This window comes from Pseudophryne corroboree, unplaced genomic scaffold (genome assembly GCF_028390025.1).
Source record: "Pseudophryne corroboree isolate aPseCor3 unplaced genomic scaffold, aPseCor3.hap2 scaffold_213, whole genome shotgun sequence".
Taxonomy (NCBI): Eukaryota; Metazoa; Chordata; class Amphibia; order Anura; family Myobatrachidae; genus Pseudophryne; species Pseudophryne corroboree.
In genome coordinates, this window is record NW_026968774.1 from 294,353 (window position 1) to 438,531 (window position 144,179).

Here is a 144,179-nt window from a genome sequence, read left to right on the forward strand (position 1 = left end):
CTTTTTGCTCGCACCTTATGGGCAAAAGCACAAAGAAGACTGCATTCAACAGACACCAAACAAGACCTCAATCGACGAATGTTCATTAACCTGACATAGAATACCACTGCATTTACCGTAACTATGTATTTTCTTCATCTCTACAACCTTCAGGTAATTACACACATAGTATAGGGAATACAGGCACAGATATCAGCAATCACATATTCCCCCATTCATGTATCATCAACTAAAATGTGCTCCCCATTTTTGTTACAACCAAAATCCGAAAAAAGCTCGGTAAAGTTTGACAGCCCATCCACAGACCCGTACCACGGGATAAGAAGGAATTCAAATGTATACTTCGCAATACCTCAAAGCTTGATTTAAAACACGTACGGCACGATGATACATGACCCCCCAAACATGGATTCATACACACATGCTTCTGCTATCTCACTAGGTCATACCCTTTTCCTACCTTCTCCTCTCCTCCCCTACCCAACCATGTAAATGTATTAACCCCTGACATATATTTTTCTCTTTTTGAAATGTTTTAGGAAGTGGCAGTTATTGTTGACTGCCAAAGGGTGGACTGTCAAAGTCAGAAAAATATCACGATGCACACTGCCATATTTGCACCTCATATGTGTCCCTGCTGCGCATGCGTGCGCTCTACCGTGCGTGCGCATACTCGCTGTTGCGGGCACCCGCAGGCGCACGGTATGCACATTTACGGTAGAGATTGTGTGCGTCTAGCGGGCGACTCTTTCGTTACATATTTTCACCATATGATGCATTTTGTAGATTATGGTCCCTTTGATAGATTCTGAAAGTTTAGTTAATGTAGTATGTTCCTGGACAGAGAGATCCCTCATTGTTTGATACGAAGGGTCAGACAGGAGTAATACAGTGGTGTTTAGTATCCATCGGAAGAGTATTTAATTAGCAATATTCCGGTGTTGGTTTGAAGCGGATCAATCGCTCGTGCGAATAGTTATGGACATAAGAAGTTTATGAACATTTACTGTATTTGCACTTACTTATCCATGCGGCGGGAAACCCAGTTTCCCTCCCACCTGAGCTGTTGGAAATAGTCACAGCCCACCTGTATGAATCAACCTATGACCTTTTGTTATAATGCGAAGACAAATTCCTGTGTCCAATGAACAATGAGATTGTAGGGACCATTGAATTGTATTGTGTGTGGGGCATAAATAGACAGGCCGATCACATCCAGCACTCACTCTTCATCGGTTATCATTGCTGAAAATCGGGAGCTGGATGTCCAGAGGCGCATGCGATCGTTTCCTTTGTGCGTAAGTTTTCTCCGTAATCATATTGTCTTTTCTTGTTATTATGGGCCATATCTTTCTCTCTCTCTCTTCTCTTTCTCTCATTTTCTCTTAAACGTACTTGTATTGTATTTACTGTGTAGTTACCTGGTTAGTTAGTCTATGTTATATTGTAGTGTATGACTTGTATTGTATTAATTCTTTTGCAAGTATAACATTCATAATATATATATTAGGCGTTGGACCCTAAGCACGGTATTTGTGTATTTCTTATAGTGTTAAGTATTCTCAGAGCGTCGGTGACGCTCGAACAGCTTTTGAGTTAATAAGGTTATACAGTGTTGCATTTACACCCTATCTCTACACTAAGGTTTTACAGCAAATTACATTGTTTGTGGTTTAGACATAAAGGTTTAACATTGTGAGCGTCGGCGCCGCTCGTGATCTCCTCGTGGTCTCGAGCGTCCGCTACGCTGATAGCGTAGCATTACGGTAGTCGCTCACCTATAAGTGTGCCCGATACCAACAGCGTATTCTCGTGAGCGTCTGTATCGCTCGAGCAGCCCGCTCCCGATACAGCGTCCGTTACGCTATAGCGAACCATTACGTTAGTCAGCAGCCAATAGCATGCCTGCCTGTGATCTCTTGGCCGTGAGCGAATGTGACGCTTGAGCGTCTCGACCACGGCTAAGCGATTGTTACGCAACGAGCGTACCCTTACGGTACTCCATACGCAAATAGCGTACTGTGTTCTTAGACCTCACAAAGGGTTTTAAATAAGATAAATATTTAGCTTTATCAAAGCGCACTGTCAGCAGTGTTCATTCCGGGAGTGGACAACTGGGATGCAGACTTCCTCAGCAGACACGACCTACATCCAGGAGAGTGGGGACTCCATCAGGAAGTCTTCGCACAGATTGCAAGTCGGTGGGGACTGTTCCAGATAGACATGATGGCGTCCCGCCTCAACAAAAAGCTACAGAGGTATTGCAACAGGTCAAGAGACCCTCGGGCAGTAGCTGTAGACGCCCTAGTGACACCGTGGGTGTTCCGGTCGGTCTATGTATTTCCTCCTTTACCTCTCATACCCAAGGTGTTGATAATAGTAAGAAAAAGAGGAGTAAGAACAATTCTCATTGTTCCAGATTGGCCGCGAAGGACCTGGTATCCAGATCTGCAGGAAATGCTCACAGAAGATCCGTGGCCACTTCCTCTAAGACAGGACCTGTTGCAACAGGGGCCCTGTCTGTTCCAAGACTTACCGCGGCTGCGTTTGACGGCATGGCGGTTGAACGCCGGATCCTAGCGGAAAAGGGTATTCCAGATGAGGTCATTCCTACGCTAATAAAGGCTAGGAAGGACGTGACATCTAAACATTATCACTGTATATGGCGAAAATATGTTTCTTTGTGTGAGGCCAGGAATGCTCATACGTAAGAATTCCACCTGGGCCACTTCCTTCACTTCCTACAAACTGGAGTGAATTTGGGCCTAAAATTAGGCTCTATTAGGGTTCAGATTTTGGCCTTATCCATTTTCTTTCAAAAGGAATTGGCCTCTCTTCCTGAAGTAAGTACAAACTTTTGTGAAGGGAGTACTGCATATTCAGCCTCCTTTTGTACCTCTGGTGGTCCCTTGGGACCTTAACGTGGTGTTAAGGTTATGGTTTGAACCACTTAAAATGGTGGAGTTTAAATATCTCACTTGGAAGGTGGTCATGTTATTAGCCTTGGCTTCCGCTAGGCGAGTGTCGGAATTAGCAGCTTTATCACATAAAATCCCCTATCTGGTTTTCCATATGGATAGAGCGGAATTGCAGACCCGTCCTCAATTCCTGCTAAAAGTGGACTCATCCTTTCATATGAACCAACCTATTGTGGTGCCTGTGGCTACGCGTGACTTGGAGGATTCCGAGTCCCTTGATGTGGTCAGGGCTTTGAAAATTTACGTGGCCAGAACGGCTAGAGTCAGAAAAACAGAAGCACTGTTTGTCCTGTATGCAGCCAACAAGATTGGCACCCCTGCTTCAAATCAGACTATTGCTCTCTGGATCTGTAACACGATTCAGCAGGCGCATTCTATGGCGGGATTGCCGTTGCCTAATTCAGTCAAGGCCCATTCCACTAGGAAGGTGGGCTCTTCTTGGGCAGCTGCCCGGGGGTCTCGGCACTACAGCTGTGCCGAGCTGCTACTTGGTCGGGTTCAAACACCTTTGCAAAGTTCTATAAGTTTGATACCCTGGCTGAGGAGGACCTCCTGTTTGCTCAATCGGTGCTGCAGAGTCATCCGCAGGAGCCCGTTTGGGAGCTTTGGTATAATCCCCATGGTCCTTACGGAGTCCCCAGCATCTTTTAGGACGTAAGAGAAAATAAGATTTTAAACCTACCGGTAAATCTTTTTCTCGTAGTCCGTAGAGGATGCTGGGTGCCCGTCCCAAGTGCGGACTACTTCTGCAAGACTTGTATATAGTTATTGCTTACATAAGGGTTATATGTTAGTTTTCATCGGTCTTGGACTGATGCTATGTTGTTTTCATACTGTTAACTGGGTAGTATATCACAAGTTATACGGTGTGATTGGTGTGGCTGGTATGAATCTTGACCTTGGATTAACAAAAATCCTTTCCTCGTACTGTCCGTCTCCTCTGGGCACAGTTTCTCTAACTGAGGTATGGAGGAGGGGCATAGAGGGAGGAGCCAGTGCACACCCAGATCTAAAGTCTTTCTTAAAGTGCCCATGTCTGCTGCGGAGCCCGTCTATCCCCCATGGTCCTTACGGAGTCCCCATCATCCTCTACGGACTACGAGAAAAAAAATTTACCGGTAGGTTTAAAATGTTATTTTTTTCTCTGCAACCCACTGCTAAATTGTGCTTCCTAGCTGTTTTTTATAAAATCACTTAATAAAATCTGGGAGAACAATCTTCATGACAATAGTATCTCCTATGCAAAATAAGTATGATTTGGGATAGGGCTGGGGAGGGCCGCTGCTCAGGCACATTTCTGTCAAGTAAAGGAGATTCAACTGAGGCAGCACAAGGGAACTCTCATCTGGGGACAACAACTGCAGGGAGAACACATATTTTCAGATGAACATGGGGTGGCAGAAGGCTGCCTAATACTGAAGCACCCCCAAACAACAAACCAAATGCAACAACTAGTGCAAGCATTCCTGGGGGATGGCCTGCAGCAGATGGATTTGAATATGGTGATGTCATCCAAGCAGTGGGTCAAAGTTGGCTTCAACCCTCGTCTGCATATGAAAAGAGAAAAGGAGCGTGCAGGGCATGGAAGCCTTTTGTGGTGCTTGGATGACCCCTAGTTCGCATTAAGCACCCCCACCCTCCTTCGGTGTGGGGCTCATGTTGGCCATTCCCCAGCCCCTGAAGCATTCAAGCTGATTTCTTGCAGCAGCTGGGCACTGTAACAGCTCCAGAGCTGCTCTGTAAAGCAAGTAAAAGGGTGTGGGCCCTGCAGCACTACCCGTAGTTTGCATTGTGCATTGGGAGGCACAAAGTAAGCAGACGGGAGGAGAAGTCAGGATAGTGCACAAGGGTATAGAAGGGAGGGGCTCAAGAAAAAAGAAGTGGAACCAGACAGCAAACTAGGCTGGAGAGAGACCTGAGACAAAGAGATCTGAATTACATGAGAGCCGACCAGGGAAAACTCAAATTATGCAGTCAAGTTTCCCACATTTGGGGAAATCGCAGGGGCAGCACACCCAGAGTGCAATGGGTGAGCCTTGCCCTGGGAGAAGCAACTTCATGATCATAGTATCTCACCTGGCAGGTAAGTAGGAGTTGGGCTAGAGCTGGGGAGGGTCGCTGCTCGGGCACCCCCCTGTCAAGTGAAGGAGATCCAACTGAGGCAGCACAAGGGAACTCTCGAAAGAAGAACAAGGCTAGAGGAAGATCTGAGACAAAGAAATCTGACTTTTACCAGAGCTGACCAGAGGAAAGCACAAACACAGTCCCCCACTACCACAAATAATGCAGTCGAGTTTCCCACATTTGGGGAAATCACAGGGGTCAGCATACCCAGAATGCAATGAATGAACCTAACCCTGGGAGAACAATCTTCATGACCATGGTATCTCCTATGCAAAATAAGTATGATTTGGGATAGGGCTGGGGAGGGCCGTTGCTCAGGCACATCTCTGTCAAGTAAGTTGCATTTGATTTGTTGTTTGGGGGTGCTTCAGTATTAGGCAGCCTTCTGCCCTACCATGTTCATCTGAAAATATGTGTTCTCCCTGCAGTTGTTGTCCCCAGATGAGAGTTCCCTTGTGCTGCCTCAGTTGAATCTCCTTTTGGAGAAGACCTCAATAAGATTGTAGCTGATCTGGCTACTGCTAAAACAGCTTGCCTACCTAGTATGACTCCTACCACGCAGAAGGCTAAAAGTACTTTTCTTGGCCCTTTCATCCTCCAGGTAAAGCGTACCCAAGGTCAGGCATACCCAAAGCAAGCTCATGTTTCCAGACCTGCCAAGCCCAGACTGAAGCAATCCTGGGCTGCCCATCAGCCTGCTTCCAAAACGGACAAGCCTGCCGCATGACGGTGCAGGCCTCCCTCTGGGGGATCCCAGGGTGGGGGGCCCGACTTCAAGGTTTGGCAAAGAAAGGTATAATTCTAAGCTTGAGAATTCTGTTTGGAGCTCACCTTGTACTTTGTGAAGAAATAATCAGCATTGTGGCTGAGCAGATACATGTAGTGTGTGGCTGCAAACTGCATGGATCTGCTGCGTTGTAATGCTGATTCTTTTTTTTTGCAAAGTACCAATAGCTTCATATAATGTTCACAATTTTTATGCAGGATCAAATAGCTCAATAGGTAGGGTGTTTGATTAGAATTCAACAGGTTATAGGTTTGAATCCTGGGTATGGTAGTTTGAGATGTGTTATTTAATAAAGTATGTTGTTCTGACTGCCGGCATCCTATCACCTGGGATATCATACTAAATAAATGGAGTTGATAAAAATTATTATTTTTTTTTTAACTAGGGACAATTTCCAGATACTTCTCTTTATAACTGAGATTGCCCCCTGGAACTTCACATCAGTTGACAACTATGCATGAGTGGGCAGTGCTTGCCCTGGATCTGTCCACCCATTTATGTGCCGCCATAAAATAAAGCATGACTAACAGTTATCCTGGGCGTACACTACACAATTATCTGTCAGGCTATCTATCCAGTCTGGATGGATGGAATGAAAATCTGGTAATGTATAGGAGCAAATGTCAATTAACCATTTGCTCCCAAACACTAGAAAAGTGGTCAAAAATGGTCATTACACAAATTGGTTAAACCCAAAATTTAACCAATTTGTTTAGGGGACCATTTTTGTCAATTTTTTAGTGTTTGAGAGTAAATCGTTGATGGTCATTTGCTCACATAGATAACCGGATTTCTATTCCAACCAGCCAGTGTTGGAGAGATGGTCTGCCAGATTACATAATGCATACCAGAGCCATAACTAGACTTTTTGGTGCCCTGTGACAGAGAATTATATGCCCTCCCCCCCATTTTTGCAATATGGACAAAAGGCGCATGCCTTGTGGGGAAGGGGCATAACAAGATTGGTCTCAGAGAAAGCACATGAGATATGAAGATATATCTAGTATACTTGACACTCAATGGTTTGTGGTATTGCAGGGGTGCCCTCCTTAAATGCATATACAGTCACACATGGCATGTTTGTGTAAATGGCATATCAGCAGTCAGCACTAACTGGTGACATGCCATTTGTACAAGTAAGCCATGTGTGACTAATATATAAACATACTTTATTAAATAACACCTCAAACTATCATACCCAGGATTCAAACCTATAACCTGTTAAATTCTAATCAAACACCCTACCCATTGAGCTACTTGATCCTGCATCTATTCTAACCTCCAAAAACAGATTCAGTTGCATTTTCCAGCGTGTTTTGTTTGCGCCTTTGCAAATGTCTTACATCGACAAACTTATTTAGTACTATTTTGCAAATAGGGTTACATTGTCGCAACATTGTGTTCCCTAATTGTTTGATTTTTTAAATGCAAAAATTGATAAAGACACCTGATAATTGCTCTGTGGAGTCTTCTTTTGTGTCTACTTCTTATCTACATTTAATTCCCTACCTATAATCAAGGCATTTTTAAATGCTGGGTGCTGCCAGGACGTGAGGCCTACCTAGTCTTTAGATCTGAATTTGAATGTACTTGTGAACTAACTTAATTTCCTACTTCTAAACTCATTCCTAAATTCACTACTTACATTAATCCTGTAGTTGGGCATTTTGAGCCTTCAATTGTGGGCATTGTTTTGTGTCCAGACCAGCAGCTGGTGGTGTGCATTTGCTGGAAAGGCATCGAAGACCTCCGATATGCTGCATCTCCTGATGTGTGTCTGCCTCAAGTGGCTGTCAGCAAATGCATGCTAGACACCCCATTCCAAGCTGATTGTGACATCACGGAACATGCATCATAGAACAGGCATGCTAGAACATGGGTCTTCAACCTGCGACCCTCCAGCTGCTGTGGAACTACATATCCCAGCATGCCCTGCCTCAGTTTTAGCATACCTTAATAGCAAAACTGTGGCAGGGCATGCTGGGATGTGTAGTTTCACAGCAGCTGGAGGGCCACAGGATGAAGACCCATGTGCTAGAACCAAACCGCAGGTACATTGAATGCTAGCAAGCTGAATGTTTAAATCCTTTTTGTTCCGCAGCATTCCAATGCGGAAGATTCCATGGAACCAGAGATTATTCCATTGAGAAGGACATGCTGCCTGGATGACTGCACTGTGCAAATTAAATCACGGAGCCAGTTGGCTTGTGGGTGGCTCTGGTGACTGGGTGGTTGGGTGGGCGGTGTGTCGGAGGTGGAGCACATGCAAATGAATGTGTATCATCCAGCTAGTGAGAGAGAAAACTCATGCAGGAGTGTGCCTGCTTGTCAGTGAGTTATGCACCTTGCCAGACGTCAAATCTACATGGAGCAACTGGAGGGGACAAGAGCAGGTTTGGAAAATATACACAGAAGAGCATATATGCTGGCGCATTCTCCATGATTGTGTCAGCTTATGTTTTGGTGCACTGCACTTTCCTCCACTAAGTTTTAGCCATTTTGTTTAAACGCAAGTGTAGTTGCTTCTCGCTTTTTTGGCTGTGATATTGTATTGTGGTTGAAGAGTCTGCTGGAGGGATTGTTTCTTCATTGGCGAGAGACTGAAGATATTCCAGGATGGAAGGCTTGGGAACACTATCCGTTTTTCAGTTGTGGAAGAGTTGAAAGACCGGATTGGACTACATTCTATAGTAAAGGGTATCTTTGTATTTATTAATCCTCCCTTTATATGTGTCTGTCTTTCAATAAAGCTTTGGGCTTGTGATTCCGTCACCCTCTTACACTCCACACCCATAGCCTTATTAACTATTGTATTGTTTAAATGTATAGTGCAGTTCATGATTTATAGTGTAGGCTGACCTGTACTGTAGTTCTTGAACTGTACTATACCGACAGCATTTGTATTGTGTTTTGGCTGTGCTGCAACACAGTACTTATGTGTGTAATGTTTATGTATGTTTTTTTGCTTCTTTATGTCAATAAAGACTGCTTTTTCAATCCAATATCTGAAAACAATCAATGTTTATCTTTGATGGCAATAGAAGTGGTATGATATTTGCTGCTTTTGAAAGGCAATATCTGATATGTCCCCTATCTGGGAACCATATATTAAATGGCTTTTCAGAAAAGGGAGATGGGAGAAGAGCTTTCAGTACTTGTAGGACCGATGCACATTTCCTATTCTAGCCTCCAAAAACAGATTCAGTTGCATTTTCCAGCGTGTTTTGGATGCGCCTTTGCAAATGTCTTACATCGACAAACTTATTTAGTACTATTTTGCAAATAGGGTTACATTGTTGCAACATTGTGTTCCCTAATTGCTTGATTTTTTAAATGCAACAATTGATAAAAACACCTGATAACTGCTCTGCGGAGTCTTATTTTGTGTCTACTTCTTATCTACATTTAATTCCGTACCTCTAATCAAGGCATTTTTAAATGCTGGCGGCTGCCAGGACGTGAGGCCTATCTAGACTTTAGATCTGAATTTGAATGTACTTGTGAACTAACTTAATTTCCTACTTCTAAATTCATTCCTAAATTCACTACTTACATGAATCCTGTAGTTGGGCATTTTGGGACTTCGATTGTGGGCATTGTTTTGTGTCCAGACCAGCAGCAGGTGGTGTGCATTTGCTGGAAAGGCATCGAAGACCTCCGATATGCTGCATCTCCTGATGTGTGTCTCCCTCAAGTGGCTGTCAGCAAATGCCTGCTAGACACCCCATTCCAAGCTGATTGTGACATCACGGAACATGCATCATAGAACAGGCATGCTAAAACATGGGTCTTCAACCTGCGACCCTCCAGCTGCTGTGGAACTACACATCCCAGCATGCCCTGCCTCAGTTTTAGCATACCTTATAGCAAAACTGTGGCAGGGCGTGCTGGGATGTGTAGTTTCACAGCAGCTGGAGGGCCACAGGATGAAGACCCATGTGCTAGAGCCAAGCCGCAGGTACATTGAATGCTAGCAAGCTGAATATTTAAATCCTTTTTGTTCCGCAGCATTCCAATGCGGAAGATTCCATGGAACCAGAGATCCTTCCATTGAGAAGGACATGCTGCCTGGATGACTACACTGTGCAAATTAAATCACGGAGCCAGTTGGTTTGTGGGTGGCTCTGGTGACTGGGTGGTTGGGTGGGTGGTGTGTCGGAGGTGGAGCACATGCAAATGATTGTGTATCATCCAGCTAGTGAGAGTGAAAACTCATGCAGGAGTGTGCCTGCTTGTCAGTGGGTTATGCACCTTGCCAGACGTTAAATCTACATAGAGCAGCTGGAGGGGACAAGAGCATGTTTGCAAAATATAGATAGAAGAGCATATATGCTGGCGCATTCTCCATGATTGTGTCAGCTTATGTTTTGGTGCACTGCACTTTCCTCCACTAAGTTTTAGCCATTTTTGTTAAGCTCAAGTGTAGTTGCTTCTCGGCCTTTTGGCTGTGATCTTGTATTGTGGTTGAAGGGTCTGCTGGAGGGAGGGATTGCTTTCTTCATTGGCGAAAGACCAAAGATATTCCAGGATGGAAGGCTTGGGAACACTATCTGTTTTTCAGTTGTGGAAGAGCACAGAGGTCGGATTGGACTACATTCTATAGTAAAGGATGTCTTTCTATTTATTAAACCTCCCCTTATATGTGTCAGTCTTTCAATAAAGCTTCGGGCTTGTGATTCCCTCACCCTCTTACACTCCACACCCATAGCCTTATTAACTGTTGTATTATTGTACAGTTTAAATGTATAGTGCAGTTCATGATTTATAGTGTAGGCTGGCCTGTGCTGTAGTTCTTGAACTGTACTATACCATCAGCATTTCTATTGTGTTTTGGCTGTGCCGCAACGCGGTACTTATGTGTGTAATGTTTATGTATGTTTTTTTGCTTCTTTATGTGCATCGGTCCTACAAGTAATGAAAGCTCTTCTCCCATCTCCCTTTTCTGAAAAGCCATTTAATATATGGTTCCCAGATAGGGGACATATCAGATATTGGATTTCAAAAGCATCAAATATCATACCACTTTTATTGCCATCAAAGATAAACATTGATTGTTTTCAGATATTGGCTTGAAAAAGCAGTCTTTATTGACATTAAAAAAAAACATACATAAACATTGCACACATAAATACAGTGTTGCAGCACAGCCAAAACACAATACAAATGCTGACGGTATAGTACAGTTCAAGAACTACAGCACAGGCCAGTCTACACTATAAATCATGAACTGCACTATACATTTAAAGTATACAATAATACAACAGTTAATAAGGCTATGGGTGTGGAGTGTAAGAGGGTGAGGGATTCACAAAACCGAAGCTTTATTGTAACACAGACACATATAAGGGGAGGGTCAATAAATAGAAAGATATCCTTTACTATAGAATGTAGTCCAATCCGACCTCTGTGCTCTTCCACAACTGAAAAACAGATAGTGTTCCCAAGCCTTCCATCCTGGAATATCTTTGGTCTTTCGCCAATGAAGAAAACAATCCCTCCCTCCAGCAGACCCTTCAACCACGATACAAGATCACAGCCAAAAGGCCGAGAAGCAACTACACTTGAGCTTAACAAAAATGGCTAAAACTTAGTGGAGGAAAGTGCAGTGCACCAAAACATAAGCTGACACAATCATGGAGAATGCGCCAGCATATATGCTCTTCTATCTATATTTTGCAAACCTGCTCTTGTCCCCTCCAGCTGCTCTATGTAGATTTAACGTCTGGCAAGGTGCATAACCCACTGACAAGCAGGAACACTCCTGCATGAGTTTTCTCTCTCACTAGCTGGATGATACACAATCATTTGCATGCGCTCCACTTCCGACACACCACCCACCCAACCACCCAGTCACCAGAGCCACCCACAAGCCAACTGGCTCCGTGATTTAATTTGCACAGTGTAGTCATCCAGGCAGCATGTCCTTCTCAATGGAAGGATCTCTGGTTCCATGGAATCTTCCGCATTGGAATGCTGCGGAACAAAAAGGATTTAAATATTCAGCTTGCTAGCATTCAATGTACCTGCGGCTTGGCTCTAGCACATGGGTCTTCATCCTGTGGCCCTCCAGCTGCTGTGAAACTACACATCCCAGCATGCCCTGCCACAGTTTTGCTATTAAGGTATGCTAAAACTGAGGCAGGGCATGCTGGGATGTGTAGTTCCACAGCAGCTGGAGGGTCGCAGGTTGAAGACCCATGTTTTAGCATGCCTGTTCTATGATGCATGTTCCATGATGTCACAATCAGCTTGGAATGGGGTGTCTAGCAGGCATTTGCTGACAGCCACTTGAGGGAGACACACATCAGGAGATGCAGCATATCGGAGGTCTTCGATGCCTTTCCAGCAAATGCACACCACCTGCTGCTGGTCTGGACACAAAACAATGCCCACAATCGAAGTCCCAAAATGCCCAACTACAGGATTCATGTAAGTAGTGAATTTAGGAATGAATTTAGAAGTAGGAAATTAAGTTAGTTCACAAGTACATTCAAATTCAGATCTAAAGACTAAACACAAAACACAAAATAAGACTCCACAGAGCAATTATCAGGTGTCTTTATCAATTGTTGCATTTAAAAAATCAAGCAATTAGGGAACACAATGTTGCGACAATGTAACCCTATTTGCAAAATAGTACTAAATAAGTTTGTCGATGTAAGACATTTGCAAAGGCGCAAACAAAACACGCTGGAAAATGCAACTGAATCTGTTTTTGGAGGTTAGAAAAGATGCAGGATCAAGTAGCTCCATGGGTAGGGTGTTTGATTAGAATTCAACAGGTTATAGGTTTGAATCCTGGGTATGATAGTTTGAGGTGTTATTTAATAAAGTATGTTTATATATTAGTCACACATGGCTTACTTGTACAAATGGCATGTCACCAGTTAGTGCTGACTGCTGATATGCCATTTGCACTAAAACAAATTAAAATGGTAAAAGTTATTGTACTTTAAGTAAAAATAAAAGCTAAAATATCAATCCCAGTTTTGGATTACTTTAATGAACAAAAAAAAAATGCATATAGCAAAGGATAGTTTCAATCTGCCTACCTCTGGGTTATGGACCCAGCATGCTTCCATTACAGTACTCTGCTGCACATGTAAGTGCAAGAGATCCTGAAGCACTCACTCATCATGGGAAAGTACCAATGTGTTTCTTCATTGGTTGATGGAAGAAACATCTTACAAAAACTCTCCACATTATTGACTTTTTAAAATGTTTCTAGGAATCGTTCTAGATGAATGCTTATTAGCCTTTGTCAGTATGGACTTTTACAAAGTGTTGCTGTGGCGCAATCAGTTACTGTGTAAGGCTATTAACCAAAAGGTTGGTGGTTCAATCCCACCCAGGGACGTAATTGACCTTGTTATCAGATTTTGGTGATCTTTATGTAGACAAGTGAAAATTTCAAACCCCCTCTTATGGTGTAGGGTACCTGGCCTTCTCTGATGTAATCAGAGTTAGATTTGATTCAGTGATTTTATAAAAACAGCTAGGAAGCACAATTTAGCAGTGGGTTGCAGAGAAAAAGAAATATGCTGGCAAAAAAATCCAATTGAGTGATTAAACAGCTTTTCATTTTCTGGCTTTATTTTTATGCTAACAAATTTGTTCTCTGAAAAGTGTCCACAAAGCCAAGTTTCTGATTAACACATTTGTAGGGATGGTTTTTAACCTATTACTAAATTAAACTTGCTTCATTGGAAAGGCAGCAAGATGCATCCTCATTTCAATATCTACTGAAATAATACAGGTTGACACCAGGAAACATTAACGCCACTGCATCCTTTGTGCTTTCTCATGTGGAAGTCTGTTTAATGTGAAAACAAGGTGATATCTAATTAGCACACAGGTAAGGAATTAAGAAAATCTTTATTTAAGGGTGAAGATGTTTCTCACAAAATCGTTGCCCCAATGCATCATTGAAATTCAAGCTGGAAAGATGATTTTAATATATCACTTGTACATTTTGTATTGCTCTTCTGGTGACAATGTAGTTTGTTTTTGTCAATTACCATTTTAATAATCGGGTAAAGAAAATTAAGTGGATTTTTGAAAGAAAACAATACTGTCAATATACTATTAAAACAAATGAAAATGGTAAAAGTTATTGTACTTTAAGTAAAAATAAAAGAGCAAAAATATCAATCCCAGTTTTGGATTACTTTAATTAACAAAAAAAAAACGCATATAGCAGAGGATAGTTTCAATCTGCCTACCTCTGGGCTATGGACCCAGCATGCTTCCATTACAGTACTCTGCTGCACATGTAATTGCAAGAGATCCTGAAGCACTCACTCATCATGGGAAAGTACCAATGTGTTTCTTCATTGGTTGATGGAAGAAACATCTTACAAAAACTCTCCAGATTATTGACTATTTAAAGTTTTTCTAGGAAACGTTCTAGATGAATGCTTATTAGCCTTTGTCAGTATGTACTTTTGCAAAGTGTCGCTGTGGCGCAATCAGTTAGTGTGTACAGCTATTAACCAAAAGGTTGGTGGTTCAATCCCACCCAGGGATGTAATTGACCTTGTTATCAGATTTTGGTGATCTTTAAGTAGACAAGTCAAAATTTCAAAAACCCCTGTTATGGTGTAGGGTACCTGGCCTTCTCTGATGTAATTAGATTTGATTCAGTGATTTTATAAAAACAGCTAGGAAGCACAATTTAGCAGTGGTTTGCAGAGAAAAAGAAATATGCTGGCAAAAAAATCAAATTGAGTGATTAAACAGCTCTTCATTTTCTGGCTTTATTTTTATGCTAACAAATTTGTTCTCTGAAAAGTGTCCACAAAGCCAAGTATCTGATTAACATCTTTGTAGGGATGGTTTTTCACCTATTACTAAATTAAACTTGCTTCATTGGAAAGGCAGCAAGATGCATCCTCATTTCAATATCTACTGAAATAATACAGGTTGACACCAGGAAACATTAACGCCACTGCATCCTTGCTGCTTTCTCATGTGGAAGTCTGTTTAATGTGAAAACAAGGTGATATCTAATTAGCACACAGGTAAGGAATTAAGAAAATCTTTATTTAAGGGTGAAGATGTTTCTCACAAAATCGTTGCCCCAATGCATCATTGAAATTCAAGCTGGAAAGATGATTTTAATATATCACTTGTACATTTTGTATTGCTCTTCTGGTGACAATGTAGTTTGTTTTTGTCAATTACCATTTTAAAAATAGGGTAAAGAAAATTAAGTGGATTTTTGAAAGAAAACAATACTGTCAATATACTATTAAAACAAATTAAAATGGTAAAAGTTATTGTACTTTAAGTAAAAATAAAAGAGCAAAAATATCAATCCCAGTTTTGGATTACTTTAATTAACAAAAAAAAATGCATATAGCAGAGGATAGTTTCAATCTGCCTACCTCTGGGTTAAGGGGCCCAGCATGCTTCCATTGCAGTACTCTGCTGCACATGTAAGTGCAAGAGATCCTGAAGCACTCACTCATCATGGGAAAGTACCAATGCGTTTCTTCATTGGTTGATGGAAGAAACATCTTACAAAAACTCTCCAGATTATTGACTTTTTAAAGTTTTTCTAGGAAACGTTCTAGATGAATGCTTATTAACCTTTGTCAGTATGTACTTTTGCAAAGTGTCTCTGTGGCGCAATCGGTTAGTGTGTTTGGTTATTAATCAAAGGGTTGGTGGTTCAATCCCACCCAGGGATGTAATTGACCTTGTTATCAGATTTTGGTGATCTTTAAGTAGACTAGTCAAAATTTCAAACCCCCTCTTATGGTGTAGGGTACCTGGCCTTCTCTGATGTAATCAGAGTTAGATTTGATTAAGTGATTTTATAAAAAAACAGCTAGGAAGCACAATTTAGCAGTGGGTTGCAGAGAAAAAGAAATATGCTGGCAGAAAAATCCAATTGAGTGATTAAACTGCTCTTCATTTTCTGGCTTTATTTTTATGCTAACTAATTTGTTCTCTGAAAAGTGTCCACAAAGCCAAGTGTCTGATTAACATCTTTGTAGGGATGGTTTTTCACCTATTACTAAATTAAACTTGCTTCATTGGAAAGGCAGCAAGATGCATCCTCATTTCAATATCTACGGAAATAATACAGGTTGACACCAGGAAACATTAACGCCACTGCATCTTTGCTGTTTTCTCATGTGGAAGTCTGTTTAATGTGAAAACAAGGTGATATCTAATTAGCACACAGGTAAGGAATTAAGAAAATCTTTATTTAAGGGTGAAGATGTTTCTCACAAAATCGTTGCCCCAATGCATCATTGAAATTCAAGCTGGAAAGATGATTTTAATATATCACTTGTACATTTTGTATTGCTCTTCTGGTGACAATGTAGTTTGTTTTTGTCAATTACCATTTTAATAATCGGGTAAAGAAAATTAATTGGATTTTTGAAAGAAAACAATACTGTCAATATACTATTAAAACAAATTAAAATGGTAAAAGTTATTGTACTTTAAGTAAAAATAAAAGAGCACAAATATCAATCCCAGTTTTGGATTACTTTAATTAACAAAAAAAATGCATATAGCAGAGGATAGTTTCAATCTGCCTACCTCTGGGTTATGGACCCAGCATGCTTCCATTACAGTACTCTGCTGCACATGTAAGTGCAAGAGATCCTGAAGCACTCACTCATCATGGGAAAGTACCAATGTGTTTCTTCATTGGTTGATGGAAGAAACATCTTACAAAAACTCTCCAGATTATTGACTATTTAAAGTTTTTATAGGAAACGTTCTAGATGAATGCTTATTAGCCTTTGTCAGTAAGTACTTTTGCAAAGTGTCGCTGTGGCTCAATCAGTTAGTGTGTATGGCTATTAACCAAAAGGTTGGTGGTTCAACCCCACCCAGGGACATAATTGACCTTGTTATCAGATTTTGTTGATCTTTAAGTAGACAAGTCAAAATTTCGAAAACCCCTGTTATGGTGTAGGGTACCTGGCCTTCTCTGATGTAATCAGAGTTAGATTTGATTCAGTGATTTTATAAAAACAGCTAGGAAGCACAATTTAGCAGTGGGTTGCAGAGAAAAAGAAATATGCTGGCAAAAAAATCCAATTGAGTGATTAAACAGCTCTTCATTTTCTGGCTTTATTTTTATGCTAACAAATTTGTTCTCTGAAAAGTGTCCACAAAGCCAAGTATCTGATTAACATCTTTGTAGGGATGGTTTTTCACCTATTACTAAATTAAACTTGCTTCATTGGAAAGGCAGCAAGATGCATCCTCATTTCAATATCTACTGAAATAATACAGGTTGACACCAGGAAACATTAACGCCACTGCATCCTTGCTGCGATCTCATGTGGAAGTCTGTTTAATGTGAAAACAAGGTGATATCTAATTAGCACACAGGTAAGGAATTAAGAAAATCTTTATTTAAGGGTGAAGATTTTTCTCACAAAATCGTTGCCCCAATGCATCATTGAAATTCAAGCTGGAAAGATGATTTTAATATATCACTTGTACATTTTGTATTGCTCTTCTGGTGACAATGTAGTTTGCTTTTGTCAATTACCATTTTAATAATCGGGAAAAGAAAATTAATTGGATTTTTGAAAGAAAACAATACTGTCAATATACTATTAAAACAAATTAAAATGGTAAAAGTTATTGTACTTTAAGTAAAAATAAAAGAGCAAAAATATCAATCCCAGTTTTGGATTACTTTAATTAACAAAAAAAATGCATATAGCAGAGGATAGTTTCAATCTGCCTACCTCTGGGTTATGGACCCAGCATGCTTCCATTACAGTACTCTGCTGCACATGTAAGTGCAAGAGATCCTGAAGCACTCACTCATCATGGGAAAGTACCAATGTGTTTCTTCATTGGTTGATGGAAGAAACATCTTACAAAAACTCTCCACATTATTGACTTTTTAAAATGTTTCTAGAAATCGTTCTAGATGAATGCGTATTAGTCTTTGTCAGTAAGTACTTTTGCAAAGTGTCGCTGTGGCGCAATCAGTTAGTGTGTGAGGCTATTAACCAAAAGGTTGGTGGTTCAATCCCACCCAGGGACTTAATTGAACTTGTTATCAGATTTTGGTGATCTTTAAGTAGACAAGTCAAAATTTCAAACCCCCTGTTATGGTGTAGGGTACCTGGCCTTCTCTGATGTAATCAGAGTTAGATTTGATTTAGTGATTTTATAAAAACAGCTAGGAAGCACAATTTAGCAGTGAGTTGCAGAGAAAAAGAAATATGCTGGCAAAAAAATCCAATTGAGTGATTAAACAGCTCTTCATTTTCTGGCTTTATTTTTATGCTAACAAATTTGTTCTCTGAAAAGTGTCCACAAAGCCAAGTCTCTGATTAACATCTTTGTAGGGATGGTTTTTCACCTATTACTAAATTAAACTTGCTTCATTGGAAAGGCAGCAAGATGCATCCTCATTTCAATGTCTACTGAAATAATACAGGTTGACACCAGGAAACATTAACGCCACTGCATCCTTGCTGCTTTCGCATGTGGAAGTCTGTTTAATGTGAAAACAAGGTGATATCTAATTAGCACACAGGTAAGGAATTAAGAAAATCTTTATTTAAGGGTGAAGGTGTTTCTCACAAAATCGTTGCCCCAATGCATCATTGAAATTCAAGCTGGAAAGATGATTTTAATATATCACTTGTACATTTTGTATTGCTCTTCTGGTGACAATGTAGTTTGTTTTTGTCAATTACCATTATAATAATAGGGTAAAGAAAATTAAGTGGATTTTTGAAAGAAAACAATACTGTCAATATACTATTAAAACAAATTAAAATGGTAAAAGTTATTGTACTTTAAGTAAAAATAAAAGAGCAAAAATATCAATCCCAGTTTTGGATTACTTTAATTAACAATAAAAAATGCATATAGCAGAGGATAGTTTCAATCTGCCTACCTCTGGGTTATGGGCCCAGCATGTTTCCAATGCAGTACTCTGCTGAACATGTAAGTGCAAGAGATCCTGAAGCACTCACTCATCATGGGAAAGTACCAATGTGTTTCTTCGTTGGTTGATGGAAGAAACATCTTACAAAAACTCTCCAGATTATTGACTTTTTAAAGTTTTTCTAGGAAACGTTCTAGATGAATGCTTATTAGCCTTTGTCAGTATGTAAGTTTGCAAAGTGTCTCTGTGGCGCAATCGGTTAGTGTGTTTGGTTATTAATCAAAGGGTTGGTGGTTCAATACCACCCAGGGATGTAATTGACCTTGTTATCAGATTTTGGTGATCTTTAAGTAGACAAGTCAAAATTTCAAACCCCCTCTTATGGTGTAGGGTACCTGGCCTTCTCTGATGTAATCAGAGTTAGATTTGATTAAGTGATTTTATAAAAAAACAGCTAGGAAGCACAATTTAGCAGTGGGTTGCAGAGAAAAAGAAATATGCTGGCAGAAAAATCCAATTGAGTGATTAAACAGCTCTTCATTTTCTGGCTTTATTTTTATGCTAACTAATTTGTTCTCTGAAAAGTGTCCACAAAGCCAAGTGTCTGATTAACATCTTTGTAGGGATGGTTTTTAACCTATTACTAAATTAAACTTGCTTCATTGGAAAGGCAGCAAGATGCATCCTCATTTCAATATCTACGGAAATAATACAGGTTGACACCAGGAAACATTAACGCCACTGCATCTTTGCTGTTTTCTCATGTGGAAGTCTGTTTAATGTGAAAACAAGGTGATATCTAATTAGCACACAGGTAAGGAATTAAGAAAATCTTTATTTAAGGGTGAAGATGTTTCTCACAAAATCGTTGCCCCAATGCATCATTGAAATTCAAGCTGGAAAGATGATTTTAATATATCACTTGTACATTTTGTATTGCTCTTCTGGTGACAATGTAGTTTGTTTTTGTCAATTACCATTATAATAATAGGGTAAAGAAAATTAAGTGGATTTTTGAAAGAAAACAATACTGTCAATATACTATTAAAACAAATTAAAATGGTAAAAGTTATTGTACTTTAAGTAAAAATAAAAGAGCAAAAATATCAATCCCAGTTTTGGATTACTTTAATTAACAATAAAAAATGCATATAGCAGAGGATAGTTTCATTCTGCCTACCTCTGGGTTATGGGCCCAGCATGTTTCCAATGCAGTACTCTGCTGCACATGTAAGTGCAAGAGATCCTGAAGCACTCACTCATCATGGGAAAGTACCAATGTGTTTCTTCGTTGGTTGATGGAAGAAACATCTTACAAAAACTCTCCAGATTATTGACTTTTTAAAGTTTTTCTAGGAAACATTCTAGATGAATGCTTATTAGCCTTTGTCAGTAAGTACTTTTGCAAAGTGTCGCTGTGGCGCAATCAGTTAGTGTGTACGGCTATTAACCAAAAGGTTGGTGGTTCAATCCCACCCAGGGACGTAATTGACCTTGTTATCAGATTTTGTTGATCTTTAAGTAGACAAGTCAAAATTTCGAAAACCCCTGTTATGGTGTAGGGTACCTGGCCTTCTCTGATGTAATCAGAGTTAGATTTGATTCAGTGATTTTATAAAAACAGCTAGGAAGCACAATTTAGCAGTGGGTTGCAGAGAAAAAGAAATATGCTGGCAAAAAAATCCAATTGAGTGATTAAACAGCTCTTCATTTTCTGGCTTTATTTTTATGCTAACTAATTTGTTCTCTGAAAAGTGTCCACAAAGCCAAGTATCTGATTAACATATTTGTAGGGATGGTTTTTCACCTATTACTAAATTAAACTTGCTTCATTGGAAAGGCAGCAAGATGCATCCTCATTTCAATATCTACTGAAATAGTACAGGTTGACACCAGGAAACATTAACGCCACTGCATCCTTGCTGCTTTCTCATGTGGAAGTCTGTTTAATGTGAAAACAAGGTGATATCTAATTAGCACACAGGTAAGGAATTAAGAAAATCTTTATTTAAGGGTGAAGATGTTTCTCACATAATCGTTGCCCCAATGCATCATTGAAATTCAAGCTGGAAAGATGATTTTAATGTATCACTTGTACATTTTGTATTGCTCTTCTGGTGACAATGTAGTTTGTTTTTGTCAATTACCATTTTAATAATCGGGTAAAGAAAATTAATTGGATTTTTTAAAGAAAACAATACTGTCAATATACTATTAAAACAAATTAAAATGGTAAAAGTTATTGTACTTTAAGTAAAAATAAAAGCTAAAATATCAATCCCAGTTTTGGATTACTTTTATGAACAAAAAAAAATGCATATAGCAAAGGATAGTTTCAATCTGCCTACCTCTGGGTTATGGGCCCAGCATGCTTCCATTGCAGTACTCTGCTGCACATGTAAGTGCAAGAGATCCTGAAGCACTCACTCATCATGCGAAAGTACCAATGTGTTTCTTCGTTGGTTGCTGGAAGAAACATCTTACAAAAACTCTCCAGATTATTGACTTTTTAAAGTTTTTTTAGGAAACGTTCTAGATGAATGCTTATTAGTCTTTGTCAGTATGTACTTTTTGCAAAGTGTCTCTGTGGCGCAATTGGTTAGTGTGTTCAGCTATTAATCAAAAAGTTGGTGGTTCAATCCCACCCAGGGACATAATTGACCTTGTGATCAGATTTTGGTGATATTTAAGTAGACAAGTCAAAATTGCAAACCCCCTCTTATGGTGTAGGGTACCTGGCCTTCTCTGATGTAATCAGAGTTAGATTTGATTAAGTGATTTTATAAAAAAAACAGCTAGGAAGCACAATTTAGCAGTGGGTTGCAGAGAAAAAGAAAAATGCTGGCAGAAAAATCCAATTGAGTGATTAAACAGCTCTTCATTTTCTGGCTTTATTTTTATGATAACAAATTTGTTCTCTGAAAAGTGTCCACAAAGCCAAGTATCTGATTAACATTTTTGTAGGGATGGTTTTTCACCTATTACTAAATTAAACTTGCTTCATTGGAAAGGCAGCAAGATGCATCCTCATTTCAATATCTACGGAAATAATACAGGTTGACACCAGGAAACATTAACGCCACTGCATCTTTGCTGTTTTCTCATGTGGAAGTCTGTTTAATGTGAAAACAAGGTGATATCTAATTAGCACACAGGTAAGGAATTAAGAAAATCTTTATTTAAGGGTGAAGATGTTTCTCACAAAATCGTTGCCCCAATGCATCATTGAAATTCAAGCTGGAAAGATGATTTTAATATATCACTTGTACATTTTGTATTGCTCTTCTGGTGACAATGTAGTTTGTTTTTGTCAATTACCATTTTAAAAATCGGGTAAAGAAAATTAATTGGATTTTTGAAAGAAAACAATACTGTCAATATACTATTAAAACAAATTAAAATGGTAAAAGTTATTGTACTTTAAGTAAAAATAAAAGCTAAAATATCAATCCCAGTTTTGGATTACTTTAATGAACAAAAAAAAAATGCATATAGCAAAGGATAGTTTCAATCTGCCTACCTCTGGGTTATGGGCCCAGCATGCTTCCAGTGCAGTACTCTGCTGCACATGTAAGTGCAAGAGATCCTGAAGCACTCACTCATCATGCGAAAGTACCAATGTGTTTCTTCATTGGTTGCTGGAAGAAACATCTTACAAAAACTCTCCAGATTATTGACTTTTTAAAGTTTTTCTAGGAAACGTTCTAGATGAATGCTTATTAGTCTTTGTCAGTATGGACTTTTTGCAAAGTGTCTCTGTGGCGCAATCGGTTAGTGTGTTCAGCTATTAATCAGAAGGTTGGTGGTTCAATCCCACCCAGGGACGTAATTGACCTTGTGATCAGATTTTGGTAATATTTAAGTAGACAAGTCAAAATTGCAAAACCCCTCTTATGGTGTAGGGTACCTGGCCTTCTCTGATGTAATCAGAGTTAGATTTGATTAAGTGATTTTATAAAAAAAACAGCTAGGAAGCACAATTTAGCAGTGGGTTGCAGAGAAAAAGAAAAATGCTGGCAGAAAAATCCAATTGAGTGATTAAACAGCTCTTCATTTTCTGGCTTTATTTTTATGATAACAAATTTGTTCTCTGAAAAGTGTCCACAAAGCCAAGTATCTGATTAACATCTTTGTAGGGATGGTTTTTCACCTATTACTAAATTAAACTTGCTTCATTGGAAAGGCAGCAAGATGCATCCTCATTTCAATATCTACGGAAATAATACAGGTTGACACCAGGAAACATTAACGCCACTGCATCTTTGCTGTTTTCTCATGTGGAAGTCTGTTTAATGTGAAAACAAAGTGATATCTAATTAGCACACAGGTAAGGAATTAAGAAAATCTTTATTTAAGGGTGAAGATGTTTCTCACAAAATCGTTGCCCCAATGCATCATTGAAATTCAAGCTGGAAAGATGATTTTAATATATCACTTGTACATTTTGTATTGCTCTTCTGGTGACAATGTAGTTTGTTTTTGTCAATTACCATTTTAATAATCGGGTAAAGAAAAGTAATTGGATTTTTGAAAGAAAACAATACTGTCAATATACTATTAAAACAAATTAAAATGGTAAAAGTTATTGTACTTTAAGTAAAAATAAAAGAGCAAAAATATCAATCCCAGTTTTGGATTACTTTAATTAACAAAAAAAAATGCATATAGCAGAGGATAGTTTCAATCTGCCTACCTCTGGGTTATGGACCCAGCATGCTTTCATAACAGTACTCTGCTGCACATGTAAGTGAAAGAGATCCTGAAGCACTCACTCATCATGGGAAAGTACCAATGTGTTTCTTCATTGGTTGATGGAAGAAACATCTTACAAAAACTCTCCAGATTATTGACTATTTAAAGTTTTTATAGGAAACGTTCTAGATGAATGCTTATTAGCCTTTGTCAGTATGCACTTTTGCAAAGTGTCGCTGTGGCGCAATCAGTTAGTGTGTACAGCTATTAACCAAAAGGTTGGTGGTTCAATCCCACCCAGGGACATAATTGACCTTGTTATCAGATTTTGTTGATCTTTAAGTAGACAAGTCAAAATTTCGAAAACCCCTGTTATGGTGTAGGGTACCTGGCCTTCTCTGATGTAATCAGAGTTAGATTTGATTCAGTGATTTTATAAAAACAGCTAGGAAGCACAATTTAGCAGTGGGTTGCAGAGAAAAAGAAATATGCTATCAAAAAAATCCAATTGAGTGATTAAACAGCTCTTCATTTTCTGGCTTTATTTTTATGCTAACAAATTTGTTCTCTGAAAAGTGTCCACAAAGCCAAGTCTCTGATTAACACCTTTGTAGGGATGGTTTTTCACCTATTACTAAATTAAACTTGCTTCATTGGAAAGGCAGCAAGATGCATCCTCATTTCAATATCTACTGAAATAATAAAGGTTGACACCAGGAAACATTAACGCCACTGCATCCTTGCTGCTTTCTCATGTGGAAGTCTGTTTAATGTGAAAACAAGGTGATATCTAATTAGCACACAGGTAAGGAATTAAGAAAATATTTATTTAAGGGTGAAGATGTTTCTCACAAAATCGTTGCCCCAATGCATCATTGAAATTCAAGCTGGAAAGATGATTTTAATATATCACTTGTACATTTTGTATTGCTCTTCTGGTGACAATGTAGTTTGTTTTTGTCAGTTACCATTTTAATAATCGGGTAAAGAAAATTAATTGGATTTTTGAAAGAAAACAATACTGTCAATATACTATTAAAACAAATTAAAATGGTAAAAGTTATTGTACTTTAAGTAAAAATAAAAGCTAAAATATCAATCCCAGTTTTGGATTACTTTAATGAACAAAAAAAAATGCATATAGCAGAGGATAGTTTCAATCTGCCTACCTCTGGGTTATGGACCCAGCATGCTTCCATTACAGTACTCTGCTGCACATGTAAGTGCAAGAGATCCTGAAGCACTCACTCATCATGGGAAAGTACCAATGTGTTTCTTCATTGGTTGATGGAAGAAACATCTTACAAAAACTCTCCACATTATTGACTTTTTAAAATGTTTCTAGGAATCGTTCTAGATGAATGCTTATTAGCCTTTGTCAGTAAGTACTTTTGCAAAGTGTCGCTGTGGCGCAATCAGTTAGTGTGTAAGGCTATTAACCAAAAGGTTGGTGGTTCAATCCCACCCAGGGACTTAATTGACCTTGTTATCAGATTTTGGTGATCTTTAAGCAGACAAGTCAAAATTTCAAACCCCCTGTTATGGTGTAGGGTACCTGGCCTTCTCTGATGTAATCAGAGTTAGATTTGATTCAGTGATTTTATAAAAACAGCTAGGAAGCACAATTTAGCAGTGGGTTGCAGAGAAAAAGAAATATGCTGGCAGAAAAATCCAATTGAGTGATTAAACAGCTCTTCATTTTCTGGCTTTATTTTTATGCTAACTAATTTGTTCTCTGAAAAGTGTCCACAAAGCCAAGTATCTGATTAACATATTTGTAGGGATGGTTTTTCACCTATTACTAAATTAAACTTGCTTCATTGGAAAGGCAGCAAGATGCATCCTCATTTCAATATCTACTGAAATAATACAGGTTGACACCAGGAAACATTAACGCCACTGCATCCTTGCTGCTTTCTCATGTGGAAGTCTGTTTAATGTGAAAACAAGGTGATATCTAATTAGCACACAGGTAAGGAATTAAGAAAATCTTTATTTAAGGGTGAAGATGTTTCTCACAAAATCATTGCCCCAATGCATCATTGAAATTCAAGCTGGAAAGATGATTTTAATATATCACTTGTACATTTTGTATTGCTCTTCTGGTGACAATGTAGTTTGTTTTTGTCAATTACCATTTTAATAATAGGGTAAAGAAAATTAAGTGGATTTTTGAAAGAAAACAATACTGTCAATATACTATTAAAACAAATTAAAATGGTAAAAGTTATTGTACTTTAAGTAAAAATAAAAGCTAAAATATCAATCCCAGTTTTGGATTACTTTAATGAACAAAAAAAAAATGCATATAGCAAAGGATAGTTTCAATCTGCCTACCTCTGGGTTATGGGCCCAGCATGCTTCCATTGCAGTACTCTGCTGCACATGTAAGTGCAAGAGATCCTGAAGCCCTCACTCATCATGCGAAAGTACCAATGTGTTTCTTCATTGGTTGCTAGAAAAAACATCTTACAAAAACTCTCCAGATTATTGACTTTTTAAAGTTTTTCTAGGAAACGTTCTAGATGAATGCTTATTAGTCTTTGTCAGTATATTCTTTTTGCAAAGTGTCTCTGTGGCGCAATCGGTTAGTGTGTTCAGCTATTAATCAAAAGGTTGGTGGTTCAATCCCACCCAGGGACGTAATTGACCTTGTGATCAGATTTTGGTGATATTTAAGTAGACAAGTCAAAATTGCAAACCCCCTCTTATGGTGTAGGGTACCTGGCCTTCTCTGATGTAATCAGAGTTAGATTTGATTAAGTGATTTTATAAAAAAACAGCTAGGAAGCACAATTTAGCAGTGGGTTGCAGAGAAAAAGAAAAATGCTGGCAGAAAAATACAATTGAGTGATTAAACAGCTCTTCATTTTCTGGCTTTATTTTTATGATAACAAATTTGTTCTCTGAAAAGTGTCCACAAAGCCAAGTCTCTGATTAACACCTTTGTAGGGATGGTTTTTCACCTATTACTAAATTAAACTTGCTTCATTGGAAAGGCAGCAAGATGCATCCTCATTTCAATATCTACTGAAATAATACAGGTTGACACCAGGAAACATTAACGCCACTGCATCCTTGCTGCTTTCTCATGTGGAAGTCTGTTTAATGTGAAAACAAGGTGATATCTAATTAGCACACAGGTAAGGAATTAAGAAAATCTTTATTTAAGGGTGAAGATGTTTCTCACAAAATTGTTGCCCCAATGCATCATTGAAATTCAAGCTGGAAAGATGATTTTAATATATCACTTGTACATTTTGTATTGCTCTTCTGGTGACAATGTAGTTTGTTTTTGTCAGTTACCATTTTAATAATCGGGTAAAGAAAATTAATTGGATTTTTGAAAGAAAACAATACTGTCAATATACTATTAAAACAAATTAAAATGGTAAAAGTTATTGTACTTTAAGTAAAAATAAAAGCTAAAATATCAATCCCAGTTTTGGATTACTTTAATGAACAAAAAAAAATGCATATAGCAGAGGATAGTTTCAATCTGCCTACCTCTGGGTTATGGACCCAGCATGCTTCCATTACAGTACTCTGCTGCACATGTAAGTGCAAGAGATCCTGAAGCACTCACTCATCATGGGAAAGTACCAATGTGTTTCTTCATTGGTTGATGGAAGAAACATCTTACAAAAACTCTCCACATTATTGACTTTTTAAAATGTTTCTAGGAATCGTTCTAGATGAATGCTTATTAGCCTTTGTCAGTAAGTACTTTTGCAAAGTGTCGCTGTGGCGCAATCAGTTAGTGTGTAAGGCTATTAACCAAAAGGTTGGTGGTTCAATCCCACCCAGGGACATAATTGACCTTGTTATCAGATTTTGGTGATCTTTAAGCAGACAAGTCAAAATTTCAAACCCCCTGTTATGGTGTAGGGTACCTGGCCTTCTCTGATGTAATCAGAGTTAGATTTGATTCAGTGATTTTATAAAAACAGCTAGGAAGCACAATTTAGCAGTGGGTTGCAGAGAAAAAGAAATATGCTGGCAGAAAAATCCAATTGAGTGATTAAACAGCTCTTCATTTTCTGGCTTTATTTTTATGCTAACTAATTTGTTCTCTGAAAAGTGTCCACAAAGCCAAGTATCTGATTAACATATTTGTAGGGATGGTTTTTCACCTATTACTAAATTAAACTTGCTTCATTGGAAAGGCAGCAAGATGCATCCTCATTTCAATATCTACTGAAATAATACAGGTTGACACCAGGAAACATTAACGCCACTGCATCCTTGCTGCTTTCTCATGTGGAAGTCTGTTTAATGTGAAAACAAGGTGATATCTAATTAGCACACAGGTAAGGAATTAAGAAAATCTTTATTTAAGGGTAAAGATGTTTCTCACAAAATCATTGCCCCAATGCATCATTGAAATTCAAGCTGGAAAGATGATTTTAATATATCACTTGTACATTTTGTATTGCTCTTCTGGTGACAATGTAGTTTGTTTTTGTCAATTACCATTTTAATAATAGGGTAAAGAAAATTAAGTGGATTTTTGAAAGAAAACAATACTGTCAATATACTATTAAAACAAATTAAAATGGTAAAAGTTATTGTACTTTAAGTAAAAATAAAAGCTAAAATATCAATCCCAGTTTTGGATTACTTTAATGAACAAAAAAAAAATGCATATAGCAAAGGATAGTTTCAATCTGCCTACCTCTGGGTTATGGGCCCAGCATGCTTCCATTGCAGTACTCTGCTGCACATGTAAGTGCAAGAGATCCTGAAGCACTCACTCATCATGCGAAAGTACCAATGTGTTTCTTCATTGGTTGCTGGAAGAAACATCTTACAAAAACTCTCCAGATTATTGACTTTTTAAAGTTTTTCTAGGAAACGTTCTAGATGAAAGCTTATTAGTCTTTGTCAGTATATTCTTTTTGCAAAGTGTCTCTGTGGCGCAATCGGTTAGTGTGTTCAGCTATTAATCAAAAGGTTGGTGGTTCAATCCCACCCAGGGACGTAATTGACCTTGTGATCAGATTTTGGTGATATTTAAGTAGACAAGTCAAAATTGCAAACCCCCTCTTATAGTGTAGGGTACCTGGCCTTCTCTGATGTAATCAGAGTTAGATTTGATTAAGTGATTTTATAAAAAAACAGCTAGGAAGCACAATTTAGCAGTGGGTTGCAGAGAAAAAGAAAAATGCTGGCAGAAAAATACAATTGAGTGATTAAACAGCTCTTCATTTTCTGGCTTTATTTTTATGATAACAAATTTGTTCTCTGAAAAGTGTCCACAAAGCCAAGTATCTGATTAACATATTTGTAGGGATGGTTTTTCACCTATTACTAAATTAAACTTGCTTCATTGGAAAGGCAGCAAGATGCATCCTCATTTCAATATCTACTAAAATAATACAGGTTGACACCAGGAAACATTAACGCCACTGCATCCTTGCTGCTTTCTCATGTGGAAGTCTGTTTAATGTGAAAACAAGGTGATATCTAATTAGCACACAGGTAAGGAATTAAGAAAATCTTTATTTAAGGGTAAAGATGTTTCTCACAAAATCATTGCCCCAATGCATCATTGAAATTCAAGCTGGAAAGATGATTTTAATATATCACTTGTACATTTTGTATTGCTCTTCTGGTGACAATGTAGTTTGTTTTTGTCAATTACCATTTTAATAATAGGGTAAAGAAAATTAAGTGGATTTTTGAAAGAAAACAATACTGTCAATATACTATTAAAACAAATTAAAATGGTAAAAGTTATTGTACTTTAAGTAAAAATAAAAGCTAAAATATCAATCCCAGTTTTGGATTACTTTAATGAACAAAAAAAAAATGCATATAGCAAAGGATAGTTTCAATCTGCCTACCTCTGGGTTATGGGCCCAGCATGCTTCCATTGCAGTACTCTGCTGCACATGTAAGTGCAAGAGATCCTGAAGCACTCACTCATCATGCGAAAGTACCAATGTGTTTCTTCATTGGTTGCTGGAAGAAACATCTTACAAAAACTCTCCAGATTATTGACTTTTTAAAGTTTTTCTAGGAAACGTTCTAGATGAATGCTTATTAGTCTTTGTCAGTATATTCTTTTTGCAAAGTGTCTCTGTGGCGCAATCGGTTAGTGTGTTCAGCTATTAATCAAAAGGTTGGTGGTTCAATCCCACCCAGGGACGTAATTGACCTTGTGATCAGATTTTGGTGATCTTTAAGTAGACAAGTCAAAATTTCAAAAACCCCTGTTATGGTGTAGGGTACCTGGCCTTCTCTGATGTAATCAGAGTTAGATTTGATTCAGTGATTTTATAAAAACAGCTAGGAAGCACAATTTAGCAGTGGTTTGCAAAGAAAAAGAAATATGCTGGCAAAAAAATCCAATTGAGTGATTAAACAGCTCTTCATTTTCTGGCTTTATTTTTATGCTAACAAATTTGTTCTCTGAAAAGTGTCCACAAAGCCAAGTATCTGATTAACATCTTTGTAGGGATGGTTTTTCACCTATTACTAAATTAAACTTGCTTCATTGGAAAGGCAGCAAGATGCATCCTCATTTCAATATCTACTGAAATAATACAGGTTGACACCAGGAAACATTAACGCCACTGCATCCTTGCTGCTTTCTCATGTGGAAGTCTGTTTAATGTGAAAACAAGGTGATATCTAATTAGCACACAGGTAAGGAATTAAGAAAATCTTTATTTAAGGGTGAAGATGTTTCTCACAAAATCGTTGCCCCAATGCATCATTGAAATTCAAGCTGGAAAGATGATTTTAATATATCACTTGTACATTTTGTATTGCTCTTCTGGTGACAATGTAGTTTGTTTTTGTCAATTACCATTTTAATAATAGGGTAAAGAAAATTAAGTGGATTTTTGAAAGAAAACAATACTGTCAATATACTATTAAAACAAATTAAAATGGTAAAAGTTATTGTACTTTAAGTAAAAATAAAAGAGCAAAAATATCAATCCCAGTTTTGGATTACTTTAATTAACAAAAAAAAATGCATATAGCAGAGGATAGTTTCAATCTGCCTACCTCTGGGTTATGGGCCCAGCATGCTTCCATTGCAGTACTCTGCTGCACATGTAAGTGCAAGAGATCCTGAAGCACTCACTCATCATGGGAAAGTACCAATGCGTTTCTTCATTGGTTGATGGAAGAAACATCTTACAAAATCTCTCCAGATTATTGACTTTTTAAAGTTTTCTAGGAATTGTTCTAGATGAATGCTTATTAGCCTTTGTCAGTATGTACGTTTGCAAAGTGTCTCTGTGGTGCAATCGGTTAGTGTGTTTGGTTATTAACCAAAGGGTTGGTGGTTCAATCCCACCCAGGGATGTTATTGACCTTGTCATCAGATTTTGGTGATCTTTAAGTAGACAAGTCAAAATTTCAAACCCCGTCTTATGGTGTAGGGTACCTGGCCTACTCTGATGTAATCAGAGTTAGATTTGATTAAGTGATTTTATCAAAAAACAGCTAGGAAGCACAATTTAGCAGTGGGTTGCAGAGAAAATGAAATATGCTGGCAGAAAAATCCAATTGAGTGATTAAACAGCTCTTCATTTTCTGGCTTTATTTTTATGCTAACAAATTTGTTCTCTGAAAAGTGTCCACAAAGCCAAGTATCGGATTAACATCTTTGTAGGGATGGTTTTTCACCTATTACTAAATTAAACTTGCTTCATTGGAAAGGCAGCAAGATGCATCCTCATTTCAATATCTACTGAAATAATACAGGTTGACACCAGGAAACATTAACGCCACTGCATCCTTGCTGCTTTCTCATGTGGAAGTCTGTTTAATGTGAAAACAAGGTGATATCTAATTAGCACACAGGTAAGGAATTAAGAAAATCTTTATTTAAGGGTGAAGATGTTTCTCACAAAATCGTTGCCCCAATGCATCATTGAAATTCAAGCTGGAAAGATGATTTTAATATATCACTTGTACATTTTGTATTGCTCTTCTGGTGACAATGTAGTTTGTTTTTGTCAATTACCATTTTAATAATCGGGTAAAGAAAATTAAGTGGATTTTTGAAAGAAAACAATACTGTCAATATACTATTAAAACATATTAAAATGGTAAAAGTTATTGTACTTTAAGTAAAAATAAAAGAGAAAAAATATCAATCCCAGTTTTGGATTACTTTAATTAACAAAAAAAAATGCATATAGCAGAGGATAGTTTCAATCTGCCTACCTCTGGGTTATGAACCCAGCATGCTTTCATTACAGTACTCTGCTGCACATGTAAGTGCAAGAGATCTTGAAGCACTCACTCATCATGGGAAAGTAACAATGTGTTTCTTCGTTGGTTGATGGAAGAAACATCTTACAAAAACTCTCCAGATTATTGACTTTTAAAAGTTTTTCTAGGAAACGTTCTAGATGAATGCTTATTAGCCTTTGTCAGTATGGACTTTTGCAAAGTGTCTCTGTGGCGCAATTGGTTAGTGTGATTGGTTATTAACCAAAGGGTTGGTGGTTCAATCCCACCCAGGGATGTAATTGACCTTGTTATCAGATTTTGGTGATCTTTAAGTAGACAAGTCAAAATTTCAAAAACCCCTGTTATGGTGTAGGGTACCTGGCCTTCTCTGATGTAATCAGAGTTAGATTTGATTCAGTGATTTTATAAAAACAGCTAGGAAGCACAATTTAGCAGTGGTTTGCAGAGAAAAAGAAATATGCTGGCAAAAAAATCCAATTGAGTGATTAAACAGCTCTTCATTTTCTGGCTTTATTTTTATGCTAACAAATTTGTTCTCTGAAAAGTGTCCACAAAGCCAAGTATCTGATTAACATCTTTGTAGGGATGGTTTTTCACCTATTACTAAATTAAACTTGCTTCATTGGAAAGGCAGCAAGATGCATCCTCATTTCAATATCTACTGAAATAATACAGGTTGACACCAGGAAACATTAACGCCACTGCATCCTTGCCGATGATAACCTCAAGTTGGGTCATTCGGTGCTGCAGAGTCGTACGCACTCTTCCACCCGTTCAAGAGCTTTGGTATAACCCCATGGTTCTTAATGTGACCCCAGCATCCTCTAGGTCGTATGAGAAAATAGGATTTTAATACCTACCGGTAAATCCTTTTCTCTTAGTCTGTAGAGGATGCTGGGCACCCGTCCCAGTCCATACTGTGTCTGCAGTTATTACTTGTGGTTATACACATGTTGTGTTATGGTTCTGGTCAGCTTTTTGCTGCAATTGTTCATGCCGTTGGCTTGTGTTCTGTTGAATGCCACGTTCTGCGGCATGCTTAAGGTGTGAGCTGGTAAGATGCTCACCTTAGTTTAACAATAAATCCTTTCCTCGAAATGTCCGTCTCCCTGGGCACAGTTCCTATAACTGGAGTCTGGAGGAGGGGCATAGAGGGAGGAGCCAGTTCACACCCTTTGATAGTCTTAAAGTGCCCATGTCTCTTGCGGATCCCGTCTATACCCCATGGTTCTTAATGTGACCCCAGCATCCTCTACGGACTAAGAGAAAAGGATGCCCTTGCGCACTATCCTGACTTCTCCTCCCGTCTGCTTACTTTGTGCCTTCCAACGCACAATGCGAACTACAGGTGGTGCTGCAGGGCCCACACCCTTTTACTTGCCTTACAGAACAGCTCTGGAGCTGTTACAGTGCCCAGCTGCTGCAAGAAATCAGCTTGAATGCTTCAGGGGATGGGGCATGGCCAACATGAGCCCCACACCAAAGGAGGGTGTGGGTGTTTAATGAGAACTAGGGGTCATCCAAGCACTGCAAAAGGCCGCCATGCCCTGCACGCCCCTTTTCTCTTTTCATATGCAGATGAGGGTTCCAGCCAACTTTGGCCCACTGCTTGGATAACATCACTGTATGCAAATCCGTCTGCTGCAGACCTTCCCCCAGGAATGCTTGTACTTGATGTTGCATATGGTTTGATATTTGATGGTGCTTCAGTATTAGGCAGCCTTCCGCCCTCCCATGTTCATCTGAAAAGATGTGGTCTCCCTGCAGTTGTTGTCCCCAGACGAGAGTTCCCTTGTGCTTCCTCAGTTGAATCTCCTTAACTTGACGGGGGAGGGGCTGCCCGAGCAGCCACCCTCCCCAGCCCTATCCCAACTCATACTTATTTTGCATATGAGATCTCTTGATCATGAAGATTGTTCTCACAGGGTGAGGTTCATCCATTATATTTTAAAATAGGAAGGTACAAATTACATATTTGAATTGCATTTATGTGCTTGATTCAAATGTCCCCCCCCCCCTTCCATTCTCAATTGTGCCCGTCAGCAGCTATTCTAAGGTTGCTGCCAATGGGTGTGACACATTAATTTCTTCTGTGGGGTACACTGGACTCCACAAGGATTCACATTGGGGTGTAGAGTAGGATCTTGATCTGAGGCACCAACCGGCTCAAAGCTTTTGACTGTTCCCAAGATGCTCAGTGCATTCTCCTCTATAACCCCGCTTCCATGAACAGGGAGCTCAGTTTGTAGTTGGTGCCTTCAGTAGCAGGCCACTTAACAGGGGCCTGCCTCAGGCAGCCTATTCTTAGCTATAAATTTTGACAAGAAAAGAAGAACTTGTTTTATGAGAATCTACAAGGGCTGCAGCAGGCTAGGTCTAATAGACATCTTTACTGCAGCTTCATCACTCCCAGCGGCGCTGTATACTCCCATGCCCTGGTTGCTGGGTCACTGCAGCGGAGGCTCCGGTTTCATCCTAAGGTCAGTCACACACACACCACCCTTCCGGATCACGAGGCCGCTGATGAAGGGGAGCGTGGCCGTAGGGGGTGGACCGTGTGCGCACTGGCGTGGACACTGATTACTGGGCAGCCGCTCCACTAGCCACCAGGTACAGTTAAGGAGCACAGGTCTGGGGGTTTTTCTCCTATATTAACCCAATTTTGTACTGCCCGCAGCGCATTGTGATAGGTAATAGGGCCTGATTCAGGTTGGATTGCAATCACAATAAGCGATCCAACTGCAAAAATTGCTAAGAGCATACGCATGTGCCTGCATTTTCTGTGGCACCCCGCAGAGAATGCGATCGCCTCTGCCTGTCAATCGGGGCGGGGGGGGGGGGATATGTGGGTCAGCAACACTCCATTTCCAAGTCAGGGATGGAGCGGTGCGGGGGCAAGGCTTCAAAATGGGGTCTGCAACGGAGGAGACACAGGGGGCGTGGTCACAGCGGCTGTATGACATCACATTCAGCCGCTGTGATCACAAAAATGGTGGCGGCTTCCTGCGCGCACATACAGTCTGCACCAGCAGGAGGCTACATCATTTTTTATGATCACGCTGAACTGCAGTGCGACTGCAATTACAGCATGGACAAGAAGGGAGGCGTCATGCTGGGTGGCCATGCCCTTTCACTGTGCAGGAGCCAGCACCGCTCACACACTAGTCCCCGGGTGCAGCCCCCAACCCCCGGGACACCCGGAGCAACAAAATGTAGATTCAGGCCACCAGGCCACGCCCCTACCTATGAAACCATGCCTCCTTTTTACCATTGCGCTGCTTATCTGCGCGCACTGCATTACAATCTCCCTCGCCACCTCTCTGGGTGTCACCAGTGATAGTGACACCTCTGCCATGCTTGTAGCAGCTGGTCCTAAGATCTACGCCTCAAGCCCTGAGTGTTTGCCCTTGTGACTTGTTGATCATCATAGCGAAGCAGATGCTTACAGAAAACTGCAGGGGCTTAGATTGAAAATAAAAAAATTGATAGGTATAAGGTAGAGAGGAGCGGGTTCGGTTCTCCGAGAACCGAATTCCCCACGAACTCCACGTTGTTTACACTGGTCCGAGGCAGGCTCGGTTGTTCCCGCCTGACTCGGAAAACCTGAAAAAGGGAAAATGTCATCATCCCGCTGTCGGATTCTCGCGAGATTCGGATTCCATATAAAGAGCTGCGCGTTGCCGCCATTTTTACTCGTGCATTGAAGATAGAGCGGAATGGACGTGGCTATGTTCTCTCAGTGGAAATCTCAATATCAGTGCTCAGTATCAGTGGTTACTTATTGCTGCTCAGTAATACTAGTAGTGTGTCTCTCCTGCTCAGTGTCAGTTCTCAGTAGTATCCTCATCAGTGCTCAGTATCACTGCTCATTGTCTTGTGCTGCATTGTGGTGCTCAGCATACTACAGTACATTACTAATAGTCCAGTGCTGCATCTTGCTGCTCAGTGTCAGTTCTAGTATCCTCATCAGTGCTCACTATCACTGTTCATTGCATTTTGGTTTTCTGTATACTACAGTAACATAGTAATATAGTAACATATAGTAACATAGTTTTTGAGGTTGAATAGAGGCAAATTGCCCATCGTGTTCAACCTGTTTTAAGTTGTGATGATTCTACATACTTGCTGAATAATGTTTTATGACTAGTTAGCTACTATAACTCATGTTACCCCCGGATTAACCATGTTGATATTTTAAGTATTATAACCTTGGATAGCTTTTTCATTCAGAAATGTATCCATTCCTTTTTTAAATCCAATTACAGAGTCCACCATTACCACCTTCCCTGGCAGGGAATTCCACATCCTGATTGCCCTAACAGTGAAGATCATAGTATCTCACCTGGCAGGTAAGTAGGAGTTGGGCTAGAGCTGTGGAGGATTGCTGCTCGGGCACCCCCTGTCAAGTGAAGGAGATCCAACTGAGGCAGCACAAGGGAACTCTCGAAAGAAGAACAAGGCTAGAGGAAGATCTGAGACAAAGAAATCTGACTTTTACCAGAGCTGACCAGAGGAAAGCACAAACACAGTCCCCCACTACCACAAATAATGCAGTCGAGTTTCCCACATTTGGGGAAATCACAGGGGTCAGCATACCCAGAATGCAATGAATGAACCTCACCCTGGGAGAACAATCTTCATGACCATGGTATCTCCTATGCAAAATAAGTATGATTTGGGATAGGGCTGGGGAGGGCCGCTGCTCAGGCACATCTCTGTCAAGTAAAGGAGATTCAACTGAGGCAGCACAAGGGAACTCTCATCTGGGGACAACAACTGCAGGGAGAACACATATTTTCAGATGAAAATCTTGGTCATGCTCTGGTTTCTCTTCAGAACGAACAAATCTTTCGCCTTTTACTAAAGATTTCCGTGGAGAGGAGCAAAACTGAGTTTTACCTCAATTTTTGCATGCCCCATCTTTTTGGGGTTTCTTTTATCGGTTTAAAGATAGAATGAGTGTGCTTTAATGAAAGCTCATTTGCATAGAAATGACAGTAAATGTTTGTTTCTTTTCAAACAGAACTTTCTTGACCATGCTACTTGCTTGAAAGATCTGGGAGCACATGGAATACAGTACAAACCATGCTTATAGCAAGGAGAAGCCAGGTGAGAAATCTGCTTTCTTTCAAATTGGGCGCTCACTTTGATCTGAATGAGGACTGCTGGCATGGCACTCAGGCGACAGGTGGAATCTTGGTCATGCTCTGGTTTCTCTTCAGAACTAACAAATATTTCGCCTTTTATTAAAGATTTCCGTGGAGAGGAGCAAAACTGAGTTTTATCTCAATTTTTGCATGCCCCATATTATTGGGGTTTCTTTTATCAGTTTAAAGACAGAACGAGTGTGCTTTCTTGTTAGCTTTAATGTAAGTTTATTTGTATAACAATGACAGTAAATGTCTGTTTCTTTTCAAGCAGAACTTTCTTGACCATACTAATTGCTTGAAAGATCTGGGAGCACATGGAAAAGAGTACAAACCATGCTTATAGCAAGGGGAAGCCTGGTGAGAAATCTGCTTTCTTTCTTTCAAATTGGGTGCTCACTTTGAGCTGAATGAGGACTGCTGGCATCAGGGCCGGCTCTAGGCATGTTCGAATAGAGCGGCCGCGCAGGGCGCCACCCTTATGGGCGCCACGCGCTGGCGCCGCCATATTCGATGCTGGAGCCGGCCCTGTGTGTGTGCTGCTGCAGCATTTGGCGGTCGCGCTGTGTATGCGCGCTGCGCGGCGCCGGTATCTAACGTCAGACGCCGGCGCCGCGCATAGCCCGCCTGCACAAGTGGCCGCCCACCCGCCCGCCAGCCCGGACCCAGGCTCAGGCTCACTCGCCCGGCCTCCCGCCCGCCCGCCAGCGCTCCCACACAGGCGGACAGCAGTACTCCTCCCCAGCGCCGCAGGTATTTTTTTTTTTTTGGGGGGGGGGAGATCCGCACTGTGGGGGCATTTCTGGCACACAGGGGGCATTTTTGGTTATGTGGGGGCATTTCTGGCACTGTGGGGGCATTTCTGGCTCTGTGGGGGGCATTTCTGGCACTGTGGGGGCATTTCTGGCACTGTGGGGGCATTGCATATCTGGCTCTGTGGGGGCATATTTGGCACTGTGGGGACATATCAGGCACTGTGGGGACATTTCTGGCACTGTGGGGGCATTTCTGGCACTGTGTGGGCATTTCTGGCACTGTGGGGGCATTTCTGGCACTGTGGGGGCATTTATCTGGCTCTGTGGGGGCATTTATCTGGCTCTGTGGGGGCATTTATCTGGCTCTGTGGGGGCATTTATCTGGCACTGTGGGGGCATTTCTGGCACTGTGGGGGCATTTCTGGCACTGTGGGGACATATCAGGCACTGTGGGGGCATATCTGGCACTGTGGGGGCATATCTGGCACTGTGGGGGCATATCTGGCACTGTGGGGGCATTTCTGGCACTGTGGGGGCATTTCTGGCACTGTGGGGGCATTTATCTGGCTCTGTGGGGGCATTTATCTGGCACTGTGGGGGCATTTATCTGGCACTGGGGGCATTTATCTGGCACTGTGGGGGCATTTCTGGCACCGTGGGGGCATATCTGGCACTGTGGGGGCATATCTGGCACTGTGGGGACATATCTGGCACTGTGGGGGCATTTATCTGGCTCTGTGGGGGCATTTATGTATCAGGCACCGTGGGGGCATTTATGTATCAGGCACCGTGGGGGCATTTATGTATCATGCACCGTGGGGGCATTTATGTATCATGCACCGTGGGGGCATTTATGTATCAGGCACCGTGGGGACATTTATGTATCTGGCACCGTGGGGGCATTTATGTATCTGGCACCGTGGGGGCATTTATGTATCTGGCACCGTGGGGGCATTTATGTATCAGGCACCGTGGGGGCATTTATGTATCTGGCACCGTGGGGGCATTTATGTATCTGGCACCGTGGGGGCATTTATGTATCTGGCACCGTGGGGGCATTTCTTGCACTGTGGGGGCATTTCTTGCACTGTGGGGACATTTCTTGCACTGTGGGGGCATATCTTGCACTGTGAGGGCATTAATGTATGTGGCACTGTGGGGGCATATCTGCGCTGTGGGGGCATTTATCCATCTGGAACTGTGTGGCCATTTATGTAGCTGGCACTGCTGGGGGGCATGTCACGTGTAGCTGGCACTGCTGGGGGGCATGTCATGTGTAGCTGGCACTGCTGGGGGGCATATCATGTAGTGTTCCCGCTAGGCGTCTGTGGCTGGGCAGTGTGTCTCAGTGCTCTACCTGGCGCAATGTGTCTAACGTGCTCTTATAGGAGGTTCTACCTGGTGCAATGTGTATTAGCTGCACTACTGTGTGGTGTAATGTGAATTGCCACTATAATGTGGCTACGCACCTTCCCCACGAAGTAACTCCCCTAAATTTTTGCTGCGCGCCTTCGGCGCGCACTGTCCATGCTTTAGCGTGTGGAAATGGGAACAACAAGCATTACAGTATGTACATCATTTTGCCCACCTAACTTAAAAATGTGCCCTCCCTGTGATCAGCAACCTGCCCTAAAAAGTGAACACTAGCACGTGTAGCTGGCACTGCTGGAGGGCATGTCATGTGTAGCTGGCACTGCTGGGGGACGAGACGACGCCCACTTTTTCAAGAGGCCACACCCACTTTTCCAAGGGCGCGCGCGCCTTCGGCGCGCGCATGGGGGGGGGCACTTTTACATTTTCTCGCTCAGGGTGCTAGTAGGCCTGGAGCCGGCCCTGGCTGGCATGGCACTCAGGCGACAGGTGGAATCTTGGTCATGCTCTGGTTTCTCTTCAGAACGAACAAATCTTTCGCCTTTTACTAAAGATTTCCATGGAGAGGAGCAAAACTGAGTTTTATCTCAAATTTTGCATGCCCCATCTTATTGGGGTTTTATTTTATCGGTTTAAAGATAGAACGAGTGTGCTTTAATGTAAGCTCATTTGCATAGAAATGACAGTAAATGTTTGTTTCTTTTCAAACAGAACTTTCTTGACTATACTAATTGCTTGAAAGATCTGGGAACACATGGAAAAAAATACAAACCATGTTTATAGCTAGGGGAAGCCTGGTGAGAAATCTGCTTTCTTTCTTTCAAATTGGGTGCTCACTTTGAGCTGAATAAGAACTGCTGGCATGGCACTCAGGCGACAGGTGGAATCTTGGTCATGCTCTGGTTTCTCTTCAGAACGAACAAATCTTTCGCCTTTTACTAAAGATTTCCGTGGAGAGGAGCAAAACTGAGTTTTATCTCATTTTTTCCTTGCCCCATCTTATTGGGGTTTTATTTTATCTGTTTAAAGATAGAACGAGTGTGCTTTAATGTAAGCTCATTTGCATAGAAATTACAGTAAATGTTTGTTTCTTTTCAAACAGAACTTTCTTGACCACACTAATTGCTTGAAAGATCTGGGAGCACATGGAAAAGAGTACAAACCATGTTTATAGCAAGGGTAAGCCTGGTGAGAAATCTGCTTTCTTTCATTCAAATTGGGTGCTCACTTTCAGCTGAATGAGAACTGCTGGCATGGCACTCAGGCGACAGGTGGAATCTTGGTCATGCTCTGGATTCTCTTCAGAACTAACAAATATTTCGCCTTTTATTAAAGATTTCCGTGGAGAGGAGCAAAACTGAGTTTTATCTCAATTTTTGCATGCCCCATATCATACCTCCCAACTGTCCCGATTTTCGCGGGACAGTCCCGTTTTTTGGGGACTGTCCCGCTGTCCCACCTGCGGGCCGCAGTGTCCCGCGGTGGGGAGGACAGTTGGGAGGCTCTGTCTGTCGCTGCCCTGCTTAGCAGAGCAGCGGTGAATAGACGCTGTGCGCATGCGCACAGCGTCTATTCACTGAAGTCAGAGGGAGAGGTGGCATGCCAGCGGCTCACAGAGCGCTGGGCATGCCCCCTCAGTGCCGAAAACGGGGGCGTGACTCGCGATCGCGGGTCCTCCCGCGAAGTCACACCCCCTTTTACTTAGGCCACGCTGCAATTGTTCATGCCGTTGGCTTGTGTTCTGTTGAATGCCACGTTCTGCGGCATGCTTAAGGTGTGAGCTGGTAAGATGCTCACCTTAGTTTAACAATAAATCCTTTCCTCGAAATGTCCGTCTCCCTGGGCACAGTTCCTATAACTGGAGTCTGGAGGAGGGGCATAGAGGGAGGAGCCAGTTCACACCCTTTGATAGTCTTAAAGTGCCCATGTCTCTTGCGGATCCCGTCTATACCCCATGGTTCTTAATGTGACCCCAGCATCCTCTACGGACTAAGAGAAAAGGATGCCCTTGCGCACTATCCTGACTTCTCCTCCCGTCTGCTTACTTTGTGCCTTCCAACGCACAATGCGAACTACAGGTGGTGCTGCAGGGCCCACACCCTTTTACTTGCCTTACAGAACAGCTCTGGAGCTGTTACAGTGCCCAGCTGCTGCAAGAAATCAGCTTGAATGCTTCAGGGGATGGGGCATGGCCAACATGAGCCCCACACCAAAGGAGGGTGGGGGTGTTTAATGAGAACTAGGGGTCATCCAAGCACTGCAAAAGGCCGCCATGCCCTGCACGCCCCTTTTCTCTTTTCATATGCAGATGAGGGTTCCAGCCAACTTTGGCCCACTGCTTGGATAACATCACTGTATGCAAATCCGTCTGCTGCAGACCTTCCCCCAGGAATGCTTGTACTAGATGTTGCATATGGTTTGATATTTGATGGTGCTTCAGTATTAGGCAGCCTTCCGCCCTCCCATGTTCATCTGAAAAGATGTGGTCTCCCTGCAGTTGTTGTCCCCAGACGAGAGTTCCCTTGTGCTTCCTCAGTTGAATCTCCTTAACTTGACGGGGGAGGGGCTGCCAGAGCAGACACCCTCCCCAGCCCTATCCCAACTCATACTTATTTTGCATATGAGATTTCTTGATCATGAAGATTGTTCTCACAGGGTGAGGTTCATCCATTATATTTTAAAATAGGAAGGTACAAATTACATATTTGAATTGCATTTATGTGCTGGATTCAAATGTCCCCCCCCCCCTTCCATTCTCAATTGTGCCCGTCAGCAGCTATTCTAAGGTTGCTGCCAATGGGTGTGACACATTAATTTCTTCTGTGGGGTACACTGGACTCCACAAGGATTCACATTGGGGTGTAGAGTAGGATCTTGATCTGAGGCACCAACCGGCTCAAAGCTTTTGACTGTTCCCAAGATGCTCAGTGCATTCTCCTCTATAACCCCGCTTCCATGAACAGGGAGCTCAGTTTGTAGTTGGTGCCTTCAGTAGCAGGCCACTTAACAGGGGCCTGCCTCAGGCAGCCTATTCTTAGCTATAAATTTTGACAAGAAAAGAAGAACTTGTTTTATGAGAATCTACAAGGGCTGCAGCAGGCTAGGTCTAATAGACATCTTTACTGCAGCTTCATCACTCCCAGCGACGCTGTATACTCCCGTGCCCTGGTTGCTGGGTCACTGCAGCGGAGGCTCCGGTTTCATCCTAAGGTCAGTCACACACACACCACCCTTCCGGATCACGAGGCCGCTGTTGAAGGGGAGCGTGGCCGTAGGGGGTGGACCGTGTGCGCACTGGCGTGGACACTGATTACTGGGCAGCCGCTCCACTAGCCACCAGGTACAGTTAAGGAGCACAGGTCTGGGGGTTTTTCTCCTATATTAACCCAATTTTGTACTGCCCGCAGCGCATTGTGATAGGTAATAGGGCCTGATTCAGGTTGGATTGCAATCACAATAAGCGATCCAACTGCAAAAATTGCTAAGAGCATACGCATGTGCCTGCATTTTCTGCGGCACCCCGCAGAGAATGCGATCGCCTCTGCCTGTCAATCGGGGCGGGGGGGGGGGGATAGGTGGGTCAGCAACACTCCATTTCCAAGTGAGGGATGGAGCGGTGCGGGTGCAAGGCTTCAAAATGGGGTCTGCAATGGAGGAGACACAGGGGGCGTGGTCACAGCGGCTGTATGACATCACATTCAGCCGCTGTGATCACAAAAATGGTGGCGGCTTCCTGCGCGCACATACAGTCTGCACCAGCAGGAGGCTACACCATTTTTTATGATCACGCTGAACTGCAGTGCGACTGCAATTACAGCATGGTCAAGAAGGGAGGCGTCATGCTGGGTGGCCATGCCTTTTCACTGTGCAGGAGCCAGCACCGCTCACACACTAGTCCCCGGGTGCAGTCCCCAACCCCCGGGACACCCGGAGCAACAAAATGTAGATTCAGGCCACCAGGCCACGTCCCTACCTATGAAACCATGCCTCCTTTTTACCATTGCGCTGCTTATCTGCGCGCACTGCATTACAATCTCCCTCGCCACCTCTCTGGGTGTCACCAGTAATAGTGACACCTCTGCCATGCTTGTAGCAGCTGGTCCTAAGATCTACGCCTCAAGCCCTGAGTGTTTGCCCTTGTGACTTGTTGATCATCATAGCGAAGCAGATGCTTACAGAAAACTGCAGGGGCTTAGATTGAAAATAAAAAAATTGATGGGTATAAGGTAGAGAGGAGCGGGTTCGGTTCTCCGAGAACCGAATTCCCCACGAACTCCACGTGGTTTACACTTGTCCGAGGCAGGCTCGGTTGTTCCCGCCTGACTCGGAAAACCTGAACAAGGGAAAATGTCATCATCCCGCTGTCGGATTCTCGCGAGATTCGGATTCCATATAAAGAGCTGCGCGTTGCCGCCATTTTTACTCGTGCATTGAAGAGAGAGCGGAATGGACGTGGCTATGTTCTCTCAGTGGAAATCTCAATAGCAGTGCTCAGTATCAGTGGTTACTTATTGCTGCTCAGTAATACTAGTAGTGTGTCTCTCCTGCTCAGTGTCAGTTCTCAGTAGTATCCTCATCAGTGCTCAGATCACTGCTCATTGTCTTGTGCTGCATTGTGGTGCTCAGCATACTACAGTACATTACTAATAGTCCAGTGCTGCATCTTGCTGCTCAGTGTCAGTTCTAGTATCCTCATCAGTGCTCACTATCACTGTTCATTGCATTTTGGTTTTCTGTATACTACAGTAACATAGTAATATAGTAACATATAGTAACATAGTTTTTGAGGTTGAATAGAGGCAAATTGCCCATCGTGTTCAACCTGTTTTAAGTTGTGATGATTCTACATACTTGCTGAATAATGTTTTATGACTAGTTAGCTACTATAACTCATGTTACCCCCGGATTAACCATGTTGATATTTTAAGTATTATAACCTTGGATAGCTTTTTCATTCAGAAATGTATCCATTCCTTTTTTAAATCCAATTACAGAGTCCGCCATTACCACCTTCCCTGGCAGGGAATTCCACATCCTGATTGCCCTAACAGTGAAGATCATAGTATCTCACCTGGCAGGTAAGTAGGAGTTGGGCTAGAGCTGTGGAGGATTGCTGCTCGGGCACCCCCTGTCAAGTGAAGGAGATCCAACTGAGGCAGCACAAGGGAACTCTCGAAAGAAGAACAAGGCTAGAGGAAGATCTGAGACAAAGAAATCTGACTTTTACCAGAGCTGACCAGAGGAAAGCACAAACACAGTCCCCCACTACCACAAATAATGCAGTCGAGTTTCCCACATTTGGGGAAATCACAGGGGTCAGCATACCCAGAATGCAATGAATGAACCTCACCCTGGGAGAACAATCTTCATGACCATGGTATCTCCTATGCAAAATAAGTATGATTTGGGATAGGGCTGGGGAGGGCCGCTGCTCAGGCACATCTCTGTCAAGTAAAGGAGATTCAACTGAGGCAGCACAAGGGAACTCTCATCTGGGGACAACAACTGCAGGGAGAACACATATTTTCAGATGAAAATCTTGGTCATGCTCTGGTTTCTCTTCAGAACGAACAAATCTTTCGCCTTTTACTAAAGATTTCCGTGGAGAGGAGCAAAACTGAGTTTTACCTCAATTTTTGCATGCCCCATCTTTTTGGGGTTTCTTTTATCGGTTTAAAGATAGAATGAGTGTGCTTTAATGAAAGCTCATTTGCATAGAAATTACAGTAAATGTTTGTTTCTTTTCAAACAGAACTTTCTTGACCATGCTACTTACTTGAAAGATCTGGGAGCACATGGAATACAGTACAAACCATGCTTATAGCAAGGAGAAGCCAGGTGAGAAATCTGCTTTCTTTCAAATTGGGCGCTCACTTTGATCTGAATGAGGACTGCTGGCATGGCACTCAGGCGACAGGTGGAATCTTGGTCATGCTCTGGTTTCTCTTCAGAATGAACAAATCTTTCGCCTTTTATTAAAGATTATCCGTGGAGAGGAGCAAAACTGAGTTTTATCTCAATTTTTGCATGCCCCATATTATTGGGGTTTCTTTTATCAGTTTAAAGACAGAACGAGTGAGCTTTCTTGTTGGCTTTAATGTAAGTTTATTTGTATAACAATGACAGTAAATGTCTGTTTCTTTTCAAGCAGAACTTTCTTGACCATACTAATTGCTTGAAAGATCTGGGAGCACATGGAAAAGAGTACAAACCATGCTTATAGCAAGGGGAAGCCTGGTGAGAAATCTGCTTTCTTTCTTTCATATTGGGTGCTCACTTTGAGCTGAATGAGGACTGCTGGCATGGCACTCAGGCGACAGGTGGAATCTTGGTCATGCTCTGGTTTCTCTTCAGAACGAACAAATCTTTCGCCTTTTACTAAAGATTTCCGTGGAGAGGAGCAAAACTGAGTTTTATCTAAATTTTTGCATGCCCCATATTATTGGGGTTTCTTTTATCTGTTTAAAGACAGAACGAGTGTGCTTTCTTGTTAGCTTTAATGTAAGTTGCCATAGATGCAGTGAAACACGCGTGTAGGGCACGGCGTGTCCTCGTGTATTTGACTCATGTGAAATGTTATAAAACAAAAATATATGATTATGATGTTAGCTGTTAGTCTCCACTAATAGGGAATAGAAGCTGAGCTATAAGAAAGGAATACACTAGATATGATGTCACTTAGCAATTACAATGTCTAAAGTGCATACAGATAGCTACTAATAACTCTTGATAAGAAAGTATATCAGTGTGGGTATATTTATATGATGGGATATTGGGACTAGTGAATATATATCACTCCTGCTGTCCAGATTGGCAATAACCAGACAATTATGATAAGAGTAGAGATGTCACATGGGCTGCTATAGATATTAATTTAATGCTGTATGTGTCATTTGTTACAAATGGATACATTTTCTATGAGTCAGCCTAGCAGCTGCATGTTCTAACAGAACACTATCCTCACACAGAATCTGCTAACCTTGAGATAACTAAATGACAGTGTGTAACAGTCTCTTTACTATAAGACTGTTACAAAGTAATATATATATTTGAAGTCAGTCTAGCAGCTGTGTGTTCCAGCAGTTTATAAGACAAAGAAAATCTCCTATTGTGGAATCTAGACACATGGGACTGCTGGCCTGTGTCATACTATTTCAATGTAATACCAGTAACATGTATATAACTGTTACATAATTGTTACAAATGGATAAATCTTTGAGTCAGCCTAGCAGCTGCATGTCCTAACAGGACACCATAAATCCTTTACAGTGTAACAAATTGATTGGTAACACTTAAAGGCTGGAGAGCAGTTATATGCCTTACTAGCATACTCAATATACCACATTATTACACCAGTTACCACGATTATTGACAGCGCATTTGATATATTATATTACCCTCACACTGAGTCTGTTTACCTTTAGATAACTAAGTGACCGAATATGTAACAGTTTCTCTATCATAAGACTGTTACAAAGTGAGATAGATATATTTGGAAGTCAGTCAAACAGCTGTGTGTTTCAGCGGTTTATAAGAAAATTCCTCATTGTGGAATCTGGACCACTAAGGGTTATTATATATATAGCACATGGAATTGCCACATCTCCCTATATGATAATTTCATTACACTGTAACATAATAAGAATTAACTCTTTAACAGTGTAAATAGAGAGTAATGAATCTCTGACACATGGAATATATTATTTCTTAGATGAATTGGATAAACCATTATGACAGACACTTTGCTTCCTAATAAGAATTGAGGTGGCTATACCTCTAAGGAAAGCATTATTGCCTACGCCTAGATCAGATTAAATAAGATCTGGCTGAATATATGAAGGAAGGTTGCTATTTATATGAGAATTGGAATTGCTATATTCCTTAAGGCAACCCCACCGATTGATATATGTTGTCAATTAAGTATATCTGAACGGCTATATCTGGACCAGATTTAATAAGATCTGGCTGATTATATGAAGGAGGGCTGCTATTTATATTGGAATTGCCATATTCCTTAAGGCAACCGCACCTGTTGGTATATCTCGCCAATTAACTATATCTAAACAGCTAAATTAAAGCTATTCATCATTTTTTTAGTTTGGATATTAATAAATATGATCTTTCCATGATGCATAGAGATTTCCCTATCAAGTGATTCCTTATCCGATATAGAAAGCTATCCCCCTATGGTATTGAATTTAGGAATATAGTCTTAGGGGACACAGAGAAATAAGTGATCCCCATCTACCTAAGCACCCCACAAATTGGAGGTTAGCTTACCGGTTATACTCAATCACCCCCACAAATTCGCCAATGGGGATGGCTTCCCGGGAGGTAACCCCTATTGAGTGAAGGGAGTATATAGGATACGACCCAGTGGTACCTGACGACATAGATACTAACAGCTATTTAATAACATTACGCTAGAAAGTGATTATTAGCAACATATATATCTATATAAACAACCCCGCCAGGGTTGTGCCTTCAAAAATAATCACACACGGACACGCTTTTTAAACCTTTTTTTCACATCTCTTTATTCTTCTTATGCACATGTATGTTAGTTCTGTGATTTTAACCTTTATGTTTCACTGCAGTTTGGGATAATAATATTAATATTTATCCAATTTTAATACATACTTAATAAAGGTTATATTTTATGATTCATTCATTCTGTCCAGTGCGTCAACAGTGCAGATTTCTTCTTGTTTTTTCTCCCAAATTCTATAACAATGACAGTAAATGTTGTTACTTTTCAAACAGAACTTTCTTGACCATGCTACTTGCTTGAAAGATCTGGGAGCACATGGAAAACAGTACAAACCATGCAGTATCACAAGATCCTTTATTTGATCTTTCATGAAGATAGAGCAGAATTGAGGACACGTCAACAATTTCTGCCGAAGGTGGTTCATCTTTCCACATGGTGCCTTTGGCCACTGACACCTTCGTTGAGTCAAAGTCTCTGGCTGTGGTCAGAACTTTGAAAATTTATGTCACCAGAACGGTTCAGATTAGGAAAACAGAGGCTCTGTTTGTCCTGTATGCTCCCAACAGGATTGGGTGTCCTGCTTCCATGTAGACCATTATGCGCTGGATCTGTGGTAAGATTCAGCATGCTCATTCCACGGCAGGATTGCCGTTACTGAAATAGGTGAAGACCCATTCTACTAGAAAGGTGGGTTCATCCTGGGCAGCTGGTCGGGGAGTCTCGGCATTGCAATTTTGCCGAGCAGCTATTTAGTAAACACTTTTGCTAAGTTTTACAAGTTTGATACCTTGGCTGATGATAACCTCAAGTTGGGTCATTCGGTGCTGCAGAGTCGTACGCACTCTCCCACCCGTTCAAGAGCTTTGGTATAACCCCATGGTTCTTAATGTGACCCCAGCATCCTCTAGGTCGTATGAGAAAATAGGATTTTAATACCTACCGGTAAATCCTTTTCTCTTAGTCCGTAGAGGATGCTGGGCACCCGTCCCAGTCCATACTGTGTCTGCAGTTATTACTTGTGGTTATACACATGTTGTGTTATGGTTCTGGTCAGCTTTTTGCTGCAATTGTTCATGCCGTTGGCTTGTGTTCTGTTGAATGCCACATTCTGCGGCATGCTTAAGGTGTGAGCTGGTAAGATGCTCACCTTAGTTTAACAATAAATCCTTTCCTCGAAATGTCCGTCTCCCTGGGCTCAGTTCCTATAACTGGAGTCTGGAGGAGGGGCATAGAGGGAGGAGCCAGTTCACACCCTTTGAAAGTCTTAAAGTGCCCATGTCTCTTGCGGATCCCGTCTATACCCCATGGTTCTTAATGTGACCCCAGCATCCTCTACGGACTAAGAGAAAAGGATGCCCTTGCGCACTATCCTGACTTCTCCTCCCGTCTGCTTACTTTGTGCCTTCCAACGCACAATGCGAACTACAGGTGGTGCTGCAGGGCCCACACCCTTTTACTTGCCTTACAGAACAGCTCTGGAGCTGTTACAGTGCCCAGCTGCTGCAAGAAATCAGCTTGAATGCTTCAGGGGATGGGGCATGGCCAACATGAGCCCCACACCAAAGGAGGGTGGGGGTGTTTAATGCGAACTAGGGGTCATCCAAGCACCGCAAAAGGCCGCCATGCCCTGCATGCCCCTTTTCTCTTTTCATATGCAGATGAGGGTTCCAGCCAACTTTGGTCCACTGCTTGGATGACATCACCGTATGCAAATCCGTCTTCTGCAGACCTTCCCCCTGGAATGCTTGTACTAGTTGTTGCATATGGTTTGATATTTGATGGTGCTTCAATATTAGGCAGCCTTCCACCCTCCCATGTTCATCTGAACAGATGTGGTCTCCCTGCAGTTGTTGTCCCCAGACGAGAGTTCCCTTGTGCGTCCTCAGTTGAATCTCCTTAACTTGACGGGGGAGGGGCTGCCCGAGCAGCCACCCTCCCCAGCCCTATCCCAACTCATACTTATTTTGCATATGAGATCTCTTGATCATGAAGATTGTTCTCACAGGGTGAGGTTCATCCATTATATTTTAAAATAGGAAGGTACAAATTACATATTTGAATTGCATCTATGTGCTGGATTCAAATGTCCCCCCCCCCCTTCCTTTCTCAATTGTGCCCGTCAGCAGCTATTCTAAGGTTGCTGCCAATGGGTGTGACACATTAATTTCTTCTGTGGGGTACACTGGACTCCACAAGGATTCACATTGGGGTGTAGAGTAGGATCTTGATCTGAGGCACCAACCGGCTCAAAGCTTTTGACTGTTCCCAAGATGCTCAGTGCATTCTCCTCTATAACCCCGCTTCCATGAACAGGGAGCTCAGTTTGTAGTTGGTGCCTTCAGTAGCAGGCCTCTTAACAGGGGCCTGCCTCAAGCAGCCTATTCTTAGCTATTAATTTTGACAAGAAAAGAAGAACTTGTTTTATGAGAATCTACAAGGGCTGCAGCAGGCTAGGTCTAATAGACATCTTTACTGCAGCTTCATCACTCCCAGCGGCGCTGTATACTCCCGTGCCCTGGTTGCTGGGTCACTGCAGCGGAGGCTCCAGTTTCTTCCTAAGGTCAGTCACACACACACCGCCCTTCCGGATCACGAGGCCGCTGATGAAGGGGAGCGTGGCCGTAGGGGGTGGACCGTGTGCGCACTGGCGTGGACACTGATTACTGGGCAGCCGCTCCACTAGCCACCAGGTACAGTTAAGGAGCACAGGTCTGGGAGTTTTACTCCTATATTAACCCAATTTTGTACTGCCCGCAGCGCATTGTGATAGGTAATAGGGCCTGATTCAGGTTGGATTGCAATCACAATAAGCGATCCAACTGCAAAAATTGCTAAGAGCATACGCATGTGCCTACATTTTCTGCGGCACCCCGCAGAGAATGCGATCGCCTCTGCCTGTCAATCGGGGCGGGGGGGGGGGGAGAGGGGGGTCAGCAACACTCCATTTCCAAGTCAGGGATGGAGCGGTGCGGGGGCAAGGCTTCAAAATGGGGTCTGCAACGGAGGAGACACAGGGGGCGTGGTCACAGCGGCTGTATGACATCACATTCAGCCGCTGTGATCACAAAAATGGTGGCGGCTTCCTGCGCGCACATACAGTCTGCACCAGCAGGAGGCTACACCATTTTATATGATCACGCTGAACTGCAGTGCGACTGCAATTACAGCATGGTCAAGAATGGAGGCGTCATGCTCGGTGGCCATGCACTGTCACTGTGCAGGAGCCAGCACCGCACACACACTAGTCCCCGGGTGCAGCCCCCAACCCCCGGGACACCCGGAGCAACAAAATGTAGATTCAGGCCACCAGGCCACGTCCCTACCTATGAAACCATGCCTCCTTTTTACCATTGCACTGCTTATCTGCGCGCACTGCATTACAATCTCCCTCGCCACCTCTCTGGGTGTCACCAGTGATAGTGACACCTCTGCCATGCTTGTAGCAGCTGGTCCTAAGATCTACGCCTCAAGCCCTGAGTGTTTGCCCTTGTGACTTGTTGATCATCATAGCGAAGCAGATGCTTACAGAAAACTGCAGGGGCTTAGATTGAAAATAAAAAAATTGATGGGTATAAGGTAGAGAGGAGCGGGTTCGGTTCTCCGAGAACCGAATTCCCGACGAACTCCACGTGGTTTACACTGGTCCGAGGCAGGCTCGGTTGTTCCCGCCTGACTCGGAAAACCTGAACAAGGGAAAATGTCATCATCCCGCTGTCGGATTCTCGCGAGATTCGGATTCCATATAAAGAGCTGCGCGTTGCCGCCATTTTTACTCGTGCATTGAAGAGAGAGCGGAGAGGACGTGGCTATGTTCTCTCAGTGGAAATCTCAATATCAGTGCTCAGTATCAGTGGTTACTTATTGCTGCTCAGTAATACTAGTAGTGTGTCTCTCCTGCTCAGTGTCAGTTCTCAGTAGTATCCTCATCAGTGCTCAGTATCACTGCTCATTGTCTTGTGCTGCATTGTGGTGCTCAGCATACTACAGTACATTACTAATAGTCCAGTGCTGCATCTTGCTGCTCAGTGTCAGTTCTAGTATCCTCATCAGTGCTCACTATCACTGCTCATTACATTGTGGTGTTCTGTATACTACAGTAACATAGTAATATAGTAACATATAGTAACATAGTTTTTGAGGTTGAATAGAGGCAAATTGCCCATCGTGTTCAACCTGTTTTAAGTTGTGATGATTCTACATACTTGCTGAATAATGTTTTATGACTAGTTAACTACTATAACTCATGTTACCCCCGGAATAACCATGTTGATATTTTAAGTATTATAACCTTGGATAGCTTTTTCATTCAGAAATGTATCCATTCCTTTTTTAAATCCAATTACAGAGTCCGCCATTACCACCTTCCCTGGCAGGGAATTCCACATCCTGATTGCCCTAACAGTGAAGATCATAGTATCTCACCTGGCAAGTAAGTAGGAGTTGGGCTAGAGCTGTGGAGGATTGCTGCTCGGGCACCCCCTGTCAAGTGAAGGAGATCCAACTGAGGCAGCACAAGGGAACTCTCGAAAGAAGAACAAGGCTAGAGGAAGATCTGAGACAAAGAAATCTGACTTTTACCAGAGCTGACCAGAGGAAAGCACAAACACAGTCCCCCACTACCACAAATAATGCAGTCGAGTTTCCCACATTTGGGGAAATCACAGGGGTCAGCATACCCAGAGTGCAATGAATGAACCTCACCCTGGGAGAACAATCTTCATGACCATGGTATCTCCTATGCAAAATAAGTATGATTTGGGATAGGGCTGGGGAGGGCCGCTGCTCAGGCACATCTCTGTCAAGTAAAGGAGATTCAACTGAGGCAACACAAGGGAACTCTCATCTGGGGACAACAACTGCAGGGAGAACACATATTTTCAGATGAACATGGGAGGGCAGAAGGCTGCCTAATACTGAAGCACCCCCAAACAACAAACCAAATGCAACTACTAGTGCAAGCATTCCTGGGGGAAGGCCTGCAGCAGATGGATTTGCATATGGTGATGTCATCCAAGCAGTGGGTCAAAGTTGGCTTCAACCCTCGTCTGCATATGAAAATAAAAATGGGGTGTGCAGGGCATGGCGGCCTTTTGCGGCGCTTGGATGACCCCTAGTTCGCATTAAACACCTCCACCTTCCTTCGGTGTGGGGCTCATGTTGGCTATGCCCCAGCCCCTGAAGCATTCAAGCTGATTTCTTGCAGCAGCTGGGCACTGTAACAGCTCCAGAGCTGCTCTGTAAAGCAAGTAAAAGGGTGTGGGCCCTGCAGCACTACCTGTAGTTTGCATTGTGCTTTGGAAGGCACAAAGTAAGCAGATGGGAGAAGTCAGGATAGTGCACAAGGGCATAGAAGGGAGCGGCTCAAGAAAAGAGAAGTGGAAACAGACAGCAAACTAGGCTGGAGAGAGACCTGAGACAAAGAGATCTGAATTATACGAGAGCCGACCAGAGGAAACACAAATTATGTAATCAAGTGTCCCACATTTGGGGAAATCGTAGGAGCAGCACACCCAGAGTGCATTGGGTGAGCCTTGCCCTGGGAGAAGCACCTTCCTGATCATAGTATCTCACCTGGCAGGTAAGTAGGAGTTGGGCTAGAGCTGGGGAGGGTCGCTGTTCGGGCACCCCCCTGTCAAGTGAAGGAGCTCCAACTGAGGCAGCACAAGGAAACTCTCGAAAAAAGAACAAGGCTAGAGGAAGATCTGAGACAAAGAAATCTGACTTTTACCAGAGCTGACCAGAGGAAAGCACAAACACAGTCCCCCACTACCACAAATAATGCAGTCGAGTTTCCCACATTTGGGGAAATCACAGGGGTCAGCATACCCAGAATGCAATGAATGAACCTCACCCTGGGAGAACAATCTTCATGACAATGGTATCTCCTATGCAAAATAAGTATGATTTGGGATAGGGCTGGGGAGGGCCGCTGCTCAGGCACATCTCTGTCAAGTAAAGGAGATTCAACTGAGGCAGCACAAGGGAACTCTCATCTGGGGACAACAACTGCAGGGAGAACACATATTTTCAGATGAACATGGGAGAGCAGAAGGCTGCCTAATACTGAAGCACCCCCAAACAACAAACCAAATGCAACAACTAGTACAAGCATTCCTGGGAAAAGGTCTGCAGAAGACGGATTTGCATACGGTGATGTCATCCAAGCAGTGGGCCAAAGTTGGCTGGAACCCTCATCTGCATATGAAAAGAGAAAAGGGGTATGCAGGGCATGGCGGCCTTTTGCGGCGCTTGGATGACCCTTAGTTCGCATTAAACACCTCCACCCTCCGTCGGTGTGGGGCTCATGTTGGCTATGCCCCAGCCCCTGAAGCATTCAAGCTGATTTCTTGCAGCAGCTGGGCACTGTAACAGCTCCAGAGCTGCTCTGAAAGGCAAGTAAAAGGGTGTGGGCCCTGCAGCACTACCTGTAGTATGCATTGTGCGTTGGAAGGCACAAAGTAAGCAGACAGGAGAAGTCAGGAGAGTGCACAAGGGCATAGAAGGCAGCGGCTCAAGAAAAGAGAAGTGGAAACAGACAGCAAACTAGGCTGGAGAGAGACCTGAGACAAAGAGATCTGAATTATACGAGAGCCGACCAGGGGAAACACAAATTATGCAGTCAAGTTTCCCACATTTGGGGAAATCGCAGGAGCAGCACACCCAGAGTGCAATGGGTGAGCCTTGCCCTGGGAGAAGCACCTTCATGATCATAGTATCTCACCTGGCAGGTATGTAGGAGTTGGGCTAGAGCTGGGGAGGGTCGCTGCTTGGGTACCTGAAGGGTTAAATATACTCTGTCATTGTGCATTGTGTAAATATTGTTTCTTTTTCTTTTGCCTTGGATTTAGCTTGCATTGCATAAAATGAATATAGCTCCACCCATAGTTTGTTGGGAACTGTGTGAAATCACCACCCCTAGATGAAGTACTAGGCTGTATCCTACATCCCCCCATGTAGCCTGTTTTACCCCTCCTATGCAGTAAAGTTAAACCAATAAAGTATTTACTTTTGCCTACCCCTCCCTGGACATTCCAATCCCTCCCTAGACAATGATGCCTTATATACCATTGTTATGAACAATAAACGCAGAGTGATTCTTAACTACATGGTGTCGTGTATTATCTGTAACGTTAAGGATTGCTCTCACTGACGTCAGTGGCCACCAAATCGAGGGGTACAAGAAGAGGCTGATTTTCCTTTCAAAGTGGGGGCTCAGTCCTGGATTCAGTTGATCGCCCCCGAACCGGTAAGATAGAGAATTCATTGTCTGTCTTTTCCGTAAGGGATTGCGTTCAAACACTGAATTTGAACTCGCTCCGTGTTCCGGGAACACGTGACAAGGTAATATTTAAGTCCGGGACTTAATATTACGTAGTTTTATGTAAGGCATAAAACAGGTATCAGGGATACCATATAATCTTTAATGTCTGGGACTTAAAGATACGTCTGAGAAAAGCGCAATTCTCCAAAGACGTTAGTATCTGGGATACTTAAAAAAAAAAAAAAAATAGACCTGGGGTCTATACGTAACGTAGAAAATACCCCGATTTGATCGCCTATATATTCTTGTATGTTTGTAGTGTGATAAGTTCTTATGTTTGGTCCAGACGGCTGGTAAGTTTTCGTCTGCCAGATATCTTTACTCAAAACACTTTTCTTGCTTCCTGTTTAAAACGCTGTATTTTTTCTGACATCTTGTACGAAGGTAAGCGTACCCGTCAAAAGATTTCATGTTCTCATTATACAGATAATATTGTGATATTGTCAATGACTAATTAACTGGTGTTAACTAATGCATGCATAGAAAGTTTTTGTAAATTGCATTTTTTTTTGTTGTGAAATTGCATAGAAAGTCTTTTTGTTGTGAAATTGTATAGAAGGTTTTTTTTAAACTGCATTTTTGTTGTGATATTGCATAGACAGTTGTTGTAAGTTGTTGTGGAAATTGCGTAGAAAGCTGGTGTAGATTGTATTCTTTACTATGGGAGGGGGTCAGAGTAAAACAGTCATTTATCCTCCACCTTTACCAGGGGAGACATGTAAGGAATATGTTGCCCGTAACTCCACCACAGATTATTATTTAGTTAACCCTTGGGTGGATAACTTAGCAGGATGGACAGAGAAAGTTGGCAGCCCCAGTCCATTCCCCCGTGACGGTATTAATTATCCCTTTTATATGGACATGGTCAAAGGTCTTTGTCTGGAAGACAAGGAAGCCTGGCCATGGTATGATCATGACCCACAATGGGACATGACATATATGCGTGCTGGAGGAGAGCAATGGCTCACGATAGCACCTCATTGGTATGACAAGAATATCAAGCAGAAACAGCGTAGAATAAAATCTGTAACTTCCAGACTGCATAAAGCTGAGGAATTTAGAAGCAACAAGTTTCTGAAAAATTCTTCTCCCCCGCCTTACACTCCCCTAAATCCCTCCTTAAAAGACACAGATCTTTTAGCTGCAATTGCTTTGTCACGAATGCCAATGCAAGGAGGAGGGGGAGGAGGAGGAGGGGAAGGAGGCTCAGGAGGCTCTGAAGGAGAAATAGCCCCCCCTGACAGTACCCTCCACATAGACGTAACCACCCCCGCCCCTAGTGCCCCTACTCCTAACAGACAAACCGCCTCCCGCCGCAACGCTGACTTAACTATTGCTACTGACAACCCTCTCACCCCCTCCACAACGCGATCCGGCACTGGTTTCCTCGGTGTCGCCACCCACCTGCCCTTCATGACAGTAGGGGATCAGTTGTTAAAGAAACCCATTGAAATAGAGGATTTAGACAGAATTGTTAAGAACTGTCCCAAACCCACTGTTGCACCTGACGGCTGCATAGCTTACTTGAAAAAGGCTTGCACAGGACGCAGCTATACTCAAGAAGATATGAAGCTGATCATAGATGGGGTTATAGACCATTACAACGGGTGGGATTGGAAAAAGATTCCCACCATAAACACTCCTACCATCCTTAACGATGCCGTTCGCTACCCTCTCAATACTGGGGACGGTGTAACGGAGATGTGGAAGGAAATTGAGACCCATATGAAAGAGATTTTTAAAACCCGGGCTTCTCTTCCTATTGCCGTAGCATGTAAACAAAAGCCAACTGAAACTGTCACTGAGTTTTGGAAGAGGTTTAAAAAGTGTTGGTCTGAAGATGCAGGTCTTACTCTTGTAGATACAGACCATTTACTAATTTCTACCTTTGTAAATAACTTGTTGCCATCTGTTATGGTCCCTGTTAAGCAAGGTGTTTCTTCCTGGACCTCTGATAATATTAAGGAATTTGAAAAGCACTTATATGAAAAGGAAGCTGCAGGATGCTTTGATGTTAAAAAACCCTTGCAGAATGCCCCAACTCATAATTACCAAAATCAGAGAGGTCGGGGAGATAGACGCCAGCAGCACTCCACTGGCCCACCCCGTAATCCAGCCCGATATCAAAACCCGCAAGCCAGGCCACCCCACCCCCCTGACTCTGCCAGCAGGAAACAAACCTCCTGCTTCAACTGTGGAAGGGACGATCACTGGGCAAGGGATTGCCCTTGTCCCCCACAAAACCACCGACAGCCCCAAGCTCCGGCTCCCTCCCGGGATCATCCCCGACAGTCACACAACAACCCCTTTCAGGATCATGTCCGATTCCGAGTTGACTGGCAGGACCCCTCCCACTGACGGGGCCCGGAGGAGGGTATCCCAGCCTTTGCCCAGCTCACCAGACACTGGAAGGACCCACCGCTACTAACCTTGATTATAGGAAAGAGAGCAATCCCTTTCCTGGTAGATAGCGGGGCAACTACTAGTGTTTTGTGTGTCGACCTGTACGACGGTCACTTGGAAAAGACTGCTCCTTCAATGGGAATCAATGGGATACCCACAGATGCTTACCTGACAGATGCCCTTAGTGTCAGAACCACGGGAGGCACATATATGGGTAAACACAATTTCACTGTAATACCTGAATGTCCAATTAATCTTCTGGGAAGGGATCTTCTTAGCAAACTCGAAATCTCCATTCTCCCTTCACCCACTGGCAGTGGCCTGGAGGTTGAGTCCCCACACCTACCGGTGTGGGAAGCAACAGACATTACACCTGATTTTGACAAAGTAAACCCTGCTCTATGGTCGGAGGGTCCCTATGACACTGGCCTCATTCCTTGTACACCATATAGAGCAACCCTGAAACCTGACACACAACCTGTCTATCAAAAACAATACCCCTTGTCACAAGAGAAGGTTGAAGGTCTTAGACCAATGATACAACAGTTTCTCCAACAAGGCATTCTCAGACACGTAATTTCACCTTACTGCACACCAGTCAACCCAGTTGCTAAGTCAGATGGCAGTGTAAGGTTTGTACAAGACCTTAGGGCAATTAACCAACTCATTGTGCCTATAGCACCCATTGTACCTGACATTAACTCACTCATTTCAGCTATCCCTGCAGATGCTGCATTTTTTTCGGTAATTGATTTAAAAAATGCATTTTTTAGCATTCCAGTGGATGCACAGACACAGTTACTTTTTGCATTTTCTTTTGAGGGCAAGCAACTCACCTGGTGTCGTTTACCCCAGGGCTTCATTGACGCACCTGTTGTGTATAGCATTGTACTCCAGGCCACATTGGGGCCCTGGCAACCTCACCATGGTTCAGTCCTGCTACAGTATGCAGATGATCTGCTGCTCTGTAGTCAAACTGAGGAGGCCTGCCGGGAGGATGGTATATCACTGTTAAACTGGCTCTGTGAATGTGGACACAAGGTGTCCAAAACAAAAATGCAATGGTGTAAGAAGCATGTGGATTACTTAGGTTTTGTGCTCACTCAGGGGGAAAGGAAGGTCAGTCCACAGCGCATTCAGTCTGTATTGGGCCTGGTCACCCCAACTACCCAGAAAGAACTGCTGTCTTTTCTGGGTATGGTAAATTACTGCAGACAGTGGATATCTGATTGTTCCTATTATGATAACATTTTGAGACAAGCCACACTGAAAGACAAACCTAATATTGTACAATGGTCACAAGAAATGTTAACTGCATATGAAAGCTTAAAGTGTATGTTAATGAAAAGTCCGGCACTTGGCCTCCCCAACTATGTACTACCTTTTCATTTGTTTGCAAGGGACAACTGTAAAACCATGGCGGGGGTGCTCACACAGTTTCATGGAGGAAAGTTGCGCCCAGTGGCATTTTTTTCCAAAGTAATGCCTGTCACTGTGCAAGGTATGCCTGCTTGCCTCAGGGCACTTGCAGCCTGTGCAATGGTAACTGAAATGGCCACCACACTCACCCTAGGCCACACAACAATACTTCACACCACTCATGATGTTCTAACCATTTTAAAAGGGTTACACACACAACACATGTCAGCTCAGCGCCTCAGTGGATATGAGGTTCTCCTTTTGTACAACCCCTCACTCACCATTAAGTATGCCACCAACTCTTCAGGTCCTGCACCCATTCTCAACGCTCTACTGGGGCTCAAAGGTCCTGAAGACCACCCTCCTGAACCCCATGACTGCTCGGCCTCCATTGAGTCAGAAACATCCCCCAGACTGGACATGTCCCCTGTCCCTGTCCCCGACGCGGATGTCATTTTTGTAGATGGTTCCTGTAGCAGACCCAATGACACCACGTACCAAGCGGGTTATGCTATTGTCACTCTCCCTGACATTATTCTGGAAGCGCAGCCTATTCCTTACCAGTCAGCACAGGCTGCAGAGCTCATTGCTCTCACAAGGGCTTGTCACCTTTACCGGAATAAACCAGTCACCATCTACACTGACTCCAAATACGGGTACGGCGTCGTGCATGACCATGGGGTCATTTGGCGACGCCGTGGTTTCCTTGGAGCTGATGGAAAAGGCATATCACATGCCCAACTCATCTCTGACCTTCTGCATGCCATAACCTTACCCTCTGACATTGCAATCCTCCATTGCAGGGCACACACCGGGGGGAAGGATGCAGTCTCCCTTGGAAATGCCCTTGCTGACTCTGCTGCCAAACATGCAGCCTCACAGCCCATCACTCAGGCCCACATGACCATCATGACCCCCCCAGCTCTCGACAACCACTACCTGATCACCCAGTTGCAGGCCTCAGCCTCCAATGCCGACCTAGCTGACTGGACTTACCCAGTTTTGCAGAAGAATCCTAAAACAGGATTAATCTGCAAAGAGGGGAAACCTTGTATACCCCAGTCCAGTGCACCCTTGTTTATTGCCCACTACCATGGCATAGGACACCACAGTAAGGCAACAACTACCTTACTCTTACGTAATGATTTCTATGTCACGGATGCCAAGTCATTAGTAGATCAGTATGTCAGTAGATGCATCACTTGCCTGCGAAACAACCCCAACAACCCTGACAAGGCAAAACATCAGCATCTTGAATACCCCACCACACCCTTTACACACCTGCAAATTGACTTCACCCATATCCCAGGTACTGGTAAACAGGAGTATGCCCTGGTCATTGTAGACATGTTCTCTCGATGGCCAGAGGTATTCCCCACCAAATCTGAGGATGCAAAGACAGTTGCTAGGATCCTAACTCAGGAAATCATCCCCAGATGGGGGTGCCCATTGCAAATCAATAGTGATAAAGGCTCCGCCTTTACAGCAAAAATTACACAGGCCTTGGTAAAGGCCCTGCAGGTGGAATGGAAGTTCCACATCCCGTATCACCCGCAGAGTTCAGGGGTCGTAGAACGCATGAATAGGACCCTCAAAGACAAGCTTAGGAAGGCCACAGGAGGCACCTTCCACAAATGGAAGCAAGTCCTTCCCATTATCTTGGCAGAAATTAGAATGACACCACAAAAGACTTTGGGTTACTCCCCCTTTGAAATATTAATGGGTAGGCCCTTCCCTACACCTTGGGCTAAGAAACCATTAGTAATACAGGAGGGAGATCTAGAACTCATCAGAGAAGAGTATGTCAGGTCCCTGATAACAAAACTGAATGAAATTGAACATGAGGTTGTTTGTAAAAATCCTTTGAATCCACAGGAACCTACACACCCCTTTAAAGTCGGAGACAGAGTCGTGGTGAAGGTGCTCCCCAGGAACAAGAACCCAGGAGACTTCACCTACGGTCCAGAGACAGAGGTCGTAGCAGTAACCAGAACAGCAGTCCTGACAGAGGAAAGCCCCACCTGGATCCATGCATCCCGAGTGAAAAAGGTTCCTAGACCAGACCTAGAGAGGGAAGCAAGTGATTCCAGCGAGGTACGAACGGGGGCAGACAGCCCTGACCTCCCACCTAGCGAAGACAGAAGAACAGAGGAGGATGAGGAACCTGTCCCCTACCTCTATCCTGGGGACTATGTTGATAATCCTAATGGTCCTCACTTGCCAAGCTACAGCTGAAGTAGACATTACACAAAAATCCGGCACCTACACATTTTGGTATAACTCCTCCAATACTGAGGTTGCCGCCTATAAAATAGATTTCTGTACCATTGCTCCCTGTCTTAACAAACATTATGCCTGGCAGTGTGATCAGTATGGTACACGTAATACCCCCACTGAAGCCTATATTTGTGTTACTAGTAAATATTGGGGAAATAAATGTGCGTATTGGGGATCAGTGGGATGGAATTCTGGCCATAGTTATGGATACCAGCCCAAAGAGGCTCTCTCAAGAAAAGACAAATATGGTGAGTCCCTGCTTACCCGTCTTACCCTTCATAGACAAAACAGATGTGATAGTAAATTCATATTAAGCATAAAACATCCCCAGTCTACTGATGCAGGCACCTATGTCCTAGGTGAATCCTTTTTTTTAAACCCATCCCTTACACCATTCTTGTTACAGGATATGTTTAACAATGAAAAGTATGCCCAGCTCAAGCCCCCTAAACCACGCCCCAACCTCTTGAAACCTCATATAACCACCTTCAAGGATATGATGGCCGTTAACAATCCCACCTTTAAAGACACCCTAGCTATTGAAACTGGTTTCTCTGACATCAATTTCTGGTTAGAATGGATGAAGTATAGTGCTAGCAAACATAATAAAAGTAACTGCTATGTCTGTGGCAAATCTAGGCCCCACCTAGGTACAGTGCCCCTTAATATACCCCTAGAACAGGAACATTGTTTTTTCAGCCTTTTTAATGACACCAAAACAAATGACAGTCAGTGCGAAATGTGGAAAAGGGAATATCCCATATTGTCAAAAAATCCCAACCCAGGAAGCACCATAACCATATATCCTGGAAACTATACCTGTTATACATCTAACACTACCACAGGTAGAAATTTAAAAACCTTCCCACCAGGGTACTGTGCAAATAAAAGAACAACTGTTTTAGTTAACCAAACTAGATCACTAGGTGACATTTATTATATATGTGGGGATATGAAGCTTAGAACTAAATTAGACACACCATGGTATGGTGAGTGTGCCCTAGCCAAAGTCATAATGCCACTCCTAATGATCACCGATGACCCCACTCCTCCCTCTAATACACCTGCTAATCGAAAGAAAAGAGCACTCCCAGGAGGTAGCTTTGACCCACACGTATACATTGATGCTATAGGGGTCCCAAGAGGTGTTCCAAATGAGTTCAAAGCTAGAGATGAGGTGGCTGCGGGTTTTGAGTCATTGTTTCCTATAATAACTATAAATAAAAACGTAGCCTGGATTAATTATATATATTATAACCAACAAAGATTTGTTAATGATACCAAAGATGCTCTTAAAGGTATAGCTGAACAGCTAGAAGCCACTTCCCAAATGACCTTCCAAAATAGAATGGCTCTTGACATGATTCTAGCAGAAAAAGGCGGTACATGTGTTTACATTAGTAAGGTGGAAGGCTGTTGTACATATATTCCTGACAACACTGGTCCTAATGGTAAGGTTACTTTAGCCATAAACAAATTAGAAACCTTATCCATAGAACTTAAGAAAAATTCGGGTGTTGATAACCCATGGAGCCAATATTTTGGGTGGATTGAAAATTGGAAACAGGCTCTTGTGCAAATAAGTATATTCATAATAATAACTTTAATCTTTATAGGTCTCATAGTTTATTGTGTGATTCCCTGTGGAAAGAAACTCACATCTAAAGGTATTGACACAGTCTTGATGTATTATGATGTTACCACTAGCCCCATCACCTCCTCTGATAGCAAAGGCCCCGATGATTATGTTCAATATCTAAAAAATTGGAGAAACAAAAAGGGGGCTCTACAGAAGAATCATGTCGTATAACAATCATGATTCTAAGAGGGGATTGAAGGGTTAAATATACTCTGTCATTGTGCATTGTGTAAATATTGTTTCTTTTTCTTTTGCCTTGGATTTAGCTTGCATTGCATAAAATGAATATAGCTCCACCCATAGTTTGTTGGGAACTGTGTGAAATCACCACCCCTAGATGAAGTACTAGGCTGTATCCTACATCCCCCCATGTAGCCTGTTTTACCCCTCCTATGCAGTAAAGTTAAACCAATAAAGTATTTACTTTTGCCTACCCCTCCCTGGACATTCCAATCCCTCCCTAGACAATGATGCCTTATATACCATTGTTATGAACAATAAACGCAGAGTGATTCTTAACTACATGGTGTCGTGTATTATCTGTAACGTTAAGGATTGCTCTCACTGACGTCAGTGGCCACCAAATCGAGGGGTACAAGAAGAGGCTGATTTTCCTTTCAGTACCCCCCTGTCAAGTGAAGGAGATCAAACTGAGGCAGCACAATGGAACTCTCGAAAGAAGAACAAGGCTAGAGGAAGATCTGAGACAAAGAAATCTGACTTTTACCAGAGCTGACCAGAGGAAAACACAAACACAGTCCCCCACTACCACAAATAATGCAGTTGAGTTTCCCACATTTGGGGAAATCACAGGGGTCAGCATACCCAGAATGCAATGAATGAACCTCACCCTGGGAGAACAATCTTTATGACCATGGTATCTCCTATGCAAAATAAGTATGATTTGGGAAAGGGCTGGGGAGGGCCGCTGCTCAGGCACATCTCTGTCAAGTAAAGGAGATTCAACTGAGGCAGCACAAAGGAACTCTCATCTGGGGACAACAACTGCCGGGAGAACACATATTTTCAGATGAACATGGGAGGGCAGAAGGCTGCCTAATACTGAAGCACCCCCAAACAACAAACCAAATGCAACAACTAGTTCAAGCATTCCTGGGGGAAGGTCTGCAGAAGACGGATTTGCATACAGTGATGTCATCCAAGCAGTGGGCCAAAGTTGGCTGGAACCCTCATCTGCATATGAAAAGAGAAAAGGGGTATGCAGGGCAGGGCGGCCTTTTGCGGCGCTTGGATGACCCTTAGTTCGCATTAAACACCCCCACCCTCCTTCGGTGTGGGGCTCATGTTGGCCATGCCCCAGCCCCTGAAGCATTCAAGCTGATTTCTTTCAGCAGCTTGGCACTGTAACAGCTCCAGAGCTGCTCTGTAAGGCAAGTAAAAGGGTGTGGGCCCTGCAGCACTACCTGTAGTTTGCATTGTGCATCGGAAGGCACAAAGTAAGCAGACAGGAGGAGAAGTCAGGATAGTGCACAAGGGTGTAGAAGGGAGGGGCTCAAGAAAAAAGAAGTGGAAACAGACAGCAAACTAGGCTGGAGAGAGACCTGAGACAAAGAGATCTGAATTATATGAGAGCCGACTAGGGGAAACACAAATTATGCAGTCAAGTTTCCCACATTTGGGGAAATCGCAGGGGCAGCACACCCAGAGTGCAATGGGTGAGCCTTGCCCTGGGAGAAGCAACTTCATGATCATAGTATCTAACCTGGCAGGTAAGTAGGAGTTGGGCTAGAGCTGGGGAGGGTCGCTGCTCGGGCACCCCCCTGTCAAGTGAAGGAGATCCAACTGAGGCAGCACAAGGGAACTCTTGAAAGAAGAACAAGGCTAGAGGAAGATCTGAGACAAAGAAATCTGACTTTTACCAGAGCTGACCAGAGGAAAGCACAAACACAGTCCCCCACTACCACAAATAATGCAGTTGAGTTTCCCACATTTGGGGAAATCACAGAGGTCAGCATACCCAGAATGCAATGAATGAACCTAACCCTGGGAGAACAATCTTCATGACCATGTTATCTCCTATGCAAAATAAGTATGATTTGGGATAGGGCTGGGGAGGGCCGCTGCTCAGGCACATCTCTGTCAAGTAAAGGAGATTCAACTGAGGCAGCACAAGGGAACTCTCATCTGGGGACAACAACTGCAGGGAGAACACATATTTTCAGATGAACATGGGAGGGCAGAAGGCTGCCTAATACTGAAGCACCCCCAAACAACAAACCAAATGCAACAACTAGTGCAAGCATTCCTGGGGGAAGGCCTGCCGCAGATGGATTTGCATATGGTGATGTCATCCAAGCAGTGGGTCAAAGTTGGCTTCAACCCTCGTCTGCATATGAAAAGAGAAAAGGGGCATGCAGGGCATGGCGGCCTTTTGCGGCGCTTGGCTGACCCCTAGTTTGCATTAAACACCTCCACCCTCCGTCGGTGTGGGGCTCTTGTTGGCTATGCCCCAGCACCTGAAGCATTCAAGCTGATTTCTTGCTGCAGCTGGGCACTGTAACAGCTCCAGAGCTGCTCTGTAAGGCAAGGTAAAAGGGTGTGGGCCCTGCAGCACTACCTGTAGTTTGCATTGTGCGTTGGAAGGCACAAAGTAAGCAGACAGGAGAAGTCAGGAGAGTGCACAAGGGCATAGAAGGCAGCGGCTCAAGAAAAGAGAAGTGGAAACAGACAGCAAACTAGGCTGGAGAGAGACCTGAGACAAAGAGATCTGAATTACACCAGGTCCGTCATTATATTATATATACCAACAGTAGTTATATATATTTTTTTTTATATCATTAATTATCATCTCTATACTAGCAGACGCAGTACGGTAGTCCACGGCTGTGGCTATCTCTGTGTCGTCAGTGCTCGTCCATAATTGTATACCTACCTACCTGTGGTGGAAGTTTTTTTCTATCTTCTTCATACTAGTTGTTTAGCAGTCTGCTGACAGTGTCCACCAGGTCCGTCATTATATTATATATACCTACAGTAGTTATATATATTTTTTTTTTATATCATTAATTATCATCTCTATACTAGCAGACGCAGTACGGTAGTCCACGGCTGTAGCTACCTCTGTGTCGTCAGTCACTCGTCATCCATAAGTATACTAGTATCCATCCATCTCCATTGTTTACCTGAGGTGCCTTTTAGTTGTGCCTATTAAAATATGGAGAACAAAAATGTTGAGGTTCCAAAAATAGGGAAAGATCAAGATCCACTTCCACCTCGTGCTGAAGCTGCTGCCACTAGTCATGGCCGAGACGATGAAATTCCATCAACGTCGTCTGCCAAGGCCGATGCCCAATGTCATAGTACAGAGCATGTAAAATCCAAAACACAAAAGATCAGTAAAAAAAGGACTCAAAAATCTAAATAAAAATCGTCAGAGGAGAAGCGTAAACTTGCCAATATGCCATTTACCACACGGAGTGGCAAGGAACGGCTGAGGCCCTGGCCTATGTTCATGGCTAGTGGTTCAGCTTCACATGAGGATGGAAGCACTCAGCCTCTCGCTAGAAAAATGAAAAGACTTAAGCTGGCAAAAGCACAGCAAAGAACTGTGCGTTCTTCAAAATCACAAATCCACAAGGAGAGTCCAATTGTGTCGGTTGCGATGCCTGACCTTCCCAACACTGGACGTGAAGAGCATGCACCTTCCACCATTTGCACGCCCCCTGCAAGTGCTGGAAGGAGCACCCGCAGTCCAGTTCCTGATAGTCAGATTGAAGATGTCAGTGTTGAAGTACACCAGGATGAGGAGGATATGGGTGTTGCTGGCGCTGGGGAGGAAATTGACAAGGAGGATTCTGATGGTGAGGTGGTTTGTTTAAGTCAGGCACCCGGCGAGACACCTGTTGTCCGTGGGAGGAATATGGCCATTGACATGCCTGGTGAAAATACCAAAAAAATCAGCTCTTCGGTGTGGAAGTATTTCAACAGAAATGCGGACAACAGGTGTCAAGCCGTGTGTTGCCTTTGTCAAGCTGTAATAAGTAGGGGTAAGGACGTTAACCACCTCGGAACATCCTCCCTTATACGTCACCTGCAGCGCATTCATCATAAGCCAGTGACAAGTTCAAAAACTTTGGGCGACAGCGGAAGCAGTCCACTGACCAGTAAATCCCTTCCTCTTGTAACCAAGCTCACGCAAACCACCCCACCAACTCCCTCAGTGTCAATTTCCTCCTTCCCCAGGAATGCCAATAGTCCTGCAGGCCATGTCACTGACAATTCTGACGAGTTCTCTCCTGCCTGGGATTCCTCCGATGCATCCTTGAGTGTAACGCCTACTGCTGCTGGCGCTGCTGTTGTTGCTGCTGGGAGTCGATGGTCATCCCAGAGGGGAAGTCGTAAGACCACTTTTACTACTTCCACCAAGCAATTGACTGTCCAACAGTCTTTTGCAAGGAAGATGAAATATCACAGCAGTCATCCTGCTGCAAAGCGGATAACTGAGGCCTTGGCATCCTGGGCAGTGAGAAACGTGGTTCCGGTATCCATCATTACTTCAGAGCCAACTATAGACTTGATTGAGGTACTGTGTCCCCGGTACCAAATACCATCTAGGTTCCATTTCTCTAGGCAGGCGATACCGAAAATGTACACAGACCTCAGAAAAAGACTCACCAGTGTCCTAAAAAATGCAGTTGTACCCAATGTCCACTTAACCACGGACATGTGGACAAGTGGAGCAGGGCAGACTCAGGACTATATGACTGTGACAGCCCACTGGGTAGATGTATTGACTCCCGCCGCAAGAACAGCAGCGGCGGCACCAGTAGCAGCATCTCGCAAACGCCAACTCTTTCCTAGGCAGGCTACGCTTTGTATCACCGCTTTCCAGAATACGCACACAGCTGAAAACCTCTTACGGCAACTAAGGAAGATCATCACAGAATGGCTTACCCCAATTGGACTCTCCTGTGGATTTGTGGCATCGGACAACGCCAGCAATATTGTGCGTGCATTATATCTGGGCAAATTCCAGCACGTCCCATGTTTTGCACATACCTTGAATTTGGTGGTGCAGAATTATTTAAAAAACGACAGGGGCGTGCAAGAGATGCTGTCGGTGGCCACAAGAATTGCGGGACACTTTCGGCGTACAGGCACCACGTACAGAAGACTGGAGCAACACCAAAAACGCCTGAACCTGCCCTGCCATCATCTGAAGCAAGAAGTGGTAACGAGGTGGAATTCAACCCTCTATATGCTTCAGAGGATGGAGGAGCAGCAAAAGGCCATTCAAGCCTATACATCTGACCACGATATAGGAGGTGGAATGCACCTGTCTCAAGCGCAGTGGAGAATGATTTCAACGTTGTGCAAGGTTCTGCAACCTTTTGAACTTGCCACACGTGAAGTCAGTTCAGACACTGCCAGCCTGAGTCAGGTCATTCCCGTCATCAGGCTTTTGCAGAAGAAGCTGGAGACATTGAAGGAGGAGCTAAGACAGAGCGATTCCGCTAGGCATGTGGGACTTGTGGATGGAGCCCTTCATTCGCTTAACCAGGATTCACGGGTGGTCAATCTGTTGAAATCAGAGCACTACATTTTGGCCACCGTGCTCGATCCTAGATTTAAAACCTACGTTGTATCTCTCTTTCCGGCAGACACAAGTCTGCAGGGGTTCAAAGACCTGCTGGTGAGAAAATTATCAAGTCAAGCGGAACTTGATCGGTCAACAGCTCCTCCTTCACATTCTCCCGCAATTGGGGGTGCGAGGAAAAGGCTCAGAATTCCGAGCCCACCCGCTGGCGGTGATGCAGGGCAGTCTGGAGCGACTGCTGATGCTGACATCTGGTCCGGACTGAAGGACCTGCCAACGATTACGGACATGTCGTCTACTGTCACTGCATATGATTCTCTCACCATTGAAAGAATGGTGGAGGATTATATGAGTGACCGCATCCAAGTAGGCACGTCAGACAGTCCGTACGTATACTGGCAGGAAAAAGAGGCAATTTGGAGGCCCTTGCACAAACTGGCTTTATTCTACCTAAGTTGCCCTCCCACAAGTGTGTACTCCGAAAGAGTGTTTAGTGCCGCCGCTCACCTTGTCAGCAATCGGCGTACGAGGTTACTTCCAGAAAATGTGGAGAAGATGATGTTCATTAAAATGAATTATAATCAATTTCTCCGTGGAGACATTGACCAGCAGCAATTGCCTCCACAAAGTATACAGGGAGCTGAGATGGTGGATTCCAGTGGGGACGAATTGATAATCTGTAAGGAGGGGGATGTACACGGTGATGAATCGGAGGATGATGAGGTGGACATCTTGCCTCTATAGAGCCAGTTTGTGCAAGGAGAGATTAATTGCTTCTTTTTTGGTGGGGGTCCAAACCAACCCGTCATTTCAGTCACAGTCGTGTGGCAGACCCTGTCACTGAAATGATGGGTTGGTTAAAGTGTGCATGTCCTGTTTATACAACATAAGGGTGGGTGGGAGGGCCCAAGGCAATTCCACCTTGCACCTCTTTTTTCTTTTATTTTTCTTTGCGTCATGTGCTGTTTGGGGAGTGTTTTTTGGAAGGGCCATCCTGCGTGACACTGCAGTGCCACTCCTAGATGGGCCAGGTGTTTGTGTCGGCCACTTGGGTCGCTGAGCTTAGTCACACAGCTACCTCATTGCGCCTCTTTTTTTCTTTGCGTCATGTGCTGTTTGGGGAGTGTTTTTTGGAAGGGCCATCCTGCGTGACACTGCAGTGACACTCCTAGATGGGCCAGGTGTTTGTGTCGTCCACTTGGGTCGCTGAGCTTAGTCACACAGCTACCTCATTGCGCCTCTTTTTTTCTTTGCGTCATGTGCTGTTTGGGGAGTGTTTTTTGGAAGGGCCATCCTGCGTGACACTGCAGTGCCACTCCTAGATGGGCCAGGTGTTTGTGTCGGCCACTTGGGTCGCTGAGCTTAGTCACACAGCTACCTCATTGCGCCTCTTTTTTTCTTTGCGTCATGTGCTGTTTGGGGAGTGTTTTTTGGAAGGGCCATCATGCGTGACACTGCAGTGCCACTCCTAGATGGGCCAGGTGTTTGTGTCGGCCACTTGGGTCACTGAGCTTAGTCATCCAGCGACCTCGGTGCAAATTTTAGGACTAAAAATAATATTGTGAGGTGTGAGGTGTTAAGAATAGACTGAAAATGAGTGGAAATTATGGTTATTGAGGTTAATAATACTTTGGGATCAAAATGACTCCCAAATTCTATGATTTAAGCTGTTTTTTAGGGTTTTTTGAAAAAAACACCCGAATCCAAAACACACCCGAATCCGACAAAAAAAATTCGGTGAGGTTTAGCCAAAACGCGTTCGAACCCAAAACACGGCCGCGGAACCGAACCCAAAACCAAAACACAAAACCCGAAAAATTTCCGGTGCACATCTCTAGTGGCCATGCCATGTCACTGTGCAGGAGCCAGCACCGCTCACACACTAGTCCCCGGTGCAGCCCCCAACCCCCGGGACACCCGGAGCAACAAAATGTAGATTCAGGCCACCAGGCCACGCCCCTACCTATGAAACCATGCCTCCTTTTTACCATTGCGCTGCTTATCTGCGCGCACTGCATTACAATCTCCCTCGCCACCTCTCTGGGTGTCACCAGTGATAGTGACACCTCTGCCATGCTTGTAGCAGCTGGTCCTAAGATCTACGCCTCAAGCCCTGAGTGTTTGCCCTTGTGACTTGTTGATCATCATAGCAAAGCAGATGCTTACAGAAAACTGCAGGGGCTTAGATTGAAAATAAAAAAAATTGATGGGTATAAGGTAGAGAGGAGCGGGTTCGGTTCTCCGAGAACCGAATTCCCCACGAACTCCACGTGGTTTACACTGGTACGAGGCAGGCTCGGTTGTTCCCGCCTGACTCGGAAAACCTGAACAAGGGAAAATGTCATCATCCCGCTGTCGGATTCTCGCGAGATTCGGATTCCATATAAAGAGCTGCGCGTTGCCGCCATTTTTACTCGTGCATTGAAGAGAGAGCGGAGAGGACGTGGCTATGTTCTCTCAGTGGAAATCTCAATATCAGTGCTCAGTATCAGTGGATACTTATTGCTGCTCAGTAATACTAGTAGTGTGTCTCTCCTGCTCAGTGTCAGTTCTCAGTAGTATCCTCATCAGTGCTCAGTATCACTGCTCATTGTCTTGTGCTGCATTGTTGTGCTCAGCATACTACAGTACATTACTAATAGTCCAGTGCTGCATCTTGCTGCTCAGTGTCAGTTCTAGTATCCTCATCAGTGCTCACTATCACTGCTCATTGCATTGTGGTGTTCTGTATACTACAGTAACATAGTAATATAGTAACATATAGTAACATAGTTTTTGAGGTTGAATAGAGGCAAATTGCCCATCGTGTTCAACCTGTTTTAAGTTGTGATGATTCTACATACTTGCTGAATAATGTTTTATGACTAGTTAGCTACTACAACTCATGTTACCCCCGGATTAACCATGTTGATATTTTAAGTATTATAACCTTGGATAGCTTTTTCATTCAGAAATGTATCCATTCCTTTTTTAAATCCAATTACAGAGTCCGCCATTACCACCTTCCCTGGCAGGGAATTCCACATCCTGATTGCCCTAACAGTGAAGATCATAGTATCTCTCCTGGCAGGTAAGTAGGAGTTGGGCCAGAGCTGTGGAGGATTGCTGCTCGGGCACCCCCTGTCAAGTGAAGGAGATCCAACTGAGGCAGCACAAGGGAACTCTCGAAAGAAGAACAAGGCTAGAGGAAGATCTGAGACAAAGAAATCTGACTTTTACCAGAGCTGACCAGAGGAAAGCACAAACACAGTCCCCCACTACCACAAATAATGCAGTCGAGTTTCCCACATTTGGGGAAATCACAGGGGTCAGCATACCCAGAATGCAATGAATGAACCTCACCCTGGGAGAACAATCTTCATGACCATGGTATCGCCTATGCAAAATAAGTATGATTTGGGATAGGGCTGGGGAGGGCCGCTGCTCAGGCACATCTCTGTCAAGTAAAGGAGATTCAACTGAGGCAGCACAAGGGAACTCTCATCTGGAGACAACAACTGCAGGGAGAACACATATTTTCAGATGAACATGGGAGGGCAGAAGGCTGCCTAATACTGAAGCACCCCCAAACAACAAACCAAATGCAACAACTAGTACAAGCATTCCTGGGGGAAGTTCTGCAGAAGATGGATTTGCATACGGTGATGTCATCCAAGCAGTGGGCCAAAGTTGGCTGGAACCCTCATCTGCATATGAAAAGAGAAAAGGGGTATGCAGGGCATGGCGGCCTTTTGCGGCGCTTGGATGACCCTTAGTTCGCATTAAACACCCCCACCCTCCTTCGGTGTGGGGCTCATGTTGACAATGCCCCAGCCCCTGAAGCATTCAAGCTGATTTCTTACAGCAGCTTGGCACTGTAACAGCTCCAGAGCTGCTCTGTAAGGCAAGTAAAAGGGTGTGTAGTTTGCATTGTGCATTGGAAGGCACAAAGTAAGCAGACAGGAGGAGAAGTCAGGATAGTGCACAAGGGTATAAAAGGGAGGGGCTCAAGAAAAAAGAAGTGGAAACAGACAGCAAACTAGGCTGGAGAGAGACCTGAGACAAAGAGATCTGAATTATACGAGAGCCGACCAGGGGAAACACAAATTATGCAGTCAAGTTTCCCACATTTGGGGAAATCGCAGGGGCAGCACACCCAGAGTGCAATGGGTGAGCCTTGCCCTGGGAGAAGCACCTTCATGATCATAGTATCTCACCTGGCAGGTAAGTAGGAGTTGGGCTTGAGCTGGGGAGGGTCGCTGCTCGGGCACCCCCCTGTCAAGTGAAGGAGATCCAACTGAGGCAGCACAAGGGAACTCTCGAAAGAAGAACAAGGCTAGAGGAAGATCTGAAACAAAGAAATCTGACTTTTACCAGAGCTGACCAGAGGAAAACACAAACACAGTCCCCCACTACCACAAATAATGCAGTCGAGTTACCCACATTTGGGGAAATCACAGGGGTCAGCATACCCAGAATGCAATGAATGAACCTCACCCTGGGAGAATAATCTTCATGACCATGGTATCTCCTATGCAAAATAAGTATGATTTGGGATAGGGCTGGGGAGGGCCGCTGCTCAGGCACATCTCTGTCAAGTAAAGGAGATTCAACTGAGGCAGCACAAGGGAACTCCAGCATCCTCTACAGACTAAGAGAAAAGGATTTACCGGTAGGTATTAAAATCCTATTTTCTCATACGACCTAGAGGATGCTGGGGTCACATTAAGAACCATGGGGTTATACCAAAGCTCTTGAACGGGTGGAAGAGTGCGTACGACTCTGCAGCACCGAATGACCCAACTTGAGGTTATCATCGGCAAGGATGCAGTGGCGTTAATGTTTCCTGGTGTCAACCTGTATTATTTCAGTAGATATTGAAATGAGGATGCATCTTGCTGCCTTTCCAATGAAGCAAGTTTAATTTAGTAATAGGTGAAAAACCATCCCTACAAAGATGTTAATCAGATACTTGGCTTTGTGGACACTTTTCAGAGAACAAATTTGTTAGCATAAAAATAAAGCCAGAAAATGAAGAGCTGTTTAATCACTCAATTGGATTTTTTTGCCAGCATATTTCTTTTTCTCTGCAAACCACTGCTAAATTGTGCTTCCTAGCTGTTTTTATAAAATCACTGAATCAAATCTAACTCTGATTACATCAGAGAAGGCCAGGTACCCTACACCATAACAGGGGTTTTTGAAATTTTGACTTGTCTACTTAAAGATCACCAAAATCTGATAACAAGGTCAATTACATCCCTGGGTGGGATTAAACCACCAACCCTTTGGTTAATAACCAATCACACTAACCAATTGCGCCACAGAGACACTTTGCAAAAGTCCATACTGACAAAGGCTAATAAGCATTCATCTAGAACGTTTCCTAGAAAAACTTTAAAAAGTCAATAATCTGGAGAGTTTTTGTAAGATGTTTCTTCCATCAACCAACGAAGAAACACATTGTTACTTTCCCATGATGAGTGAGTGCTTCAAGATCTCTTGCACTTACATGTGCAGCAGAGTACTGTAATGAAAGCATGCTGGGTTCATAACCCAGAGGTAGGCAGATTGAAACTATCCTCTGCTATATGCATTTTTTTTTTGTTAATTAAAGTAATCCAAAACTGGGATTGATATTTTTTCTCTTTTATTTTTACTTAAAGTACAATAACTTTTACCATTTTAATATGTTTTAATAGTATATTGACAGTATTGTTTTCTTTCAAAAATCCACTTAATTTTCTTTACCCGATTATTAAAATGGTAATTGACAAAAACAAACTACATTGTCACCAGAAGAGCAATACAAAATGTACAAGTGATATATTAAAATCATCTTTCCAGCTTGAATTTCAATGATGCATTGGGGCAACGATTTTGTGAGAAACATCTTCACCCTTAAATAAAGATTTTCTTAATTCCTTACCTGTGTGCTAATTAGATATCACCTTGTTTTCACATTAAACAGACTTCCACATGAGAAAGCAGCAAGGATGCAGTGGCGTTAATGTTTCCTGGTGTCAACCTGTATTATTTCAGTAGATATTGAAATGAGGATGCATCTTGCTGCCTTTCCAATGAAGCAAGTTTAATTTAGTAATAGGTGAAAAACCATCCCTACAAAGATGTTAATCCGATACTTGGCTTTGTGGACACTTTTCAGAGAACAAATTTGTTAGCATAAAAATAAAGCCAGAAAATGAAGAGCTGTTTAATCACTCAATTGGATTTTTCTGCCAGCATATTTCATTTTCTCTGCAACCCACTGCTAAATTGTGCTTCCTAGCTGTTTTTTGATAAAATCACTTAATCAAATCTAACTCTGATTACATCAGAGTAGGCCAGGTACCCTACACCATAAGAGGGGGTTTGAAATTTTGACTTGTCTACTTAAAGATCACCAAAATCTGATGACAAGGTCAATAACATCCCTGGGTGGGATTGAACCACCAACCCTTTGGTTAATAACCAAACACACTAACCGATTGCACCACAGAGACACTTTGCAAAAGTACATACTGACAAAGGCTAATAAGCATTCATCTAGAACGTTTCCTAGAAAACTTTAAAAAGTCAATAATCTGGAGAGATTTTGTAAGATGTTTCTTCCATCAACCAATGAAGAAACGCATTGGTACTTTCCCATGATGAGTGAGTGCTTCAGGATCTCTTGCACTTACATGTGCAGCAGAGTACTGCAATGGAAGCATGCTGGGCCCATAACCCAGAGGTAGGCAGATTGAAACTATCCTCTGCTATATGCATTTTTTTTTGTTAATTAAAGTAATCCAAAACTGGGATTGATATTTTTGCTCTTTTATTTTTACTTAAAGTACAATAACTTTTACCATTTTAATTTGTTTTAATAGTATATTGACAGTATTGTTTTCTTTCAAAAATCCACTTAATTTTCTTTACCCTATTATTAAAATGGTAATTGACAAAAACAAACTACATTGTCACCAGAAGAGCAATACAAAATGTACAAGTGATATATTAAAATCATCTTTCCAGCTTGAATTTCAATGATGCATTGGGGCAACGATTTTGTGAGAAACATCTTCACCCTTAAATAAAGATTTTCTTAATTCCTTACCTGTGTGCTAATTAGATATCACCTTGTTTTCACATTAAACAGACTTCCACATGAGAAAGCAGCAAGGATGCAGTGGCGTTAATGTTTCCTGGTGTCAACCTGTATTATTTCAGTAGATATTGAAATGAGGATGCATCTTGCTGCCTTTCCAATGAAGCAAGTTTAATTTAGTAATAGGTGAAAAACCATCCCTACAAAGATGTTAATCAGATACTTGGCTTTGTGGACACTTTTCAGAGAACAAATTTGTTAGCATAAAAATAAAGCCAGAAAATGAAGAGCTGTTAAATCACTCAATTGGATTTTTTTGCCAGCATATTTCTTTTTCTCTGCAAACCACTGCTAAATTGTGCTTCCTAGCTGTTTTTATAAAATCACTGAATCAAATCTAACTCTGATTACATCAGAGAAGGCCAGGTACCCTACACCATAACAGGGGTTTTTGAAATTTTTACTTGTCTACTTAAAGATCACCAAAATCTGATAACAAGGTCAATTACATCCCTGGGTGGGATTGAACCACCAACCTTTTGGTTAATAGCCGTACACACTAACTGATTGCGCCACAGCGACACTTTGCAAAAGTACATACTGACAAAGGCTAATAAGCATTCATCTAGAACGTTTCCTAGAAAAACTTTAAATAGTCAATAATCTGGAGAGTTTTTGTAAGATGTTTCTTCCATCAACCAATGAAGAAACACATTGGTACTTTCCCATGATGAGTGAGTGCTTCAGGATCTCTTGCAATTACATGTGCAGCAGAGTACTGTAATGGAAGCTCGCTGGGTCCATAACCCAGAGGTAGGCAGATTGAAACTATCCTCTGCTATATGCATTTTTTTTTGTTAATTAAAGTAAACCAAAACTGGGATTGATATTTTTGCTCTTTTATTTTTACTTAAAGTACAATAACTTTTACCATTTTAATTTGTTTTAATAGTATATTGACAGTATTGTTTTCTTTCAAAAATCCACTTAATTTTCTTTACCCGATTATTAAAATGGTAATTGACAAAAACAAACTACATTGTCACCAGAAGAGCAATACAAAATGTACAAGTGATATATTAAAATCATCTTTCCAGCTTGGATTTCAATGATGCATTGGGGCAACGATTTTGTGAGAAACATCTTCACCCTTAAATAAAGATTTTCTTAATTCCTTACATGTGTGCTAATTAGATATCACCTTGTTTTCACATTAAACAGACTTCCACATGAGAAAACAGCAAAGATGCAGTGGCGTTAATGTTTCATGGTGTCAACCTGTATTATTTCCGTAGATATTGAAATGAGGATGCATCTTGCTGCCTTTCCAATGAAGCAAGTTTAATTTAGTAATAGGTGAAAAACCATCCCTACAAAGATGTTAATCAGATACTTGGCTTTGTGGACACTTTTCAGAGAACAAATTTGTTATCATAAAAATAAAGCCAGAAAATGAAGAGCTGTTTAATCACTCAATTGTATTTTTCTGCCAGCATTTTTCTTTTTCTCTGCAACCCACTGCTAAATTGTGCTTCCTAGCTGTTTTTTTATAAAATCACTTAATCAAATCTAACTCTGATTACATCAGAGAAGGCCAGGTACCCTACACCATAAGAGGGGGTTTGCAATTTTGACTTGTCTACTTAAATATCACCAAAATCTGATCACAAGGTCAATTACGTCCCTGGGTGGGATTGAACCACCAACCTTTTGATTAATAGCTGAACACACTAACCGATTGCGCCACAGAGACACTTTGCAAAAAGAATATACTGACAAAGACTAATAAGCATTCATCTAGAACGTTTCCTAGAAAAACTTTAAAAAGTCAATAATCTGGAGAGTTTTTGTAAGATGTTTCTTCCAGCAACCAATGAAGAAACACATTGGTACTTCCGCATGATGAGTGAGTGCTTCAGGATCTCTTGCACTTACATGTGCAGCAGAGTACTGCAATGGAAGCATGCTGGGCCCATAACCCAGAGGTAGGCAGATTGAAACTATCCTTTGCTATATGCATTTTTTTTTTGTTCATTAAAGTAATCCAAAACTGGGATTGATATTTTAGCTTTTATTTTTACTTAAAGTACAATAACTTTTACCATTTTAATTTGTTTTAATAGTATATTGACAGTATTGTTTTCTTTCAAAAATCCACTTAATTTTCTTTACCCTATTATTAAAATGGTAATTGACAAAAATAAACTACATTGTCACCAGAAGAGCAATACAAAATGTACAAGTGATATATTAAAATCATCTTTCCAGCTTGAATTTCAATGATGCATTGGGGCAATGATTTTGTGAGAAACATCTTTACCCTTAAATAAAGATTTTCTTAATTCCTTACCTGTGTGCTAATTAGATATCACCTTGTTTTCACATTAAACAGACTTCCACATGAGAAAGCAGCAAGGATGCAGTGGCGTTAATGTTTCCTGGTGTCAACCTGTATTATTTCAGTAGATATTGAAATGAGGATGCATCTTGCTGCCTTTCCAATGAAGCAAGTTTAATTTAGTAATAGGTGAAAAACCATCCCTACAAATATGTTAATCAGATACTTGGCTTTGTGGACACTTTTCAGAGAACAAATTTGTTATCATAAAAATAAAGCCAGAAAATGAAGAGCTGTTTAATCACTCAATTGTATTTTTCTGCCAGCATTTTTCTTTTTCTCTGCAACCCACTGCTAAATTGTGCTTCCTAGCTGTTTTTTTATAAAATCACTTAATCAAATCTAACTCTGATTACATCAGAGAAGGCCAGGTACCCTACACCATAAGAGGGGGTTTGCAATTTTGACTTGTCTACTTAAATATCACCAAAATCTGATCACAAGGTCAATTACATCCCTGGGTGGGATTGAACCACCAACCTTTTGATTAATAGCTGAACACACTAACCGATTGCGCCACAGAGACACTTTGCAAAAAGAATATACTGACAAAGACTAATAAGCATTCATCTAGAACGTTTCCTAGAAAAACTTTAAAAAGTCAATAATCTGGAGAGTTTTTGTAAGATGTTTCTTCCAGCAACCAATGAAGAAACACATTGGTACTTTCGCATGATGAGTGAGTGCTTCAGGATCTCTTGCACTTACATGTGCAGCAGAGTACTGCAATGGAAGCATGCTGGGCCCATAACCCAGAGGTAGGCAGATTGAAACTATCCTTTGCTATATGCATTTTTTTTTTGTTCATTAAAGTAATCCAAAACTGGGATTGATATTTTAGCTTTTATTTTTACTTAAAGTACAATAACTTTTACCATTTTAATTTGTTTTAATAGTATATTGACAGTATTGTTTTCTTTCAAAAATCCACTTAATTTTCTTTACCCTATTATTAAAATGGTAATTGACAAAAATAAACTACATTGTCACCAGAAGAGCAATACAAAATGTACAAGTGATATATTAAAATCATCTTTCCAGCTTGAATTTCAATGATGCATTGGGGCAATGATTTTGTGAGAAACATCTTTACCCTTAAATAAAGATTTTCTTAATTCCTTACCTGTGTGCTAATTAGATATCACCTTGTTTTCACATTAAACAGACTTCCACATGAGAAAGCAGCAAGGATGCAGTGGCGTTAATGTTTCCTGGTGTCAACCTGTATTATTTCAGTAGATATTGAAATGAGGATGCATCTTGCTGCCTTTCCAATGAAGCAAGTTTAATTTAGTAATAGGTGAAAAACCATCCCTACAAATATGTTAATCAGATACTTGGCTTTGTGGACACTTTTCAGAGAACAAATTTGTTATCATAAAAATAAAGCCAGAAAATGAAGAGCTGTTTAATCACTCAATTGTATTTTTCTGCCAGCATTTTTCTTTTTCTCTGCAACCCACTGCTAAATTGTGCTTCCTAGCTGTTTTTTTATAAAATCACTTAATCAAATCTAACTCTGATTACATCAGAGAAGGCCAGGTACCCTACACCATAAGAGGGGGTTTGCAATTTTGACTTGTCTACTTAAATATCACCAAAATCTGATCACAAGGTCAATTACATCCCTGGGTGGGATTGAACCACCAACCTTTTGATTAATAGCTGAACACACTAACCGATTGCGCCACAGAGACACTTTGCAAAAAGAATATACTGACAAAGACTAATAAGCATTCATCTAGAACGTTTCCTAGAAAAACTTTAAAAAGTCAATAATCTGGAGAGTTTTTGTAAGATGTTTCTTCCAGCAACCAATGAAGAAACACATTGGTACTTTCGCATGATGAGTGAGTGCTTCAGGATCTCTTGCACTTACATGTGCAGCAGAGTACTGCAATGGAAGCATGCTGGGCCCATAACCCAGAGGTAGGCAGATTGAAACTATCCTTTGCTATATGCATTTTTTTTTTGTTCATTAAAGTAATCCAAAACTGGGATTGATATTTTAGCTTTTATTTTTACTTAAAGTACAATAACTTTTACCATTTTAATTTGTTTTAATAGTATATTGACAGTATTGTTTTCTTTCAAAAATCCACTTAATTTTCTTTACCCTATTATTAAAATGGTAATTGACAAAAACAAACTACATTGTCACCAGAAGAGCAATACAAAATGTACAAGTGATATATTAAAATCATCTTTCCAGCTTGAATTTCAATGATGCATTGGGGCAATGATTTTGTGAGAAACATCTTTACCCTTAAATAAAGATTTTCTTAATTCCTTACCTGTGTGCTAATTAGATATCACCTTGTTTTCACATTAAACAGACTTCCACATGAGAAAGCAGCAAGGATGCAGTGGCGTTAATGTTTCCTGGTGTCAACCTGTATTATTTCAGTAGATATTGAAATGAGGATGCATCTTGCTGCCATTCCAATGAAGCAAGTTTAATTTAGTAATAGGTGAAAAACCATCCCTACAAATATGTTAATCAGATACTTGGCTTTGTGGACACTTTTCAGAGAACAAATTAGTTAGCATAAAAATAAAGCCAGAAAATGAAGAGCTGTTTAATCACTCAATTGGATTTTTCTGCCAGCATATTTCTTTTTCTCTGCAACCCACTGCTAAATTGTGCTTCCTAGCTGTTTTTATAAAATCACTGAATCAAATCTAACTCTGATTACATCAGAGAAGGCCAGGTACCCTACACCATAACAGGGGGTTTGAAATTTTGACTTGTCTGCTTAAAGATCACCAAAATCTGATAACAAGGTCAATTAAGTCCCTGGGTGGGATTGAACCACCAACCTTTTGGTTAATAGCCTTACACACTAACTGATTGCGCCACAGCGACACTTTGCAAAAGTACTTACTGACAAAGGCTAATAAGCATTCATCTAGAACGATTCCTAGAAACATTTTAAAAAGTCAATAATGTGGAGAGTTTTTGTAAGATGTTTCTTCCATCAACCAATGAAGAAACACATTGGTACTTTCCCATGATGAGTGAGTGCTTCAGGATCTCTTGCACTTACATGTGCAGCAGAGTACTGTAATGGAAGCATGCTGGGTCCATAACCCAGAGGTAGGCAGATTGAAACTATCCTCTGCTATATGCATTTTTTTTTTGTTCATTAAAGTAATCCAAAACTGGTATTGATATTTTAGCTTTTATTTTTACTTAAAGTACAATAACTTTTACCATTTTAATTTGTTTTAATAGTATATTGACAGTATTGTTTTCTTTCAAAAATCCAATTAATTTTCTTTACCCGATTATTAAAATGGTAACTGACAAAAACAAACTACATTGTCACCAGAAGAGCAATACAAAATGTACAAGTGATATATTAAAATCATCTTTCCAGCTTGAATTTCAATGATGCATTGGGGCAACGATTTTGTGAGAAACATCTTCACCCTTAAATAAAGATTTTCTTAATTCCTTACCTGTGTGCTAATTAGATATCACCTTGTTTTCACATTAAACAGACTTCCACATGAGAAAGCAGCAAGGATGCAGTGGCGTTAATGTTTCCTGGTGTCAACCTGTATTATTTCAGTAGATATTGAAATGAGGATGCATCTTGCTGCCTTTCCAATGAAGCAAGTTTAATTTAGTAATAGGTGAAAAACCATCCCTACAAAGGTGTTAATCAGAGACTTGGCTTTGTGGACACTTTTCAGAGAACAAATTTGTTATCATAAAAATAAAGCCAGAAAATGAAGAGCTGTTTAATCACTCAATTGTATTTTTCTGCCAGCATTTTTCTTTTTCTCTGCAACCCACTGCTAAATTGTGCTTCCTAGCTGTTTTTTTATAAAATCACTTAATCAAATCTAACTCTGATTACATCAGAGAAGGCCAGGTACCCTACACCATAAGAGGGGGTTTGCAATTTTGACTTGTCTACTTAAATATCACCAAAATCTGATCACAAGGTCAATTACGTCCCTGGGTGGGATTGAACCACCAACCTTTTGATTAATAGCTGAACACACTAACCGATTGCGCCACAGAGACACTTTGCAAAAAGAATATACTGACAAAGACTAATAAGCATTCATCTAGAACGTTTCCTAGAAAAACTTTAAAAAGTCAATAATCTGGAGAGTTTTTGTAAGATGTTTCTTCCAGCAACCAATGAAGAAACACATTGGTACTTTCGCATGATGAGTGAGTGCTTCAGGATCTCTTGCACTTACATGTGCAGCAGAGTACTGCAATGGAAGCATGCTGGGCCCATAACCCAGAGGTAGGCAGATTGAAACTATCCTTTGCTATATGCATTTTTTTTTTGTTCATTAAAGTAATCCAAAACTGGGATTGATATTTTAGCTTTTATTTTTACTTAAAGTACAATAACTTTTACCATTTTAATTTGTTTTAATAGTATATTGACAGTATTGTTTTCTTTCAAAAATCCACTTAATTTTCTTTACCCTATTATTAAAATGGTAATTGACAAAAACAAACTACATTGTCACCAGAAGAGCAATACAAAATGTACAAGTGATATATTAAAATCATCTTTCCAGCTTGAATTTCAATGATGCATTGGGGCAATGATTTTGTGAGAAACATCTTTACCCTTAAATAAAGATTTTCTTAATTCCTTACCTGTGTGCTAATTAGATATCACCTTGTTTTCACATTAAACAGACTTCCACATGAGAAAGCAGCAAGGATGCAGTGGCGTTAATGTTTCCTGGTGTCAACCTGTATTATTTCAGTAGATATTGAAATGAGGATGCATCTTGCTGCCTTTCCAATGAAGCAAGTTTAATTTAGTAATAGGTGAAAAACCATCCCTACAAATATGTTAATCAGATACTTGGCTTTGTGGACACTTTTCAGAGAACAAATTAGTTAGCATAAAAATAAAGCCAGAAAATGAAGAGCTGTTTAATCACTCAATTGGATTTTTCTGCCAGCATATTTCTTTTTCTCTGCAACCCACTGCTAAATTGTGCTTCCTAGCTGTTTTTATAAAATCACTGAATCAAATCTAACTCTGATTACATCAGAGAAGGCCAGGTACCCTACACCATAACAGGGGGTTTGAAATTTTGACTTGTCTGCTTAAAGATCACCAAAATCTGATAACAAGGTCAATTAAGTCCCTGGGTGGGATTGAACCACCAACCTTTTGGTTAATAGCCTTACACACTAACTGATTGCGCCACAGCGACACTTTGCAAAAGTACTTACTGACAAAGGCTAATAAGCATTCATCTAGAACGATTCCTAGAAACATTTTAAAAAGTCAATAATGTGGAGAGTTTTTGTAAGATGTTTCTTCCATCAACCAATGAAGAAACACATTGGTACTTTCCCATGATGAGTGAGTGCTTCAGGATCTCTTGCACTTACATGTGCAGCAGAGTACTGTAATGGAAGCATGCTGGGTCCATAACCCAGAGGTAGGCAGATTGAAACTATCCTCTGCTATATGCATTTTTTTTTGTTCATTAAAGTAATCCAAAACTGGGATTGATATTTTAGCTTTTATTTTTACTTAAAGTACAATAACTTTTACCATTTTAATTTGTTTTAATAGTATATTGACAGTATTGTTTTCTTTCAAAAATCCAATTAATTTTCTTTACCCTATTATTAAAATGGTAACTGACAAAAACAAACTACATTGTCACCAGAAGAGCAATACAAAATGTACAAGTGATATATTAAAATCATCTTTCCAGCTTGAATTTCAATGATGCATTGGGGCAACGATTTTGTGAGAAACATCTTCACCCTTAAATAAAGATTTTCTTAATTCCTTACCTGTTTGCTAATTAGATATCACCTTGTTTTCACATTAAACAGACTTCCACATGAGAAAGCAGCAAGGATGCAGTGGCGTTAATGTTTCCTGGTGTCAACCTGTATTATTTCAGTAGATATTGAAATGAGGATGCATCTTGCTGCCTTTCCAATGAAGCAAGTTTAATTTAGTAATAGGTGAAAAACCATCCCTACAAAGGTGTTAATCAGAGACTTGGCTTTGTGGACACTTTTCAGAGAACAAATTTGTTAGCATAAAAATAAAGCCAGAAAATGAAGAGCTGTTTAATCACTCAATTGGATTTTTTTGATAGCATATTTCTTTTTCTCTGCAACCCACTGCTAAATTGTGCTTCCTAGCTGTTTTTATAAAATCACTGAATCAAATCTAACTCTGATTACATCAGAGAAGGCCAGGTACCCTACACCATAACAGGGGTTTTCGAAATTTTGACTTGTCTACTTAAAGATCAACAAAATCTGATAACAAGGTCAATAATGTCCCTGGGTGGGATTGAACCACCAACCTTTTGGTTAATAGCTGTACACACTAACTGATTGCGCCACAGCGACACTTTGCAAAAGTACATACTGACAAAGGCTAATAAGCATTCATCTAGAACGTTTCCTATAAAAACTTTAAATAGTCAATAATCTGGAGAGTTTTTGTAAGATGTTTCTTCCATCAACCAATGAAGAAACACATTGGTACTTTCCCATGATGAGTGAGTGCTTCAGGATCTCTTGCATTTACATGTGCAGCAGAGTACTGTTATGAAAGCATGCTGGGTCCATAACCCAGAGGTAGGCAGATTGAAACTATCCTCTGCTATATGCATTTTTTTTTTGTTAATTAAAGTAATCCAAAACTGGGATTGATATTTTTGCTCTTTTATTTTTACTTAAAGTACAATAACTTTTACCATTTTAATTTGTTTTAATAGTATATTGACAGTATTGTTTTCTTTCAAAAATTCAATTAATTTTCTTTACCCGATTATTAAAATGGTAATTGACAAAAACAAACTACATTGTCACCAGAAGAGCAATACAAAATGTACAAGTGATATATTAAAATCATCTTTCCAGCTTGAATTTCAATGATGCATTGGGGCAACGATTTTGTGAGAAACATCTTCACCCTTAAATAAAGATTTTCTTAATTCCTTACCTGTGTGCTAATTAGATATCACTTTGTTTTCACATTAAACAGACTTCCACATGAGAAAACAGCAAAGATGCAGTGGCGTTAATGTTTCCTGGTGTCAACCTGTATTATTTCCGTAGATATTGAAATGAGGATGCATCTTGCTGCCTTTCCAATGAAGCAAGTTTAATTTAGTAATAGGTGAAAAACCATCCCTACAAAGATGTTAATCAGATACTTGGCTTTGTGGACACTTTTCAGAGAACAAATTTGTTATCATAAAAATAAAGCCAGAAAATGAAGAGCTGTTTAATCACTCAATTGGATTTTTCTGCCAGCATTTTTCTTTTTCTCTGCAACCCACTGCTAAATTGTGCTTCCTAGCTGTTTTTTTTATAAAATCACTTAATCAAATCTAACTCTGATTACATCAGAGAAGGCCAGGTACCCTACACCATAAGAGGGGTTTTGCAATTTTGACTTGTCTACTTAAATATTACCAAAATCTGATCACAATGTCAATTACGTCCCTGGGTGGGATTGAACCACCAACCTTCTGATTAATAGCTGAACACACTAACCGATTGCGCCACAGAGACACTTTGCAAAAAGTACATACTGACAAAGACTAATAAGCATTCATCTAGAACGTTTCCTAGAAAAACTTTAAAAAGTCAATAATCTGGAGAGTTTTTGTAAGATGTTTCTTCCAGCAACCAATGAAGAAACACATTGGTACTTTCGCATGATGAGTGAGTGCTTCAGGATCTCTTGCACTTACATGTGCAGCAGAGTACTGCACTGGAAGCATGCTGGGCCCATAACCCAGAGGTAGGCAGATTGAAACTATCCTTTGCTATATGCATTTTTTTTTTGTTCATTAAAGTAATCCAAAACTGGGATTGATATTTTAGCTTTTATTTTTACTTAAAGTACAATAACTTTTACCATTTTAATTTGTTTTAATAGTATATTGACAGTATTGTTTTCTTTCAAAAATCCAATTAATTTTCTTTACCCGATTTTTAAAATGGTAATTGACAAAAACAAACTACATTGTCACCAGAAGAGCAATACAAAATGTACAAGTGATATATTAAAATCATCTTTCCAGCTTGAATTTCAATGATGCATTGGGGCAACGATTTTGTGAGAAACATCTTCACCCTTAAATAAAGATTTTCTTAATTCCTTACCTGTGTGCTAATTAGATATCACCTTGTTTTCACATTAAACAGACTTCCACATGAGAAAACAGCAAAGATGCAGTGGCGTTAATGTTTCCTGGTGTCAACCTGTATTATTTCCGTAGATATTGAAATGAGGATGCATCTTGCTGCCTTTCCAATGAAGCAAGTTTAATTTAGTAATAGGTGAAAAACCATCCCTACAAAGATGTTAATCAGATACTTGGCTTTGTGGACACTTTTCAGAGAACAAATTTGTTATCATAAAAATAAAGCCAGAAAATGAAGAGCTGTTTAATCACTCAATTGGATTTTTCTGCCAGCATTTTTCTTTTTCTCTGCAACCCACTGCTAAATTGTGCTTCCTAGCTGTTTTTTTTATAAAATCACTTAATCAAATCTAACTCTGATTACATCAGAGAAGGCCAGGTACCCTACACCATAAGAGAGGGTTTGCAATTTTGACTTGTCTACTTAAATATCACCAAAATCTGATCACAAGGTCAATTACGTCCCTGGGTGGGATTGAACCACCAACCTTTTGATTAATAGCTGAACACACTAACAGATTGCGCCACAGAGACACTTTGCAAAAAGTCCATACTGACAAAGACTAATAAGCATTCATCTAGAACGTTTCCTAGAAAAACTTTAAAAAGTCAATAATCTGGAGAGTTTTTGTAAGATGTTTCTTCCAGCAACCAATGAAGAAACACATTGGTACTTTCGCATGATGAGTGAGTGCTTCAGGATCTCTTGCACTTAAATGTGCAGCAGAGTACTGCAATGGAAGCATGCTGGGCCCATAACCCAGAGGTAGGCAGATTGAAACTATCCTTTGCTATATGCATTTTTTTTTGTTCATTAAAGTAATCCAAAACTGGGATTGATATTTTAGCTTTTATTTTTACTTAAAGTACAATAACTTTTACCATTTTAATTTGTTTTAATAGTATATTGACAGTATTGTTTTCTTTCAAAAATCCACTTAATTTTCTTTACCCTATTATTAAAATGGTAATTGACAAAAACAAACTACATTGTCACCAGAAGAGCAATACAAAATGTACAAGTGATACATTAAAATCATCTTTCCAGCTTGAATTTCAATGATGCATTGGGGCAACGATTATGTGAGAAACATCTTCACCCTTAAATAAAGATTTTCTTAATTCCTTACCTGTGTGCTAATTAGATATCACCTTGTTTTCACATTAAACAGACTTCCACATGAGAAAGCAGCAAGGATGCAGTGGCGTTAATGTTTCCTGGTGTCAACCTGTATTATTTCAGTAGATATTGAAATGAGGATGCATCTTGCTGCCTTTCCAATGAAGCAAGTTTAATTTAGTAATAGGTGAAAAACCATCCCTACAAATATGTTAATCAGATACTTGGCTTTGTGGACACTTTTCAGAGAACAAATTAGTTAGCATAAAAATAAAGCCAGAAAATGAAGAGCTGTTTAATCACTCAATTGGATTTTTCTGCCAGCATATTTCTTTTTCTCTGCAACCCACTGCTAAATTGTGCTTCCTAGCTGTTTTTATAAAATCACTGAATCAAATCTAACTCTGATTACATCAGAGAAGGCCAGGTACCCTACACCATAACAGGGGGTTTGAAATTTTGACTTGTCTGCTTAAAGATCACCAAAATCTGATAACAAGGTCAATTAAGTCCCTGGGTGGGATTGAACCACCAACCTTTTGGTTAATAGCCTTACACACTAACTGATTGCGCCACAGCGACACTTTGCAAAAGTACTTACTGACAAAGGCTAATAAGCATTCATCTAGAACGATTCCTAGAAACATTTTAAAAAGTCAATAATGTGGAGAGTTTTTGTAAGATGTTTCTTCCATCAACCAATGAAGAAACACATTGGTACTTTCCCATGATGAGTGAGTGCTTCAGGATCTCTTGCACTTACATGTGCAGCAGAGTACTGTAATGGAAGCATGCTGGGTCCATAACCCAGAGGTAGGCAGATTGAAACTATCCTCTGCTATATGCATTTTTTTTTGTTCATTAAAGTAATCCAAAACTGGGATTGATATTTTAGCTTTTATTTTTACTTAAAGTACAATAACTTTTACCATTTTAATTTGTTTTAATAGTATATTGACAGTATTGTTTTCTTTCAAAAATCCAATTAATTTTCTTTACCCGATTATTAAAATGGTAACTGACAAAAACAAACTACATTGTCACCAGAAGAGCAATACAAAATGTACAAGTGATATATTAAAATCATCTTTCCAGCTTGAATTTCAATGATGCATTGGGGCAACGATTTTGTGAGAAACATCTTCACCCTTAAATAAAGATTTTCTTAATTCCTTACCTGTTTGCTAATTAGATATCACCTTGTTTTCACATTAAACAGACTTCCACATGAGAAAGCAGCAAGGATGCAGTGGCGTTAATGTTTCCTGGTGTCAACCTGTATTATTTCAGTAGATATTGAAATGAGGATGCATCTTGCTGCCTTTCCAATGAAGCAAGTTTAATTTAGTAATAGGTGAAAAACCATCCCTACAAAGGTGTTAATCAGAGACTTGGCTTTGTGGACACTTTTCAGAGAACAAATTTGTTAGCATAAAAATAAAGCCAGAAAATGAAGAGCTGTTTAATCACTCAATTGGATTTTTTTGATAGCATATTTCTTTTTCTCTGCAACCCACTGCTAAATTGTGCTTCCTAGCTGTTTTTATAAAATCACTGAATCAAATCTAACTCTGATTACATCAGAGAAGGCCAGGTACCCTACACCATAACAGGGGTTTTCGAAATTTTGACTTGTCTACTTAAAGATCAACAAAATCTGATAACAAGGTCAATAATGTCCCTGGGTGGGATTGAACCACCAACCTTTTGGTTAATAGCTGTACACACTAACTGATTGCGCCACAGCGACACTTTGCAAAAGTACATACTGACAAAGGCTAATAAGCATTCATCTAGAACGTTTCCTATAAAAACTTTAAATAGTCAATAATCTGGAGAGTTTTTGTAAGATGTTTCTTCCATCAACCAATGAAGAAACACATTGGTACTTTCCCATGATGAGTGAGTGCTTCAGGATCTCTTGCATTTACATGTGCAGCAGAGTACTGTTATGAAAGCATGCTGGGTCCATAACCCAGAGGTAGGCAGATTGAAACTATCCTCTGCTATATGCATTTTTTTTTTGTTAATTAAAGTAATCCAAAACTGGGATTGATATTTTTGCTCTTTTATTTTTACTTAAAGTACAATAACTTTTACCATTTTAATTTGTTTTAATAGTATATTGACAGTATTGTTTTCTTTCAAAAATCCAATTAATTTTCTTTACCCGATTATTAAAATGGTAATTGACAAAAACAAACTACATTGTCACCAGAAGAGCAATACAAAATGTACAAGTGATATATTAAAATCATCTTTCCAGCTTGAATTTCAATGATGCATTGGGGCAACGATTTTGTGAGAAACATCTTCACCCTTAAATAAAGATTTTCTTAATTCCTTACCTGTGTGCTAATTAGATATCACTTTGTTTTCACATTAAACAGACTTCCACATGAGAAAACAGCAAAGATGCAGTGGCGTTAATGTTTCCTGGTGTCAACCTGTATTATTTCCGTAGATATTGAAATGAGGATGCATCTTGCTGCCTTTCCAATGAAGCAAGTTTAATTTAGTAATAGGTGAAAAACCATCCCTACAAAGATGTTAATCAGATACTTGGCTTTGTGGACACTTTTCAGAGAACAAATTTGTTATCATAAAAATAAAGCCAGAAAATGAAGAGCTGTTTAATCACTCAATTGGATTTTTCTGCCAGCATTTTTCTTTTTCTCTGCAACCCACTGCTAAATTGTGCTTCCTAGCTGTTTTTTTTATAAAATCACTTAATCAAATCTAACTCTGATTACATCAGAGAAGGCCAGGTACCCTACACCATAAGAGGGGTTTTGCAATTTTGACTTGTCTACTTAAATATTACCAAAATCTGATCACAATGTCAATTACGTCCCTGGGTGGGATTGAACCACCAACCTTCTGATTAATAGCTGAACACACTAACCGATTGCACCACAGAGACACTTTGCAAAAAGTACATACTGACAAAGACTAATAAGCATTCATCTAGAACGTTTCCTAGAAAAACTTTAAAAAGTCAATAATCTGGAGAGTTTTTGTAAGATGTTTCTTCCAGCAACCAATGAAGAAACACATTGGTACTTTCGCATGATGAGTGAGTGCTTCAGGATCTCTTGCACTTACATGTGCAGCAGAGTACTGCACTGGAAGCATGCTGGGCCCATAACCCAGAGGTAGGCAGATTGAAACTATCCTTTGCTATATGCATTTTTTTTTTGTTCATTAAAGTAATCCAAAACTGGGATTGATATTTTAGCTTTTATTTTTACTTAAAGTACAATAACTTTTACCATTTTAATTTGTTTTAATAGTATATTGACAGTATTGTTTTCTTTCAAAAATCCAATTAATTTTCTTTACCCGATTTTTAAAATGGTAATTGACAAAAACAAACTACATTGTCACCAGAAGAGCAATACAAAATGTACAAGTGATATATTAAAATCATCTTTCCAGCTTGAATTTCAATGATGCATTGGGGCAACGATTTTGTGAGAAACATCTTCACCCTTAAATAAAGATTTTCTTAATTCCTTACCTGTGTGCTAATTAGATATCACCTTGTTTTCACATTAAACAGACTTCCACATGAGAAAACAGCAAAGATGCAGTGGCGTTAATGTTTCCTGGTGTCAACCTGTATTATTTCCGTAGATATTGAAATGAGGATGCATCTTGCTGCCTTTCCAATGAAGCAAGTTTAATTTAGTAATAGGTGAAAAACCATCCCTACAAAGATGTTAATCAGATACTTGGCTTTGTGGACACTTTTCAGAGAACAAATTTGTTATCATAAAAATAAAGCCAGAAAATGAAGAGCTGTTTAATCACTCAATTGGATTTTTCTGCCAGCATTTTTCTTTTTCTCTGCAACCCACTGCTAAATTGTGCTTCCTAGCTGTTTTTTTTATAAAATCACTTAATCAAATCTAACTCTGATTACATCAGAGAAGGCCAGGTACCCTACACCATAAGAGAGGGTTTGCAATTTTGACTTGTCTACTTAAATATCACCAAAATCTGATCACAAGGTCAATTACGTCCCTGGGTGGGATTGAACCACCAACCTTTTGATTAATAGCTGAACACACTAACAGATTGCGCCACAGAGACACTTTGCAAAAAGTCCATACTGACAAAGACTAATAAGCATTCATCTAGAACGTTTCCTAGAAAAACTTTAAAAAGTCAATAATCTGGAGAGTTTTTGTAAGATGTTTCTTCCAGCAACCAATGAAGAAACACATTGGTACTTTCGCATGATGAGTGAGTGCTTCAGGATCTCTTGCACTTAAATGTGCAGCAGAGTACTGCAATGGAAGCATGCTGGGCCCATAACCCAGAGGTAGGCAGATTGAAACTATCCTTTGCTATATGCATTTTTTTTTGTTCATTAAAGTAATCCAAAACTGGGATTGATATTTTAGCTTTTATTTTTACTTAAAGTACAATAACTTTTACCATTTTAATTTGTTTTAATAGTATATTGACAGTATTGTTTTCTTTCAAAAATCCACTTAATTTTCTTTACCCTATTATTAAAATGGTAATTGACAAAAACAAACTACATTGTCACCAGAAGAGCAATACAAAATGTACAAGTGATACATTAAAATCATCTTTCCAGCTTGAATTTCAATGATGCATTGGGGCAACGATTATGTGAGAAACATCTTCACCCTTAAATAAAGATTTTCTTAATTCCTTACCTGTGTGCTAATTAGATATCACCTTGTTTTCACATTAAACAGACTTCCACATGAGAAAGCAGCAAGGATGCAGTGGCGTTAATGTTTCCTGGTGTCAACCTGTATTATTTCAGTAGATATTGAAATGAGGATGCATCTTGCTGCCTTTCCAATGAAGCAAGTTTAATTTAGTAATAGATGAAAAACCATCCCTACAAATATGTTAATCAGATACTTGGCTTTGTGGACACTTTTCAGAGAACAAATTAGTTAGCATAAAAATAAAGCCAGAAAATGAAGAGCTGTTTAATCACTCAATTGGATTTTTCTGCCAGCATATTTCTTTTTCTCTGCAACCCACTGCTAAATTGTGCTTCCTAGCTGTTTTTATAAAATCACTGAATCAAATCTAACTACATCAGAGAAGGCCAGGTAGCCTACACCATAACAGGGGGTTTGAAATTTTGACTTGTCTACTTAAAGATCACCAAAATCTGATAACAAGGTCAATTAAGTCCCTGGGTGGGATTGAACCACCAACCTTTTGGTTAATAGCCTTACACACTAACTGATTGCGCCACAGCGACACTTTGCAAAAGTACATACTGACAAAGGCTAATAAGCATTCATCTAGAACGATTCCTAGAAACATTTTAAAAAGTCAATAATGTGGAGAGTTTTTGTAAGATGTTTCTTCCATCAACCAATGAAGAAACACATTGGTACTTTCCCATGATGAGTGAGTGCTTCAGGATCTTCTGCACTTACATGTGCAGCAGAGTACTGTAATGGAAGCATGCTGGGTCCATAACCCAGAGGTAGGCAGATTGAAACTATCCTCTGCTATATGCATTTTTTTTTTGTTAATTAACGTAATCCAAAACTGGGATTGATATTTTTGCTCTTTTATTTTTACTTAAAGTACAATAACTTTTACCATTTTAATTTGTTTTAATAGTATATTGACAGTATTGTTTTCTTTCAAAAATCCACTTAATTTTCTTTACCCGATTATTAAAATGGTAATTGACAAAAACAAACTACATTGTCACCAGAAGAGCAATACAAAATGTACAAGTGATATATTAAAATCATCTTTCCAGCTTGAATTTCAATGATGCATTGGGGCAACGATTTTGTGAGAAACATCTTCACCCTTAAATAAAGATTTTCTTAATTCCTTACCTGTGTGCTAATTAGATATCACCTTGTTTTCACATTAAACAGACTTCCACATGAGAAAACAGTAAAGATGCAGTGGCGTTAATGTTTCCTGGTGTCAACCTGTATTATTTCCGTAGATATTGAAATGAGGATGCATCTTGCTGCCTTTCCAATGAAGCAAGTTTAATTTAGTAATAGGTGAAAAACCATCCCTACAAAGATGTTAATCAGATATTTGGCTTTGTGGACACTTTTCAGAGAACAAATTTGTTATCATAAAAATAAAGCCAGAATATGAAGAGCTGTTTAATCACTCAATTGGATTTTTCTGCCAGCATTATTCTTTTTCTCTGCAACCCACTGCTAAATTGTGCTTCCTAGCTGTTTTTTAATAAAATCACTTAATCAAATCTAACCCTGATTACATCAGAGAAGGCCAGGTACCCTACACCATAACAGGGGGTTTGCAATTTTGACTTGTCTACTTAAATATCACCAAAATCTGATCACAAGGTCAATTATGTCCCTGGGAGGGATTGAACCACCAACCTTTTGATTAATAGCTGAACACACTAACCGATTGCGCCACAGAGACACTTTGCAAACTTTCATACTGACAAAGGCTAATAAGCATTCATCTAGAACGATTCCTAGAAAAACTTTAAAAAGTCAATAATCTGGAGAGTTTTTGTAAGATGTTTCTTCCATCAACCAACGAAGAAACACATTGGTACTTTCCCATGATGAGTGAGTGCTTCAGGATCTCTTGCACTTACATGTGCAGCAGAGTACTGCATTGGAAACATGCTGGGCCCATAACCCAGAGGTAGGCAGATTGAAACTATCCTCTGCTATATGCATTTTTTATTGTTAATTAAAGTAATCCAAAACTGGGATTGATATTTTTGCTCTTTTATTTTTACTTTAAAGTACAATAACTTTTACCATTTTAATTTGTTTTAATAGTATATTGACAGTATTGTTTTCTTTCAAAAATCCACTTAATTTTCTTTACCCTATTTTTATAATGGTAATTGACAAAAACAAACTACATTGTCACCAGAAGAGCAATACAAAATGTACAAGTGATATATTAAAATCATCTTTCCAGCTTGAATTTCAATGATGCATTGGGGCAACGATTTTGTGAGAAACATCTTCACCCTTAAATAAAGATTTTCTTAATTCCTTACCTGTGTGCTAATTAGATATCACCTTGTTTTCACATTAAACAGACTTCCACATGCGAAAGCAGCAAGGATGCAGTGGCGTTAATGTTTCCTGGTGTCAACCTGTATTATTTCAGTAGACATTGAAATGAGGATGCATCTTGCTGCCTTTCCAATGAAGCAAGTTTAATTTAGTAATAGGTGAAAAACCATCCCTACAAAGGTGTTAATCAGAGACTTGGCTTTGTGGACACTTTTCAGAGAACAAATTTGTTAGCATAAAAATAAAGCCAGAAAATGAAGAGCTGTTTAATCACTCAATTGGATTTTTTTGCCAGCATATTTCTTTTTCTCTGCAACTCACTGCTAAATTGTGCTTCCTAGCTGTTTTTATAAAATCACTGAATCAAATCTAACTCTGATTACATCAGAGAAGGCCAGGTACCCTACACCATAAAAGGGGGTTTGAAATTTTGACTTGTCTACTTAAAGATCACCAAAATCTGATAACAAGGTCAATTACGTCCCTGGGTGGGATTGAACCACCAACCTTTTAGTTAATAACCATACACACAGACTGATTGCGCCACAGCGACACTTTGCAAAAGTACATACTGACAAATGCTAATAAGCATTCATCTAGAACGTTTCCTAGAAACATTTTAAAAAGTCAATAATGTGGAGAGTTTTTGTAAGATGTTTCTTCCATCAACCAATAAAGAAACACATTGGAACTTTCCCATGATAAGTGAGTGCTTCAGGACCTCTTGCACTTACATGTGCAGCAGAGTACTGTAATGGAAGCATGCTGGGTCCATAACCCAGAGGTAGGCAGATTGAAACTATCCTCTGCTATATGCATTTTTTTTTGTTAATTAAAGTAATCCAAAACTGGGATTGATATTTTTGCTCTTTTATTTTTACTTAAAGTACAATAACTTTTACCATTTTAATTTGTTTTAATAGTATATTGACAGTATTGTTTTCTTTCAAAAATCCAATTAATTTTCTTTACCCGATTATTAAAATGGTAATTGACAAAAACAAACTACATTGTCACCAGAAGAGCAATACAAAATGTACAAGTGATATATTAAAATCATCTTTCCAGCTTGAATTTCAATGATGCATTGGGGCAACGATTTTGTGAGAAACATCTTCACCCTTTAATAAAGATTTTCTTAATTCCTTACCTGTGTGCTAATTAGATATCACCTTGTTTTCACATTAAACAGACTTCCACATGAGAAAGCAGCAAGGATGCAGTGGCGTTAATGTTTCCTGGTGTCAACCTGTATTATTTCAGTAGATATTGAAATGAGGATGCATCTTGCTGCCTTTCCAATGAAGCAAGTTTAATTTAGTAATAGGTGAAAAACCATCCAAGAGCTGTTTAATCACTCAATTGGATTTTTTTTGCCAGCATATTTCTTTTTCTTTGCAACCCACTGCTAAATTGTGCTTCCTAGCTGTTTTTATAAAATCACTGAATCAAATCTAACTCTGATTACATCAGAGAAGTCTAAATACCTAACACCATAACAGGGGGTTTGAAATTTTGACTTGTCTACTTAAAGATCACCAAAATCTGATAACAAAGTCAATTACATCCCTGGGTGGGATTGAACCACCAACCTTTTGGTTAATAGCCATACACACTAACTGATTGCGCCACAGCGACACTTTGCAAAATTACATACTGACAAAGGCTAATAAACAATCATCTAGAACGTTTCCTAGAAAAACTTTAAAAAGTCAATAATCTGGAGTGTTTTTGTAAGATGTTTCTGCCATCAACCAATGAAGAAACACATTGGTACTTTCCCATGATGAGTGAGTGCTTCAGGATCTCTTGCACTTACATGTGCAGCAGAGTACTGCAATGGAAGCATGCTGGGCCCATAACCCAGAGGTAGAAAGATTGAAACTATCCTCTGCTATATGCATTTTTTTTGTTAATTAAAGTAATCCAAAACTGGGATTGATATTTTTGCTCTTTTATTTTTACTTAAAGTACAATAACTTTTACCATTTTAATTTGTTTTAATAGTATATTGACAGTATTGTTTTCTTTCAAAAATTCACTTAATTTTCTTTTCTGTGTGCTAATTAGATATCACCTTGTTTTCACATTAAATAGACTTCCACATGAGAAAGCAGCAAGGATGCAGTGGCGTTAATGTTTCCTGGTGGTAGTGGGGTACTGTGTTTGTGCTTTCCTCTGGTCAGCTCTGGTAAAAGTCAGATTTCTTTGTCTCAGATCTTCCTCTAGCCTTGTTCTTCTTTCGAGAGTTCCCTTGTGCTGCCTCAGTTGGATCTCCTTCACTTGACAGGGGGGTACCCGAGCAGCGACCCTCCCCAGCACTAGCCCAACTCCTACTTACCTGCCAGGTGAGATACTATGATCAGGAAGGTGCTTCTCCCAGGGAAAGGCTCACCCATTGCAATCTGGGTGTGCTGCTCCTGCGATTTCCCCAAATGTGGGAAACTTGACTGCATAATTTGTGTTTCCCCTGGTCGGCTCTCGTATAATTCAGATCTCTTTGTCTCAGGTCTCTCTCCAGCCTAGTTTGCTGTCTGTTTCCACTTCTCTTTTCTTAAACCGCTCCCTTCTATGCCCTTGTGCACCTTAATTAAATCTAACTCTGTTTACGTCAGAGAAGGCCAGGTACCCTACACCATAAGAGGGGGTTTGAAATTTTGACTTGTCTACTTAAAGATCACCAAAATCTGATCACAAGGTCAATTACATCACTGGGTGGGAACCTTTTGGTTAATAGCCCATGTAAGTGCAAGAGATCCTGAAGCACTCACTCATCATGGGAATGTACCAATGTGTTTCTTACAAAAATTCTCCAGATTATTGACTTTTTAAAGTTTTTCTAGGAAACGTTCTAGATGAATGCTTATTAGCCTTTGTCAGTATGTACTTTTGCGAAGTGTCGCTGTGGCGCAATCAGTTAGTGTGTATGGCTATTAACCTAAAGGTTGGTGATTCAATCCCACCCAGGGACGTAATAGACCTTGTTATCAGATTTTGGTGATCTTTAAGTAGACAAGTCAAAATTTCAAACCCCCTCTTATGGTGTAGGGTACCCGGCCTTCTCTGATGTAATCAGAATTAGATTTGATTAAGTGATTTTATAAAAAACAGCTAGGAAGCACAATTTAGCAGTGGGTTGCAGAGAAAAAAAATTATGCTGGCAGAAAAGTCCAATTGAGTGATTAAACAGCTCTTCATTTTCTGATTTTATGTTTATGCTAACAAATTTGCTCTCTGAAAAGTGTCCACAAAGCCAAGTCTCTGATTAACACCTTTGTAGGAATGGTTTTTCACCTATTACTGAATTAAACTTGCTTCATTGGAAAGGCAGCAAGATGCATCCTCATTTCAATGTCTACTGAAATAATACAGGTTGACACCAGGAAACATAAACGTCACTGCATCCTTGCTGCTTCCTCATGGGGAAGTCTGTTTAATGTGAAAACAAGGTGATATCTAATCAGCACACAGGTAAGGAATTAAGAAAATCTTTCTTTATGGGTGAAGATGTTTCTCACAAAATTGTTGCACCAAGGCATCATTGAAATTCAAGCTGGAAAGATGATTTTAATATATCACTTGTACATTTTGTACTGCTCTTCTGGTGACAATGTAGATTGTTTTTGTCAATTACCATTTTAATAATCGGGTAAAGAAAATTAATTGGATTTTTGAAAGAAAACAATACTGTCAATATACTATTAAAACAAATTAAAATGGTAAAAGTTATTGTACTTTAAGTAAAAATAAAAGAGCAAAAATATCAATCCCAGTTTTGGATTACTTTAATTAATAAAAACAATGCATATAGCAGAGGATAGTTTCAATCTGCCTACCTCTGGGTTATGGACCCAGCATGCTTCCATTACAGTACTCTGCTGCACATGTAAGTGCAAGAGATCCTGAAGCACTCACATATCATAGGAAAGTACCAATGTGTTTCTTCATTGGTTGATGGAAGAAACATCTTACAAAAACTCTCCACATTATTGACTTTTTAAAATGTTTCTAGGAAACGTTCTAGATGAATGCTTATTAGCCTTTGTCAGTATGTACTTTTGAAAAGTGTCGCTGTGGCGCAATCAGTTAGTGTATAAGGCTATTAACCAAAAGGTTGGTGGTTCAATCCCACCCAGGGACGTAATTGACCTTGTTATCAGATTTCGGTGATCTTTAAGTAGACAAGTCAAAATTTCAAACCCCCTCTTATGGTGTAGGGTACCTGGCCTTCTCTGATGTAATCAGAGTTAGATTTGATTAAGTGATTTTATAAAAAAAACAGCTAGGAAGCACAATTTAGCAGTGGGTTGCAGAGAAAAAGAAAAATGCTGGCAGAAAAATCCAATTGAGTGATTAAACAGCTCTTCATTTTCTGGCTTTATTTTTATGCTAACAAATTTGTTCTCTGAAAAGTGTCCACAAAGCCAAGTCTCTGATTAACACCTTTGTAGGGATGGTTTTTAACCTATTACTAAATTAAACTTGCTTCATTGGAAAGGCAGCAAGATGCATCCTCATTTCAATGTCTACTGAAATAATACAGGTTGACACCAGGAAACATTAACGCCACTGCATCCTTGCTGCTTTCTCATGTGAAAGTCTGTTTAATGTGAAAACAAGGTGATATCTAATTAGCACACAGGTAGGGAATTAAGAAAATCTTTATTTAAGGGTGAAGATGTTTCTCACAAAATCGTTACCTCAATGCATCATTGAAATTCAAGCTGAAAAGATGATTTTAATATATCACTTGTACATTTTGTATTGCTCTTCTGGTGACAATGTAGTTTGTTTTTGTCAATTACCATTTTAATAATAGGGTAAAGAAAATTAAGTGGATTTTTGAAAGAAAACAATACTGTCAATATATTATTAAAACAAATTAAAACAGTAAAAGTTATTGTACTTTAAGTAAAAATAAAAGAGCCAAAATATCAATCCCAGTTTTGGATTACTTTAATTAACAAAAAAAATGCATATAGCAGAGGACAGTTGCAATCTGCCTACCTCTGGGTTATAGGCCCAGCATGCTTCCATTGTAGTCCTTTGCTGCACATGTAAGTGCAAGAGATCCTGAAGCACTCACTCATCATGGGAAAGTACCAATGTGTTTCTTCATTGGTTGATGGAAGGAACATCTTACAAAAACTCTCCAGATTATTGACTTTTTAAAGTTTTTCTAGGAAACGTTCTAGATGAATGCTTATTAACCTTTGTCAGTATGTTCTTTTGCAAAGTGTCTCTGAGGCGCAAACAGTTAGCGTGTTCAGTTGTTAACCAAAAGGTTGGTGGTTCAATCCCACCTAGGGACGTAATTGACCTCGTTATCAGATTTTGGTGATCTTTAAGTAGACAAGTAAAAATTTCAAACCACCTCTTATGGTGTAGGGTACCTGGCCTTCTCTGATGTAATCAGAGTTAGATTTGATTAAGTGATTTTATAAAAAAAACAGCCACGAAGCACAATTTAGCAGTGGGTTGCAGAGAAAAAGAAATATGCTGGCAGAAAAATCCAATTGAGTGATTAAACAGCTCTTCATTATCTGGCTTTATTTTTATGCTAACAAATTTGTGCTCTGAAAAGTGTCCACAAAGCCAAGTATCTGATTAACACCTTTGTAGGGATGGTTTTTCACCTATTATTAAATTAAACTTGCTTCATTGGAAAGGCAGCAAGTGATGTCATCCAAGCAGTGGGTCAAAGTTGGCTTCAAACCTCGTCTGCTTATGAAAAGAGAAAAGGGGTATGCAGGGCATGGCGGCCTTTTGCGGTGCTTGGATGACCCCTAGTTCGCATTAGATAATGCAGTCGAGTTTCCCACATTTGGGGAAATCACAGGGGTCAGCATACCCAGAATGCAATGAATGAACCGCACCCTGGGAGAACAGTCTTCATGACCATGGTATCTCCTATGCAAAATAAGTATGATTTGGGATAGGGCTGGGGAGGGCCGCTGCTCAGGCACATCTCTGTCAAGTAAAGGAGATTCAACTGAGGCAGCACAAGGGAACTCTCATCTGGGGACAACAACTGCAGGGAGAACACATATTTTCAGATGAACATGGGAGGGCAGAAGGCTGCCTAATACTGAAGCACCCCCAAACAACAAACCAAATGCAACAACTAGTGCAAGCATTCCTGGGGGAAGGCCTGCAGCAGATGGATTTGCATATGGCGATGTCATCCAAGCAGTGGGTCAAAGTTGGCTTCAACCCTCGTCTGCATATGAAAAGAGAAAAGGGGCGTGCAGGGCATGGCGGCCTTTTGCGGCACTTGGATGACCCCTAGTTTGCATTAAACACCTCCACCCTCCGTCGGTGTGGGGCTCATGTTGGCTATGCCCCAGCCCCTGAAGCATTCAAGCTGATTTCTTGCAGCAGCTGGGCACTGTAACAGCTCCAGAGCTGCTCTGTAAGGCAAGTAAAAGGGTGTGGGCCCTGCAGCACTACCTGTAGTTCGCATTGTGCGAGACCCCTAGTTCGCATTAAACACCCCCACCCTCCTTCGGTGTGGGGCTCATGTTGGCCATGCCCCAGCCCCTGAAGCATTCACGCTGATTTCTTGCAGCAGCTGGGCACTGTAACAGCTCAAGAGCTGCTCTGTAAGGCAAGTAAAAGGGTGTGGCCCCTGCAGCACTACCTGTAGTTTGCATTGTGCATTGGAAGGCACAAAGTAAGCAGACGGGAGGAGAAGTCAGGATAGTGCACAAGGGTATAGACGGGAGGGGCTCAAGAAAAAAGAAGTGGAAACAGACAGCAAACTAGGCTTCCAATGCACAATGCAAACTACAGGTAGTGCTGCAGGGCCCACACCCTTTTACTTGCCTTACAGAGCAGCTCTGGAGCTGTTTAATCACTCAATTGGATTTTTCTGCCAGCATAATTTTTCTCTTACGTCCTAGAGGATGCTGGGGACTCCGTAAGGACCATGGGGGATAGACGGGCTCCGCAGGAGACATGGGCACTTAAAGAAAGACTTTAGATCTGGGTGTGCACTGGCTCCTCCCTCTATGCCCCTCCTCCAGACCTCAGTTTACTACTGTGCCCAGAGGAGACTGGGTGCTTTTCAGGGAGCTCTCCTGAGTTTCCTGACAGAAAGTATATTTGTTAGATTTTTTTATTTTCAGGGAGCCTGCTGGCAACAGACTCCCTGCATCGAGGGGCGGAGGGGAGAGATGCACACCTACTTCTGTGAGTTGATAGGCTCTGCTTCTTAGGCTACTGTACAGCATTAGCTCCAGAGGGATCGGTACGCAGGTCTCACCCTCGCCGTCCGTCCCAGAGCCGCGCCGCCGTCCCCCTCGCAGAGCCGGAAGATAGAAGCCGGGTGAGTATGAGAAGAAAAGAAGACTTCAGAGGCGGCGGAAGACTTCATGATCTTCACTGAGGTAACGCACAGCAGTAAAGCTGTGCTCCATTGCTCCCATACACCTCACACACGGCAGTCAGTGTAAGGGTGAAGGGCTCAGGGGGGACGCCCTGGGCAGCAATATAGACCTCTCTTTGGCAAAATAAATATATATGCAGCTAGGCACTGTATATATATATATAAGAGCCCCCGCCATTTTTTTACTATATTTGAGCGGGACAGAAGCCCGTCGCTGAGGGGGTGGTGCTTCTCCCTCAGCACTCACCAGCACCATTTTCTCCACAGCACCGCTGAGGGGAAGCTCCACGGACTCTCCCCTGCTTATACCACGGTAGAAAGAGGGTCTTAAAGAAGAGGGGGGCACATAATTAGGCGCATATATATATGGAAATACAGCGCTACTGGGTAAACATAAAATTATTGTGTTTTTTTCCTGGGTCATATAGCGCTGGGGTGTGTGCTGGCATACTCTCTCTCTCTGTCTCTCCAAAGGGCCTTGTTGGGGAACTGTCCTCAGATAAGAGGATTCCCTGAGTGTATGGTGTGTCGGTACACGTGTGTCGACATGTCTGAGGTAGAAGGCTCTCCTAGAGAGGAGCAGGAGCAAATTAATGTGGTGTCTCCATCGACAACGCCGACACCTGACTGAATGGATATGTGAAATGTTTTAAGTGCTAATGTAAACTTATTACACAAGAGATTAGACAAAGCTGAAGCTAGGGAACAGTCAGGGAGTCAACCCATGCCTGTCCCTATGTCGCAGGGACCTTCGGGGTCTCAAAAGCGCCCACTATCCCAAATAGTTGACACAGATACCGACACGGATTCTGACTCCAGTGTCGACTACGATGATGCAAAGTTACAGCCAAAATTGGCTAAATGTATTCGATATATGATTATTGCAATAAAAGATGTTTTGCACATCACAGAGTCCCCTGTCCCTGACACGAGGGTACACATCTATAAGGGAAAGAAACCTGAGATAACCTTTCCCCCCTCACATGAGTTGAACGAATTATGTGAAAAAGCTTGGGAATCTCCAGACAAAAAGCTGCAGATTCCCAAAAGGATTCTTATGGCGTATCCTTTCCCGCCAATGGACAGGATACGGTGGGAATCCTCCCCTAGAGTGGATAAAGCATTGACACGCTTATCCAAAAAGGTAGCGCTGCCATCCCAGGATACGGCTACCATCAGGGACCATGCTGACCGCAAGCAGGAGGTTACCCTAAAGTCCATTTACACACATTCTGGTACCTTACTCAGACCGGCAATTGCGTCGGCCGGGGTTGTAGCGCGGTGGCAGCATGGACAGATACCTTATCAGCAGAGATTGAGACCCTAGATAAGGATGCTATGTTATTGACCATAGGGCATATAAAAGATGCTGTCCTATATATAAGAGATGCTCAAAGTGACATTAGTCTACTGGGTTCTAGAATAAACGCTATGTCAATTTCTGCTAGACGAGTCCTATGGACCCGGCAATGGACAGGTGATGCCGACTCAAAAAGGTATATGGAGGTTTTACCTTACAGGGGTGAGGAATTGTTTGGGGAAGGTCTCTCGGACCTAGTCTCCACAGCTACAGCTGGTAAATCAAATTTTTTGCCTTATATTCCCTCACAGCCTAAGAAAGCACCACATTATCAAATGCAGTCCTTTCGATCACAGAGAAACAAGAAAGTACGAGGTGTGTCCTTTCTTGCCAGAGGTAAGGGCAGAGGGAAGAAGCTGCACAACACAGCTAGTTCCCAGGAACAGAAGTCCTCCCCGGCCTCTACAAAATCCACCGCATGACGCTGGGGCTCCGCTAAAGGAGTCCGCCCAGTTGGGGGCACGTCTTCGAGTTTTCAGCCACATCTGGGTTCATTCGCAGGTGGATCCCTAGGCAATAGAAATTGTTTCTCAGGGTTACAAGCTGAAATTCGAAGAGGTGCCTCCTCGCCGGTTTTTCAAATCGGCCCTACCATCTTCTCCCCAGGAAAGGGAGATAGTGTTAAATGCAATTCACAAATTGTATCTTCAACAGGTGGTGGTCAAGGTTCCCCTGCTTCAACAAGGAAATGGAAATTATTCGACCCTGTTTGTAGTCCCAAAACCGGACGGTTTGGTCAGACCCATATTAAATTTAAAATCCCTGAACCTATACTTGAAAAGGTTCAAGTTCAAGATGGAATCGCTAAGAGCGGTCATCGCCAGCCTAGAAGGGGGGGATTTTATGATATCTCTGGACATAAAGGATGCATACCTTCATGTACTCATTTATCCACCTCATCAGGCGTACCTAAGATTTGCGGTACAGTATTGTCATTACCAATTTCAGACGTTGCCGTTTGGTCTCTCCAGAATTTTCTCCGAGAATTTTCACCAAGGTAATGACGGAAATTATGGTGCTCCTGCGAAAGCAAGGTGTCACAATTATCCCGTACTTGAACGATCTCCTCATAAAAGCGAGATCAAGAGAGCAGTTGCTGAACAGCGTATAACTTTCACTGAAGGTGTTACAGCAACACGGCTGGATTCTCAATATCCCGAAGTCGCAGTTGGTTCCTACGACTCGTCTGACTTTGCTTGGGCATTATTCTGGATACGGACCAGAAAAGGGTTTATCTTCCGATAGAAAAGGCCCAGGAACTCATGACTCTGGTCAGGAACCTATTGAAACCAAAACAGGTGTCAGTGCATCACTGCACTCGAGTCCTGGGAATGATGGTGGCATCATACGAGGCCATTCCCTTCGGCAGGTTCCATGCGAGGATCTTGCAATGGGACCTACTGGACAAGTGGTCCGGGTCACATCTACAGATTCATCAGTTGATCACCCTGTCCCCCAGGGCCAGGGTATCTCTCCTGTGGTGGCTGCAGAGTGCTCACCTTCTAGAGGGCCGCAGGTTCGGCATTCAGGACTGGATCCTGGTGACCACGAACGCGAGCCTCCGAGGTTGGGGAGCAGCCACACAGGGAAGAAATTTCCAAGGTCTTTGGTCAAGTCAGGAGACTTGTCTTCACATCAACATCCTGGAGCTAAGGGCCATATACAACGCCCTATGTCAAGCGGAGACCTTACTTCGCGACCAACCAGTTCTGATCCAGTCAGACAACGTCACCGCACTAGTTCATGTAAACCGCCAAGGCGGCACAAGGAGCAGAGTGGCGATGGCGGAAGCCACCAGAATTCTTCGCTGGGCGGAGAATCATGTAAGCTGTCAAAGTCAGAAAAATATCACGATGCACACTGCCATATTTGCACCTCATATGTGTCCCTGCTGCGCATGCGTGCGCTCTCCCGTGCGTGCGCATACTCGCTGTTGCGGGCACCCGCAGGCGCACGGTATGCGCATTTACGGTAGAGATTGTGTGCGTCTAGCGGGCGACTCTTTCGTTACATATTTTCACCATATAATGCATTTTGTAGATTATGGTCCCTTTGATAGATTCTGAAAGTTTAGTTAATGTAGTATGTTCCTGGACAGAGAGATCCCTCATTGTTTGATACGAAGGGTCAGACAGGAGTAATACAGTGGTGTTTAGTATCCATCGGAAGAGTATTTAATTAGCAATATTCCGGTGTTGGTTTGAAGCGGATCAATCGCTCGTGCGAATAGTTATGGACATAAGAAGTTTATGAACATTTACTGTATTTGCACTTACTTATCCATGCGGCGGGAAACCCAGTTTCCCTCCCACCTGAGCTGTTGGAAATAGTCACAGCCCACCTGTATGAATCAACCTATGACCTTTTGTTATAATGCGAAGACGAATTCCTGTGTCCAATGAACAATGAGATTGTAGGGACCATTGAATTGTATTGTGTGTGGGGCATAAATAGACAGGCCGATCACATCCAGCACTCACTCTTCATCGGTTATCATTGCTGAAAATCGGGAGCTGGATGTCCAGAGGCGCATGCGATCGTTTCCTTTGTGCGTAAGTTTTCTCCGTAATCATATTGTCTTTTCTTGTTATTATGGGCCATATCTTTCTCTCTCTCTCTTCTCTTTCTCTCATTTTCTCTTAAACGTACTTGTATTGTATTTACTGTGTAGTTACCTGGTTAGTTAGTCTATGTTATATTGTAGTGTATGACTTGTATTGTATTAATTCTTTTGCAAGTATAACATTCATAATATATATATTAGGCGTTGGACCCTAAGCACGGTATTTGTGTATTTCTTATAGTGTTAAGTATTCTCAGAGCGTCGGTGACGCTCGAACAGCTTTTGAGTTAATAAGGTTATACAGTGTTGCATTTACACCCTATCTCTACACTAAGGTTTTACAGCAAATTACATTGTTTGTGGTTTAGACATAAAGGTTTAACATTGTGAGCGTCGGCGCCGCTCGTGATCTCCTCGTGGTCTCGAGCGTCCGCTACGCTGATAGCGTAGCATTACGGTAGTCGCTCACCTATAAGTGTGCCCGATACCAACAGCGTATTCTCGTGAGCGTCTGTATCGCTTGAGCAGCCCGCTCCCGATACAGCGTCCGTTACGCTATAGCGAACCATTACGTTAGTCAGCAGCCAATAGCGTGCCTGCCTGTGATCTCTTGGCCGTGAGCGAACGTGACGCTTGAGCGTCTCGACCACGGCTAAGTGATTGTTACGCAACGAGCGTACCCTTACGGTACTCCATACGCAAATAGCGTACAGTGTTCTTAGACCTCACAAAGGGTTTTAAATAAGATAAATATTTAGCTTTATCAATTGGCGGCTCGTCCTGTCCTTCACATATCTCTGCTAGGTAATTTCAGCAGACATTATCCATCAGCAAAGGGCGGGAGATCATATTCTTCGCAGTGCTGACGGGATAAGCGTCTGTTTCGCTTAGTAAAGGGTGCTGAAGGAATCCGGGAACCGGAGGTAAGAACAACACACTAGTGTCTTTTAAAACTGTTTATTTCTATCTTGCGTACGCACACACGCATATCTGCATTTCTTTTTCATTCATGTATTTTCATATATCACTCTCCTGTTTGCCATTTTATAATTGATAAAACGTGCTAAGAGAGATTTGTCGCTATTTCATAGTTAAAGTGTAAAAGTAATGCGTTAAGGGATAAAGTGTAAAGCACACACGCAGCTCTACCTAAAGGTAAAAGGAGAGATTGGTGTGTTGCACGGTAGACGACTGAGGATCATCTACATTGATAAAACGTGTTAGTTGTGTTACGGTGGACATTGGTTTTGTATACACGTGTCTCTAACAAAAGGCTGAGACTCGCGTACGCAAAGGCCGACGCACGCAGCGTAAATTATGCAACGGAGCGTCTGGGTACGCCCTCGTAACATAAATCACACGATAGTGTTGATTTTTAAATAGCACAATAAGCGATAAATAGCGCAATAAGCGATAAATATCGCAACAGGCGATAAATAGCGCAACAAGCGATAAATAGCGCAACAGGCGATAAATAGCGCAAATCTATTTTAAATCCGAAATTTAAATTAACAGATCCTTCTCCAAATTTACAACACATCTGGTCTAAAGAAAAATTTCTGCGCAGAAATAGAAATAGAAACAAAAGTGTGTATGTGGTGAGTGAGTGTTTGTTTTTACAATTTTGGGGATTGAACCACAGAAATCATCGAGTTCTCGTGAAGTACATACGTGTAAGTGACATACGTGGTGGCTAGGGAGGCATCTCTGGTTAAACATAAAATTTGAGCATTAGAGTGTAGCAGACCAGGAGGTCATACTGTAACAGACCAGGAGGTCAGACCAGGAGGTCGCATAACAGACCAGGAGGTCCAAGTACAGCAGACAAGGAAGTCCGCTATAGAGACAAGGCACAACACCAAGAAGGGTTGGTGCGACACCCATATAGGCCATAAAAAGCTCAGGCTGAAGGAATTCGCAGCTGCTGAATGTCGATTCCACTGGTCGCTCCGTACATAAGATTAGTTGCTTATGTGCTGAACGATTGTACCGCACGTAATTGTGTGCATTAAGTTAGTCTGACCAGTACCATTTGTGTACAAACCCGGTCATAAAACTATTTGTACATTCTGACGTTATTTGTGTAATTTTTTATTTTCTGAAGGGAAGTTCGCTGGTCACTCAGGAATTGTCCAACAACCAATAGTTACTGGAAAGAGTAAGTGTTCTTCGGATATCTCTCGCATGTTCCAGTAAATAGAGGTTCATAGGGGCCCTGGGTCGAGTACGCCAGCGCTATATCAGTGTGTGGGCGTATTGGTCGGCGTGGGCGAGTGAGTGAGGTGCTCGGTAAACTTCACCGTCAACCTATCTTTTAATATTTTGGTTTTTTGTAAGGGTTCGCTGAAGACCCTGAGATAAAGGTCAGAGGTAGAGCAAGCAACACCTGCAAATTATGGGGGCCAGTTGTTCAGGAAGGGGGCGATCAACCTCGGTTCGGGTTGATTCAGTAAACCGACCAGTCGGGTCGGCAAGGTATGTAATGTGTGAAAAATATGGTTTACATACAGAAATTTTATGTGATGAATGGGAGAGAATGACAGTACATGACGGGGAGAAATTCCCAAGAGTAGGTAGCTTCAGCCCAGAAGTGTTAATGAATTTAAGGAGGAGGATATGTCTCATTAAATCAACAAAGAGACGAATCCAACATTATGATTATTTGCAGCTATGGCAACAGGAGGGTGAAATACAGAGAGGATTGGCTCTGGCGGCGGGATCTGGCCCTATCAGGAAACTGATAGCCACGGCCCCGCCGCCACCATACATATCAGGAGAGAAATTGGTTGCGGAGAATGACGCATCAGGGGGTAACAAACAGGCACTTAGCAACTGTATAAATGTTAAGGATAATGTTAATAAGTTAACCAATGCAAGCATTAACCCGTGCAAGTTGTACCCTGTTTTGAACTTTCCCCAGGAGTGTGATCAAGAGGACGAATCGGCAACAATATCGGCGCTCTCTCTAGCAGCCACTATATCAGAAACGACAGTAGGCACGGCCCAACCCATAAGATTAGTAACAAAGCCCCCTAGCGGAGGGACAGGTGAGGTCGTATCAACGGGTAAGTACGGCACCTTACACTATGCTGAAACCATTTCACCACAGGCTGTAGAATCTACACAGAATGATGTTAGTAGACTTAATCCTGTTAGGGTAATAGCTGTTCCAAATGGGAAAACTGACACATCAGGAGTCACTCCTATCAGGAACATTGCCATGTATATCCCATTTTCCAGAATGGAATTAAGGACCATAGTGTCTGAATTCCCTGACCCCAGAAAATACTTAGTTGCTAGCCAAAAATACATCAGAGACCTAGGAAACACTTTAGAGCCCAATAACAAAGACTGGCAGATATTGCTGAGGGCATGTTTACCCTCCAATGTCGACTCAGCTCAATTTTTAGCTGACTGTGGATTGGATCTGGATGTACCTCTTACAGATGTGTACAACAAAGATAACGTAAAAAGAATAAATTTACAGTTAAAGGAGTATTTCCCAGCTGTAGCCAAATGGAATAGAATTTTTTCCATTAAACAAAAAGAGACAGAAACAGCTGCTGATTATTTTCACCGGGCATTATTAGAAATGGCAAAGTACACTGGCATAGAGGACATTAGGACCAATGCAAACCATCAAGAAGTAGCAGTATCTGTGCTAATGGATGGTTTAAAAGAAGCATTAAAGACAAGGGTACAGACCACGCAACCATGTTGGCGAGGTCTGTCAGTGGCTACTTTGAGAGAGGCTGCTATTGATCACGACCGGAATATCACCAGACACAGGGAGTCGCAAGGTGATAAGTTAATGTCAGTAAGTATACAGGCCCTGACCACAAAACAGCCTGTGTTTATATCACCAAACCCTGTGGGTAAGTCAAATGTGGTAACATGTTATTTTTGTCATAAACAGGGACACATAGCACGAGACTGTAGAGCGAAAAATTCGCAAAGATCTTACCAACCCCCTAGACAACGACACGACACACGACATTGGGAGCAAGGTCCGCAGAGACGGAGTTATGAGCCACATGCAGGAGAAACAAAAAGATACCCCCCGAACAGAGACTGGCAAACTCCTGGCAGTTCCCATTTAACCCCTTCACAAGTAGTTGCTGCCAGCGGGATTCAGGGAGGTCACCATACCCAATAGGGGTGTAGCCATACCTGTAATCTGCAGCCAGTAAAATTGATTGCAAGCCTTGGGAGTGAACCTGAAATTGCAATCAATGTAGCTGGTAAATCATTAAACTTTCTTGTAGACACAGGGGCGGCCAAATCAGTGATAAATTCGACAGTGGGCATGAGAACCACTGGTAAGACAATTCCAGCCATAGGGGTAACGGGAGTAGTCCAGCACTACCCTGTTAGCAAACCAGCCGAGATTACAGTAGGGCCTTTACATACCAAGCATTCCTTTTTGCTGGCTGCATCGGCACCGACTAATCTCCTGGGAAGAGACTTATTGTGTAAAATGGGGTGCGTCATTTATTGTACTCCTGAAGGTGTATTCTTGGACATACCTGAGAATCACGCTCAGGAAGTGCGAGACATGTTAGACTCCCCATCAAAATTAATGTCACATACCATTATGACAAATAGGACTCCATCCAAAGTAGAAGAAATGACATCCCAGATACCAGAGTCACTTTGGACTAAAGATGGACAGGACACTGGATTAATGGCAAACGTAGCTCCTGTAGTTGTACAAGTAAAAGATGGTAGGATAGCTCCAAAAATCCCACAGTACCCTCTGAAGCCAGAGGTGGAGTTAGGAGTGTATCCCGTAATAGAGCGCTTGCTACAACAGGGTATTCTGGTAAGAACGTCCAGCACTGCCAATAGTCCCATCTTCCCTGTGAAAAAGAGTGGGGGGAGGGGTTACCGGCTAGTGCAGGATCTAAGGGGGATCAACAAAATAGTTGAGAGTCAGTTCCCCGTAGTGCCAAATCCAGCTGTCATCCTTATGCAAATCCCTCCCACTGCGAAATTTTTCACTGTTATTGACCTCTGCTCCGCTTTCTTTTCGGTACCTCTGCACCCTGACAGCCAATATTTGTTTGCATTCACATACAGAGGAGTCCAATACACATGGACTCGATTACCACAAGGTTTCATAGACAGTCCAAGTATATTTTCCCAGGCTTTGCATGATTGTTTACAGTCTTTCCAACCAGAGAGTGGATCAGTATTAATACAGTACGTGGATGATCTACTACTGTGTTCTGATTCATTGGAAGCATCCCTGAAGGATACGAAACAGCTCCTGTTTCATCTTTCAGACACAGGACACAAGGTTTCCAAAGACAAGTTGCAATTATGCCAAACTAAGGTAAAATATTTGGGACACTGTCTAACACAAGGACTGAGACACCTGACCACTGATAGAATTCAAGCAATTAGAGACATGACTCTGCCAAAAACCCAGCAACAGATCAGAACATTTTTAGGAATGTGTGGGTATTGCCGTAACTGGATCCCAGGGTTTTCCATTCTAGCGTTACCTCTGCAGGAGATGGTCTCCTCAAACAAACCTGATCGGATTTCGCATACAGACGAGTCCGAGATGGCATTTGAGAGACTTAAACAGTGCCTAACGCAGGCACCAGCATTAGGTATGCCAGACTATGGGAAACCCTTTGAGCTGTACGGAACAGAAAGTGCTGGTTGCGCGGCAGGCGTCTTAACCCAAAAGCACGGTGATGCCAGCAGGCCAGTAGCATACTACAGCGCTCAGCTAGACACGGTAGCGCGATCCCTCCCCACATGCTTGCGAAGCGTCGCTGCGATAGCATTGCTAGTAACGAAAAGCGAAGATGTAGTGCTAGGTCACAACCTCACAATTCATACACCACATGCAGTGTCAGCCTTGCTAAATTCTGCCCAAACCAGGCACGTCTCATCAGCGCGGTTTACAAGATGGGAATTGGCACTAATGGCCCCCGTAAACATCACCATAAGGAGATGCAGTGCATTAAATCCTGCAACATATCTCCCAGGTGTGCCTGGACAGGCACAAAGGGTGGAGGATGAGAGTGGTGGGGAAGGAGAATTTAACACACAGGAGGACACACATGATTGTATGGAATATTTGACCCAAAATTTTACCGCAAGGCCTGACATCAGTGACAACCCGCTGGAAAATGTAGATCTAACTTTCTACACGGACGGTAGTTGTCACAGACAGTCAGACTCGGGAGACTTGTGTACTGGATACGCAGTCGTAGATGACCAAGGCACCATAGAAGCGGAACCGCTAGGCCCACCTCACTCAGCCCAGGTTGCTGAACTGGTCGCCCTAACCAGAGCATGTGAATTGGCTAAGGGCAAATCAGCCAATATCTACACCGACTCTAGATACGCATTCGGGGTAGTCCATGATTTCGGAGCCCTATGGCGCCTCAGAAATTTCATGACGGCAGCTGGTACACCGGTAGCGCATGCAGCTCACATCAAAAGGCTTCTAACAGCGATACAGGAACCCGACAGAGTGGCTGTTATCAAGTGTAAAGCACACACATATAGCCAGGACCCAGTATCACTTGGTAACAGCCGAGCAGACGAAGCAGCTAAGTTAGCAGCTGGTACCCCCAGACAGACAGACACCACACAACTGATGGTATTTAATACCATCAACACACAGAAGTTGTGTGAAATGCAAAATTTGTGTTCCACACAGGAAAAGGCAGTCTGGAAGGCGAAGGGATATGGCCAGGAGTCCTCAGGACTCTGGACGGATGGACAAGGTAAACCGGTGGCCCCCAGAGCATATCTTCCATGTTTAGCTGAGGCAGCTCACGGGCTGACTCATCTGGGCAAGGAAGGAATGTGCAAGTTGGTAAGAGCATATTGGTGCGCCCCAGGATTTTCATCTCATGCAAGTAAGAGAGCAATGTCATGCCTTACCTGTTTGAGAAAGAATATCGGAAAGGCAATACCAACAGAACCATCTCATATCCCACCTGCAGGCGGTCCTTTCCAGGCAATACAGATTGACTTCATTCAATTACCCCCTTGTCGAAATTTGAAATATGTACTTGTTTGTATAGATGTGTTCTCAAATTGGGTTGAAGCATTCCCGGCGGCCACAAATACCGCTATGTTTACTGCTAAGAAAATTGTGCAGGAATTTGTATGTAGATATGGTATCCCTAGAATTATCGAAAGTGATAGGGGTACCCATTTTACAGGTGATGTCTTTCAAGGAATGTGTAAATTGATGGGAATTGATAGCAAGCTGCACACTCCATACCGTCCACAGGCGAGTGCGAAGGTGGAAAGAGTGAATAGCACTATTAAAAATAATTTGAGCAAAGTTATGGCAGAAACAGGATTGACATGGCCAGAAGCTTTACCCATTGTACTGTACAGCATCAGAACCACTCCCAGGTCCCCTCTTAATCTGTCCCCTTTTGAAATCTTGTTTGGTCGACAACCGCATGTTATGATTAACCCTCAGGATGATTTGAAGTGTAACAATGAAGTGACTGTAAAGTACCTGGTTAATATGAGTAAACAGCTAAGGAATCAAAATAATAATTTGAAGTTGGTGATTCCTGATTTACCAGATAGTAATTGTCATGACATTGAACCTGGGGAGTATGTAATGATACGAAATTTTCTACGCTCAGGTTGCCTTATTGACAGATGGGAAGGACCATACCAAGTCTTATTGACTAGCACTACAGCATTGAAAGTTGCCGAGAGAGAGACTTGGGTTCATTCGTCCCATTGTAAGAAGGTTGCTGATCCAGAGAGGTCCCGTGATAAGGAACAGACGGTAGAGGACGTTGTATCACTGGAGTGTCTGTTCCAGAAGGACTGAGGCGGCACCTGAGCATTGAAAATCACAAGATCAAAAGCAGTTGTCGATTCCCTGTTCCCTTTTATTCTTTTTCTCCAACTTCCCATCCCCTCTCCCTCAAATTATTTTCCCCCCCTTCTCATTCTTCTTCGTTTCCTCCTATAAGATGGACTTGCCCCAAGAGACTGTGATCCGGATTTTCCTGTTGACCATGATGTTGACCAGAGCAGTCTGTTCCGGCGAGAGTACCATGGAGGTCGAGAGAGGTTCTGGAATGGGTTCTGATGACAGAGATGGAGGCGTAGTTTTCCGAGAACAACATAATCAACAAGCAAAGGCGAGTATCAGAAAACAATCCGATAGCATTGACAATAGAAGGAATTGTGAAGGATTGTTAGCTGAAGAAAACTGTATCTGTAGGCTCTGTGACAACGTAGTCGAGGATGGGTGCATTAAGAAATGCCAATCCAGTTTTAATATCCACATGGACCGGCATCCCTTGAGTGACTATCACTCCTTAGTGGGTAGCGTGTTAAATCAAACAGATTGTTGGGTATGCTCTCAAGTACCTCAAGGTCATAGCAAATCAGGACTAGTACCATTTCCTTTAACGATAGGGGAGGTACTTGAGCTAAGTGGTGGGAGACCGGTGGACAGGAGGTTTAATATCTCCAGTCCTCCTAGTTTGAAGCTCCACCAATATCATGTGGATAGATCCCTCATATGTTTTAACATTTCCAATCCCCGAAAGCCGGGAAATTGGGAAGTGTCATGGAGTAACCAAACCATGACCTTTTCATATAGAGCAGATAGAATGCCGACAGATACAGAGCTTATACGCCACATAGCCAGTAGAGGAAAATCTTTCCGGTATAGGTATACCCTAGGAAGTAGGATTACGAGAGTTGGAGAGGTATCACCAGGATACTGTGCACATATCGTACAAGCTGATACGTGTACTAGACAGATGGGAGAATTAGGGTTAGGAGATTTCACATGGAAAATGTGTAATATGGTTATGTCCTACTCCGTCCCATATGTTCTCCCCGATGATGCATATTTCATATGCGGGAGGAAGGCGTATAAGTGGCTTGCCCCAAACTCTGAAGGATTGTGTTATATTGGAAAAGTATTGCCTGAGGTAATGACTGTATCACATGCCAAAATGAAAGACATACACCGTGTTGCCCAAACTCCTTATACTCACACCCATTACGAGCACGTAGTTAAACGGCACCTGATAGAAAGAACAGAGCACCCGGCCTCTGACATGATCCATGAATCCACCGGGATTCAGTTTCTACTTGCGTTAGACCTCACTCGCACCGCCAGAGGAGTGTTGAATTATAAATACATATCTGCGCTCGCAAATTTGTTAGACAATATCACAGAAATGTATGATGACACGTTTAGGTATACTGGAAGAGAACTTCAAGCTTATAAAACAGAACTAGTTCAGCATAGAATGATTCTCAATTATCTCACAGCAGTAACAGGTGGATATTGTGTCACACTGGCAACGCAGTACGGCGTGAAATGCTGCACATATATAACGAATAGTACCGAGGACCCGGTCGAGGTCATAGACCAAAAGATGGACGATATTCTCCAATTGAAGTGGGAATTTCGCAGGAGACACAATCTCACCCTTGCTGCTGTGAGTAATGAGCTGACTAGTTGGGTGTCATGGTTGAACCCGCGAAATTGGTTCTCCGGTTTAGGAGAATGGGCTCAAGGAGTTATAATGGATGTAGGGAAGTTTCTCCTATGTATCTTAGGTGTTATCATAACGATTGGCTTGATATTTAGATGCGGTCAGGCTTTAACGAAGTGCAAACGAAGTACCAGGGTGATGAGTTTAAGGAGTGAGGAAATTGTAATGCGATTTCTACGGTCCGTTTCTTTCACCTGTTTTTCCGTTTTCCTCTGAGGTAAAAAGACCCACTTGGACGAGGAATTTGATGAGCCGATATACAGACAACAGATGGATTAAAGAAGAAGTTTTGACAACCTTATACACAGATTTTTGATGAACTATGCCATAGATCCCCAGTTTCCCTAGAAATTTTAAAATTACTCTAGCCCAACACTTTTGTAAATCTATGGACATTGACAAAGCTTTTTGCTCGCACCTTATGGGCAAAAGCACAAAGAAGACTGCATTCAACAGACACCAAACAAGACCTCAATCGACGAATGTTCATTAACCTGACATAGAATACCACTGCATTTACCGTAACTATGTATTTTCTTCATCTCTACAACCTTCAGGTAATTACACACATAGTATAGGGAATACAGGCACAGATATCAGCAATCACATATTCCCCCATTCATGTATCATCAACTAAAATGTGCTCCCCATTTTTGTTACAACCAAAATCCGAAAAAAGCTCGGTAAAGTTTGACAGCCCATCCACAGACCCGTACCACGGGATAAGAAGGAATTCAAATGTATACTTCGCAATACCTCAAAGCTTGATTTAAAACACGTACGGCACGATGATATATGACCCCCCAAACATGGATTCATACACACATGCTTCTGCTATCTCACTAGGTCATACCCTTTTCCTACCTTCTCCTCTCCTCCCCTACCCAACCATGTAAATGTATTAACCCCTGACATATATTTTTCTCTTTTTGAAATGTTTTAGGAAGTGGCAGTTATTGTTGACTGCCAAAGGGTGGACTGTCAAAGTCAGAAAAATATCACGATGCACACTGCCATATTTGCACCTCATATGTGTCCCTGCTGCGCATGCGTGCGCTCTACCGTGCGTGCGCATACTCGCTGTTGCGGGCACCCGCAGGCGCACGGTATGCACATTTACGGTAGAGATTGTGTGCGTCTAGCGGGCGACTCTTTCGTTACATATTTTCACCATATAATGCATTTTGTAGATTATGGTCCCTTTGATAGATTCTGAAAGTTTAGTTAATGTAGTATGTTCCTGGACAGAGAGATCCCTCATTGTTTGATACGAAGGGTCAGACAGGAGTAATACAGTGGTGTTTAGTATCCATCGGAAGAGTATTTAATTAGCAATATTCCGGTGTTGGTTTGAAGCGGATCAATCGCTCGTGCGAATAGTTATGGACATAAGAAGTTTATGAACATTTACTGTATTTGCACTTACTTATCCATGCGGCGGGAAACCCAGTTTCCCTCCCACCTGAGCTGTTGGAAATAGTCACAGCCCACCTGTATGAATCAACCTATGACCTTTTGTTATAATGCGAAGACAAATTCCTGTGTCCAATGAACAATGAGATTGTAGGGACCATTGAATTGTATTGTGTGTGGGGCATAAATAGACAGGCCGATCACATCCAGCACTCACTCTTCATCGGTTATCATTGCTGAAAATCGGGAGCTGGATGTCCAGAGGCGCATGCGATCGTTTCCTTTGTGCGTAAGTTTTCTCCGTAATCATATTGTCTTTTCTTGTTATTATGGGCCATATCTTTCTCTCTCTCTCTTCTCTTTCTCTCATTTTCTCTTAAACGTACTTGTATTGTATTTACTGTGTAGTTACCTGGTTAGTTAGTCTATGTTATATTGTAGTGTATGACTTGTATTGTATTAATTCTTTTGCAAGTATAACATTCATAATATATATATTAGGCGTTGGACCCTAAGCACGGTATTTGTGTATTTCTTATAGTGTTAAGTATTCTCAGAGCGTCGGTGACGCTCGAACAGCTTTTGAGTTAATAAGGTTATACAGTGTTGCATTTACACCCTATCTCTACACTAAGGTTTTACAGCAAATTACATTGTTTGTGGTTTAGACATAAAGGTTTAACATTGTGAGCGTCGGCGCCGCTCGTGATCTCCTCGTGGTCTCGAGCGTCCGCTACGCTGATAGCGTAGCATTACGGTAGTCGCTCACCTATAAGTGTGCCCGATACCAACAGCGTATTCTCGTGAGCGTCTGTATCGCTCGAGCAGCCCGCTCCCGATACAGCGTCCGTTACGCTATAGCGAACCATTACGTTAGTCAGCAGCCAATAGCGTGCCTGCCTGTGATCTCTTGGCCGTGAGCGAACGTGACGCTTGAGCGTCTCGACCACGGCTAAGCGATTGTTACGCAACGAGCGTACCCTTACGGTACTCCATACGCAAATAGCGTACTGTGTTCTTAGACCTCACAAAGGGTTTTAAATAAGATAAATATTTAGCTTTATCAAAGCGCACTGTCAGCAGTGTTCATTCCGGGAGTGGACAACTGGGATGCAGACTTCCTCAGCAGACACGACCTACATCCAGGAGAGTGGGGACTCCATCAGGAAGTCTTCGCACAGATTGCAAGTCGGTGGGGACTGTTCCAGATAGACATGATGGCGTCCCGCCTCAACAAAAAGCTACAGAGGTATTGCAACAGGTCAAGAGACCCTCGGGCAGTAGCTGTAGACGCCCTAGTGACACCGTGGGTGTTCCGGTCGGTCTATGTATTTCCTCCTTTACCTCTCATACCCAAGGTGTTGATAATAGTAAGAAAAAGAGGAGTAAGAACAATTCTCATTGTTCCAGATTGGCCGCGAAGGACCTGGTATCCAGATCTGCAGGAAATGCTCACAGAAGATCCGTGGCCACTTCCTCTAAGACAGGACCTGTTGCAACAGGGGCCCTGTCTGTTCCAAGACTTACCGCGGCTGTGTTTGACGGCATGGCGGTTGAACGCCGGATCCTAGCGGAAAAGGGTATTCCAGATGAGGTCATTCCTACGCTAATAAAGGCTAGGAAGGACGTGACATCTAAACATTATCACTGTATATGGCGAAAATATGTTTCTTTGTGTGAGGCCAGGAATGCTCATACGTAAGAATTCCACCTGGGCCACTTCCTTCACTTCCTACAAACTGGAGTGAATTTGGGCCTAAAATTAGGCTCTATTAGGGTTCAGATTTTGGCCTTATCCATTTTCTTTCAAAAGGAATTGGCCTCTCTTCCTGAAGTAAGTACAAACTTTTGTGAAGGGAGTACTGCATATTCAGCCTCCTTTTGTACCTCTGGTGGTCCCTTGGGACCTTAACGTGGTGTTAAGGTTATGGTTTGAACCACTTAAAATGGTGGAGTTTAAATATCTCACTTGGAAGGTGGTCATGTTATTAGCCTTGGCTTCCGCTAGGCGAGTGTCGGAATTAGCAGCTTTATCACATAAAATCCCCTATCTGGTTTTCCATATGGATAGAGCGGAATTGCAGACCCGTCCTCAATTCCTGCTAAAAGTGGACTCATCCTTTCATATGAACCAACCTATTGTGGTGCCTGTGGCTACGCGTGACTTGGAGGATTCCGAGTCCCTTGATGTGGTCAGGGCTTTGAAAATTTACGTGGCCAGAACGGCTAGAGTCAGAAAAACAGAAGCACTGTTTGTCCTGTATGCAGCCAACAAGATTGGCACCCCTGCTTCAAATCAGACTATTGCTCTCTGGATCTGTAACACGATTCAGCAGGCGCATTCTATGGCGGGATTGCCGTTGCCTAATTCAGTCAAGGCCCATTCCACTAGGAAGGTGGGCTCTTCTTGGGCAGCTGCCCGGGGGTCTCGGCACTACAGCTGTGCCGAGCTGCTACTTGGTCGGGTTCAAACACCTTTGCAAAGTTCTATAAGTTTGATACCCTGGCTGAGGAGGACCTCCTGTTTGCTCAATCGGTGCTGCAGAGTCATCCGCAGGAGCCCGTTTGGGAGCTTTGGTATAATCCCCATGGTCCTTACGGAGTCCCCAGCATCTTTTAGGACGTAAGAGAAAATAAGATTTTAAACCTACCGGTAAATCTTTTTCTCGTAGTCCGTAGAGGATGCTGGGTGCCCGTCCCAAGTGCGGACTACTTCTGCAAGACTTGTATATAGTTATTGCTTACATAAGGGTTATATGTTAGTTTTCATCGGTCTTGGACTGATGCTATGTTGTTTTCATACTGTTAACTGGGTAGTATATCACAAGTTATACGGTGTGATTGGTGTGGCTGGTATGAATCTTGACCTTGGATTAACAAAAATCCTTTCCTCGTACTGTCCGTCTCCTCTGGGCACAGTTTCTCTAACTGAGGTATGGAGGAGGGGCATAGAGGGAGGAGCCAGTGCACACCCAGATCTAAAGTCTTTCTTAAAGTGCCCATGTCTGCTGCGGAGCCCGTCTATCCCCCATGGTCCTTACGGAGTCCCCATCATCCTCTACGGACTACGAGAAAAAAAATTTACCGGTAGGTTTAAAATGTTATTTTTTTCTCTGCAACCCACTGCTAAATTGTGCTTCCTAGCTGTTTTTTTATAAAATCACTTAATAAAATCTGGGAGAACAATCTTCATGACAATAGTATCTCCTATGCAAAATAAGTATGATTTGGGATAGGGCTGGGGAGGGCCGCTGCTCAGGCACATCTCTGTCAAGTAAAGGAGATTCAACTGAGGCAGCACAAGGGAACTCTCATCTGGGGACAACAACTGCAGGGAGAACACATATTTTCAGATGAACATGGGGTGGCAGAAGGCTGCCTAATACTGAAGCACCCCCAAACAACAAACCAAATGCAACAACTAGTGCAAGCATTCCTGGGGGATGGCCTGCAGCAGATGGATTTGAATATGGTGATGTCATCCAAGCAGTGGGTCAAAGTTGGCTTCAACCCTCGTCTGCATATGAAAAGAGAAAAGGAGCGTGCAGGGCATGGAAGCCTTTTGTGGTGCTTGGATGACCCCTAGTTCGCATTAAGCACCCCCACCCTCCTTCGGTGTGGGGCTCATGTTGGCCATTCCCCAGCCCCTGAAGCATTCAAGCTGATTTCTTGCAGCAGCTGGGCACTGTAACAGCTCCAGAGCTGCTCTGTAAAGCAAGTAAAAGGGTGTGGGCCCTGCAGCACTACCCGTAGTTTGCATTGTGCATTGGGAGGCACAAAGTAAGCAGACGGGAGGAGAAGTCAGGATAGTGCACAAGGGTATAGAAGGGAGGGGCTCAAGAAAAAAGAAGTGGAACCAGACAGCAAACTAGGCTGGAGAGAGACCTGAGACAAAGAGATCTGAATTACATGAGAGCCGACCAGGGAAAACTCAAATTATGCAGTCAAGTTTCCCACATTTGGGGAAATCGCAGGGGCAGCACACCCAGAGTGCAATGGGTGAGCCTTGCCCTGGGAGAAGCAACTTCATGATCATAGTATCTCACCTGGCAGGTAAGTAGGAGTTGGGCTAGAGCTGGGGAGGGTCGCTGCTCGGGCACCCCCCTGTCAAGTGAAGGAGATCCAACTGAGGCAGCACAAGGGAACTCTCGAAAGAAGAACAAGGCTAGAGGAAGATCTGAGACAAAGAAATCTGACTTTTACCAGAGCTGACCAGAGGAAAGCACAAACACAGTCCCCCACTACCACAAATAATGCAGTCGAGTTTCCCACATTTGGGGAAATCACAGGGGTCAGCATACCCAGAATGCAATGAATGAACCTAACCCTGGGAGAACAATCTTCATGACCATGGTATCTCCTATGCAAAATAAGTATGATTTGGGATAGGGCTGGGGAGGGCCGTTGCTCAGGCACATCTCTGTCAAGTAAGTTGCATTTGATTTGTTGTTTGGGGGTGCTTCAGTATTAGGCAGCCTTCTGCCCTACCATGTTCATCTGAAAATATGTGTTCTCCCTGCAGTTGTTGTCCCCAGATGAGAGTTCCCTTGTGCTGCCTCAGTTGAATCTCCTTTTGGAGAAGACCTCAATAAGATTGTAGCTGATCTGGCTACTGCTAAAACAGCTTGCCTACCTAGTATGACTCCTACCACGCAGAAGGCTAAAAGTACTTTTCTTGGCCCTTTCATCCTCCAGGTAAAGCGTACCCAAGGTCAGGCATACCCAAAGCAAGCTCATGTTTCCAGACCTGCCAAGCCCAGACTGAAGCAATCCTGGGCTGCCCATCAGCCTGCTTCCAAAACGGACAAGCCTGCCGCATGACGGTGCAGGCCTCCCTCTGGGGGATCCCAGGGTGGGGGGCCCGACTTCAAGGTTTGGCAAAGAAAGGTATAATTCTAAGCTTGAGAATTCTGTTTGGAGCTCACCTTGTACTTTGTGAAGAAATAATCAGCATTGTGGCTGAGCAGATACATGTAGTGTGTGGCTGCAAACTGCATGGATCTGCTGCGTTGTAATGCTGATTCTTTTTTTTTGCAAAGTACCAATAGCTTCATATAATGTTCACAATTTTTATGCAGGATCAAATAGCTCAATAGGTAGGGTGTTTGATTAGAATTCAACAGGTTATAGGTTTGAATCCTGGGTATGGTAGTTTGAGATGTGTTATTTAATAAAGTATGTTGTTCTGACTGCCGGCATCCTATCACCTGGGATATCATACTAAATAAATGGAGTTGATAAAAATTATTATTTTTTTTTTAACTAGGGACAATTTCCAGATACTTCTCTTTATAACTGAGATTGCCCCCTGGAACTTCACATCAGTTGACAACTATGCATGAGTGGGCAGTGCTTGCCCTGGATCTGTCCACCCATTTATGTGCCGCCATAAAATAAAGCATGACTAACAGTTATCCTGGGCGTACACTACACAATTATCTGTCAGGCTATCTATCCAGTCTGGATGGATGGAATGAAAATCTGGTAATGTATAGGAGCAAATGTCAATTAACCATTTGCTCCCAAACACTAGAAAAGTGGTCAAAAATGGTCATTACACAAATTGGTTAAACCCAAAATTTAACCAATTTGTTTAGGGGACCATTTTTGTCAATTTTTTAGTGTTTGAGAGTAAATCGTTGATGGTCATTTGCTCACATAGATAACCGGATTTCTATTCCAACCAGCCAGTGTTGGAGAGATGGTCTGCCAGATTACATAATGCATACCAGAGCCATAACTAGACTTTTTGGTGCCCTGTGACAGAGAATTATATGCCCTCCCCCCCATTTTTGCAATATGGACAAAAGGCGCATGCCTTGTGGGGAAGGGGCATAACAAGATTGGTCTCAGAGAAAGCACATGAGATATGAAGATATATCTAGTATACTTGACACTCAATGGTTTGTGGTATTGCAGGGGTGCCCTCCTTAAATGCATATACAGTCACACATGGCATGTTTGTGTAAATGGCATATCAGCAGTCAGCACTAACTGGTGACATGCCATTTGTACAAGTAAGCCATGTGTGACTAATATATAAACATACTTTATTAAATAACACCTCAAACTATCATACCCAGGATTCAAACCTATAACCTGTTAAATTCTAATCAAACACCCTACCCATTGAGCTACTTGATCCTGCATCTATTCTAACCTCCAAAAACAGATTCAGTTGCATTTTCCAGCGTGTTTTGTTTGCGCCTTTAAAGACACCTGATAATTGCTCTGTGGAGTCTTCTTTTGTGTCTACTTCTTATCTACATTTAATTCCCTACCTATAATCAAGGCATTTTTAAATGCTGGGTGCTGCCAGGACGTGAGGCCTACCTAGTCTTTAGATCTGAATTTGAATGTACTTGTGAACTAACTTAATTTCCTACTTCTAAACTCATTCCTAAATTCACTACTTACATTAATCCTGTAGTTGGGCATTTTGAGCCTTCAATTGTGGGCATTGTTTTGTGTCCAGACCAGCAGCTGGTGGTGTGCATTTGCTGGAAAGGCATCGAAGACCTCCGATATGCTGCATCTCCTGATGTGTGTCTGCCTCAAGTGGCTGTCAGCAAATGCATGCTAGACACCCCATTCCAAGCTGATTGTGACATCACGGAACATGCATCATAGAACAGGCATGCTAGAACATGGGTCTTCAACCTGCGACCCTCCAGCTGCTGTGGAACTACATATCCCAGCATGCCCTGCCTCAGTTTTAGCATACCTTAATAGCAAAACTGTGGCAGGGCATGCTGGGATGTGTAGTTTCACAGCAGCTGGAGGGCCACAGGATGAAGACCCATGTGCTAGAACCAAACCGCAGGTACATTGAATGCTAGCAAGCTGAATGTTTAAATCCTTTTTGTTCCGCAGCATTCCAATGCGGAAGATTCCATGGAACCAGAGATTATTCCATTGAGAAGGACATGCTGCCTGGATGACTGCACTGTGCAAATTAAATCACGGAGCCAGTTGGCTTGTGGGTGGCTCTGGTGACTGGGTGGTTGGGTGGGCGGTGTGTCGGAGGTGGAGCACATGCAAATGAATGTGTATCATCCAGCTAGTGAGAGAGAAAACTCATGCAGGAGTGTGCCTGCTTGTCAGTGAGTTATGCACCTTGCCAGACGTCAAATCTACATGGAGCAACTGGAGGGGACAAGAGCAGGTTTGGAAAATATACACAGAAGAGCATATATGCTGGCGCATTCTCCATGATTGTGTCAGCTTATGTTTTGGTGCACTGCACTTTCCTCCACTAAGTTTTAGCCATTTTGTTTAAACGCAAGTGTAGTTGCTTCTCGCTTTTTTGGCTGTGATATTGTATTGTGGTTGAAGAGTCTGCTGGAGGGATTGTTTCTTCATTGGCGAGAGACTGAAGATATTCCAGGATGGAAGGCTTGGGAACACTATCCGTTTTTCAGTTGTGGAAGAGTTGAAAGACCGGATTGGACTACATTCTATAGTAAAGGGTATCTTTGTATTTATTAATCCTCCCTTTATATGTGTCTGTCTTTCAATAAAGCTTTGGGCTTGTGATTCCGTCACCCTCTTACACTCCACACCCATAGCCTTATTAACTATTGTATTGTTTAAATGTATAGTGCAGTTCATGATTTATAGTGTAGGCTGACCTGTACTGTAGTTCTTGAACTGTACTATACCGACAGCATTTGTATTGTGTTTTGGCTGTGCTGCAACACAGTACTTATGTGTGTAATGTTTATGTATGTTTTTTTGCTTCTTTATGTCAATAAAGACTGCTTTTTCAATCCAATATCTGAAAACAATCAATGTTTATCTTTGATGGCAATAGAAGTGGTATGATATTTGCTGCTTTTGAAAGGCAATATCTGATATGTCCCCTATCTGGGAACCATATATTAAATGGCTTTTCAGAAAAGGGAGATGGGAGAAGAGCTTTCAGTACTTGTAGGACCGATGCACATTTCCTATTCTAGCCTCCAAAAACAGATTCAGTTGCATTTTCCAGCGTGTTTTGGATGCGCCTTTGCAAATGTCTTACATCGACAAACTTATTTAGTACTATTTTGCAAATAGGGTTACATTGTTGCAACATTGTGTTCCCTAATTGCTTGATTTTTTAAATGCAACAATTGATAAAAACACCTGATAACTGCTCTGCGGAGTCTTATTTTGTGTCTACTTCTTATCTACATTTAATTCCGTACCTCTAATCAAGGCATTTTTAAATGCTGGCGGCTGCCAGGACGTGAGGCCTACCTAGACTTTAGATCTGAATTTGAATGTACTTGTGAACTAACTTAATTTCCTACTTCTAAATTCATTCCTAAATTCACTACTTACATGAATCCTGTAGTTGGGCATTTTGGGACTTCGATTGTGGGCATTGTTTTGTGTCCAGACCAGCAGCAGGTGGTGTGCATTTGCTGGAAAGGCATCGAAGACCTCCGATATGCTGCATCTCCTGATGTGTGTCTCCCTCAAGTGGCTGTCAGCAAATGCCTGCTAGACACCCCATTCCAAGCTGATTGTGACATCACGGAACATGCATCATAGAACAGGCATGCTAAAACATGGGTCTTCAACCTGCGACCCTCCAGCTGCTGTGGAACTACACATCCCAGCATGCCCTGCCTCAGTTTTAGCATACCTTATAGCAAAACTGTGGCAGGGCGTGCTGGGATGTGTAGTTTCACAGCAGCTGGAGGGCCACAGGATGAAGACCCATGTGCTAGAGCCAAGCCGCAGGTACATTGAATGCTAGCAAGCTGAATATTTAAATCCTTTTTGTTCCGCAGCATTCCAATGCGGAAGATTCCATGGAACCAGAGATCCTTCCATTGAGAAGGACATGCTGCCTGGATGACTACACTGTGCAAATTAAATCACGGAGCCAGTTGGTTTGTGGGTGGCTCTGGTGACTGGGTGGTTGGGTGGGTGGTGTGTCGGAGGTGGAGCACATGCAAATGATTGTGTATCATCCAGCTAGTGAGAGTGAAAACTCATGCAGGAGTGTGCCTGCTTGTCAGTGGGTTATGCACCTTGCCAGACGTTAAATCTACATAGAGCAGCTGGAGGGGACAAGAGCATGTTTGCAAAATATAGATAGAAGAGCATATATGCTGGCGCATTCTCCATGATTGTGTCAGCTTATGTTTTGGTGCACTGCACTTTCCTCCACTAAGTTTTAGCCATTTTTGTTAAGCTCAAGTGTAGTTGCTTCTCGGCCTTTTGGCTGTGATCTTGTATTGTGGTTGAAGGGTCTGCTGGAGGGAGGGATTGCTTTCTTCATTGGCGAAAGACCAAAGATATTCCAGGATGGAAGGCTTGGGAACACTATCTGTTTTTCAGTTGTGGAAGAGCACAGAGGTCGGATTGGACTACATTCTATAGTAAAGGATGTCTTTCTATTTATTAAACCTCCCCTTATATGTGTCAGTCTTTCAATAAAGCTTCGGGCTTGTGATTCCCTCACCCTCTTACACTCCACACCCATAGCCTTATTAACTGTTGTATTATTGTACAGTTTAAATGTATAGTGCAGTTCATGATTTATAGTGTAGGCTGGCCTGTGCTGTAGTTCTTGAACTGTACTATACCATCAGCATTTCTATTGTGTTTTGGCTGTGCCGCAACGCGGTACTTATGTGTGTAATGTTTATGTATGTTTTTTTGCTTCTTTATGTGCATCGGTCCTACAAGTAATGAAAGCTCTTCTCCCATCTCCCTTTTCTGAAAAGCCATTTAATATATGGTTCCCAGATAGGGGACATATCAGATATTGGATTTCAAAAGCATCAAATATCATACCACTTTTATTGCCATCAAAGATAAACATTGATTGTTTTCAGATATTGGCTTGAAAAAGCAGTCTTTATTGACATTAAAAAAAAAACATACATAAACATTGCACACATAAATACAGTGTTGCAGCACAGCCAAAACACAATACAAATGCTGACGGTATAGTACAGTTCAAGAACTACAGCACAGGCCAGTCTACACTATAAATCATGAACTGCACTATACATTTAAAGTATACAATAATACAACAGTTAATAAGGCTATGGGTGTGGAGTGTAAGAGGGTGAGGGATTCACAAAACCGAAGCTTTATTGTAACACAGACACATATAAGGGGAGGGTCAATAAATAGAAAGATATCCTTTACTATAGAATGTAGTCCAATCCGACCTCTGTGCTCTTCCACAACTGAAAAACAGATAGTGTTCCCAAGCCTTCCATCCTGGAATATCTTTGGTCTTTCGCCAATGAAGAAAACAATCCCTCCCTCCAGCAGACCCTTCAACCACGATACAAGATCACAGCCAAAAGGCCGAGAAGCAACTACACTTGAGCTTAACAAAAATGGCTAAAACTTAGTGGAGGAAAGTGCAGTGCACCAAAACATAAGCTGACACAATCATGGAGAATGCGCCAGCATATATGCTCTTCTATCTATATTTTGCAAACCTGCTCTTGTCCCCTCCAGCTGCTCTATGTAGATTTAACGTCTGGCAAGGTGCATAACCCACTGACAAGCAGGAACACTCCTGCATGAGTTTTCTCTCTCACTAGCTGGATGATACACAATCATTTGCATGCGCTCCACTTCCGACACACCACCCACCCAACCACCCAGTCACCAGAGCCACCCACAAGCCAACTGGCTCCGTGATTTAATTTGCACAGTGTAGTCATCCAGGCAGCATGTCCTTCTCAATGGAAGGATCTCTGGTTCCATGGAATCTTCCGCATTGGAATGCTGCGGAACAAAAAGGATTTAAATATTCAGCTTGCTAGCATTCAATGTACCTGCGGCTTGGCTCTAGCACATGGGTCTTCATCCTGTGGCCCTCCAGCTGCTGTGAAACTACACATCCCAGCATGCCCTGCCACAGTTTTGCTATTAAGGTATGCTAAAACTGAGGCAGGGCATGCTGGGATGTGTAGTTCCACAGCAGCTGGAGGGTCGCAGGTTGAAGACCCATGTTTTAGCATGCCTGTTCTATGATGCATGTTCCATGATGTCACAATCAGCTTGGAATGGGGTGTCTAGCAGGCATTTGCTGACAGCCACTTGAGGGAGACACACATCAGGAGATGCAGCATATCGGAGGTCTTCGATGCCTTTCCAGCAAATGCACACCACCTGCTGCTGGTCTGGACACAAAACAATGCCCACAATCGAAGTCCCAAAATGCCCAACTACAGGATTCATGTAAGTAGTGAATTTAGGAATGAATTTAGAAGTAGGAAATTAAGTTAGTTCACAAGTACATTCAAATTCAGATCTAAAGACTAAACACAAAACACAAAATAAGACTCCACAGAGCAATTATCAGGTGTCTTTATCAATTGTTGCATTTAAAAAATCAAGCAATTAGGGAACACAATGTTGCGACAATGTAACCCTATTTGCAAAATAGTACTAAATAAGTTTGTCGATGTAAGACATTTGCAAAGGCGCAAACAAAACACGCTGGAAAATGCAACTGAATCTGTTTTTGGAGGTTAGAAAAGATGCAGGATCAAGTAGCTCCATGGGTAGGGTGTTTGATTAGAATTCAACAGGTTATAGGTTTGAATCCTGGGTATGATAGTTTGAGGTGTTATTTAATAAAGTATGTTTATATATTAGTCACACATGGCTTACTTGTACAAATGGCATGTCACCAGTTAGTGCTGACTGCTGATATGCCATTTGCACTAAAACAAATTAAAATGGTAAAAGTTATTGTACTTTAAGTAAAAATAAAAGCTAAAATATCAATCCCAGTTTTGGATTACTTTAATGAACAAAAAAAAAATGCATATAGCAAAGGATAGTTTCAATCTGCCTACCTCTGGGTTATGGACCCAGCATGCTTCCATTACAGTACTCTGCTGCACATGTAAGTGCAAGAGATCCTGAAGCACTCACTCATCATGGGAAAGTACCAATGTGTTTCTTCATTGGTTGATGGAAGAAACATCTTACAAAAACTCTCCACATTATTGACTTTTTAAAATGTTTCTAGGAATCGTTCTAGATGAATGCTTATTAGCCTTTGTCAGTATGGACTTTCACAAAGTGTTGCTGTGGCGCAATCAGTTACTGTGTAAGGCTATTAACCAAAAGGTTGGTGGTTCAATCCCACCCAGGGACGTAATTGACCTTGTTATCAGATTTTGGTGATCTTTATGTAGACAAGTGAAAATTTCAAACCCCCTCTTATGGTGTAGGGTACCTGGCCTTCTCTGATGTAATCAGAGTTAGATTTGATTCAGTGATTTTATAAAAACAGCTAGGAAGCACAATTTAGCAGTGGGTTGCAGAGAAAAAGAAATATGCTGGCAAAAAAATCCAATTGAGTGATTAAACAGCTTTTCATTTTCTGGCTTTATTTTTATGCTAACAAATTTGTTCTCTGAAAAGTGTCCACAAAGCCAAGTTTCTGATTAACACATTTGTAGGGATGGTTTTTAACCTATTACTAAATTAAACTTGCTTCATTGGAAAGGCAGCAAGATGCATCCTCATTTCAATATCTACTGAAATAATACAGGTTGACACCAGGAAACATTAACGCCACTGCATCCTTTGTGCTTTCTCATGTGGAAGTCTGTTTAATGTGAAAACAAGGTGATATCTAATTAGCACACAGGTAAGGAATTAAGAAAATCTTTATTTAAGGGTGAAGATGTTTCTCACAAAATCGTTGCCCCAATGCATCATTGAAATTCAAGCTGGAAAGATGATTTTAATATATCACTTGTACATTTTGTATTGCTCTTCTGGTGACAATGTAGTTTGTTTTTGTCAATTACCATTTTAATAATCGGGTAAAGAAAATTAAGTGGATTTTTGAAAGAAAACAATACTGTCAATATACTATTAAAACAAATGAAAATGGTAAAAGTTATTGTACTTTAAGTAAAAATAAAAGAGCAAAAATATCAATCCCAGTTTTGGATTACTTTAATTAACAAAAAAAAAACGCATATAGCAGAGGATAGTTTCAATCTGCCTACCTCTGGGCTATGGACCCAGCATGCTTCCATTACAGTACTCTGCTGCACATGTAATTGCAAGAGATCCTGAAGCACTCACTCATCATGGGAAAGTACCAATGTGTTTCTTCATTGGTTGATGGAAGAAACATCTTACAAAAACTCTCCAGATTATTGACTATTTAAAGTTTTTCTAGGAAACGTTCTAGATGAATGCTTATTAGCCTTTGTCAGTATGTACTTTTGCAAAGTGTCGCTGTGGCGCAATCAGTTAGTGTGTACAGCTATTAACCAAAAGGTTGGTGGTTCAATCCCACCCAGGGATGTAATTGACCTTGTTATCAGATTTTGGTGATCTTTAAGTAGACAAGTCAAAATTTCAAAAACCCCTGTTATGGTGTAGGGTACCTGGCCTTCTCTGATGTAATCAGAGTTAGATTTGATTCAGTGATTTTATAAAAACAGCTAGGAAGCACAATTTAGCAGTGGTTTGCAGAGAAAAAGAAATATGCTGGCAAAAAAATCAAATTGAGTGATTAAACAGCTCTTCATTTTCTGGCTTTATTTCTATGCTAACAAATTTGTTCTCTGAAAAGTGTCCACAAAGCCAAGTATCTGATTAACATCTTTGTAGGGATGGTTTTTCACCTATTACTAAATTAAACTTGCTTCATTGGAAAGGCAGCAAGATGCATCCTCATTTCAATATCTACTGAAATAATACAGGTTGACACCAGGAAACATTAACGCCACTGCATCCTTGCTGCTTTCTCATGTGGAAGTCTGTTTAATGTGAAAACAAGGTGATATCTAATTAGCACACAGGTAAGGAATTAAGAAAATCTTTATTTAAGGGTGAAGATGTTTCTCACAAAATCGTTGCCCCAATGCATCATTGAAATTCAAGCTGGAAAGATGATTTTAATATATCACTTGTACATTTTGTATTGCTCTTCTGGTGACAATGTAGTTTGTTTTTGTCAATTACCATTTTAAAAATAGGGTAAAGAAAATTAAGTGGATTTTTGAAAGAAAACAATACTGTCAATATACTATTAAAACAAATTAAAATGGTAAAAGTTATTGTACTTTAAGTAAAAATAAAAGAGCAAAAATATCAATCCCAGTTTTGGATTACTTTAATTAACAAAAAAAATGCATATAGCAGAGGATAGTTTCAATCTGCCTACCTCTGGGTTAAGGGGCCCAGCATGCTTCCATTGCAGTACTCTGCTGCACATGTAAGTGCAAGAGATCCTGAAGCACTCACTCATCATGGGAAAGTACCAATGCGTTTCTTCATTGGTTGATGGAAGAAACATCTTACAAAAACTCTCCAGATTATTGACTTTTTAAAGTTTTTCTAGGAAACGTTCTAGATGAATGCTTATTAACCTTTGTCAGTATGTACTTTTGCAAAGTGTCTCGGTGGTGCAATCGGTTAGTGTGTTTGGTTATTAACCAAAGGGTTGGTGGTTCAATCCCACCCAGGGATGTTATTGACCTTGTCATCAGATTTTGGTGATCTTTAAGTAGACAAGTCAAAATTTCAAACCCCCTCTTATGGTGTAGGGTACCTGGCCTTCTCTGATGTAATCAGAGTTAGATTTGATTAAGTGATTTTATAAAAGAACAGCTAGGAAGCACAACTTAGCAGTGGGTTGCAGAGAAAAAGAAATACGCTTGCAGAAAAATCCAATTGAGTGATTAAACAGCTCTTCATTTTCTGGCTTTATTTTTATGCTAACTAATTTGTTCTCTGAAAAGTGTCCACAAAGCCAAGTATCTGATTAACACCTTTGTAGGGATGGTTTTTCACCTATTACTAAATTAAACTTGCTTCATTGGAAAGGCAGCAAGTGATGTCATCCAAGCAGTGGGTCAAAGTTGGCTTCAACCCTCGTCTGCTTATGAAAAGAGAAAAGGGATATGCAGGGCATGGCGGCCTTTTGCGACGCTTGGATGACCCCTAGTTCGCATTAAACACCCCCACCCTCCTTCGGTGTGGGGCTCATATTGGCCATGCCCCAGCCCCTGAAGCATTCAAGCTGATTTCTTGCAGCAGCTGGGTACTGTAACAGCTCCAGAGCTGCTCTGTAAGGCAAGTAAAAGGGTGTGGGCCCTGCAGCACTACCTGTAGTTTGCATTGTGCATTGGAAGGCACAAAGTAAGCAGACGGGAGGAGAAGTCAGGATAGTGCACAAGGTTATAGAAGGGAGGGGCTCAAGAAAAGAGAAGTGGAAACAGACAGCATACTAGGCTGGAGAGAGACCTGAGACAAAGAGATCTGAATTATACGAGAGCCGTCCAGGGGAAACACAAATTATGCAGTCAAGTTTCCCACATTTGGGGAAATCGCAAGGGGCAGCACACCCAGAGTGCAATGGGTGAGCCTTGCCCTGGGAGAAGCACCTTCATGATCATAGTATCTCACCTGGCAGGTTAGTAGGAGTTGGGCTAGAGCTGGGGAGGGTCGCTGCTCGGGCACTACCTTTCAAGTGAAGGAGATCCAACTGAGGCAGCACAAGGTAACTCTCAAAAGAAGAACAAGGCTAGAGGAAGATCTGAGACAAAGAAATCTGACTTTACCAGAGCTGACCAGAGGAAAGCACAAACACAGTCCACCACTACCACAAATAATGCAGTCGAGTTTCCCACATTTGGGGAAATCACAGGGGTCAGCATACCCAGAATGCAATGAATGAACCTCACCCTGGGAAAACAATCTTCATGACAATAGTATCTCCTATGCAAAATAAGTGTCAGATTGTGTTTGGTCTGTGTCCCCGGAGGGGGCGCTAGTGGGTCAGTGGAGGTAGGAGGAAAGAGACGAGGAGGTTGTAACACGTTCTTGCGCATGAGCGCAATGGTATTTATTCAGCAGATAATTATAACAGAAATGCAGCAGAAATAATAGCAGATGAAAAAGTCAATACTTGAAATGATAACAAAGTCTATGGCAATGGGTGATAGGTGAATTGAGAAATCATATCCAGAATTATAAACAACGGAATGAAAGTCAATGGAATGATTCTGGTGTGGGAACCAGAGCAGGGTTTAAAACGGAGAACTAAGACAGATGATAAGTATTGCAAACCTGAGCATTAGCAGGAGACCAACTCACAGTGCAGGTGATGGGGCACTGGCAGCAGCAAGCTGTGTCACAGGTGGAGGAAATGAACACACCTGGAGTTTAGTCTTCAACCGCAGGCTGAAGCACACAAGGTGGTGATGAGTGTGAAGCCCAATGCAGGTTGCTGGTATTGCTGAGCCTTGAAGTTCCACGGGAGTAAGCAGAATCACCAGGAGTATAAGTTCTAGCAGGAACTCAGGAGAGACAGGAGCTGATCCTTTCATGCAGGTTGTCAGAATGACACAAAGTCCAGGATGCCTGTGAGGTGAAACTGTGCCTCCTATATACCCCATGGTGTGCAGGGATTGGATGGAGAAAAGGAAAGTGGGTGCGGCCACGCACCGGATTGGCCGCAGCATACTAGCTGTTTGGAGACTGTCATGGCGGCGCCCACGCCGCGGCCTAGCGGGGACGCGGAGCGCACACGCCCGCTGGTTCAGGAGTGCCCCCAGGATCCAGATGATGTCCCATGGCAGGGGCATAGGTGACAGGTGACCGCAGGGAGCCAGGACGGAGTCCGCAGCGGCGGACGGATGCCAGTCTGGTAAGACGATTCCTGACAGTACCCCCTCCTTTAGGGGTGGACACCGAACACCCACGTGGTTTGGAGGGATAAGTACTGTGGAAAACACGGACCAACCTAGGAGCATGGACATCAGATGAATTCACCCAGCTTCTCTCCTCTGGGCCATAACCGAACCAATCGACCAGGTACTGGAGACGTCCATACCGGCAACGAGAGTCCAGAATCTTGCTGATCTCAAATTCCACGCCCCGCTGAGTTCGAACCTTGGGACCTGCTGGAAGAGTATTCTGGAAGCGGTTTAGGACTAGAGGTCTGAGGAGAGAGATGTGAAAGGCATTAGGAATACGAAGTGTAGGTGGTAACTTTAACTTGTAAGCCACTGGGTTGATGACACTCTCAATAGGGTAAGGACCAATGAAGCGTGGTGCGAACTTCATGGATGGAACCCTGAGACGAAGGTTGCGGGTTGATAACCAAACCCTGTCCCCCGGTTTCAAATGGGGAACTGCACGTCTCTTACGGTCGGCATAGACCTTGTAACGACTGGAGGCTTTTTTGAGGGAAACGTGGATTCTTTTCCAAATGGAGGAAAACTGGGTCAGAGCAGTAGTGGCAGCAGGAACATCTACGTGAGGAAGTTCTTGAAACTCAGGTACTCGGGGATGTTGCCCATAGACTGCAAAGAAGGGTGTCGTGTCTGTAGCAGTGTGGTAACGAAAGTTATGGGCAAACTCGGCCCATGGGAGCAGATTAAACCAATCATCCTGGGAGGATGTCACATATAGCCGTAGGAAAGTCTCAAGTTCCTGATTGACTCTCTCTGTCTGCCCATTCGTCTGAGGATGGTATGAAGACGAGAATTTCAATTTTATCTGCATGGCAGAACAGAGGGCCCTCCAAAACCTAGCAACAAACTGTACCCCCCGATCAGATATTATTTCGGAGGGTAACCCGTGTAAACGGAAGATCTCCTGTAGGAAGATCTGGGCTAGTTTCGGGGCAGAAGGGAGACCTTGGAGAGGAACGAAATGAGCCATCTTGGAAAATCTGTCCACTACAACCCAAATAGTGTTATGTCCCTGAGAAGGTGGAAGATCAGTAATAAAGTCCATTGATAGATGAGACCAAGGACGACTGGGGACTGATAAGGGTTGTAACTGACCTGCTGGAGACTGACGAGGAGTCTTGTGCTGCACACATTTTGGACAGGATGCCACGAAATCCTGGATGTCCACTTTCATCTTTGGCCACCAATATGACGCAGAAAGGAACTTGAATGTCTTCAGGACACCAGGATGACCAGTAAACTTGGATTGGTGGGCCCAAGCTAGCAACTTGGGACGGAGTTCTGGGGAAACAAAAGTCTTACCCGGAGGTGGAGCTGGAGAGACTTGAGAGGTAGCGAAAACCACGGGACTCAGGATGGAATGTGGCACAGAGTCAGATGTTCCCTCTTCTGATTCCATGGACCGGGATAATGCATCGGCTTTCACATTCTGTGAACCTGGGCGGAAATGAAGCCTGAAATTAAAACGTGAGAAAAACATAGCCCACCTGGACTGGCGGGGGTTAAGGCACTGAGCTGCTTTTAGGTATAGCAGGTTCTTATGATCCGTGAAGATGTTAAACGGATGTTTGGCCCCTTCTAGGAGATATCTCCATTCCTCGAGAGCCAGTTTGATTGCCAATAACTCTTGATCTCCCACGGAGTAGTTAGCTTCTGCAGGTAGAAACTTGCGAGAATAGAATCCACAAGGGTGGACTTTCCCATCAGATCCCTTCTGGGAGAGAACAGCTCCAACCCCAACATTAGAGGCATCTACCTCCAACTCGAACGGCCTGTTGACATCTGGCTGTGACAGCACTGGAGCAGACATAAAGGCTAGCTTGATCTTCCGGAAGGCTGCCAAGGCTTCTTCTGACCAGTTGGAATGATCTGCCCCTTTCCGAGTCAGGTTGGTAATAGGAGCGATGAGAGTGGAGAATCCTCGAATAAATTTTCTATAATAGTTGGCAAAACCCAGGAATCGCTGGATAGACTTGAGGGAGTTTGGAATGGACCAATTGGCAATGGCTTCCAATTTTGCCGGGTCCATCTGAAGATCCGATCCGGAAATTATATACCCCAGGAAGGGTATAGAGGGAACTTCGAAGGTGCATTTGGATAACTTCCCGTAGAGACGGTTCTCACGAAGACGTCGGAGAACTTCACAGACTTGTAGGCGATGAGATGGAAGGTCTTGAGAAAAGATAAGAATATCATCTAAGTAAACAACGAGGTACTTATACAGGACATCACGAAAAATCTCGTTCACGAAGTGTTGGAATACCGCTGGAGCATTACTCAACCCAAATGGCATTACCAGGTATTCATAATGGCCATCTCGAGTGTTGAAGGCTGTCTTCCACTCGTCACCACTCCGGATTCTGATGAGGTTATAGGCACCGCGGAGATCTAACTTGGTGAAGATGCGAGCCCCCTTAACTCTATCAAACAGTTCGGTAATGAGTGGTAAGGGATAACTATTCTTGACAGTAATGTCGTTGAGACCCCGATAATCAATGCATGGACGCAGTCCTCCATCCTTCTTTTTGACAAAGAAGAAACCTGCGCCAGCGGGTGACGATGACGGACGGATGAATCCTTTCTGAAGATTCTCTTTAATGTAGTTACTCATCGCCTCTGTTTCAGGAACAGACAAAGGATAGGTGCGCCCCCTGGGTGGCTTCTTGCCAGGAAGGAGATCAATGGGACAATCCCATTCCCTATGGGGCGGCAGGATATCAGCAGCTTTTTCGCAGAAGACGTCTGCGAAGTCTTGATAGACTGCTGGGAGACTTGGCTGTGACTTCACTTCGGTGGACTTAAGAGGACACACTTGGGCTAAGCAGGATTGATGACAGTGTGAACCCCATGAGGTAAGCTGCAACGTTGTCCAGTCGAACTGTGGGTTATGTAGCTGGAGCCAAGGCATACCCAAGACAATCTCCTGGGTGGCTTGAGGAATGACCAGGAACTTGATAATTTCTGAATGGAGAAATCCAACTCCCAGAACCACTGGGGTAGTTTGATGTGAAATGTTCCCTTTGGTGATTCTACTACCATCCACAGCAGTAATGTAAACAGGACAAGAAAGTTCACAGGTAGACAAGCAGAATTTGTTTACCGCAGCTTGGGAGATAAAATTTCCTGCAGCACCGCAGTCCACTAATGCTGACGCAGACTGGAGCCCAGCAGAAGTTTCTAGCGTCACTGGAAGAATGAGATCCTGTTGAGAAGGAGCTTGACAGAATGATCCCAACTTGACTCCTTCCATACAAGTCAGGACCTGGCGTTTCCCGAACGCATTGTGCAGGAGTTAATTTGATGACCCGCAGCAGCACAGTATAGGCAGAGCCTCTCTCGTATTCTTCTTGCCCGTTCCTCAGGGGTTAGGCGGGACCTATTTACCTGCATAGGCTCGTCAGAAGAAGAGGGAGGCTGAAACTGTACAGGAGGTATGAACCTTACTCTGCGAGACTCACTCCGAGCGCGTTCATTATTGCGTTCGCGGATGCGAGAGTCCAGCTTTATACACAGGGAGATCAAGTCAGACAGTTGAACAGGAATGTCACGGGTTGCCAGTTCGTCCTTGATCCGATCCGAAAGTCCGTGCCAGAAGGTTGCTACCAGAGCTTGGTTGTTCCATTGGACCTCTGCAGCCAACGTCTGGAACTGGATGACATATTGTCCCATGCTTCGATTACCTTGACGAATTTGGATTAGGTCTGCCGAAGCTGATGTTGCACGACCGGGCTCGTCAAAGATCCGTCTAAAGGTTGACACGAAGTCAGAGTAGTTACTGATCAGGGGATCAGCACGTTCCCACAGGGGAGACACCCAATTCAGAGCAGATCCAGAGAGTAAGGAAATGATGTAGGCAACCTTGGACCTTGGTGTAGGAAAGTTATGTGGCAATAACTCAAACTGTATTTCGCACTGGTTTAGGAACCCGCGACATGATTTAGGACTGCCATCATATTTGCTCGGCACGGGCAGGTGCAGACGTGACACTGGAGCTGATGCAGCCGACACAGAAGAACTTACAGCACTGGCAGGTGCTGGGGTAACAGTAGGTGAGAGTACACTTGGCAGAGACTGCTGCAGTGTATCCAATCGGGAGGACATCCCTTGTAGAAAGTGAAGCATCTGCTGCTGCGCAACCTCTTGACCATCCAGACGGGAGACCAGATTTTGCAAGGCCTCTGACCCCACACTCCGTCCACCATCCGAGTCCATCGATCCTGGACTTACTGTCAGATTGTGTTTGGTCTGTGTCCCCGGAGGGGGCGCTAGTGGGTCAGTGGAGGTAGGAGGAAAGAGACGAGGAGGTTGTAACACGTTCTTGCGCATGAGCGCAATGGTATTTATTCAGCAGATAATTATAACAGAAATGCAGCAGAAATAATAGCAGATGAAAAAGTCAATACTTGAAATGATAACAAAGTCTATGGCAATGGGTGATAGGTGAATTGAGAAATCATATCCAGAATTATAAACAACGGAATGAAAGTCAATGGAATGATTCTGGTGTGGGAACCAGAGCAGGGTTTAAAACGGAGAACTAAGACAGATGATAAGTATTGCAAACCTGAGCATTAGCAGGAGACCAACTCACAGTGCAGGTGATGGGGCACTGGCAGCAGCAAGCTGTGTCACAGGTGGAGGAAATGAACACACCTGGAGTTTAGTCTTCAACCGCAGGCTGAAGCACACAAGGTGGTGATGAGTGTGAAGCCCAATGCAGGTTGCTGGTATTGCTGAGCCTTGAAGTTCCACGGGAGTAAGCAGAATCACCAGGAGTATAAGTTCTAGCAGGAACTCAGGAGAGACAGGAGCTGATCCTTTCATGCAGGTTGTCAGAATGACACAAAGTCCAGGATGCCTGTGAGGTGAAACTGTGCCTCCTATATACCCCATGGTGTGCAGGGATTGGATGGAGAAAAGGAAAGTGGGTGCGGCCACGCACCGGATTGGCCGCAGCATACTAGCTGTTTGGAGACTGTCATGGCGGCGCCCACGCCGCGGCCTAGCGGGGACGCGGAGCGCACACGCCCGCTGGTTCAGGAGTGCCCCCAGGATCCAGATGATGTCCCATGGCAGGGGCATAGGTGACAGGTGACCGCAGGGAGCCAGGACGGAGTCCGCAGCGGCGGACGGATGCCAGTCTGGTAAGACGATTCCTGACAATAAGTATGATTTGGGATAGGGCTGGGGAGGGCCGCTGCTCAGGCACATCTCTGTCAAGTAAAGGAGATTCAACTGAGGCAGCACAAGGGAACTCTCATCTGGGGACAACAACTGCAGGGAGAACACATATTTTCAGATGAACATGGGGTGGCAGAAGGCTGCCTAATACTGAAGCACACCCAAACAACAAACCAAATGCAACAACTAGTGCAAGCATTCCTGGGGGATGGCCTGCAGCAGATGGATTTGAATATGGTGATGTCATCCAAGCAGTGGGTCAAAGGTGGCTTCAACCCTTGTCTGCATATGAAAAGAGAAAAGGAGCGTGCAGGGCATGGAGGCCTTTTGTGGTGCTTGGATGACCCCTAGTTGGCATTAAGCACCCCCACCTTCCTTCGGTGTGGGGCTCATGTTGGCCATTCCCCAGCCCCTGAAGCATTCAAGCTGATTTCTTGCAGCAGCTGGGCACTGTAACAGCTCCAGAGCTGCTCTGTAAAGCAAGTAAAAGGGTGTGGGCCCTGCAGCACTACCCGTAGTTTGCATTGTGCATTGGGAGGCACAAAGTAAGCAGACGGGAGGAGAAGTCAGGATAGTGCACAAGGGTATAGAAGGGAGGGGCTCAAGAAAAAAGAAGTGGAACCAGACAGCAAACTAGGCTGGAGAGAGACCTGAGACAAAGAGATCTGAATTACATGAGAGCCGACCAGGGAAAACTCAAATTATGCAGTCAAGTTTCCCACATTTGGGGAAATCGCAGGGGCAGCACACCCAGAGTGCAATGGGTGAGCCTTGCCCTGGGAGAAGCAACTTCATGATCATAGTATCTCACCTGGCAGGTAAGTAGGAGTTGGGCTAGAGCTGGGGAGGGTCGCTGCTCGGGCACCCCCCTGTCAAGTGAAGGAGATCCAACTGAGGCAGCACAAGGGAACTCTCGAAAGAAGAACAAGGCTAGAGGAAGATCTGAGACAAAGAAATCTGAATTTTACCAGAGCTGACCAGAGGAAAGCACAAATACAGTCCCCCACTACCACAAATAATGCAGTCGAGTTTCCCACATTTGGGGAAATCACAGGGGTCAGCATACCCAGAATGCAATGAATGAACCTAACCCTGGGAGAACAATCTTCATGACCATGGTATCTCCTATGCAAAATAAGTATGATTTGGGATAGGGCTGGGGAGGGCCGTTGCTCAGGCACATCTCTGTCAAGTAAGTTGCATTTGATTTGTTGTTTGGGGGTGCTTCAGTATTAGGCAGCCTTCTGCCCTACCATGTTCATCTGAAAATATGTGTTCTCCCTGCAGTTGTTGTCCCCAGATGAGAGTTCCCTTGTGCTGCCTCAGTTGAATCTCCTTTTGGAGAAGACCTCAATAAGATTGTAGCTGATCTGGCTACTGCTAAAACAGCTTGCCTACCTAGTATGACTCCTACCACGCAGAAGGCTAAAAGTACTTTTCTTGGCCCTTTCATCCTCCAGGTAAAGCGTACCCAAGGTCAGGCATACCCAAAGCAAGCTCATGTTTCCAGACCTGCCAAGCCCAGACTGAAGCAATCCTGGGCTGCCCATCAGCCTGCTTCCAAAACGGACAAGCCTGCCGCATGACGGTGCAGGCCTCCCTCTGGGGGATCCCAGGGTGGGGGGCCCGACTTCTAGGTTTGGCAAAGAAAGGTATAATTCTAAGCTAGAGAATTCTGTTTGGAGCTCACCTTGTACTTTGTGAAGAAATAATCAGCATTGTGGCTGAGCAGATACATGTAGTGTGTGGCTGCAAACTGCATGGATCTGCTGCGTTGTAATGCTGATTCTTTTTTTTTGCAAAGTACCAATAGCTTCATATAATGTTCACAATTTTTATGCAGGATCAAATAGCTCAATAGGTAGGGTGTTTGATTAGAATTCAACAGGTTATAGGTTTGAATCCTGGGTATGGTAGTTTGAGATGTGTTATTTAGTAAAGTATGTTGTTCTGACTGCCGGCATCCTATCACCTGGGATATCATACTAAATAAATGGAGTTGATCAAATTTTTTTTTTTTTTTTTAACTAGGGACAATTTCCAGATACTTCCCTTTATAACTGAGATTGCCCCCTGGAACTTCACATCAGTTGACAACTATGCATGAGTGGGCAGTGCTTGCCCTGGATCTGTCCACCCATTTATGTGCCGCCATAAAATAAAGCATGACTAACAGTTATCCTGGGCGTACACTACACAATTATCTGTCAGGCTATCTATCCAGTCTGGATGGTTGGAATGAAAATCTGGTAATGTATAGGAGCAAATGTCAATTAACCATTTGCTCCCAAACACTAGAAAAGTGGTCAAAAATGGTCATTACACAAATTGGTTAAACCCAAAATTTAACCAATTTGTTTAGGGGACCATTTTTGTCCATTTTTTAGTGTTTGAGAGTAAATCGTTGATGGTCATTTGCTCACATAGATAACCGGATTTCTATTCCAACCAGCCAGTGTTGGAGAGATGGTCTGCCAGATTACATAATGCATACCAGAGCCATAACTAGACTTTTTGGTGCCCTGTGACAGAGAATTATATGCCCTCCCCCCCATTTTTGCAATATGGACAAAAGGCGCATGCCTTGTGGGGAAGGGGCATAACAAGATTGGTCTCAGAGAAAGCACATGAGATATGAAGATATATCTAGTATACTTGACACTCAATGGTTTGTGGTATTGCAGGGGTGCCCTCCTTAAATGCATATACAGTCACACATGGCATGTTTGTGTAAATGGCATATCAGCAGTCAGCACTAACTGGTGACATGCCATTTGTACAAGTAAGCCATGTGTGACTAATATATAAACATGCTTTATTAAATAACACCTCAAACTATCATACCCAGGATTCAAACCTAAAACCTGTTAAATTCTAATCAAACACCCTACCCATTGAGCTACTTGATCCTGCATCTATTCTAACCTCCAAAAACAGATTCAGTTGCATTTTCCAGCGTGTTTTGTTTGCGCCTTTGCAAATGTCTTACATCGACAAACTTATTTAGTACTATTTTGCAAATAGGGTTACATTGTCGCAACATTGTGTTCCCTAATTGCTTGATTTTTTAAATGCAAAAATTGATAAAGACACCTGATAATTGCTCTGTGGAGTCTTCTTTTGTGTCTACTTCTTATCTACATTTAATTCCCTACCTATAATCAAGGCATTTTTAAATGCTGGGTGCTGCCAGGACGTGAGGCCTACCTAGTCTTTAGATCTGAATTTGAATGTACTTGTGAACTAACTTAATTTCCTACTTCTAAATTCATTCCTAAATTCACTACTTACATTAATCCTGTAGTTGGGCATTTTGAGCCTTCAATTGTGGGCATTGTTTTGTGTCCAGACCAGCAGCTGGTGGTGTGCATTTGCTGGAAAGGCATCGAAGACCTCCGATATGCTGCATCTCCTGATGTGTGTCTGCCTCAAGTGGCTGTCAGCAAATGCATGCTAGACACCCCATTCCAAGCTGATTGTGACATCACGGAACATGCATCATAGAACAGGCATGCTAGAACATGGGTCTTCAACCTGCGACCCTCCAGCTGCTGTGGAACTACATATCCCAGCATGCCCTGCCTCAGTTTTAGCATACCTTAAAAGCAAAACTGTGGCAGGGCATGCTGGGATGTGTAGTTTCACAGCAGCTGGAGGGCCACAGGATGAAGACCCATGTGCTAGAACCAAACCGCAGGTACATTGAATGCTAGCAAGCTGAATGTTTAAATCCTTTTTGTTCCGCAGCATTCCAATGCGGAAGATTCCATGGAACCAGAGATTATTCCATTGAGAAGGACATGCTGCCTGGATGACTGCACTGTGCAAATTAAATCACGGAGCCAGTTGGCTTGTGGGTGGCTCTGGTGACTGGGTGGTTGGGTGGGCGGTGTGTCGGAGGTGGAGCACATGCAAATGAATGTGTATCATCCAGCTAGTGAGAGAGAAAACTCATGTAGGAGTGTGCCTGCTTGTCAGTGAGTTATGCACCTTGCCAGACGTCAAATCTACATGGAGCAACTGGAGGGGACAAGAGCAGGTTTGGAAAATATAGACAGAAGAGCATATATGCTGGTGCATTCTCCATGATTGTGTCAGCTTATGTTTTGGTGCACTGCACTTTCCTCCACTAAGTTTTAGCCATTTTGTTTAAACGCAAGTGTAGTTGCTTCTCGCTCTTTTGGCTGTGATATTGTATTGTGGTTGAAGAGTCTGCTGGAGGGATTGTTTTCTTCATTGGCGAGAGACTGAAGATATTCCAGGATGGAAGGCTTGGGAACACTATCCGTTTTTCAGTTATGGAAGAGTTGAAAGACCGGATTGGACTACATTCTATAGTAAAGGGTATCTTTGTATTTATTAATCCTCCCTTTATATGTGTCTGTCTTTCAATAAAGCTTTGGGCTTGTGATTCCGTCACCCTCTTACACTCCACACCCATAGCCTTATTAACTATTGTATTGTTTAAATGTATAGTGCAGTTCATGATTTATAGTGTAGGCTGACCTGTGCTGTAGTTCTTGAACTGTACTATACCGACAGCATTTGTATTGTGTTTTGGCTGTGCTGCAACACAGTACTTATGTGTGTAATGTTTATGTATGTTTTTTTGCTTCTTTATGTCAATAAAGACTGCTTTTTCAATCCAATATCTGAAAACAATCAATGTTTATCTTTGATGGCAATAGAAGTGGTATGATATTTGCTGCTTTTGAAAGGCAATATCTGATATGTCCCCTATCTGGGAACCATATATTAAATGGCTTTTCAGAAAAGGGAGATGGGAGAAGAGCTTTCAGTACTTGTAGGACCGATGCACATTTCCTATTCTAGCCTCCAAAAACAGATTCAGTTGCATTTTCCAGCGTGTTTTGGATGCGCCTTTGCAAATGTCTTACATCGACAAACTTATTTAGTACTATTTTGCAAATAGGGTTACATTGTTGCAACCTAATTGCTTGATTTTTTAAATGCAACAATTGATAAAAACACCTGATAACTGCTCTGCGGAGTCTTATTTTGTGTCTACTTCTTATCTACATTTAATTCCGTACCTCTAATCAAGGCATTTTTAAATGCTGGCGGCTGCCAGGACGTGAGGCCTACCTAGACTTTAGATCTGAATTTGAATGTACTTGTGAACTAACTTAATTTCCTACTTCTAAATTCATTCCTAAATTCACTACTTACATGAATCCTGTAGTTGGGCATTTTGGGACTTCGATTGTGGGCATTGTTTTGTGTCCAGACCAGCAGCAGGTGGTGTGCATTTGCTGGAAAGGCATCGAAGACCTCCGATATGCTGCATCTCCTGATGTGTGTCTCCCTCAAGTGGCTGTCAGCAAATGCCTGCTAGACACCCCATTCCAAGCTGATTGTGACATCACGGAACATGCATCATAGAACAGGCATGCTAAAACATGGGTCTTCAACCTGCGACCCTCCAGCTGCTGTGGAACTACACATCCCAGCATGCCCTGCCTCAGTTTTAGCATACCTTATAGCAAAACTGTGGCAGGGCATGCTGGGATGTGTAGTTTCACAGCAGCTGGAGGGCCACAGGATGAAGACCCATGTGCTAGAGCCAAGCCGCAGGTACATTGAATGCTAGCAAGCTGAATATTTAAATCCTTTTTGTTCCGCAGCATTCCAATGCGGAAGATTCCATGGAACCAGAGATCCTTCCATTGAGAAGGACATGCTGCCTGGATGACTACACTGTGCAAATTAAATCACGGAGCCAGTTGGTTTGTGGGTGGCTCTGGTGACTGGGTGGTTGGGTGGGTGGTGTGTCGGAGGTGGAGCACATGCAAATGATTGTGTATCATCCAGCTAGTGAGAGTGAAAACTCATGCAGGAGTGTGCCTGCTTGTCAGTGGGTTATGCACCTTGCCAGACGTTAAATCTACATAGAGCAGCTGGAGGGGACAAGAGCAGGTTTGCAAAATATAGATAGAAGAGCATATATGCTGGCGCATTCTCCATGATTGTGTCAGCTTATGTTTTGGTGCACTGCACTTTCCTCCACTAAGTTTTAGCCATTTTTGTTAAGCTCAAGTGTAGTTGCTTCTCGGCCTTTTGGCTGTGATCTTGTATTGTGGTTGAAGGGTCTGCTGGAGGGAGGGATTGCTTTCTTCATTGGCGAAAGACCAAAGATATTCCAGGATGGAAGG

The 144,179-nt window shown here is 42.1% G+C and overlaps 28 non-coding genes and 2 pseudogenes across 28 annotated transcripts; 9 read left to right on the forward strand and 21 right to left on the reverse strand.

Moving 5' to 3' along the window:
* Positions 1-4,906: 4,906 nt before the first annotated feature.
* LOC135006497 (U1 spliceosomal RNA) lies at positions 4,907-5,069 on the reverse strand. Its single transcript, XR_010206690.1, has one exon. It is a non-coding gene; the product is annotated as a U1 spliceosomal RNA (small nuclear RNA).
* Positions 5,070-5,221: 152 nt separating this feature from the next.
* On the reverse strand, positions 5,222-5,385 carry LOC135006640 (U1 spliceosomal RNA). The gene has a single exon (XR_010206815.1). It is a non-coding gene; the product is annotated as a U1 spliceosomal RNA (small nuclear RNA).
* Positions 5,386-36,192: 30,807 nt separating this feature from the next.
* Positions 36,193-36,356, reverse strand: LOC135006467 (U1 spliceosomal RNA). The gene has a single exon (XR_010206664.1). It is a non-coding gene; the product is annotated as a U1 spliceosomal RNA (small nuclear RNA).
* Positions 36,357-36,500: 144 nt separating this feature from the next.
* On the forward strand, positions 36,501-36,616 carry LOC135006565 (U5 spliceosomal RNA). The gene has a single exon (XR_010206743.1). It is a non-coding gene; the product is annotated as a U5 spliceosomal RNA (small nuclear RNA).
* Positions 36,617-36,886: 270 nt separating this feature from the next.
* On the forward strand, positions 36,887-37,002 carry LOC135006600 (U5 spliceosomal RNA). Its single transcript, XR_010206777.1, has one exon. It is a non-coding gene; the product is annotated as a U5 spliceosomal RNA (small nuclear RNA).
* Positions 37,003-39,460: 2,458 nt separating this feature from the next.
* Positions 39,461-39,576, forward strand: LOC135006591 (U5 spliceosomal RNA). Its single transcript, XR_010206768.1, has one exon. It is a non-coding gene; the product is annotated as a U5 spliceosomal RNA (small nuclear RNA).
* Positions 39,577-39,851: 275 nt separating this feature from the next.
* Positions 39,852-39,967, forward strand: LOC135006588 (U5 spliceosomal RNA). The gene has a single exon (XR_010206765.1). It is a non-coding gene; the product is annotated as a U5 spliceosomal RNA (small nuclear RNA).
* Positions 39,968-40,242: 275 nt separating this feature from the next.
* LOC135006615 (U5 spliceosomal RNA) lies at positions 40,243-40,355 on the forward strand. Its single transcript, XR_010206791.1, has one exon. It is a non-coding gene; the product is annotated as a U5 spliceosomal RNA (small nuclear RNA).
* A 3,839-nt stretch (positions 40,356-44,194) lies between these two features.
* On the reverse strand, positions 44,195-44,358 carry LOC135006479 (U1 spliceosomal RNA). Its single transcript, XR_010206673.1, has one exon. It is a non-coding gene; the product is annotated as a U1 spliceosomal RNA (small nuclear RNA).
* A 144-nt stretch (positions 44,359-44,502) lies between these two features.
* Positions 44,503-44,618, forward strand: LOC135006566 (U5 spliceosomal RNA). The gene has a single exon (XR_010206744.1). It is a non-coding gene; the product is annotated as a U5 spliceosomal RNA (small nuclear RNA).
* Positions 44,619-44,888: 270 nt separating this feature from the next.
* On the forward strand, positions 44,889-45,005 carry LOC135006611 (U5 spliceosomal RNA). The gene has a single exon (XR_010206787.1). It is a non-coding gene; the product is annotated as a U5 spliceosomal RNA (small nuclear RNA).
* Positions 45,006-45,291: 286 nt separating this feature from the next.
* On the forward strand, positions 45,292-45,407 carry LOC135006568 (U5 spliceosomal RNA). Its single transcript, XR_010206746.1, has one exon. It is a non-coding gene; the product is annotated as a U5 spliceosomal RNA (small nuclear RNA).
* Positions 45,408-52,036: 6,629 nt separating this feature from the next.
* On the reverse strand, positions 52,037-52,200 carry LOC135006635 (U1 spliceosomal RNA). The gene has a single exon (XR_010206810.1). It is a non-coding gene; the product is annotated as a U1 spliceosomal RNA (small nuclear RNA).
* A 671-nt stretch (positions 52,201-52,871) lies between these two features.
* LOC135006548 (U1 spliceosomal RNA) lies at positions 52,872-53,034 on the reverse strand. Its single transcript, XR_010206733.1, has one exon. It is a non-coding gene; the product is annotated as a U1 spliceosomal RNA (small nuclear RNA).
* A 152-nt stretch (positions 53,035-53,186) lies between these two features.
* LOC135006348 (U1 spliceosomal RNA) lies at positions 53,187-53,350 on the reverse strand. Its single transcript, XR_010206551.1, has one exon. It is a non-coding gene; the product is annotated as a U1 spliceosomal RNA (small nuclear RNA).
* Positions 53,351-54,021: 671 nt separating this feature from the next.
* On the reverse strand, positions 54,022-54,184 carry LOC135006486 (U1 spliceosomal RNA). Its single transcript, XR_010206680.1, has one exon. It is a non-coding gene; the product is annotated as a U1 spliceosomal RNA (small nuclear RNA).
* Positions 54,185-63,244: 9,060 nt separating this feature from the next.
* On the reverse strand, positions 63,245-63,408 carry LOC135006632 (U1 spliceosomal RNA). The gene has a single exon (XR_010206807.1). It is a non-coding gene; the product is annotated as a U1 spliceosomal RNA (small nuclear RNA).
* Positions 63,409-64,110: 702 nt separating this feature from the next.
* On the reverse strand, positions 64,111-64,245 carry LOC135006540 (U1 spliceosomal RNA; annotated as a pseudogene).
* Positions 64,246-64,397: 152 nt separating this feature from the next.
* Positions 64,398-64,561, reverse strand: LOC135006376 (U1 spliceosomal RNA). Its single transcript, XR_010206578.1, has one exon. It is a non-coding gene; the product is annotated as a U1 spliceosomal RNA (small nuclear RNA).
* Positions 64,562-71,293: 6,732 nt separating this feature from the next.
* LOC135006356 (U1 spliceosomal RNA) lies at positions 71,294-71,457 on the reverse strand. The gene has a single exon (XR_010206558.1). It is a non-coding gene; the product is annotated as a U1 spliceosomal RNA (small nuclear RNA).
* Positions 71,458-72,112: 655 nt separating this feature from the next.
* Positions 72,113-72,275, reverse strand: LOC135006446 (U1 spliceosomal RNA). Its single transcript, XR_010206645.1, has one exon. It is a non-coding gene; the product is annotated as a U1 spliceosomal RNA (small nuclear RNA).
* A 152-nt stretch (positions 72,276-72,427) lies between these two features.
* Positions 72,428-72,591, reverse strand: LOC135006395 (U1 spliceosomal RNA). Its single transcript, XR_010206595.1, has one exon. It is a non-coding gene; the product is annotated as a U1 spliceosomal RNA (small nuclear RNA).
* A 23,623-nt stretch (positions 72,592-96,214) lies between these two features.
* Positions 96,215-96,377, forward strand: LOC135006512 (U1 spliceosomal RNA). The gene has a single exon (XR_010206703.1). It is a non-coding gene; the product is annotated as a U1 spliceosomal RNA (small nuclear RNA).
* A 3,252-nt stretch (positions 96,378-99,629) lies between these two features.
* LOC135006555 (U1 spliceosomal RNA) lies at positions 99,630-99,808 on the reverse strand (annotated as a pseudogene).
* Positions 99,809-120,023: 20,215 nt separating this feature from the next.
* On the reverse strand, positions 120,024-120,186 carry LOC135006498 (U1 spliceosomal RNA). The gene has a single exon (XR_010206691.1). It is a non-coding gene; the product is annotated as a U1 spliceosomal RNA (small nuclear RNA).
* Positions 120,187-120,338: 152 nt separating this feature from the next.
* LOC135006344 (U1 spliceosomal RNA) lies at positions 120,339-120,502 on the reverse strand. The gene has a single exon (XR_010206547.1). It is a non-coding gene; the product is annotated as a U1 spliceosomal RNA (small nuclear RNA).
* A 10,882-nt stretch (positions 120,503-131,384) lies between these two features.
* On the reverse strand, positions 131,385-131,548 carry LOC135006435 (U1 spliceosomal RNA). Its single transcript, XR_010206634.1, has one exon. It is a non-coding gene; the product is annotated as a U1 spliceosomal RNA (small nuclear RNA).
* Positions 131,549-131,698: 150 nt separating this feature from the next.
* LOC135006393 (U1 spliceosomal RNA) lies at positions 131,699-131,862 on the reverse strand. Its single transcript, XR_010206593.1, has one exon. It is a non-coding gene; the product is annotated as a U1 spliceosomal RNA (small nuclear RNA).
* A 6,807-nt stretch (positions 131,863-138,669) lies between these two features.
* LOC135006499 (U1 spliceosomal RNA) lies at positions 138,670-138,832 on the reverse strand. The gene has a single exon (XR_010206692.1). It is a non-coding gene; the product is annotated as a U1 spliceosomal RNA (small nuclear RNA).
* A 152-nt stretch (positions 138,833-138,984) lies between these two features.
* On the reverse strand, positions 138,985-139,148 carry LOC135006619 (U1 spliceosomal RNA). The gene has a single exon (XR_010206795.1). It is a non-coding gene; the product is annotated as a U1 spliceosomal RNA (small nuclear RNA).
* Between the last annotated feature and the right edge of the window lie 5,031 nt (positions 139,149-144,179).